Source organism: Apodemus sylvaticus, chromosome 14, assembly GCF_947179515.1.
Source record: "Apodemus sylvaticus chromosome 14, mApoSyl1.1, whole genome shotgun sequence".
Classification (NCBI taxonomy): Eukaryota; Metazoa; Chordata; class Mammalia; order Rodentia; family Muridae; genus Apodemus; species Apodemus sylvaticus.
The window spans coordinates 8,900,732-9,044,910 of NC_067485.1; the positions used below are offsets into that span (position 1 = coordinate 8,900,732).

Consider the following 144,179-nt stretch of genomic DNA (forward strand, 5'->3'; position numbering starts at 1 on the left):
CTCCTCCGCTGTCCTCCATGCTGTCTGTCAGTTCACGGACCTCGGCTTGGTGAGCTGTCACCATGGCTTCCAGATGTGGGAAGTACTCCTCTCACACAATGGCTTTCAGGAAGTGGTTGATGCCCAAGCCAACCAAAAGAAGTTGGCAAAGTCCAAGTCTGTAAGGCAGACAGCCCTGGCTTAGGTTATCCGCTACCACAGCTTTAAACCGTGTGAGCAAAGATATGGTTTGACATATTTTCCCAGGAACTGAACCCAAGCACCTCAGTCATGGTATTCAAGCATTTTAACACTGAACTACACCTGCATCTGTGGGGTTTAACGGAGCCTCTGGACATCTTCTCTAGGCTGGGTGATGTGTGGCTGGTCGGCAATCAGCTGAGTGTGGTACCTGCATTAAGAGACGACACTGCCAGTCTACTCTCTCTGGCCAGAGCTATATCCTAATCTCAGTCTCCAGTTCCTGCATCAGGTTCTTAGCCTCCTTCGTGAACAGCCACACCCTGGTAAGACCAGAGAAGAAAGAGGCCAGGATGGGGTGTCTGATTCTGGTTCACTTCCTGAAACTGGGAGGAGGGATTGGCCTGGGGAACTCCAGCCTTGCCTTGTAGGTGACACACATCACCTGAGCTCATCCTGGGTCTCTGTCCCAGGACTCAGCTCTGACGTTGACATGACTTAACTCTTGGGTGGAGACATGTAAATAGGGCCGTTCTGTGCGCAGAACAAAGTCACCTATTTACTTTTTCTTTGGCTTGTGAGATCAACTTAAGAGTTTTTCCACATTCAGTGAACCAGTTTTGAGTAACTGAATTAAGATTTGGGCTAGAGCATGTAGTCCTGACTGGTCCTGTTAGATGGCTCAGGCAGGGTTCAGTCTCTCAGAACCCGTACATCTCAAGAGGTCAGAACCTTTGCCTTGCATTCACCAGGCCCAGGGTTCCACCTCCGGCATCACAAGCAAAACAAACAAGGAGGTTTCACCAGCATCAAACACCTACTGTGCACCAGAATCATTATCAAACACCTACTGTGCACCAGGACCACTGCAGAGGTTCAGAGCTCATCAGTGAATTAAAAAGCCCTGCCTTCGTGGGGCCCACAGTCTAGCAAGGGAGACCAGAAAATCAACAGAGTAGATAGGTACAGCATTTCTCCTCCTCCCTCCCCAGAAGGGCAACTATCAAGTTACCTTATGCATGATTTCCAGACACCAGGAGCACAGACACTCTGGGTAACCTTCCTGACCCTGTGTATGTACGTGTGTGCAGATGTGTATGTGTGTGTATCCCCTTTCTTCCCATGTGTCTTGTCCACCTTTGAATACCTGTCTTCTAATCCCTTAAGTACTAGAACAAGTCCCACAGATGGTTTTCTGAGTCCTGGTACCTGCTGGGAATCTAAAATTCTGTGACCTGGACCAACATGGCCTGAGGAAGAGACATTGATATCTATATACACTTAAGTCTTAGCCAGGGTTTCTATTGCTGAAGTGAAACACCATGACCAAGAAGCAAGTGGGGGAGGAAAAGATTTATTTGGCTTACACTTCCACATTGCTGTTCATCACCAAAGGAAGTCAGGACCCCCACAGGGCAGGAACCTGGAGCAGGAGCTGATGCAGAGGCCATGGAGGGGTGCTGCTTACTGGCTTGCTCCCCCTGGCTTGCTCAGCCTGCTTTCTTATAGAACCCAGGACCACCAGCCCAGGGATGGCACCACCTACAATGGGCTGGGCCCTCTCCCCTTGATCACCAATTGAGAAAGTAGCTTACAGCTGGGTCTCATGGAGGCATTTCCTCAATTGAGGCTCCTTTCTCTGTGATAACTCCAGTTTGTTATCAAGTTGACACATAAAGTCAGCCAGTACTGCTTATTATGACTTTCGTAAAGTCATATGATTATTCTGGAAATAATCACCATTTGCAATAAGAGCTGATTGGGTTGCAAATACCAGGTTCTACTCTAGCAATGCTTCAAGCAGGATTCTCATTAGATCCACACAAGCCCTCAAAGGCTCCGACAGGTTACAGAATGACTCAAGATCCCAACCTGGGTGTGTGAGAAGCCAAACAAAGCAGTCCTGGCTGTCCTCAGACTCCCCGAGTGGCCAGCCAGGGCTGGGCTTGAACCCCTGATTCTTCTGTGTCCACCTCCTCCTTAAAAGCTGAGATTAGAGGCACAAATGTCCAGAGATGGCTTTGATCTTAGGAGTTCTTGATAAGAAGCAAACACACAGAAATGGAAGTGACCGTGTGGACCTTGATGGTCCAAACCAGAAGCTCACTGCATCTCATGAGACCACTTGAAGCAAATTACACCTTTGAATTGTGACTATCTGACATCTATGTCCTGCTGTGTCATTGTCCCCTGTATCAGGAAGCCAACTATGACTCTGACAGGACCCCACTGAGACCGCACAACCTTGGACTTGACACCAGCTGCTAATCCTTACTAAAAGGGCCTTAAAATCATGCTTCCCAAATTCTGTCATCCTCCCTCCCCTCCCCTCCCCTTTGCTACACACGTGTTAACTCCTTGCCAATGGAAGTGCATCCATGGTACAAATGCTCGCTTTTCCCTGCTAGGTTTTCTTCTAGAGTTGCTTTTCTTTTCGTCTTCTAACTACATGGTGTAGCATGCCTGTGATCCCAGGAGTTGGGACACAGAGTCAGAAAGGAGACTGCAAGTTTGTAGCCAGCTTGGTCTACACACACACACACACACACACACATGCTCATACACTCACATACATACACACATACACATGCACACACTCATACACACATAAATACACTCATATACTCACATAAACTCATTCATATATTCACATATATATACACATACATACACATACACATGCACATGCTCATACATATATACACACACATACACATGCATACACTTGCACATAAATGCATACACACATATGTTCCAAAATCAAATGTTTATTTCAAGTGTTTATTGGTGTAACAATTAGCTACTTAAATGGAATTACAAGGATTCTTGTAAGCATCCTTACGAATTTCTGAATATCCACAGTTCTGACGTGTTTCAACACATTATAATGACAGTTCTTTCCTAGAGTTCACTTACATCCTTTAGAAACTATGGCAGGCAACTTTTAAACAAACAAACAAACAAACACACACCTTGTTTCTGGCACAAAGAGCCTGGTCCAAGTCCTGGCAGCAGGGCTACTTAGGAGGCAGCCACTAGTTCTCGGAGATCTTACATCCCTGAGCTGCTTCTATGCCAGGCTCTGTATCTGACTGGGGAGAACCCGTGGTGCACACGTGTCCTTGTCCAGAGGTGAGGTGGTAGACCTTAGGATAGTCTTCCAGGGCCAGAGCAAGTTCAAGTGAAACCTGAGGCCAGAGCTGCTCTTAAGGGACTGGGAGATTTGTCAGTAAAGAAAAGAGAAAAGATGAAGCGGGTGAGAGCCAAGTGTGGCCCCAGCCGCCCCACCAGAGAAAGCAGAGACCCCAACCACCATGGGCACTAGGGGAAGCTGGGAAACACACCATTTCTCTTACTGTAAGGTGTGTTGTGTGACTGGTTGTGTGACTGGTTGTGTGACTGGTTGGAAGTCCTTTAGAATGGCTGCTCTGAATGACGCTGACCAAAGCAAAAGCTACGTTCATTCAAAACGAGCTCTGAAGCACTTTCAGCCCCTCAGCAAACTGTGAGGAGAATTTACAGGGGCATAAATCTTTACCCCTTACTTATTTTGTTTTCTTTTTTTTTTTTAATGTGATTTAAATTTTTTAAATTTTTTTAAAGATTTTACTTTAATTTTACTTTATGTATTTACCTGCTTTTATGTGTATGCACCATGTACACGCCTGGTGCCTGTAGGAATCAGAGCAGGGGCTGGAGAGATGGCTCGGCAGTTTAAGAGCACTGGCTCCTCTTCCAAAGATCCTAAATTCAAATCTCAGCAACTACAAGGTAGCTCACAACTATCTGTAAGATCTGACGCCCTCTTCTGGAGTGTCTGGAGTTATTATAATAAATAATTTTTCTTTTTCCTTTTCTTTCTTTCTTCTTCTTCTTTTTTTTTTTTTTTTTTTTTTTTTTTGGTTTTTTTGAGACAGGGTTTCTCTCTGTAGTCCTGGTTGTCCTGGAATGCACTCTGTAGACCAGGCTGGCCTCCAACTCAGAAATCCACCTGCCTCTGCCTCCCAAGTGCTGGAATTAAAGACTGTGTACCACCACTGCCCAGCAATAAATCTTTTTTAAAAAAAAAAAAAAGAAATCAGAAGTTGGCATTGGATCTGAAATGGAATTTCAGACAGTTGTGAGCTACCATGTGGGTGCTGGGAACTGAGCCTAGGTCCCATGCAAAACCAGCCTGTGCTCACACACACACACACACACACACACCATATGTCGTGTGTCATGTGTCATATATATATATATCACTAATACTTGGTGTGGTCATAGCTTTGGACAGACAGCTTGAAAGGCTGAATATACAGTAGATATAAATAATCCAGAAAGTGTCTCTTACAATGTTCTCACTCAGTATAATTTCAAACTTCTAGAGACGGTCCAAGAATAATCTGACTCTCCACAGCAGGGCTTCCTTCCCTGCCGAGCCCCCTGCTCTTCTGATTCTGTCTCTAGTGCAGACATAGACATCGTTACCATGGCTGCTGACATCTGCACGGTTATGGTCGCTGTTTTGATGAATAAACCATTATTTATTATTTACAAACATCCTGTGTGTATGTCCTAAGACCATCTAAACAAATACAGTTCTCAAGGTCAGCATGTTTAACATGGATACATTAACAAAATCCAGAATTCAGATTTGGTCAATCCCCTTTAGGTTTTTTGGTGTTTTGCTTTGTTTTGTTTGTTTGGGTTTTTGGTTGTTTGGTTGGTTTTGTTGTTTTGTTGTGACAGAGCCTCTCTAACCCAGGATTCCTTGAACTAGAGACGAGGCTCCCCAGGCATGAGATCTGTGCCCTATCCATTTGCATTTTGCTTGTCTTTGAGACCGAGTTAGGCTGATGGGTAACAACTTGTTTAGACCAGAATGCCCTTGAACTCACAGAAATCCACCTGCCTCCTCCACAGGGCTCCCAGTTTATCTCACCCAGGGTTTGTATTCCTGCACAAACATCATGACCAAGAAGCAAGTTGGGGAAGAAAGGGTTTATTCAGCTTACACTTCTGCATTGCTGTTCATCACAAAGGAAGTCAGGACTGGAACTCAAGCAGGTTAGGAAGCAGGAGCTGATGCAGAGGCCATGGAGGGATGTTACCTATTGGCTTGCTTCCCCTGCCTTGCTCAGCCTGTTCTCTTATAGAACCCAGGACTACCAGCCCAGGGATGGCACCACCCACAAGGGACCCTCTCCCTTGATCACTAATGGAGAAAATGCCCCACAGCTGGGTCTCATGGAGGCACTTCCCCAACTGAAACTCCTTTCTCTGTGATAACTCCAACCTATGTCAAGTTGACACACAAAACCAGCCAGTACAGTCAGTTCTTAGAGAGCACATGGCTTTCACAGTTAGAATCTAATCTAATTTCACAGTTAGGACTTTTTTCTTTAACTTATTTAGAGCAACAAACCCCAAAGCCCCCAGGTTCAGGTTTTCTCTCCTGTAAAATGAGTGTTAAAGCCTATGTCAGAGTTCTTCAAGTAAATGCAGTAGCACACATGTCGGTCTCTGACTCTCGAGGTTCAGAACTGGGCTCACAGTGCCCTGGAGACTGAACAGTCCCAGCCTGTAAGCTGGAGCCTCAGGAAAGGGCAGGGCCTGAAGGCCCAGAGACTGAGAGCTTCTGGGTCAGGCTCCAGTCACGGCTTGAGAACCGGGAGTCTACATTTTCCTGGGTTTGTTTTGTTTTTTTAATGCTTATTTATGTGTGAGTGTGTGTGTGTGCGCGCGCGCTGGGGAAGCAGAGTCAGTAGGATTGCTAGCTGGTCATCCTAGCCAAAGTGGCAAACTCCAGCTTCCGTGACTCTAAAAGTGATGTGGAAAGGGACTGAGAAAGCTACATGACATCAACCCCTGGCACACACACACACACACACACACACACACACCACAACATACACATGTGTGTACTCTCACTTCAGAAACACACAACTTACACGTACACACAGAGATACACATACACACACGAATGCACACACGCACACACAAGCGCACACATCCCTTGACCTCGGTCTGCAGAGCTTTAAATTACACACAATTGACATGCTGATCGATTGCTCCAGAGGATGGGACCAGCACTATTGCTAATGTCTTTTACAGATGGAGAGAATTCTATCGAACGCAAGTGTGAGCTAAGATGGGTCTGCTGCCCACTCACAGAACAAGCCATCCTCTGCATGTTACAGACTAGCGAAGATGCTATTAAAAGGAAAAACTTTATCTCGGCACATCTTTCTCAGAATGGGTTTCCTGGAAGGTCCTTAATGACCTAGAGGGTTACTGTTGCTGCTAAGGCAAGTCAGGACAAGTCACTGTTTGTTCTCTCCTGCCTCAGTCACCCTTATCTGCCTAGGTGCAATGTTACCTTCCTTCTAGACACATCAAGGGTGGGAAACAGTCCATACCTCATCTGGGGCTCAGCTAAAAGGCTGCAACCCACAGGTGTGCCTGCTGTCTTCTGTGTGTGAATCTATATCATGGCTAACTACTCTGCAGGGAGCAACCCCACCAGGTCTTCATCACAGACCCAGAAGACTGTAATCCTCATTTTGCAACTAACAATGGCTAGGGGCTCTTGGGAGGGAGCTTGCCTGGAGTAGTTTAACACTAAGGGAAAGGCTATGTGGTAAGCAGGTTAGACACATGCTTTTGGTACAGTGAGCTCAGTAAGGTGCCTCACTAGCAGAGCCAGAGCCAGTACAGTTCAGTTCAGCATGAAGCCCTGCACTTGACCGTGAGAGTGACTGTCTACACACATACACACACGCACATGCACACACACATGCACATGCACACATACACACACAGCAGGTATTTTGCATCATGGGCTCTTCAACTATTTCCAGCTCAGGCTCTTGGGGAGAGCTGGCTAGTACAAACTTGCTCCCTAGTCACTCATTCTGAAACTCACACCTAGTCCTTAGGACACACTGAGAGGTAAAGGTTTCAGAGCAGAGCAGTGTGCAGCAGCCACAGACGTCCAATAGTGCAGTGCATTCTAAGAAAGTGCTCTGGGACTGGGCGTGGTGACAGCCTCAGATCTCAGCACCCTGGAGGCAGAAGCAGGTGGAGCTCTATGGGATATTTGTGGCTTCAGGGTCAACCTGGTCTACATAGAAAGTTCCAAGCCAGCCAGAGGTACATAACCTTGTTTCAAAAACAAAAACAAAAACAACAAACAAACAAAAAACAGGATAAAACTAAAAAGAATAATGTATGAATTCTACTAGCTGGACATGATGGTGCCTACCTGTAAACCCAGAACTCAGGAGCTCGAGGCTAGAGGATTGTCAGGAGTTTGAGGCGACTTAGGGCTATATAACAAGTACCAAGCCAGTCAGTACAACATGGTGAGGCTCTATCTCAATTAACAAGAAAGGGAGATTAGGCAGTAAGGGAGGCAGAACAGTGGGAGCCCACCACTGAGCTTCCTTCTCAGCCCCCAGAGTTCCGAGTTACAACCTCCATTCACCTTTGATCAATAAGTAAGTTCTTTACCCTTTACCACAGAGCCCACCCTATGTTTTAGAACTCTGCAAAACACTGCATGCAGGACCACGATCTCTGCTCTCCGCGCTCACGGCTCCCACGGCTCCGTGCACTCATTTCCGGTAGCCAGCTGACACCTGAGCTTTGGCGTGGGAAGAACACAAACGCCTAAGGACATCCAGTGTGCCACACGTCATATTCCTCCCTCCCTTGCCTCCAAAATTGTCCTTCTTAGAACTTTAACTGAAGTGGTCAGACAGCCAAATAAACCATACAGACAGGCCTCGGTGCAGTGCCAAAGGTGTAGGCGGCCTCTGCAGCCATCCTGGCTCCGGGTGATGCCAGGGACAAGGAAAAGGAACCGCAACTGTCTCCATGCGCTCTCAAGCGAAGCTGGGACTCCCCAGCGCTCAGGAGACATTTCCTTATTTGTTTGGTTTGGTTATCTGTTCTGCCAGAGGCTGAAGGCAGGCTCCACACACGCCGACATATTCCCTATCACTTCCGTCCACCTTTACCCCCAATGCCAACTTCTCTGCTTCTAGGGAATCTTAAAGATTGAAGTGGGTCAGCTGTTCGCTTGGGTTTAGTGACTTATAAACCATGTAGGATTACTTTTTTTTTTTTGACTGTGCATCCCAAACTCACCATCCTCCCACCTCAACCCCTTGACTGTGGGGAATCACAGGTATATACCAAAACACCTGGCACGTTATATCTTAGTTTTAATATTGATAGTATCGGTAATAATGTTATTTTGTCTTGCATGGCACATGAACAGTCTCCGGAGAGCGGCAGAGGCAGAGAGCGCTCCGGTGCAGCACCTGACGCCCCTGTTCACCACTCTACACGCATCACACACAGCAGCCTTAATTCACATTTTCTTCCTTTTAAAATGTTGTCGTGGGGGCTAGAGAGATGGCTCAGCAGTTAAGAGCAATAACTGCTCTTCCGAAGGTCCTGAGTTCAAATCCCAGCAACCACATGGTGGCTCACAAACATCAGTAATGAGATCTGATGCCCTCTTCTGGTGTGTCTGAGGACAGCGACAGTGTACTCACATATAATAAGTGAATCTATGGCATGTTGTCGTACGGAGTGACCGGTTACAGAATGGCACACGTACGGCAGGAGGAGGAGAGTGCTTTCTTAATTTTGTCCTTGTGCTTTCAGCGAGTACAACCGTGGCCCTCAGTGGGCACACAGAGAGTCTCAGCCAGCTGGCAAGGGGTACGGTTACCTGCTGAGTAAAAAGCCCATTGCTTTGGTTCCTACATGGTGCTTGTCTTAGTCAGGGTTTCTATTCCTGCACAAACATCACGACCAAGAAGCAAGTTGGGAAGGAAAGGGTTTATTGAGCTTACACCTTCCACACTGCTGTTCATCACCAAAGGAAGTCATGACTGGAACTCAAGCAGGTCAGGAAGCAGGAGCTGATGCAGAGGCCATGGAGGAATGTTTCTTACTGGCTTGCTTCCTCTGGCTTGCTCAGCCTGCTCTCTTATAGAACCCAAGAATACCAGCCCAGAGATGGCACCACCCACAAGGGGCCCTCTCCCCTTGATCACTAATTGAGAAAATGTCCCACAGCTGGATCTCAAGGAGGCACTTCCCCAACTAAAGCTCCTTTCTCTGTGATAACTCCAGCCTGTGTCAAGTTGACACACAAAACCAGTTAATACAGTGCTTTTAATGTTTAAAAATGAGACTTAGGTTGCCAGGGAAGGGGGGGGGCATATATACAACTTGAGTCCCAACAAAGAGGCAGGCACACCTCTAAGTTGGGGGCTAGCCTGGTCTACATAGTAAGTTCCCAAACACCCAGGGCTACACAGAAAAGCCCTGTGTTGAAAAAAAAACAAACAAACAAAAATGAGATTTGGGGGATGATGAAAACAGCCCAGAGGAGCTGGGAGACACAGCTACTTCTAATCAGGACTTGAAATCGGTCTAGATGATACAAAATCCAGTTCTAGGAAACTGGGACGAATCAGCATCTCTTTTGCTGACTGCACGGCTGACTCCAGAGTGAGCATGATAAGCCACGTGTAGCTCATAGCAAGGCACCGCCATCGTTTCCTGATAGACCCACAACTCCAGTCAGCCCTGGTGGCTCAAAGCAAGCTGGACTCCCATTGGTTCTGAGAGTTTTATCTCCACAGGCTGCAGGTTGCATAGATCAGCCTGCAGTCTGGAAGTGACCATTTGGGGCATCTTAGGTTCAAAGTTACAGGTGCAGCTACCTCAGATATCAAGTTTTTATGGTGAAGTCAGAGAATAGGAAGGAGTAATTACTATGTATAGCTTTGTGTGGGGGGTGGGGAGGGATGAGATGTGGTCTGGGGGCAGAGCCCAGTTTGATCTTGAACTCACGACCCTCTCTACTCTCTCTGAGGTGTACCCCATCATGTTTAGCACACCATATCTTTAAATATTTGTTTATTTACTACATATATAGTGCTCTGCTTACATGTATGCCTACACACCAGAAGAGGGCACCAGATCTCATTATGGATGGTAATGAGCCACCACAAGGTTGCTGGGAATTGAACTCAGGAAGAGCAGCCAGTGCTCTTAACCTCTGAGCTCTCTCTCCAGCTCCACACCATATCTCATAATCCAACTGTAGAGTCTTCTCCGTTCCCAGAGGATAGGCTCAAAACTATCCAGGTACTGTGTCTTTAGCCAATGGGTAGGGAACACACTGGGTTGTGGCTTGCTCTCCCAGGCTGGGGATTGAGTCAGGGTCTGTTGCTAGCTCTGGGACTATGGCTGCAAGAATGCGAGCTGTCAGTCAAGTTTCTGTAATCACAGTGAAGCCACAGGAGCAATGCGTAAGCTAAGAGGCATGCTTGTGCATCCGTCAAACCATTTCCAACCCTAGAATTTGACATTCTAAAAAAGACTTCATCATTACATGTGCCTGGAGGGGTTGGGGGAGGGGGGTTCTAGTGCCACTGTGCCGAAGGTCAGGGGTTGGTTCCCTCCTTCCACCATCCCCAACACCAAACTTGGGTCCTCAGACCTGATTCCCGACCTGATATTTTTTTGTCTAAGACAGAGTCATACCGCTGGCCTAGCTGAGACTCACTACCCAGACCATGGCCGCCTCAAGTTTGCTGAAGCTCTGCCTCCCCCTCAGAGTGGGCCGCTGCCACACCCAGCATCAAATCAGAATTTCATGTGACTGTCATGTGACAGAAAATATCCTTCCCTATGAGTAATAGAAAGTACAAGGGAAAGCTAACTGGAAGAGGAAGAATCAGCTGGAGGGGGAGGGGCAGTGAGGTGTGGGGGAGGGGAACCAACCAGAACACACTTGGACGCATGCATATGAAGACCCATGATAAAGCCCATTCATTACTTTTGCATTCTGGTCTAAAAACATTATTTTTTTTTAAAAAAAAAAACTGTATTTTCCCTTTAATTATTTTTTTAATTTATCTGATAACCCAAAACACACTCCTAGCTCTTAAGCCATATAAAAAAGACCCGCGGGTTGGATTAGGCTCTTATGTTGTAGTTTGATGACTTGAGACAGGAAAAGTCATATTTGAACCCACACGATAGGTTCTGACTAGTCTGCAGGTGTTATCCGGGGTCTAGTAATGAAAATAAAAGCCACAAGTTTCATTGAGAAATCGGCAAAATACAACGGTCACTTCAGCAACCATTCATAAATCCATCATCCAAATACAGCATGTAGGAAGGGGGTTCCCCTATTCTTATGTCTACTGTCTCCCAGTATTAAACTTTTTTGTTATTTTTAAAGATTTATTTATTTTATTATATGTAAGCACACTGTATCTGTCTTCAGACACTCCAGAAGAGGGCATCAGATCTTGTTAGATGGTTTTGAGCCACCATGTGGTTGCCAGGATTTGAACTCAGGACCTTCGGAAGAGCAGTCAGTGCTCTTAACCGCTGAGCCATCTCTCCATCCAGTATTAAACTTTATAATTCTAATTCTTCGCTAATGAGAAGCTACATGATCATAATAATGATGGGGGGGGGGACAAGGACGAAGAAGGAGCGATACAGTACGTGGGTCATTTAAAATACTAAGTATCTTAGGGAGTGAACAGTCTCATTCCACACAGGCGACCATCTCTGCAATTCTGTTCTTGGGGTTTGGGGATCCTCGGGGTGAAGCAGCGGCCAGTGAGGCCAGACCTGCACTTAATTCTCGACCTTTTATTGTTCCCACCCCCACCCCACCCCCCGTATCTCAAGTTTCTCCAGGCAGAATACAAAGTCACACATACTGTGCCTTCCACATGCAGCAATGACTGCCTGGCCCCCAACGCCATCCGCAGGAAGCAGGCGGTTTTGCAAAGGACTACAGAGAAAAACTGCGGTTCCCGTTGGTGATGAGAAACCTATGCTGGGCATCCCTGGAAAGAGGAAGGGGTGGGCGTGCTCAGAAAGAGGCCTCACTCCGCCCCTCTGCCCGCCCCGCCAGCCCCACCCCAACAGGTTCCCGCCCAAGTCATTTAAAAGGTTATTAGAAAGGTTTCCAAACTGAGGTAGCAGGTGGCCCTGTGACATAGCAGAGGTGGCGTTTGCTCTCTCTCGGGCAGAGGATGTCCAGGTCAGACCCGGGAAAGAATTCGGAGCCCAGTGCGAGCAAGCTGAGCCTGGAGCTGAGGCCAGCGGCCCCCAGCGACCAGGGCCGCAGCAACGAAGCCTTCCAGGTGAGCCGGGCCAAAGGGAACCAAGTAACCCCGCTGTCTTCACATCTGGCAAACTTAGGAACAAGAGCCGTGGGCTCTCTGAGCTGCCGCAAGAATGTTAATTCTTTTATGGGTACGCTTTAAGCCCATTCTTTTTTTCCGACTTGGACTGGTCTGTCTGGGTTGGTAAACCTGAAAAGTCTCTTTCAAAGTCTGGTCTTGAGCTGGACTGCCCTCCTCGCTCTGGAAACAGGCTGCCTTCCTCTCTCTCCCTTTCTCACCCCTGGACTGGGCAAGTTTCAGGATTTATCCTCAGGTTCCTTCCCCAAGACCGGGGCAGGGGAAGAGCAGGCACCTCAGCCCGCAGTGGAGGCTGCGGAAACCTGAATGGGTTCTCAGCCCCGGTGGAATGTGAACCAGAACCCGGCCCAGGATGGCTTACTTATGCAAAGCAGAGCCTCGGCCGCTGAGTGATTAATGCACCCAGTATCGGGGCTGGGTGCCACAGGTGGCCGGTCCCTGAGCAGTAATGCCCTGCCTGCCAGGAACCTGGATTTGAGTTGCTCCTTATTTGGCGGCGTGCAATACGAGAGTTTTGAAAAGACAAGGAAGGCTCAGCTACCCTTGGGTTTCCTGGGCACTTAATGGGCAGAGCACAATTTTTAATAACACAAGAAGTGGCAGGCAAAAGTACCTGGGTGAGCCTGGCCTCCTTCTCTATTACCTTTGGTCACAATGGCGCCCATCCCATAGTTTAATAGGTAAATTAAACTGATAAAAAACTGGTTGACGGGGGTGGGGGTGGGGGGGAGGGATCGTGTAATCTCCACTAGTGCTTTAAATTTCACACACTTGGGCAGTTGTGGCGCACACTTTTAGTTCCAGCACTTGAGAGGCAGAGGCAGGCGGATTTCTGAGTTTGAGGCCAGCCTGGTCTACAGAGTAAGATCCAGGACAGCCATGGCTACACAAAGAAACCCTGTCTTGAAAAGAAAATAATAACACGCATAGTGTCTCACAAAAAAACCGAGGCAATTCATCCACAGGCACAAACTCCAGGGCATGTGCGCAGTACCGTCTGTGTGTAGCGTGGAAGGCAAGCAGAAAGACAGACAGGAGCTGGGGCCTTAGGGTCCCAATAAATTAATGCAAAGTGATCAGAAGTGGTTGGAGAGTTTGTGGAAGTTAAGGTCATTGTCTCCAGGTTTATTTGTGCAGACTTGTCTCAGAACCATCTGTGCTGACATCTCTTCCCTGAGTTCGGGACTGGAGGGAAATCCGTGGGCTTCGTTAGGAAGACCAGGAGGGTGGGTGGAGGCTGCTTTCTCTTCAATGTCTTCAGTTCAACACATTCTAATGTGACACAGGCTTACTTGAAAGCTGACATAGCCTGACTTCTGTCATAAGCGTGAGGTGGGTGGGAGGGGGGCACCTCAGATGTGAGAGCTGCCATTCGGAAGAGAGCCAGGGCTGGTGTGGGAGACTGTCAGAATGAACACCGAAGTGATTTAGGGGGAAGGGGGATCTGCAGGAGGTCTGGGCCACCAGCAGTTTGAATATGCAGTCGGGATTCCATTTATTTAAATCCTGCTGCTCAATCACAGCGGGACATTGCCAGGTTTAGGCGTTCTTAGCCGGCTAGCCGAGCCCAGCAGTCCACCACGGGAGTTCACGCTACTCTTTCCGAAGCTTGTTTCACCAGGGTTTTGTAGGCCCATATTTATTGGGCAGAATCATTAAGTGCCCCCTTACGACGACGGCCGGCACTAAGAGGGAAGGGAGGCCAGTTCGCGGAGAGTGGAGACAGCCATAGCTTTTGCCCTGAAGAAGCAGGGCAGGACAGCAATCCACAGGAAGACACAACAGACGTCGGTGATCAGCGTGGAGGTGGGCTGAATCCATCGGGAACCATGAGGGCACCTTCGTGTAGTGAGGCTTCAGGGGGGCTGCCTGCTGCGCAAAGAGGGAGGCTGGTGGAGCCAGAGAGGCAATAGGCTCCGTAGGCTTGGGGGCATTAAGAGGGAGGAATTGGGCCCCGCAGTGGTGGCGCACTCCTTCAGTCCCAGCACTTGGGAGGAAGAGACGGGTGGATTTCTGAGTTCAAGGTCAGCCTGGTCTACAGAGTGAGTTCCAGGACAGAGAGAGACAGAGAGGAATTGGAGTCTGCAGTGGAGGTGGGGTAGGGTGTGGAGGAGGCTGATGGCCCCCACAATGTACTCCGAATGAGATTTGTGTTTAAGAGGAAGTCTCTCTCCACTGCTAGATTATTACAGATGCTTCTTGTGACCTTGTTGAGGTTGAGTGTGTGTGGAGACAAATGAGCTGCTTGCTCCAGGGCCAAGAGCCAGGGTGGGGACAGGGTGTGAGAGATGTTCCCTCTGAACTTCTGGCTTTCCTGTTAGATAGGATCAGAATGCTGTGCTATGTATGTCAGGGCTCTTGAGAAAACCCAATGTGTGACTACCACACTGTAAAGAAGTGTGTGCAGCACACAAGTACGTGCTCCGAGGTGCAGCAGCACGGTGCCTCTGGTATGGACAGTGCAGTTTTCTAGTCCAGGATGTGAGCTAGGAAGAAACTCCTCTTGTTTAGCAAGGGCATCAAAGAGAAGGACTGGTGCAGGGCAGAGAGCTCCGCTTGAGGCCCGTTGGTTGGGATTCCAAGTGTCTCCATCGAGGTATAGATCCACCAGTGAGGCTTTAGGAATGAGGAAGATAGAGGATTGGGAGAAGGAAGCAGAGAGGGTGGCCCACAGATGAGCAGAGTCAGGCAGGATGGGGAATAGGAGAGAGACAGCAGCATCACCGAGAGCCGAAAGGCTGAGAAACGGGGAGAACCAGACCCCGCAATCCTGGCTAACCCTGCTCCACTTACCGTATCCTCAGCCTCCAGCTATGAATACCGTACAACATCTGTCCTGCTTTTAAACCTTACAGCCAGAAGCACAAAACGCATCCTTTGTCTTCAAACATACAGAAATAGGCAGAATGAAGACAAAGGCTTCATGCCAGAAGGCTTCATGCAGGCCTCCGTGGTGGTTCTAAGACTTCGCAATGATGTTACAGATGACTCTTCAGTTCCCCACAGTTGTGTCAACAAGGATTCTGTAATGTACATATTAATGTGAACATACATGGTGTTGTCAGGTTGAAGCTCCGAAAACCACTATGGGGTTGGGCACACTCATATACCCTCCTGGAACACCAGAAACAACTTACTCTAGGTTGTGCTTAGCAGTGGAAACTCTGGGGCATTGAAATATATCTGTGCTTTTTGTGGTTGCTGCCTTGATGTTTTGTTTTGGTTAGTTTGGTTTGAGGCAGGGTCTTTTGTAGCCCTGGTAGCTTCTGACTCTCCATGTACTTGAGGATGCTGGGATGAGGGGTGGGTAGGCCAACATGCCTGAATTAAATGATGTGGGGTCAATGATAGCACTTCATGCGTGCTGAACAGGCACACCGCTGAGCCCAGATACTTTCAACGTCTGCTAAGAATGCCAACCCGGCTTCCTACACGGTCATGCCAATTTACACCCATCAGAAGGGCGTGAGGTCTTGTTTTTCCTCTACAGCTTCACCAGATTTCAGGTGGCTTTGTAAGTTCAGCCAGTCTGATGAGTGTGGCGCAATGCAATTCTACAGTTATCAATCAACACAACACACTGACCAGTTTTTTATGTTGCTGGGGGTTTTGTTGTTGTTGTTGTTTGCCAAGCAATTTTGTTGTACAAACATCCTCTTTCCACAGACCTGCACAGTGTAGACCACCAGCCTCTGGACTCACTCAAGTGAGATGCAGTGAGCAAGAAGTACAGAAGCCAGTTGTCAGTGTAGACAGCCTCCGTGTGGGTTGAAAGATCTAACACTAAAGCAGAGTACGACAGAGGGGCAAGAGAGACGGCTCAGCAGAAAAGATGGCTCCTGCCAAGTCTGGTGATGGTGACTGAGTTCCATCCATGGTGGAAGAAAAGGGACTATAGCAAGTTGTCCTCTGTCTTACACAGGTGACCCTCAGACCCTACGATTGCTCTGAAGTGGCTGAGCTAGGTGTGGTTGTATCTGTCCATAATCCCCACACTCAGAGGCTGAGACAGGAGAATCAATTGAGTTTGAGGCCAGCCTGGTCTACATGGACTGCCCTATGGTTCAGTGGTTGAAGGCTTGCCTGACACACCTAAGGGCCCTAGTAGTATGTCCAGCACCACAGACAATGACAAAACACAAACAAAAAGTTGGGTGGGACCCACTTAGGCAAGGCTTGGAGCAGGACCAGAGTGGGGAAATTCTCCTTGAGTCTGCACACAGTGCAGTGACTCAGTCAATGGGCTGGACCCAGCCGGGCAGGTCTGGAAAGCCTGCTCAGCAGAGATCACACTGGAGAGGTCACGGAAGTCCTGACAGGGATGAGGGCTGCTGGAAAGCAGGTGCAGATGAGTTCACGGTTGGGTGGAATCCCAGAGGCTCGGGGAGGAGGGGCGTCTCCGTATGGGGGTCACAGGCAGGCTACTCGGGGTTCTCAACGCTCAGGACAAGTTTCCCTGGAGCTGCTTTTCTCTTTTCCACACAAGAATTAGAACGCATGAAATGCAGGATGCTGACTTGCTGTTGTTGGTTGGTTGGTTTTTGTTGGTGGTGGTGGTGGTTTGGTTTGTTTTGGTTCTTTTTTAGTTTTATTTTGGTTTTTTGTTTGTTTGTTTCTTTGTTTCTTTGTGTTTACAAGATTACTTGTGTTTACAAGTTTCTCTCTGTAGCCCTGGTTGTCCTTCTGGAACTCAATTTGTAGACCCGGCTGGACCTGGAACTCCCGGATCCTCCTCCCTCTGCCCAGTGACTTTCAGGAAGGGACAGTTTATTAATATTTGTATTTAATCTTTGGCAGTTTCATACATACACATAATGCCCCTTGATTATATTCAAACCCAGCACCCCTCTCCCCACCTCCCTGCCGCTACAACATGTCAACCTGTCCTCTCTCGTCTTCCTGTCCGGTTACTTATTTATTTTGGTAAAGAGAGATTTTTTAAGTGTCTGCTGTTTCCTAAAATGGGCATGAGTGTGCCTACTCTAACTTACATCTGGGCAGAAAGAGCCCATGGGACTAAAGCCAGAATCACGTCTACGATGGCTCTCAGGGAGAGATCTCAGGCTTAGCCCTTGGGTTCAAACACTCCTGAAGTGATTCCTTCAGAGAGGAGCCTCTGCTCCTCAGGGATTAGGCCCTGAGCAGAGAACACAGGGCCGGCTGTCCTCACAAACGCCATTGGTCACCACTTCACCTGTCACAATGCATCTACGTCCCACTGGCACCCGTACTTGCATTTCTAAGTCTAGGTGCCTCTTTTCTTCTTTCTGTTTTTCTTTGTCAGACTATTAAACAGTTGTCGATTTTGCTGTTTTGAAACCGCCGCCGTTTGGTCTCATTGATGCACTCTATTGTTCCAGCTTCTGCTCTTGGGTTTCTCTGCTTTTGTGTCACCCAGGACCTTGCGTGTGTTAGAAAGCATAAAGCAGCGCCGGCAGACTCTGGCCCTTCCCCCCTCGGCATCCTCCATCCATCCAATTCCGTTCGCTGTTCTTTTCCTAGTTTCTTTCTGTGGAATTTTAGGTCATTGATTAAAGAGCTTTTTATGACTTATTCTATTTTATGTGTATGCTGCACGTATGTTTGTACACCACGTACACGCCTGCTGTCCTCCGAGGCCCGAAGAAAGTGTCAGACCCCCCTCGAATTGGAGTTGCTGTGTGGGTGCTGGGCGTCAAACCCGATCCTCTGGAAGTGCTCTTGACGGCTGAGCCATCTCTCCAGCCCATGATTTAAGATCCTTTTCCTTGGGATGCAAGCAATTACAAACTCTGAATTTCCCCTCTAGCCACTACTTTATCTTTGTCTCATGTATTTGTTTTTAATTTATTTTAAAACAGTGTTTACTTAGGGTTACGATTGCTATGATAAAATATCATGGCCAAAAGTAAGTTGGGGAGAAAAGGTTTGTCTGGCTTACACTTCCACATCACTGTTCATCATCACAGGAAGTCAGGACGGGAACTCCACCTGGGCAGGAACCTGGTGGCAGGAGCTGATGCAGAGGCCAGGACCACTCGCTTGTTCCTCATGGCTTGCTCAGCCTGCTTTCTTGTAGAACACAGGACTGACCGCCAGCCTAGGGGTGGCCTCACCCACAGTGGCTGGGCTCTCCCACACCAACCACCGATTAAGCAAATGTGCTACAGGCTTATCAACGCCTGATTTTTTGGAGGCCCTTTCTTTTCCAGTGGCTTTAGCATGCACTAAGTTAACACAAGCCTAGCCAGGACAGATGGGGTGTCACTATGGAGCCCTGACTTGTCTGAAATTCATGATGTGAATTAAGCAGACATGGAACTCAGAAATCCACCTACCTCCACCTCCAAATACCGGGACGAAAGGCTCATGTCTTCAGGCCAGCCGTAGATTTTTAAATAGTTCCCTCTCCCCCATTTTAGGAGGCAAGGTCTCACTAGCCCAAGCTGGCTATGCAGCTGAGGGCGGCCTTGAGCCTCTGGCCTCAGCCCGGACCTGAATCCTGCCCGGTGCTGGAATTTCCGGTGTGGCCACCACACTGGGTTTATGAGATGTTGGAGTTGGAACCCAGCACTTAAGGCCTGATGAGAAAACACTCTACCACCCCAGCTCTGACCCCCTCGATCCATATTCTCTAGTTGGGTGTTATTCTAGTAGAAATTCCAGGCTTTTTAAAAGCTCGATTTCCTTGAGCTTTCTGAACACATTTAAAATAGATAATGTGTTTGTTGACTAAACATGGACTCCCTCCGGGCATTCCTGCCCACTGCTTCTTTCCTCCGTACGAGCTATCACATCATCTTTTGTGTGTCTCGCAACTTTTCGTTTAAAATTGAGCTTTCTAAAATATAATGTGATGGTTTCTAAAAATTAATGTCTCACTCTTTTTTGTTTGTTTGTTTGTTTGGGGGTTTTTTGTTTTGTTTTTTGGGTTTTGGGGGGTATTGTTTTTTGTTGTTGTTGTTTTGTTTTGTTTTTCTGAGACAGGGTTTCTCTGTGTAGCCCTAGCTGTCCTGGAACTCACTCTGTAGACCAGGCTGACCTTGAACTCAGAAATCTGCCTGCCTCTGCCTGCCAAGTGCTGGGATTACAGGCATGTGACACCACGGCCCAGCTAATGTCTCACTTTTAATTAGTGTTTTGTTTATTTCATTTTTTTGTCTTTGAGACAGGGGTGGCGTGGGGGTTCCTTTGTAGCTCTGGCAGGCCTTGAACCTGTGATGAACTTGTTTCTGCCTTCTGAGCACTATGTCCTTTTTGGTTGTTTTGTGACTTGACTAAACTGTTTCTTTGTGATCAGTCTTCTTGGTCATGTGCTATGGTGATCATCCCAGGATTTCTGAAGCTCTTCCAAGCCTGCAGACTGGAAGGAGCATTTGCCTGGTGCTGACTCCTAAAGCACCGGTTTCAGATCACAAAGTAGGGAAGGGAGAGGAGTGGGTCCCCTCCCCACATAAACACACACACACACACACACACAGGTGCACGCGCACACACCTGTCTTTCAAAGTTCTTTTTGGACAATTCATTCCCAGGAGCTACAATAAACTTAAAGAGAGATTAAACAGTGGCACTTTTCTGGGGGCACCCTCATGTCTGCTCAGCTGCCAGCTTTTCTTTGAGGCTGAGGGAGTATTTTCACCAGACTGTCCTGTGTCTTGACTGACTCTCCAAGGCAGGATTTGAGAGAGCCTCTTTTTATAGGGGGAAAATTTGCAAACTGGGGGTTTTCGAAGGAATTTGGTGACAGAAAGACCTGGCAATCTGATTGTACAGAAGCACACAGCAGACAGATCATCTTGTCAGAATGTCTCAAGATATCTCAAGATTCCTTGGAAGAAACCCTTATCAGGGCAGAATTCATTCTAGGTGTGAGTCAAATGGCACAGGGCAGGGAGCATGCCAGGTTCCAGGAACAGTTAAAACACCTTCAACTTGAATGTCGCAGCAAACAGAAAAGAACCTGTTCTGACCTTATAACGAAATTGGCTTCTCACACTGAGACGGAGGCAGGCTGCCCACCCCAGGGATGCTGGGCAGGAAACTCCAGGCCTCTCCAGGAACCATTCTTGCTCCCACTAAGCCACTCTCCAGCCCTCAAACCTTTGCTTTTGTTTTGCTTCCAAGAGCCAACACTGTTTGACTTAAAGTGTGACCTACAAATTCAGCAGAAGTTTATTGAGCCTGTGTCGGCCATTAGACAGGAGCCACAAACAGAAGGCCACTGTGTGACTGTCATCACACAATGACAAATTGTACCATTCGGTGAGTGCAAAACCTATTACTGGCATAGGAGGTACACTCACCTTGCCTGGGAAATCAGGGAGTCGCTTTCCACCTGTGCCACGTGAACATTTTATATACACTTTAAGTCTTATTTAAGTTCATTCCATCCACAGACTATACTGAGCAACTATCCCAGGCTAGACAGAAGAAAAACACTGAGCACAGGGTGTTACTGCCCAAGCTATTTTCTATATTGTATTTTATGAAGAAGAATCAGTGCTAGACTAGGAAGGTAGGAGGGGTGAGAAACTGGAGATGGACAGGCTAGAAAAGGGAGGTAGACGCAATACAACCCATGTCCGCCGACGTATCTCAGGGCAACCTGCTCGCTACAAGATCCTGGCCCCACAATTCTAAAAATCAGTGAAATAATTAAATGTGAGTTTCTGTATTCTGTGCACTCAAGAACATTCTAGAATAAACTAACAAGGCCGAGGATAGTTAGGCCTAAAGTAATGGTATGAATTCTCCATGAAGTATGATCAGAAAGCAGCCTGCTAAAGAGGTGAGCTTTCTATGCCACAAGAAAGTGCCAGCTGCAGCCCCTGTAGGGCCCAGACGGGCAAATCCTGACACTGTGGGCCCTAAGTGGCATGTTAGCCTTAGCTCTCCATCTTTGGGAGAATAGCAGAGCCACGGGAGCCACGGCGTTGTGACCCAGGAGCCCCCCAGTCTTCCCTTTCAGCTTTATCATTTCAGAATTTTGTGAGCTTTACAGCATTTCAAAGGTTTCTCTCTGTGTGGCCTGGCTGTCCTAGAACCAGCTCTGTAGACCAGGTTGGCCTTGAACTCAGAGATCCAGCTGCCTCTGTCTCCCAGCTGCCCCCACCCCCACCCGCCAGACTTACAGGCTTGCACCACTACACCCAGCTTAAACATTTCTAATTAAAGTAACCAAATTCAGAGTTACCATCAAATCCTCTTGTGTCAGGAACACTTGAAAAGAGGAAGTTGGGAGCCCTGGCCTTGTTTGTAGGGCCAGGAAGCTTAAAAAGGAAAACCTGTCTCACCCAGTCCCTGGCCTGTACTGGTAAAGCAAAGGGACAAAGGAGGGAGCGCTTGGTGAACTCTGAGGGTCACCACTGCCTCTGAAGCCACTGAATGCTTCCTCTTGGCCCTTGTGGTCACTTCCTCATTCCCCAGCCGAGCACAGGCCCTCCTATCCGAGAGGAGGAAGAAAGTCCTGGGAGAGCAAAGCCAGGGCAGCCCAGGGGGGCGGAGGGGGGGCGGAAAGCCTGCCTGCAGTGCTCCAGGAACTGACTGTGCTCACTGTGGCAGAGACCTTGGCTGGATGTGACAAGCGGCCTCTTGCCAATGGAACAGGAGGACCTGTTCCAAACTTCTGGAACAAGAGGCACTGCAGATGGGAAAGAGAAAAGTCACACTCTAGGTAAGGCAGGCAGGAAAAGCAGAGGCTATGCAGGCAGACTTGAATCAGGATATGTGGATCTGCGCCCTACACACACACACACACACACACACACACACAAGTACAGGCATGGCACACATGCATGCACACAGAGAGATGCACGCACAGAGGTGCAAACACTCCCAACACATATACACAGATGTACACATACACATGTACACAAATACAATCCACACACACAGACATCTACATACATACACATGTACACAAATATACACAACCCCAACACACGCACACACACATACATACACTCTCAGCACGCATATACCCAGATGTACACATACACACATGTACAGAAATATACACAACCCCAACACACACATATACATACACATGTATGCAAATATACAACCCCAACACACACACATACACACATACATACACATGTATACAAATACACAACACACATACATACACATGTACACACATACACACATACATGCTCCCACGTACATACCACTCAGACAAGTTTCTTCTCTACTTGAGTCTCATCCAAAAGATGCCTCAGCAGTTAAGAGCAGGGGTCATTCCTCCAGAGGAAGAGGACCAGGCTCACACTAACCTCTACTGCCAGGATAGCCAATGCCGCTGGCCTCTGATGGCACCCACACTGACATGCACAGACCCACAGGCAGACCCACACACACGTGCAATTAAGAATACAAATAAATTCTTTAAAAACAAATAGGTGAGGGCTGGAGACATGGCTTCGCAGCTTAGGAGCACTTGCTGCTCTTGCAGGAGATGCAGATTCAATTTTCAGCACGCACTTGGTAGCTCACATCCATTTCCAGGGTATCTGATGCCCTCTTCTGACTTCTGCAGACACCAGGCACATACATGGTACACACACATACATGCAGGCAAAATGCTCATACATAACATAAAATTGGTAAATAAAGTAATTTTAAAAGTTTAGAAAAAGCCGGGCGGTGGTGGCACACACCTTTAATCCCAGCACTTGGGAGGCAGAGGCAGGCGGATTTCTGAGTTTGAGGCCAGCCTGGTCTACAGAGTGAGTTCCAGGACAGCCAGGGTTACACAGAGAAACCCTGTCTCAAAAAAACCACACACACACACACACAAAAAAAGTTTAGAAAAGCAGGTGAAAGAATGCCCCTCATTGTAGTCCTGTGGAGAAAGGAAAGGCCCAAAGCTGGAGCCCCTGGGGAGGCCCCCCCCCTTGCCACAGTGCTAGTGTTCTGTGAGAGGAAATTGCAGACATCAGCAGTGATCTCACACCACTTGGTACGTGCTGTTGGGTTCAGAACAGAGCAAGTCAGAAGTCTAAGTATGAAGTCACACGCCTCTTATATCAAACACTAAGGTCTGCTGATGTGAGGCCCAGGGTCCCCCATGTGACTCCCCGCCATGCTGAGCTTCGAGGATCTAGGCTGTCACAAACGCTCTACCACTAAGATCTGTCCTTAGCCTTCCCTTTCTATGTGAAGCCAGATCTTAATGAGGCAGGCAACAGTGCAGGCCTTAAATCTGCAATCCCCCTGCCCAGTCCTCTTGAGTAGCTGGCATTATCCAGGGAGAGGGAACCCTGACTGAAAATTTGCCTCTCTCCGATTAGCTTGCAGCCCTGTTTGTGAGGCATTTTCTTTGTTGAAGTTCCTCTCTCCCCGGTGTGTCAAGCTGACATCTGAAGCAAACTATCACACTCCTTTCTGCCTCCTTATTATTTAGGCAAATGTTTTTCTTAAACTTTTTCTGGTATGTCAGTATATAGCATGTGTTTCTGTTTAGTCCATATCTATTTAATCAGCAGCCCTTTGATGCGTGAGTACTTGTTGACCAAGTTAATTTAGAAACCCCTCACAAAAGAACTGTGTTGCAGATGTAACTTGAGCTCAGTGTCACTGAATATGCAATGCAAGTAGGCCCCAACTTATGACGTGTGTTTGTTATTTGTTTTTGAAAGAGGAGGGAAGGAGGATAGGGAGAGGACAGACAGACAGACAGAGAAACAGAGACAAAGAAACTCTCACTATGTAGCCCTAGCTGGTCTTGAACTTGCTACATAGACAAATCTGGCCTCAAACCAAAGTGTGATAACCATATGTCATCACAGAAGCAACAGCAATTTGTATGGTTTATGACCTGCTTCAAGAGGGAGTTACAGGCCAAGAGCGTCCGTGATGACTGCCACTGTCCCTTGGCACCACATGTACCCATCTGCACATCACCGATGACGTCTTATTCCCTCTCACTGGGGCAAATCACTAAGGCGCTGCACAGGCAATGTGTGCCTGGGGCCCCAGCACCTGAAGGCAGAGATGGGGGGAATGGTGTGGTCATGGCCCATCCTGTTACAGGAGATTTTTAGGGTCTAACCTGGACTTTGCCAAGCCCAACAAGTTAGATTCAGCCACCAGTCCCCAGGGTGTCGGTCAAAGATAAATGGTGACAAGCAGAGAAAGGAGACTTGTTAAAAAGGAGGGAACTCTGGGCCATCCATAGGAGGTGTAGGTATTCTTAAGGAAAGGGTGGGGGTGGTGTAATTAAGCACTCTGGCCAAGTGTGGCTCCGCCCATCTCTCACCCTTGACCTTCCTAGTGTCTGCTCTGCTCAGTCAAGCACAGAAATCTGCTATCTCTGCTATCGGAACTGTGTGAGGTCTTCTCCCATTCTGACTAGCTTGGGGCTTCTTCCTTGCCCCCTGCATGAGATTCCTGGAGCATTTTAAGTTCTGTTAGATAGTCTGAGAGCAAAAGTGTCTCTCTACTGCCAGGGGGTAGAAACCCTGGACACATAAGATTCTGTTAAGAAAGAGAGAGAGAGAGAGAGAGAGAGAGAGAGAGAGAGAGAGAGAAGAAAGAAGAGGAGAGGGGGGAGGGAGAAGGAAGGAAGGAAGGAAGAGAAAGAGAAAGAGCAGCATGGCTGGATCAGACAACACATAAGCATTCCTAAACGCAAACATGATCAGAAGCCTTAAAGGGAAAAGACTTCTCCCCATGGCTGGGTGTGGCAGAGCAAAAGGACAACTGTAAACAAGAAAGCCCACCTGTATTGCTCAGAAGTCCTCCTTTAATCTCCCTGGCATCTGGTGATTTGCTGGTGCCTGTTTCACTTGACAAACAATTACAGATACATCCAAGTTCATTCAAAGTAGCCTATGACGTGGCATCTTGAGCTTGCGGGCTATAGCTCACTGGTGGGACACTTGCTTCACAAGTACAACACCCTGGGTTTGATCCCTGCACCGGGAGGAAGAGGAGGAGGAGGAAGAAGTGAACAGGAACCTTGGGTGTCTTGATAGTTGTCATAGCAACTATAATTAAGCAATCAAATCTCTAATTTATGGTGCCAGAAACCCCACCCCTATCCCCCCCCCCCACGCCATACCCTGGTCCTTCACCTATCCACAGGTGCCTATCCCACACGTGCAGTTATTAGTTGTTGGAGGGATGAATGGGGATGCCCAGGAAGGAACTCAGAACACTTCTGGAACATTCAGAACTCAAGAGAAAGGACCCTAGCAAAACAGCAAGGGGAAGAGGGCAGTCAGAAGCCAGAAGAAAATACTCAAACTGTGACAGACCTCAGGTGAACAGGGGGACAAGACAAGGCCATTTTTTTTCCCAAAGATTTATTTGTTGTTTGTTTGTTTGTTTTATGTATGTGAGTACTCTGTAGCTGTACAGATGGTTGTGAGCCTTCACGGGGTTGCTGGGGATTGAATTTAGGACCTCTGCCCACACCAGTCAACCTTGCCCACTCAGCCCCTGCTTGCTCCAGTCCAAAGATTTATTTATTATTTTATGTAAGTGCACTGTAGCTGTCTTCAGACACACCAGAAGAGGCATCAGATCTCATTGCAGGTGGTTGTGAGCCACCATGTGGTTGCTGGGACTTGAACTCAAGACCTTCGGGAGAGCAATCAGTGCTCTTCCCCACTGAGCCATCTCACCAGTCCAAAAGGCCATTTTAAAGAGGACTTGGGCCTTATATGACAAAAGCTGGATTTAGGGACACAGATAACATTGAAACTCAGGAATGTAGGGAGAAAATCTAAGACAAGGAAACAGACATAAAAGCAGTAAGCTCAAAGAAAAGACTGGCTTCTTCAGCAAGGAAAGGTGCCTACCTGTGAAGTCTTGGCCTCAAGAGAAAAAGAATTAAGAACAGTGAAAATTTCGAAGGTGCACAGGAGGAAGGCTGTACGCCCATTTCCTGCCATACCAAAACAACAGAGATTGGGTTAAAATAAAAAAAAAAGTAACAGGGAGCAGGTAAAAGGAAAAGAAATAAATTCCTCACAGTTCTGGGGGCCAGGAAATGGGTCACGGGCCTCTGTGATGGGGCAGGGGAGAGAGCGAGAGAGCGCCCCTCGGAGTGACTTGTCAGGTGTTGTCCACTTGACATCAGTGATAGCCACCTGGGGAGAGAGACTCTTCACTGAGGAGTCAGACCCTGCAGGCAAGTCTGAGGGACACTTTCCCTGACTAACGGTTGATGTCCGAGGGCCCAGTGCACTGTAGGCAGGGACACAGGTGGAATCAGAAAGAGGGCTGAGCAAGGCACAGCAAGCAAGCGTCAACCTCCTGTGGTCGCTGCTTCTGTTCTTGCCGTGAGATTCTGCTTCTGCCTCCCTCCATGACGTACTGCGAACAGGACACATAAGCCAAATAAACCCTTTCCTCCCCAAGTTGCTTTCAGTGTTTGACCACAGCAACAGAGAGCACACGTTAATAATTACCAAGCCACTCTCTTGGTAAAGAACCTACTCTGGCAATAAATAAGGACATAATCCACTTATCATTGGATCCCTGATTATCTCCTAGAGGTCCCAGCTGTCAACTCTTTGCACTGAGGATTAAGTTTCTAGCACACGAACTCTCAAGCACACATTCAGACTGCAGCAAACTTGGGGCACATATTCAGACCATGGAAAAGAGGTTCAGAAATTGCCCATGGAGAATCACACTGTGTCTTTCATGGAGAGAAAGAGGCCCGGCCACACCCTTGCTCTCAGAATCAGCTGCTTGGTGCTGATAGCCCTCTCTGGTTCTGGTCCTCTCCTTTCAGAATGCATCTTAGAAGTTCTCGTGGGAAGATCTTCCTTTACATCAAACAAGGCAAGCTAAATCATACTGGGAATTAGAATCAGGTAGAAATCATTATATTCAGTCCAGCACAAATTATGGGCACAAAAGTCAACCAACCTTAAAAGAATGGGAGAGCGGGCATGGCAATGCCTACGTTGTCTTTCTCAGCCCTTGAGAGGAGGAGGCAGGAGGTTGTTGTCATGAGCTCTCTATGTAAGAAACAGACTAACATATTTGTGTCTTTCTGCAACAATAGACTTTATAGGATAACAATGTATCTACAAGGTAAGGTGTCCAATGGCAACACTTTACCACACAATGCCACTTTTCTTGGTAACCCTGCTCTGCCGGCTAGTCTAAGTCAGCTTGACACAAGCAAGAGTCCTCTGAGTGGAGGGGTCATTTTCTTAATTAGTGATGGATGGGGCAAAGCCTAGCCTATCATGAGTGCAGCCATACCTGGGCCGGTGGTTCTGGGTTCAGTAAGGAAGCAGGTGGAACAAACCAGTGAGCAGCACCCCCTGCTGTGGCCTCTGTGTCAGCTGTGCCTTCAGGTTCCTGTCCTGCTTAGATTCTCGTCCTGATGTGGACATGTAAGCCAATTAAACCCTCTCTTCCCTAAGTTGTTTTCAGTCATGGTATTTCTTCACAGCAATAGTAACTCTTATTAAGACACCTGCTAAGGTAAATAGAGGTTCTTTTATTTATTTATTTATTTATTTATTTATTTATTTATTTATTTAAATTTTTTGAAACAAGGTCTCACCATATAGTCCTGACTGACCTGGAACTCATTATATAGACCTGAATGGCCTCAGAAGTCACCTGTTTCTGCCTCCCAGGTACTGGGTTTAAAAATGTGTTTCTCAGCCAGGCAGTGGTGGCACACGCCTATAATCCCAGCACTCTGGGAGGCAGAGGCAGGTGGATTTCTGAGTTCGAGGCCAGCCTGGTCTGCAGAGTGAGTTCCAGGACAGCCAGGGCTATACAGAGAAACCCTGTCTCGAATAAACCAAATCCAAAGAAGAAGAAGAAGGAGGAGGAGGAGGAGGAGGAGGAGGAGGAGGAGGAGGAGGAGGAGGAGGAGGAGGAGGAGGAGGGAAGGAAGGAAGGAAGAAAAATGTGTTTCTCGAGAGCTAGCTATGTTTTAAATTTTTATTCGTATGTGTCATGTGTGTTTGTGTGAGCCTATGCCACATGGGTGCAGGTGCCCACAGAGGCCAGAAGAGCGCGTCAGGCCCCCTAGAGCCTGAATTCCAGATGGTTGTGACCCACTGCGATTGCTTGGAATGGAAGTCAAGTCCTTTGCAAGAGCAACAAGTGCTCTGAACCACTGACCCTCTTGTTTTTTGTTTTTTGGTTGGTTGCTTGGTGTCTGAGTGCGTGCGCAAGGCGTGTGTGTGTGTGTGTGTGTGTGTGTGTGTGTGTTTGGTTGATTTATGCCGCTCTGGCTGTCCTGGAACTCACTATGTGGACTCAGCTGGCCTCTACCTGTTTCTGCTTCTTGAGTCCTGGCATTAAGGGCATGTGCCGCCATGCCCAGCAATTAAGTTGTATTAATGTGTGAAGTTTGCTTCGTAAATTTTCCCATTTATAAATGGACAAGTGAACGAAAAAGCTCACTTGTTTGCTTTAAAGAAAAGGTAAAGTGATTTATCATAGAATTGTGGTTCTATGTTCTCAATGTATTAGCTTGGAAAAACAGAGGCCTTGCCTTATCTCAGTACATTCTCATGATAAATTTTTGCAGGTGTAAAATATAAGAAGGTTATTTACAAACCAATTTTATTTTCCTCTTTGAAAATAATATTTTACTTCCTTTCTTTTTTTCCTTAAGGTTTATTTATTTTATGTATGTAAGTTCAGGGTCGTTCTCCTCGGACACACCAGAGGAGGGTATCAGATCCTATTACAGATGGTTGCTGGGAATTGAACTCAGGATCCCTGGAAGAACAGCCAGTGTTCTTAACCACTGAGTCATCTCTCCAGCTCCGAAAATAATTTTTTAAGTTTTTTTGAACCTATTTTTATTTTGCGTGCATGAGTGGTTTTGCCTGCATGTATGTATGTGTACAATATGCATATAGTATTTGAGAAGTCCAGAAAAAGGCATCAGCTACACTGGAACCAGTGTTACAGACACCAGTGAGCCATCACACGGGTCCTGGGGCCTGGCTTGGTCCTCTACATGAGCAGTGAGCACCCTTAACTGCTAAGCCGTTTCTAGCCCTTATATTAATTCTTGAGCTAAAGCAGCATGCTAACATGGGCACAGGAATCTGTAGATAAAATCCTCAAGGGTTGTTGTATGCCTCCTTAAATCTTAAAATGATTCATTTATACACTAATTACAGAGAATTAAATATATCCTTAACACGTAGTAAAAGTTGCAAATCATTTGCTAATGGGTGTTATTTAATGCATTATATGGTAATAGCAACAGCAAGTTTTAAGATAATTGGAAAGGAAGGGTCATGTATTCACCAACGAGCAGATATATAATATTTGTGTGTGCTTTTGACATAACTTAAATGCAATACATTCACCTTGTGCGTCTCCTGTTTGTCCAAAGTGGTATCTCGTGCATAATTCTATACTGCTTAGGATATTAATACATCACTCATGAGTGAGTTTCTGTGTGAAGATTTATTTGGGTTTGAAATTATAGTCTTGTACTGGGCGTTACAGAGAGCGGCAACACAGCCACTGGTACAAATCTTTTATTTCTGAAAGTTAAAAACTCTTGTTGCTCCCTAATCAATATAAAGAAAAAAACAAAAAAACAGACAACCCAGCGGTCTACGCAGGGAGTGCATGGGGGATTCCGCATCCCTACAGCTTTAGCCTTCAGCTATATCCGGGCGACATCTAAGAATTAGTCAGTGGAGAGGCTGGATCCAGTGCTTTGGATATTTTTCCCCAGGAAGAACAAGGCAAGACACTGATATCAGGAGAATCAGTGAGGACAGATTTCACTCCGTAATTAGCTTCAGTTTCTCCAGAGGTGAGTGGGCCTTCTGAGAAAGAATGAGGTAACAGGGAGCGGTTCGGGCCCAGTCAGAGGTGTGGACATTGCAAAAAAGCAGGAAAGGGTAGGAGGATTTGCTAACCCGCAGTTTCTTAAGTCAGGCTCCGCCCCTGGCCAAGGGGGCGTGGCTGCCTTTCCCCACCTTTGCTGAGGCTCTAAATCTGCTCTGCACCGAGAAGCTGAGAAGCTTTCTCTCCACCTCCAGGGGGCAGTGGAAGGGTTTACTAGAGTAAGTTAGCTCTCCAACTGTTCTGAGGAGTTCAGGAGACTCCTCTTCTGCTCTGTCAGCTCTTAGAGGTCTCGGCAGTGGTTGTTGAGTCTCTCCTGTGGGAGAATGTGCCTAGAGACTACCTTTCCTCTGAGGTTAAGAGAAAGGTCAAAGGCTTAAAGGGCCCTGGCCAGAGTCCGGCCTTTGTCGTTAACCACTTCCACTTGCTGGAAACCGCACTGCCGCCCACACATCTGCATGCCCACAACCATCACGTCTGAGTTTGCCCTAGTCGGTCAGTCTGGAGTTCCTTTTGGGTTCTCAAGAGTGGCTGATTTCTCCATAGTCACCAAAGAAGCAACCACACGCCTCAGTTCAACAAGTGAGTTGTCTGCGGTTTTTTTTTTTAAGGTCCCAAAATATCTTTTATACTAATTCCTTTTCCTGTCACTATGACAGAATACTCGGTCAAAAGCAGTTTATGCCTATTGATGGTACACGCCTTTAAGCCAAACAGGGAGGTAGAGACTGGGTTCAAGGCCAGTCTGCTCTATACGGTCAGCTCTAGGACAGTCAGAGGTAGTTTATTCTGGAGCCAAATACAAGTGGCCAGAGCCGAGGAACAGAGATTTAGGTTACCCCAGACCCTATAACAGTTCCGTGGCGTTTTTATAGCAGCAAAGCAAACGCAGTCACAAATCAACACGCTCAAATACACTGTTGGAGTGTTCCAACTAGGTGACTGGCAGAGGCAGTTGGATTAGCTCTTACGGGAGAGGACCACAGTTAGTACATGACATTCTTATCTTCAGAGCAGGTCAGTATGTTGGTTCTTCACCAAGGCTAGAGGTAGAACTCGGGTTCCTAGCTTATAATATATTTTAACTCAGTTTAATTTAATGTGTATGAATGTTTGCCTTCTTGTATGTCTGTGCACACACACCTGCCCAGTGCTGATGAAGTCCAGAAGAGGGTATCAGATCCCTTAGAACTGGAGTTATAGATGGTCGTGAGGCACCATATGCATGCTGGGAACTGAGCCCAGTTCTCTGCAAGAACAGCCACTGTTCTTAACCACTGAGACATCTCCCTGGGCCCCCGGATCCCATTCTTTTGTCCAGAGATAGGAGCTTCCCCTGAGATCTCCATCTTGCTACATATTGTATGTGGGAGCTGGAACCCAAAACCGCTGGTGAGGGCGCAGTCTACTAAAGCCCGGTTAACTGCCTAGCCCGTTAGTACGTTAATTCCTGAGCAGGTCTGGCTCAGAGAGCCTGCTGAGATCAAAGTGGAGCTGAGGAGGCGGGGTTACCTCAGCTGCTGTCCGGACAGCTCGGGTGCAGTGGAGCCCCCCCAGTGGACACTGCGGAGCAACACCCTGGTGTAGGAGGCCACGCAGTTCACGTAAATATATATAACCGGGACTTAGGGATCCCAGTAGGGAAAAGCAACTCTGTTAGAGAAACCATGAAATAGACAACTAAGCAGAATGTCCAAACGGTTCACTTCCTGTTTAAGAGTCTAAATGATCACAGTGTTCGTGACACAGGGCTGGAATCTCCGCTCCTGGACGCCTGGGTCTCTTCCACTAGTCTTCCAGACTATATAGTATGCAGGGCTCCAGAGGCAAACCCAAGACTTCCCAATGCGCAACTAAGGTGAAGGGACTCCTATGTTCACAGATTTGTTCACTTATAATGGTTCCTTAAGGGGCTCTGACGGCTCAGAGGTTAAGAGAGCCGGGTCTCATGCAGAGGAGCCATTCGGTTCTGAGCACCTCCAATTCCACGAATCTGATGCCCTCTTCTGGCCTCCATGGGAACTGCGGACATACATACATGTAGGTGAAGCACCCACACCTAAAACAAAATAATAAACAAATAGATTTTTGAAATAGGATTTAGCTGTGTAGTCTTGGCTGTTCTGGAACTTACTTTGTAGACCAGGCTGGCCTTGAACTCACAGAGATCCACCTGTCTCTGCCTCCCAGCTGGGATTAAACATGTGAGACACCACACCTGGAAAACGTCTTAAATAACTACGTCTTAATATATAGATGCATTACGCAGGGAATGGGAGGGGGAGACTTCAGCATAGGCTCGGGGAAAGCACTGCTACCACACTCACAGGGTCCAAGAAGAGAGAACACCCATAATACATTCTTTCCCCCACCTCAGGGGGTTATTTTAAACTATTAATAAGGTGTATATACACTCTATCAGAAATATGTTTTAACATCTTTTAAAGTTTTATTTATTCTTATGCATATGAGTGGTTTATGCCCCCCTTGATTGCTTAGAAACATACACGTGGTTCCTACAACTCCCCCACTCATTTGGTGTCCTGTGAGGTTTTACCCTGAGAACTGGGACCTATAAGGTGTTAGGTACAGAGGTGTCAGTAATCTGTTTAATAAATAGAATGAAATGTTGGCTAATACATGGTTAGAAGTTTCTTTTATAGACCCGCAGTTCCAACTTAGAACAGGGAAAGAGAAAATCTGGCTGTTTACCACCCACACACCCACACGCACAATAACTCCCTTTTCTGTTTTAAATCCTCGAGCTTATTTTCTTCCTGGAAATACAAAGACCACAAAGCTGTGACTCCACTGGACAGAACAATCGAGAATACAGGGGAAACACACCCAGGGTTCTTCTGTGACCACGCAAAACAGCATTCACTCCACCCCCAATAGCACTTTCCATGTTCACTGACTTAAAACCAAAACCCAATCTCATGCAGCAAAGATTTCTGTTGCTGCCAGCAGGGGGCATCAGAAAGCTGCAGTTTAAAACAGAAAACTGAAGCTGGCTCAGAGAGAAAACCTCAGGGTTCTGCAGAGAGCCAGAAAGAGCACACTGCTGTGTGACTAGATGCCTGATGTTCAGGGTGATGTGACCTGCTGAGGGTCGCACATGTAATTAGAGATCGTTTATTCACTCCCGTAATTCAGCAATTACAATGACAACGGACTGTTGCTTTCAACTTAGTGTTGAGGAATATGTAAGAATCCATGAATGCAGGTAGAGTGCCGAGGGCTACACAGCCTCGGTCGGTTCTGCCCTCTTTCCGTTCTCCATATAAACATACATTTCCTCCCATACAACTACCAGGAATTCTGGGGAGCCAGCCCCATCAGAGGTACCACACGTTACAGGGAGATTGGGGTGCCCTCTTGTGGTGTTTTTTTTTTTACAAGAGTAATAACCTCTTTTATTTTCTATATTCTTTGTTTACATTCCAAATGATTTCCCCTTTCCCAGATCCCTCTTGTGGTGGTCTTAATCTCCTTAACAAGGAGTGGTGGTGCATGCCTCAATCCAGGACTCAAGAGACAGGCTGTCAGATCTCTATTAGATCAAGGCCAGCCAGGGCCACACAGTGGCTCCAGGCTTCAAAGTAAGAAAGGAGGAGGCAGGGGCAGGAAAAGGGAGGAGAAAGACAGAAAAGGAGAAAAAGAAAGGGCAGAAGGAAAGAAAAATGGAGGGAGGGAGAAGAAAAGGGAGAGGGAGAGAGACTTAAGAACAGACCCACAAGGACGATTTTTATTGGAGTTTAAATTTAAATAACTCCGGGAGAGCAAACTGTAAATCTCAGCATCTACCCGGCAGAGAGAGAAGCAGCCATGGCAGCTTCGAGGTGAGCAGCATGTGGGCAAGCAGCCACTCTGACAGAAGGGAACTTCTGAGAAAGAAGCAGGAAGTGTTAGGGAAATCATGGGCAGAAGCACACCACACACACACACACACACACACACAAAGATGGAGCAAGGTTTTGCTTCTCAGAATTATTCAGACTTAGGAAGCTGCAGCACTGGAACTCTGTATGCGCCCATGCTAGGGCCTGGAATTCTGGGAAGGACAAGTACACGATCGCACTAAAGGGATAATTATTTCTTCTATCGATTGAGCATGGCTTAAAGGTGGATGGATCTGCCTTCCGGAGGGGTGACTGACCAGCCCAGGCGAAATGTTAGGACCCCAACCTGGTACTGGTTGTCCGTATTCACAGTGCCTCGGGGCCTAAGGTGGGACGGTGCTGTCTTTCCTCGGCGTGCAACACATGGATCGTTCCCATCAGAGCAAAACAAAGCACGATTCACCTGCTTCCTTGGGCCCATGATTCCCTCCCCGGCGGTTCCTTGAACCGGGTGCCTCTTCTGAACACGGAGTCAGGGCTCTTCCGGGAATCTTTGCGCAAGGGCACTTGTGTTGGGCTCTGACGTGATGTTTTTCACTCTGCTTTCTTCCTTAGGATGAAGACCTTGAACAGCAGAACACTCCAGGAAACAGCGCAGTCAGGAGCAGAATTGTACAAAGTGGGGAACAAGGATTTGCCAAACAGGTAGGGTGGGTGTGGAGGATAATCGAGGCCCTGTTACTGTGGAGAAGCTGTGCTGCCTGTGTGTCCAAGGCAGAGCCAGAAAGAAAAGATTTCACTTTTGCAGACCACAGCCTCAGACTTCCCCGAAAGGGAAATCATCTCGAGGCGAAAGGCCTAATTTTAGGCAAGCATGGACCGTCATCTCTGTAGCCCCAGTTACTCAGAGGCAGAGGCAGGAGCCAGGCTAGCCTGGCATGGGACTTCCTGTCAAAGATGAAAAGCACCAGTATGCTAAGGTAGGGGAGGTAAGCGAGACGCCCCTCCCTTGTCCCATCGAGCCTGAGTCCTTCGGAAGACTTTAGCTTGCTCCGGTCTTGGAAGCTTGGGGGGCGGGTGTTGGGGTTTTTGTTTTACAGATTTATTTATTTATTTTTGTTTTGTTTTGTTTTTGGTGTTTGCTTTGGTTTGGTTTGGTTTTTGATTTGTTCGAGACAGGGTTTCTCTGTGTAGCCCCGGCTGTCCTAGAACTCACTCTGTAGACCAGGCTGGCCTCAAACTCAGAAATCTGCCTGTCTGTGCCTCCCAAGTGCTGGGATTAAAGGCATGTGCCACCACTGCTAAGCTATTTATTTATTTGTTTGTTTGTTTGTTTGTTTATTATAAGTATACTGTAGCTGTCTTCAGACACCCCAGAAGAGGGCATCAGACCTCATTACAGATGGTTGTGAGCCACCATCTGGTTGCTGGGATTTGAACTCAGGACCTCTGGAAGGGCAGTCAGTGCTCTTAACCACTGAGTCATCTCACCAGCCCCCATGGGGTTTTTGTTTTTATTTTATTGGGTTTTTTTTTATTGTTTGTTTGGAAGGGACAGGGTCTCGTGTGACCCAAGTTAGCTTTGAAATCAGTATGCAGCAGAGGATGACCTCGAACTCCTGTCTGTCCGGCTTCAGCATCCCGAGTGGTGGGATTTACGGGCGAGGACTACCACATCTGGCAAGAAGCTCTGTGCTGCTTCTATTAGATTTAGGCAGAATTCCTTCTGCTGCTGGGGAAAAAACAGAAACAAGTAATTGTTCATGTGGATCGCCCTTTGAAAAGCAGTCCTAAAGAGTGCCTAAAACTGGGAAGATTATCGCAGCAAAAACTGCGAAAGGGGAGAAAATCGGTGCACCTTGGAGCACAGCCCGTGTTTATGCAGACAGTCTTGTGCTGTCGCTATGGGGATCACACCATTCATCTTATTTACTGTTTATCTCATTTAATATACTGTGCAGTGTCTGTGCAGTGGGTGTCCTCCGGCAACCAAGCTAGTCCACACGAAAATCGCGCCTACAGCAGCTTTTGTTCACAATCGGAAAACGCTGGAAGCCTCCGAGATATCCACCCGTAAAACTGAAAATCCACAACCAAACCAGATAGGGCAATGTTTTTTCAGAGCGGGAAAGAAACAAGCAGCCAAGTCATAAGTAGGACTAGAGGAGCCATGCGTGCATATCACGGAGCGAAAGAGTCCAGTTTAAGGGGCTGGTGAGATGGCTCACACTTAAGAACAGTGACTGCTCTTCTGAAAGTCCTGAGTTCAAGTCCCAGCAACCACATAGTAGCTCACAACCATCTGTAATGAGATCTGACACCCTCTCTTCTGGAGTGTCTAAAGACAGCTACAGTGTACTTACACATAATAATAAATAAAACTTTGGGCTAGAGTGAGCAGGGCTGGAGCGAGCAGAGGTCCTAAGATCAATTCCCAGCAACCACATGATGGGTCGCTCACAACCATCTGTACAACTACAGTGTACTCATATACATAAATGTAAATAAATAGATCTTTAAAAAAAAAATCCAGTTAAGATGAGGACAACCTGCACCACGCCAGTAGCATCATCCTGAGGAAAAACAGGCAAAACCTTAGAGGGATGAAGAGAGAGCGGTTTCCAGGGCTCAGGGAGGAAGTGGGGTGAGCAGCAGGGCTCTTAGGGCACCGTGAACATGCTGTACAACACTACAGAGGTGTTGGAGCATGCTAGAAAAGGACCCTTGTATTAGGGTTCTCTACAGGGATAAAATTTATAAAATGAATTTATGGGGGTGGAGGGGTATTGGACTGGGTTACAGGCTCTGGGCCAGCTAGTCAAACAACGCTGGAAGGTCCAAGAATCCAGGAGTTGTTCATCCAGGAGGCTGAATGTCCCAGCTGGTCTCCGGTGTACACTGGAGTCCTGAAGAAGTAGGCACAACGCCAGCGAAGGAATGCGTTTGCCAGAGAGGGAACAAGCAGGCAGAGAGCGAGCTTCCTTCTCCCGTGCCCTTGCATAGCCTACCAGCAGAAGGCGTGGCCCACATTTAAGGTGGATCTTCCCACCCCAGAGATTCAGATTAAAAATGGGTCTTCCTATTTCAAATAATTTAATTAAGAAAAAAATCCCTCATGGTGTACAGGAGCCACTTGGGTTTCTAGATGTAAAAAGCGGACAACCAAGAACAGACGTCATAACCATGGAGGTGAACTGTGGGATTTGTGTGGTATGGGACCCTCAGTGTAGTGGGTTCATCTGAGGAAGGGCCGTGTGAGGGTATATGGGAAATCTCCATGCTTATAGCTTATTTTTGCTGCAATTGCTATCAAAGGTCTGCTTTTTTATTTTAATTGTTTCACAAAAGAACAAAGCAAAACTTCCCATTTCACAACTATTACAGGAGTGTGCAGGCTGAGCAGCAGCTGGGCTGGCAGAGGTGGGCTTCGGGTAATGCCGAAGGAGGGTATTCAGGAGGAATGCGCACAGAAGCTGAGCAGGGAGCGGTTGCCGAGGGTGGCACAAAAGGAAATGAACAGAGGCCGTACTGACCGGGAAACGGAACATCACCCAGGATAATGGAGTTGAGGGTGATTTGGGTGTCCATTTTAAAAGTTAAGAAAGAATCAAGCAGGGCTGGAGAGATGGCTCAGAGGTTAAGAGCACTGACTGCTCATCCAGAGGTCCTGAGTTCAATTCCCAGCAACCACATGGTGGCTCACAACCATCTGTAATGGGATCTGGTGCCCTCTTCTGGGTTGCAGGTGTACATGCAGGCAGAACATTGTATACATAATAAATAAATCTTAAGAAAGGAAGGAAGGAAGAATGAAAGAAAAGAAAGAATTAAACAGAAGCATTCCATAGGTGGCAGATGGCTTGGGACATACTGAGAACACAGAACATCACAATCATTTAATTTAAATATTTACCAAATTGCTGGCCAGGCTCTATGCCAAGTAGCGGTAAATGGACAAGGAGCTGGAGAGATGGATGGATGGATCAGCAGGTAGGAGCGCTGGCTGCTCTTGCTGAAGGGCCTTCTTGCCATTCCCAGAATCTACAGACAGCTCATAACCATCTGCACCTGGGCTCCACAGGACCCGATAACCTCTTTTAGCCCCTGTGGGCATTGCATGCACATGGTGCATACACTTGCAGGCAAAGCATTTATACATGTAAAATAAAAGTAAGTAAATCTGTTTTTAAAAGAAGATGTAAGTGGCCAGACACTCCTCCACCCCTGACTGTGGTGTCTGGACCTTGGACTCAGCCTCTTTTCCTATGGTTCATGCCTTCCTAGTTCTTGAGGACCTAGAAAACACAGATGACAAAAGGCAGAAAGAATACCATCTGGCTTGGGTGTGCTATGTGACATGTCATCTTTGGTATCTTTTGGGGTCGGATGTTTTAAGCACCGAGGGTCAAGGGTCATTCTGCACATGGCCAACGTACACCTGAGTACTCCCCAGCTACATACAATGACAACGTCACCAGCTGAGGAACTGTGGGATTCCTATTCTGGAAACAGGATAGGTCATGGGTGTTTGGGAGAAAGTTCATACTGGTCCCAGGGAAAAAAAAAATGTTCATGGAAAGTGATTCTGACGCAGGCACTTACATCATCAGGGCAAAGGCAGTGCTCCCAGCTGAGAGGCAGTGCTCTCACTTGAGAGAATCTGAGTCCCAAGGGGGTGTGTCAGCTCTTGAAGGATGAGGCAGGTGTTCGTGTCTGCAAGCCAAGCCTTGGTTTGATTTTAGGCTCTGGAAATGGGCTGGTTCATCATAAAGGGAGAATTATACAGCCCTTGCTGTGAACTTCATTTAGCCCTTCTCAAAAAAGCAGAACTGGTGTCTGGCGTTGATTGACTGCAGCAGAAACTGGAACAAAAAAAAAAAATCAGAAATGCAAATACATTCCCTTTTCAAAAAACAAACAAACAAAAGACCCCAAAAGGTGGCGATCCGGAATGCCAAAGGCTGCTCTGGGATGAAAGAGAACATAAGTGTGGCCCCGAATTTCTTGTAATTATAAAAGGAAAAAAGCATACAGTAGAAAAGGGAGCTGTTTCTTGCATAGTCATTTAAGAGAGTGTGTTGAACATTGCTTGTCCAAACCCTGAACAAAGGAGTCCGGAGTTCATAACAGCCAGGTTCTCATTGTTGTCTTTGCTACAATGTTTGCTCTCCAGGAAGACAGGCAGATCACAATTGAACAGGAGCCTCCAGGAAACAAAGATGTGGAGGAAGACAGTGAAGATGGACATCAGAAAGGGTACAGTTCTTAAGCCGTGTCTACCCTGTGTGTGGTTTATCCCGTCATTTGTCTTTTTGTTTTATTCTCTTCTGTTCTTAAATTTCACTATGCTTCAGCCAGGCAGTGGTGGCGCACGCCCTTAGGCCCAGCACTTGGGAGGCAGAGGCAGGTGGATTTCTGAGTTCGAGGCCAGCCTGGTCTACAAAGTGAGCTCCAGGACAGCTAGGGCTATACAGAGAAACCCTGTCTCGAAAAAACAAAAAACAAAAAACAAAAAAACAAAAAACAACAAAAAAACAAAAAACAAAAAAACAAAAAAAATTCACTAGGCTTCTTTAGAAACCGTCACCACCGCCAGCGCCAGCCACCCACCCACCCAGCACCTCTTGGAAAAAGCAATGGCTTTTTAAGGTGATGGATGTGGTCAATTTGAAACAATGTTGCTCTCAGAACCTCGAATTTATTTTTACATTTACCCAGGACAAGTCTTCTCATTAAAGGTAGAAATTACCTACTAATGGCTCCAATCCATAGGTAAGGAGTCAATTTATCTTCCCCATATCTATCAATAGCAATTGATTTTTCTCGAAACCTACATTAAATCTCAGAAAACTGGTCCAGGGAGATGGCTGAGACCGTAAAGGCCCTTGCTGCCAAGCCTGATTGTCTGACTCCATCCCCAGGACATACCTGCTGGAAAGAGCGCTCCTGCTACTGAAAGCTGTCCTCAGACTTCCACATTTGTTCTGTGGCACATGCGCTCACACATATAGATACAGAATAAGGACGTGTGATACAAATTTTATAAACTGTTGCCTTTATTATCCTATAGCCTTGAATTATTCCAAGTTTTTACAATCTCTAAGACAGGAGCCCCAGCAGGTGTGTGTTTGGCAGGGTCTGCTATCTAACCCAGGCTGACTGACTTTTTACTTTTCCGAGACAGGGTTTCTCTGTGTAGCCCTGGCTGTCCTGGAACTCACTCTGTGGACCAGGCTGGCCTCGAACTCAGAAATGTGCCTGCCTCTGCCTCCCAAGTGCTGAGATCAAAGGCGCGCGCCACTGCCACCCGCCTCCAGGCTGACTTCTGACTTGCTGTTACCATCCTCCTGCCTGCTCTCAAATGCTAGGGCTGGAAGTGTGAGCCATCATAGTGGCTGAAGCAATCTCACCATCTTGACTTGGGGTTAGTGAAATGAAGGGCGGTCAACCTGAGGAGAAGACTCTGGAATTCGCCCTGATACTGTATCATAATATACCTGTCCACGTTCTAAATTCCTGTATCTCTAAAGAACTTTTAAAAGAATTGTCTATTTTTTTTAGTATATGTGTGTTTTCCCTGCATGTATGTCTGTGTACCATGTATGCACCTGGTGCCAGTGGAGGCCAGAAGTAGCCTTCGGATCCCCTGGAGCTGGGGCTGTAAATGATTGTGAGCCACCGTGTGGGTGTTGGCAAGCACCGTGGGAAGGGGTTTATTGGTTAGTTACTGCTCTCCCTCTCAGAGCTTAGCACACTCATCCTGTGGCCCATCCAAGCTATGGCCAGTGTCCGTCCTGTCTCTGCTTTGGGTCGTGGCTTCAGAAACCTGTTTGTTGCTGCTCTATATGGCCTAACCCAGGCTTCACGTGCTGGGTACTTCATCCTGGCTATTCACCTCTGTGGCCTGTTTGCTTTTATGTTGCAGGTTCTTGGAAAGGAAGTATGATACAGTTTGCGAGTTTTATAGAAAGCACAGAGTTGTTCTCCGGCGCACCATCTGGGCTGTTTTACTGACCGGTAAATACCACAGGGTGGTGAGAAGATTGTTGTCTTTCCTTGTGGGTCTTTTAAGAGTTACTTTCTATGGAGAGAAGGAAATCCCCCCCTTCCCCTGGGGCTTCACAGAGAAGGGGTGGGGTGGATCAAGAACCCCTGGAGGGAAAGCCTGCACAAGCCTGCTTCCCTGCCTTGTTTGAGGCCAACCAGTAAATTTTTTTTAAGTCACTCACAGTCTTAGTCCATTTTCTGTTGCTATAACTGAATACACAAATGTTTATTCGGGTCCTGGAACAGGGGAAGCCCAAGACCAGGGTGCCAGCATTGTCGAGGACATTCTGCTCCATCTTTGAAGCTCTAGATGGCCCAAGCTAGCCCATGTCTCTATTTCTCCTTTTATGAAGCCACTAGTAACATCCTGTCAGCCCCACCCTCAGGACCTCTTCCGACCGCATCGCAATTACCTCCTCAAAGCCCACCTCTGCTCCTATCACAATACAGATGGGGGGATTAAATTTCCAACACATAAATTTCAGAGGGATACATTCAAACCATACCATCACCCTACCCATGGGACTCATGGAAAAAGAAAACCACACCTTGGCTAATGCAGATCCAGACTACTTGGACAATTGGCATACTTCACAATGATACAAAGTTAAACATGAACAAACATTAGCTGTGGGAGTGAATACTGGATAAGACCCAGGACCTTCTGGCCCAGGCTTTAGCCTATAGGCACATGAGAATGTACCCTGATTGATTGATTTTGTGTGTTCCCAAAGCAAAGGGCTTCAAAGCCCAACATTAAAACAAAAAAACAGTTGGCTATAAAACTTGAACCTTCCCACTCAAGCCCATAGACATTTGAATAAGAAGGGTGCACAGCCAAAGCCAAGAGTCGTGTTGATGTTCAACAGCTGGAACAGCACCGGCAAGGCTCGGCCGTCTTCCCTCTAGGAGGCCACAGTCTTAGGTCTGACCATATTGGACCTTCAGTGTTACCCTTGTAACCAAAACACTACTGTGGACAGGATGTAAGTAGGCAGGCGTGTCTGCGCTGCAGTTCTACTTGACTGGAGAATACAAGTACACAGGAGCCAATGCTGTGAGCTCGCCACCTCCCTAGTAACAGGCCAGACTTAACCTGCAGGCCGTTGGCTAACTTTGTAGAATAAGCTTTCTTTCCTTCCTTCCTTCCTTCCTTCCTTCCTTCCTTCCTTCCTTCCTTCCTTCTTTCTCTCTTTCCTTCCTTCCTTCTTTGCTTCCTTCCTTCCTTCTTTCTTCCTTTCTTGAGACAGGGTCTAATTGTATAGCTCCTGGTGTCTTGGAACTCACCATGGAACTCAAGGCTGGCCTTGAACTCAGAGATATACCTATCTGTCTCCCTAGTGCTGGGATTAAAGGTGTGTACTACCACACCTGGTATTCTTATCCTAGATTGTGTTCTTTAAATGCAACCACAGGGACCAAGTGCCAGAACTCAAGAATTTAGAAGATATTTAAGAGAAGGGAAGGAAGAAAGAAAGGAAGGAAGGAAGGAAGGAAGGAAGGAAGGAAGGAAGGAAGGAAGAAGGAAGGAAAGAAGGAAGACAGCATCCTTTTCCCCACTGTGATAAAATCTTAGGGACTTCTTGGAGACATACATAGAAGGCTCAGCTAGAGAAGTCAGTACCCACACCAAGCGCCCCTGTATCCAACAAGTGCCTGACTAAGCCTCCCCTTGCCCAAGTCAGACCCAGACTGGAAGCCTCCCCTTGCCCAAGTCAGACCCATCCACTGGTTTGGTGATAACAAGCATCTGAATTTGCCTCCTGCACAGGTTTCCTGGCCCTGGTGATTGCAGCCTGTGTGATAAACTTCCACAGAGCCCTTCCTCTTTTTGTGATCACCTTGGTGGCCATCTTCTTTGTCGTCTGGGATCACTTGATGGCCAAATATGAGCAGCGAATAAATGACTTCCTGTCTCCCATCAGAAGGCTTCTTGACAGCCATTGGTTCTGGCTGAAATGGTAAATGCCACCACCACTCACCACAGAGACCTCAGAGGATGTTTAGATGGACTCATGCCATTAAAAAAAAAAAAAAGAATCAGGGCTTTCCTTTGGGCATCTCAAGGTGGGCTCTCCTCTCCTTAGAGGTGGTGCTATTGAGTAGTTCACAGGACTAGTTCTCCCCACTGAGGAGCACAGGGTTTACCCTGGACACTTCACCCACTGTCGGTCCAGCACATCAGGATAGTGCCATCACCACACAGCAGCCTCCCCAATTCGGCCATCGAAGCCGTGGATCAGCCTATCACATCCACTAGACTGGGGATGTCAGAACCCAAAGTCTGATTTAGCTCTGCTGAGGTCCCCCAGTGTCAGGAAACACATCTTCTCATGAGGGTAATACCATCCCAAAAAGGACAGAGAGGAAGACTAAGGCATCTCTCAAAGATCCTTTAAAGGAAGACCAGTCATCTCTGGACAGACACGCGCTCTCCTCTGTGCTGATGTGCATAGCCTTGGACTTGTGAGGGTGGGAGCTAGGAGGTAAGAAGGACATGCGTCACTAAAGCCACAGCTGTCTGAAGCACGCTGGCTTCATCTCCTCATTAGCAGTTTTCCTTTGCTAGTTTAAGCCTCGATACAATATTCAAACGGGCACAGTAAAGGACACAGCTCCCTCCTTCTGTCCCCACAGGGTCATCTGGAGTTCATTGATCCTGGCCATTATTCTCTGGTTGGCTCTTGACACGGCCAAACTGGGCCAGCAGCAGTTGGTATCCTTTGGCGGGCTTGTCATGTACATTGTCCTGTTGTTTCTGTTTTCCAAACATCCGACCAGAGTAAGTACAGATGGGCCACGGGAGGAAGGGAAGCCACGACTTCCAAACAGTCACTGTGAAAGAATCTAACTATGCAACATTTCCACCTCATGCGTGCGAGTCCTCAAAGTGCTTGAGGGTGCTTGTCAGGAGCTGTTTTATTCCTAGTGATTTCCAGTCACACAAGTAAAACATTCCTTGTGTGCACTTGGAGTTCCATTACAGACACAAAGGAGAGAGGCCATTCCTTTGACCCATATTTCCAGGTGGTCCGTTACTAGTGTTTATACCCCAGTACTGCACTGTTTTAGTTTCAAGACAGGAACTTATATATCCCAGGCTGGCCTCAAACTTGCCCAAGGATGGCCTCAAACTTCTGATCCTCCTACTTCCTAAATGCTGGAATTCTAAGCAAGTGCAGTTAATGGCGGGGCTGTGGATTGACAAGGGCTTTGCACGAGCTAAGCAAGCCTTCCACCGAGCTACATCCCCAGCCTTCGATCCTGTGTTTTGTAAAAATTCCATTTTGATTCAGACTTTTTCATTCTCAGATTTGCCCTGTTACATTCTTGCCCCTTTGCATCGCAGTCTCTGCCTCTCTTTCCCCCCACCCCACCGCTAACCACCCCCTCCTTTTATCAGTCTACTGCCCATGAGATGGGTATGAATTCTGGGACTGAAGCTGTTATTTGTGAATCACAACGACAAGCCATAGCAGTCCCTTCTGGCTGAGAGGGTGACCTACAGAAAAAGCATTCATCAGAGACCAACTTGACCTAATACAATGGAAACTGTTTGCCCTGCTCAGATCAGCATCTCCATTCTATCAACCCCGAGGTTTTTAAGCCATTCATTTCTGCTGAGATTAAACGCAGATGACAGCACATTTCTTCTAACATCTGAGGTCTGCACTCAAGGTCATGGGCTCCCTTTATCGTAGAACATGAGCCCCTCAGCTGAGCCAAATTTCATCTAATTCACTTATAAATTGTCAGATAAACAACCTTTGAGCACAGAAAAATCAATTTCTACCTTTCCATTTTTTTCCAAGTGGAGAAATAACTGCACCCGTAATGTTTGCAGTATGACCAGGTATTTGGAGATGACTCTCTGAGTCCAGGTCATTCGTCGGGACTTTCGGGTTAGCTTAACTTTCTCAGTTTTCCCACCCAGATCTATAAAGAGCGAGCGGGGCCCTGATTCTTTTTTTTTTTTAACGGTATGGGTAGATCTAAACATCCTCTGAGGTCTCTGTGCTGAGTGGTGGTGGGTGGGCAGAGACCCGCAGCTGCCCAAGGTGTGATGGCTGAGTCCCCAACCCTAAGTCAGACATTTACAACATGTCCTTTAAGGCTCAGAGAGAACTGTGAAGAGCAGAAGAAGAACATAGAATACAACCCCTGCATGGAGTTTTCTTGTATGGGGCCTGTCCAGTTTTACTTCCTGTTGCTTTGATAAAATACCCTGACAAAATCAGCTTCAGGAAGAAAGGGCTCATTTGTCTGTGATTCCAGGGTATAGTCCATCACGGTGGGTAAATTAAAGAGGCGGGAGCATGAATCACCAAGGCAGAGAGTAATGAATTGGTGCGTTTGCGCTTGAACTCAATTCCCTTCTTCACCCTTACACAGTCCAGGAGCCTCTGTGTTGGGAATGGTGCTGCCCACAGTCCACAATCACCCCACTTCAACTACTGTAATAAAGATAATCCCTAACAAATGCAACCCCAGGTCGGCCTGGTCTAGATAACCCTTCACTGAGACCCAGATAGTTATAGGTGTGTCAAGTTCATGATTAAAATCAACAACCACAGCCGCGGTGGTGGCGCACGCCTATAATCCCAGCACTCTGGGAGGCAGAGGCAGGCAGATTTCTGAGTTTGAGGCCAGCCTGGTCTACAGAGTGAGTTCCAGAATAGCCAGGGCTATACAGAGAAACCCTGTCTTGAAAAAAACAAAATCCAAAAAACCAAAAAAAAAATTAAAAAATTAAAAAAAATCAACAACCACAGGGTCCTACCTCTTACTCTTGGATTATGATCAGCTACTGATAAATTCTGGGACGGGCAGGGTCATTGTCTTCTGCTATGTACCCACTGCCAAACCCACAGACTCCAACAGATAGCTCCAAAGCCCCGGGGCACAGAGAGGACCCTGTTTATGAAACAAAGCAAACAGAAATCTGAGAGAGAGATTTGTAAGAATAAGGAGCAAGGCAGGGCTGGGAGGGAGAGTAATCAACGTGATTGTATATACATGTATGAAACTGCCAAAGAGCAAAGTTAATTAATTAGAAAAGAATTGTCTGCTGTTACCTGCTCAGGCTGCCCCAGAGACACACGAGAATGCTCTCAAGGGAAAACACACCCTTGGGAGGCTACGGTCTCCATTAACATCCTAATAAGGTAACTACAATCCAAAGAGGTCTGTTGCAATTTCTGAAGGCTTAGCCCCCTGAACACCCAACGTTCCTGTGTGTTTTGCTGATATTTCATGGTCTCCATCCTTCTCCACAGGTTTACTGGAGGCCTGTCTTTTGGGGAATTGGACTACAGTTTCTTCTTGGGCTCTTAATTATAAGGACTAGGCCTGGATTTGTTGCTTTTGATTGGATGGGGAGACAAGTTCAGGTAAGCAGGTCAGGTGAGAGCTGGTGAGCTGACAGGAAGGTCAGGAGTTCAAAACCAGCCTTGGCTACAACCTGAGGCTCATAAGACCTTGACTCAAAAAGAGTCAAAACAAAAAAATTCTTTGCTTTTCTTTGTACTTTTAACATTTGGATGTAGCCCTCGGGACATTTTAAATGTGGGCAATTTATCAGTAATAGTGTACTCTAATTTTAATTCCATGGCACAAATTAGGCTTGCTGCATATGTCAAATATGTTCATCGATGTAGTCAGTTAAGCTTGCCACTGCCCGCTAGTTGTGCCATCCATTGGACCACATCTTTATTCCTCCTACCCCATCACCCTGCCCAAGTGGTACCGCACTTCTTAGATCACACACACACACACACACACACACACAGAAAGAGCCTCTCCTCTGCATCTAGTGGTAACTAGGGTCACTCTTGTATAGCACCTATGGCTTATTGAAGCCAACAACCACAGCCAGTACAGGTCAGACCGAATGTCAGAAATGGCGGAAAGTCTGCCTGCAGGGATGATTTAAACAGAGATACGTGGCATTCATAACTTCCCAAGTCTGTTTCATGAGTTGGCTAGTGCTTCCCCATCCTCTCGGGGGCCTCAGGTTCCCTCCTGAGACTCATGGTGTGTAACGATCTCTCTCTCTCTCTCTCTCTCTCTCTCTCTCTCTCTCTCTCTCTCTCTTTCTCTCTCTCTCTCTCCAACTCAGACATTTCTGGGGTACACTGATGCTGGAGCTATGTTTGTCTTCGGGGAAAAGTATACAGACCACTTCTTTGCATTTAAGGTAAGTCCAGATTCCTTTCCTATGCCTGCCTATTAAAATGAAAAGAACCCCAATGCTGAGACCTCGATGTGTTTTTAAGGGAGATGTGTTTTAATAGAGATTCTTCTACATTAGGTCTTGCACAAATTGTCCTGGCATCTTGCCTCTGACCAGTTAGCTAGGGAATAGTGGGGAAGGGTGAGGTAGGACAGGGGCAGGCTCTGAGGAGGGACCTGTAATGTCTGTTGTAGACAGCCCATTTCATCTAATACTTTTTCTTGATTTATCTTATTTATCGGGCCCATTAAATAAGATAAATCAAGAAACACAGTCAAACCAACGCAATAGAGAACTTAAGCGTTGGAGGCTGCCTCTGGCTGGATGCTGCAGTCTTCTGTTCCGAGGGACTTTGCTTCCATGACAATGTTCCCAGGGGCAGGAAGGAGGCGGAGGGAAGCTTACGGGAAGCCTGCAGTACTGTCCACACTGACCAGTGCCCACCCTTGTGCCCCGCCCACAGATCCTGCCCATCGTGGTTTTCTTCAGCACCGTGATGTCCATGCTTTACTATCTGGGACTGATGCAGTGGATCATCAGAAAGGTACCGGGACACAAGGCTCACATCTGTGGATGACGCAGAGTTAGCTCAGGCTCAGAGTCCTAACACCTTTGATTCAGGCATCCACACCACACCCGTCTCTCCCTCTCTCTACAAAGATTCTCCTCTACCGCCATCTAAGTCCTTAGATCCCAACCCGTGGTCCTGCCTGTGTCCATCACAAGAATTTTACCTCGGGAACCTCCAAAGGGACTTTGATTTGTAACCCAGTGGATATCTCCATGAAACCACAGAAGTTGCTTCTGCCGCGAGGAGGCAGGCCAGATGCCTGCCTGGGGAAGCAGCACTTCTCTGTAGTCACAGTTTCCCTCTGGCACCCAAGGCACTCCCAGGCCTCTCAGGTAGTATGGAAACAGAAGCCAGAAGAAGTTGCTTCTGCTCTGGAGAGAGTTACATAGGCGTAGGATATTTTTAAAAGCAAGTTAGGCACAGGCTTGCTGCCCCAACAACCAAGTGCTCCCCTTCATCATAAGCTGGCTGGAGAGACGGATGACTCAGCTGCTAAGAACACTTTCTGCCGTACCTGAGTTCGGTCCCATTGCTCTCAACCAGTGGCTGGAAATTGGTTCCCCTGACATCCTCTTCTGGCCTTGTAGGCACCTCCATGTATGCAGCCTACAGCCACACAAAAGCATACACATATGTTAATAGAAAGTAAGGCAGGAGCACCATGCAAAGCACATGCCTAGAAAGCAAAACCAGACCCCAGATCCTCTCGGAGGATGCCTTTCAACATCCTCTGACTGCCCTCTGACTCCACCCCTTAAAGGCCACCACCTCCTAATAGCCCTGAGGCCGAGGAGCAGACCTTTAATAATTAGACATTTGGGAGCCACCCTGGGTCTAAGCTATTCCCTCAAAGCCATCACAAAAGCAGAACCGCCAAACCATGCTCATTTGAATTAAGTAGGAGAAACACCTTCAACTGCGTCCATCTTAGTATTTCCCAGGGGGCAGGCCTTTAACAAAGTAACCACTCTGTGCCTTCGGTACCTCTCTGTAATACAGGAAGTGATAGCATTTACTCCAAAGAGCAGAAATAGATGGACTATTCAGGACTGTTGCTTATGGTCGCTCTTGGACCACAGAAAAGCTTTCTGTCCATGGTAGCAATGATTTATTCATTACTTTTATTTAATCTATAAAAACTCTGTATTGCTCAGATGTGGATACAGTGATGCAGACTTAGGCTCAAGTAGGAAGACTTGGCTGATCAGCGCTGTGGGCTGGATGAATTTCCTGTATGATTGTCCCTGTCACCATCCTGACACAAAAGACTTGTGTCTTAACACAGACTGGATTTTCAGCTGGCTGTTGAGTCTTTGCTATGTACATGGTCCTTTGCTGACTTTGTCCTTTCCTTCCCTGTAGGTCGGGTGGCTGATGCTTGTCACTATGGGGTCATCTCCCATTGAGTCCGTAGTTGCTGCTGGCAATATATTTATTGGGCAAGTAAGTTGTAATAACAGAAAACAAGCAAAGCAGAATGCTTGCTGATGGGGATGCTCCCTCCAAAACTGGTGATAAGGACCTTGTGGATGCATTCTCTTTAGGGAAGAGTGAAGAGTATGAAATCCCTGGTACTATGTATACATGTGTGTGCATACATGTGAGTGTGTGCACACATGTGCATGTGTACATATGTGTGCATGCACATGTATATATGCACATGTGTTCATGTGTGTATGTGTGTATACATGTGAACATATATGTATGCATGTGCATGTCTGTGAGTGCATGTGTGTGCACATGCATGTGGGCATACATGTGGGCATGTGTGTACCCGGTGTACACATGTTTATGTATGTGCATGTGTGTACCTGTGTTTGTGTGCATGCACACATATGCATACATGTGAGCATGCATGCATGTGTGTACATACATGGACATATGTACATATATGTGTGCATACATGTGAGTGTGTACACACAAGCACACATGAGTGTGTGCATGCATGTGAGCGAGTGTGTGCATGCATGTGAGAATGTGTGTGCACACATGTGTGCATGTGTGTATGTGTGTGTGTGTATCCAAAAAAAGAGGACAATGGTGGGGGAGGGAGGTTATATTAGTATGGAACTAAATTATTGAAATATCAGAGAAAGAGCACCACTCTTTTGTCAAGTCACAGGGCATTTCATGTACACATTCTCCAGAATCCTTCTCCCCATTATTGAGGCCTTTGGTCAACTCTACTGTGGCTAGCAGCTCAAAGGATTGCACTGTCTTCAGGCTACAGATAGCGAATAGGGTACCTCACATGCTTCACAGCAATGCCTGTAACAATGATGGAGACAAGAAAAAGCCACCCACCAAGCATCCTCCAGGCACAGACATATGCCTTGCCCACCCTCGTCCAGTTGCCCACCTCCCCTGAGCCTGCAGAAGCACTTTCAGATGCTTTTCCTCTCATGCGTGAGAGACATCAGTTTTTAGGTTCCCTGACTCACTGGAAGGAGTCACAGCCTTCTGTGTGGGCCCAGTTCAAGCAAAGCAATGTGACCTCTCAAAACTGGAGCAACCCTAAGGAACGCATGGGTCAGGAGTGCGAAGAGCTACACAGACAGGCTGGGGCACAACGCTTCAGGGAAGGCAGAATCGCCCGATGAGGCCACCGGGCAGTGCTGCAGCAACCTTGCACAAACAAAGTTGACTCAAAGCCAAACTCATGCCACATAAAAACTCACAGCCCCGAATCCCAGGCTTACAACTGCTGCGGGGCAGGCTGAGCCTTCTTGGTGAGGCTGGCTCACCACCCTGAAGCCATCTTTAGTGTGTACAGTAGTAATTTGTCCTTCCCTAGGAGCTGAAATTATAATAATTATAATCACAAAATCTCTCAGGACTAATTAAGGTACCATCTCTAGAAGTTTGCTGCTACCTGCAGGGTAAAAGGTCTCACATACTGGGCTCCTATTCAGTGTATAAATTGAGAATCAACACATTCAATCTCACAGAACAATTAGAAATAATGAGCAGAAAATTGTAAGGCTGCACACATGTGTCTGCGGCACTCAATTTGATAGTTAATATGCCCAAAGTGCTTCTATTATTGGTGAAGAGCCCCACATTTTGAGCCACACCTGCCTGCCCCGATGAGACTAAAGCCTGGTCCACTACACCGTGGCCTCTAGGAAAGAGTCTATGGTACCTCGTCTATTTGTTCTATAACGGTCTCTATTTCCACAAAATATGTATGAGTCTGTCAAGGTCAGCCTGGAAGATCCAAAGTCATGGCAGTTTGGAAATCCAGACAATACTTGGCTAACTCTCAGGAGAGCATTCCAGTTCTCTTAGCATCCAGCCCAAAGCTAGGTTGAGGACTGTTTGAACAGCCTCACACATTACAGATTTACCCAGGACTACAAATACACACTGATAGAGAGTTCACTTTGGCGTTTGAATGCAGGGACCCCAAGGACTCAGTACCAGAACTAATTGGAAAGCTGTCAAAGCCTGGGTGGGGGTGGGGCACCTCTAGAGTTTCTGATTGCAATCAGAGACTTTGTGTTTCTAGAGGTCCTGGACTGCCGGACATGGCCCAAGAGCCAGTCTAACAACTGCATCAGGGAACGCAATGTTAAGCATTTAAAAGGTAACATTTAATGTTTGTCTCCAGACAGAGTCTCCACTACTGGTCCAACCCTATCTACCACATGTCACCAAGTCAGAACTCCACACCATCATGACAGCTGGTTTTGCCACAATTGCTGGGAGTGTACTGGGCGCGTACATCTCTTTTGGGGTAAGGAGGTTTGGAACATAAGTCAAAGCCAATTCAATCTCCCGCTGCCTATTCCTGGTTTGTTTGTTTGTTTCCTTCTTATTGTGGACAGGAAGTGACACTGAGAATGCATGGCCCTTTCGAACATGGCAAAAGCAGCCCACTGTGGCTTTGGTATCTGAACATAGTGACCCCAGTGGGTCTGAGAGCTTTGGTCCACATTTCTGCCACCTTCGTATAATTTATCTAACCACAGCACAGAGAAATTCCATGACAAGGTTATTTTGCCTAAAAACTTCAATCTGTGTGTGTGGAAAACCAGAATCTGTTATTGGCATGAGCCAGGATTATCCAAACTAAGGGTCAGTGAGCTATGGCCAATGAGCTAATTCCAGACCCCGCTGGGTTCTGTAGAAGGCTTTGTTGGAAACTAGACAACCCTGTGCTTTTGTCTTGTGTGTATTGAATAGTTTGGCCAAACAAGCTAACACCTGACTCTTGGGAAAGCAGTTGTGGCCCCCATCACAGGGGGAAAAAAACCAGAATAATCCAACTACAAGGGTAGGGAAGAAATAGTGGGTAGAAATAGTTTACAGGATCAAGGGACAGTGGGTGGGTTAGTGTAAAGACAGTGGGTGGGTTAGTGTAAAGACAGTGGGTGGGTTAGTGTGTGTAAAGGCAGTGGGTGGGTTAGTGTGTGTAAAGGCAGTGGGTGGGTTAGTGTGTGTAAAGGCAGTGGGTGGGTTAGTGTAAAGACAGTGGGTGGGTTAGTGTGTGTAAAGGCAGTGGGTGGGTTAGCGAGTGTAAAGGCAGTGGGTGGGTTAGTGTGTAAAGGCAGTGGGTGGGTTAGTGTGTGTAAAGGCAGTGGGTGGGTTAGTGTGTGTAAAGGCAGTGGGTGGGTTAGCGAGTGTAAAGACAGGCAGGGTCCCAAGGTGGGAAGAGTGGAGACTGTCCGCCTCTGCACATGGGCCGTGCTCCTCCTACCTGGAGTGCCCCCATCTGAACTGAGGATGTGACAAATGTAGGCTGTAGAGACCAGCTGGATCCTCAGAGAGAGAACAGAAGAGTTGAGAACCTTTGAAAGTTCCTACAATGCAGAATTAACTCTCATCTCTGAAAATCAGATTTAGGCTTTGTGCTTCTCCCAAGGGGGTGGTCAGGTGACATGAATTCCTGTCTTGTCCTCTGACTGGGCACACTGGCAGTTGTGTTCTTCCAAGCCTCTGCACAGGGTCAGCTCCTCCCTTCTCCGCTACAGGTGTCATCCACACACTTGCTAACCGCCTCGGTCATGTCCGCGCCCGCAGCCCTGGCTGTGTCCAAACTCTTTTGGCCTGAAACAGAGAAACCCAAAATAACCCTCAAGAATGCCATGAAAATGGAAAATGGGTAGGTGTTACCTAATTAACAACGGCACAGGCCAGGATATCAAAACCAAACTTCAATAATAGGAAGAAGGCCCAGCCAGTTGTGGCCTTAGAATGCATTGCATTTAATTCCCTTTCTAACTCCTGAAAGTCTTTCTAAACATGTCTTATAAAGTGCTCCTTGATAAATGCATGCACTGTTCACTGAGCCCTCCTTTAAGACTATTGGGAAGCTACAGAATGGCCATTTCCAAGATCCCTTGTAGAATAAAAAGGTGGCTTCATTTTCTTCTGCTCCGTGAAAAAGAAATAAAATTTGCAGAGGGACCGCAGGAGTAAGACATATAAGATATAAGTGTCTCGTTATATCACATAATTTAACGAGCACAGCTCTGAACTCCATGCCTTATTTATGTGGGGATACTCATAACTCGGAAGACGGCTTGACTAAGGGATAGGGTGAAAGGCAGGCATCCGAAACCCAGACACCTAAAATCAAAACTGCTCTGAAGTCTGAAACGTTTTTAAGTTCCATCTCAATGCCACAAGCGAAAACAATCCAGGCCACTCAGCTCTGTTCTACATGCAGATTATTAAAATATTGTCTAGGGCAGAGGGAGGGCTCAGCGGCTAAAGCCATCCACTGTACGAGGTTGGGGGCCTGTGTCTGAGACCCGGGGTCCACACAGAGGTGGGGAAGAGAGGTGACTCCATCAAGTTTTCCTGTGACCCCGGCACATGTGCCACATCCACATCGTGTTCACACACACAGTAATAGCAAACAAATAAACATTTAAAATACTGTATAAAATTATATCTCAGGCTTTGTGTGTTAGGTACATATGAAATATCAGTTAATATCACCATTATATTTCAATCTTTACCCCCCCCCCACAAGACTTCTTGTGGTTTATGCAACCATTCCAAACACCAAACTAGGAAACACTTTTGGTCTAGACAGCTGGGAGAGGGGACAGAGAGAGTCCTGAAGGTTCCACTTAGAGTCAGAAGCCATGAAGATTTGCTTGTTCTTTTTTAAAGACTGATTTTATGTATATGAGTACACTGTAGCTATCTTCAGACACACCAGAAGAGGGCTCCAGATCCCATTACACATGGTTGTGAGCCACCATGTGGTTGCTGGGAATTGAACTCAGGACCTCTGGAAGGGCAATCTTAACCGCTCTTAACCGCTGAGCCATCTCTCTAGCCTCCTTGCTTGGTGTTTTATGTCAGGTATGTTATGTGAGGATGCAGCTGTGTAGGGAAAAAGTAAAGAAATGAGGAGAGGGGGTGGTGATTAGATTTTAGGGATAGACCTCTCAGATGAGAGGGGTCCATGGGAGATCAGAGAAGATCATACCCTGGGATTCAGTCTTTAATGACGACATGGCGGTGATATGGGTTTCCTTTCAACTAGTCAGTAGTGCCTGGAGATTTTATCAACAGTCCCTGGTAGGTAGCTACTTTTGATAAATAGTATTTAAATGTATATGGTCGTATCACTTCTTGGTTTATTATAAATGTGCCCAATGGAGTAGAGGTAGGAGAGGATGCACTGCACCCAAAGTCCAGGTTTCAACCTCCACAGCCCCACAGCCCCCTACAGCCACCCACAGCCCCCACAGCCCCCACAGCCTCCACAGCCCCACAGCCCCCACAGCCCCACAGCCCCCACAGCCCCCACAGCCCCTACAGCCACCCATAGCCCCCACAGCCCCCACAGCCCCCACAGCCCCCTACAGCCACCCACAGCCCCCACAGCCTCCACAGCCCCACAGCCCCCACAGCCCCACAGCCCCCACAGCCCCCACAGCCCCTACAGCCACCCATAGCCCCCACAGCCCCCACAGCCCCACAGCCACCCACAGCCCCCTACAGCCACCCACAGCCCCCACAGCCCCCACAGTCCCACAGCCCCCCACAGCCACCCACAGCCCCCACAGCCCCCACAGTCCCACAGCCCCCTACAGCCACCCACAGCCCCCACAGCCCCCACAGCCACCCACAGCCCCCACAGCCACCCACAGCCCCCACAGCCCCCACAACCCCACAGCCAAGCACCAACAATCATAAGCGCATCAAATCTTGAGGCTGTAAGAAATTGAGGACTTTGACCAAGGAACCTGGCTAAGGCTTCACCTCTTACCGGGCAACTATGATTAGGCCATTGCTGTGCCGTAGATCCAGAGATACTGTCTTAGATAGGGTTTATTGCTCTGAACAGACAACATGACCATGCCTTGTTGACCATACTCTTATAAGGGCAACACTTCATTGGGGCTGGCTTATAGGTTCAGAGGTTCAGTCCATTGTCATCAGGGCAGGAACATGGCAGCATCCAGGCAGGCATGGTGCAGGAGGAGCTGAGAGTTCTACATCTTCATCTGAAGGCTGCTAGTGGAAGACTCACTTCCAGGCAGCTAGGATGAGGGTTTTAGAGCCCAGACCCACATTGACACACCTATTCCAACAAGACCTCACCCACTCCAACATGGCCACGCCTACTCCAACAAGATCACACCCACTCCAACAAGGTTACACTCCAACAAGGCCACACCTCCACATAGTGCCACTCCCTGGGCCGAGCATGTGCAAACCACCATAGATACTCCCTGGTAATTGTAGAATTCCCACTTTTTGATGAAGTGATTCCCGGAATCTCCTGGAGGCAGCCTCGCAGGGCGCGTCCTCGTCCATCCCCCTGGTGGCAAACATCGCTGCGAATCTGATCGCCTTCCTGGCCTTGCTCTCCTTTGTGAACTCTGCCCTGTCCTGGTTTGGAAGCATGTTCAACTACCCAGAGCTGAGTTTTGAGGTATGATTCTGCCTTTTTTTGTTTTTGACTACCTTTGTTTAAAAATAAATTAAGCCAGGTATGGTAGCTCACGTTTTAATCCCATCACTTAGGAGGTAGAGATAGGATTGCCATGAATTCAAGACCAGCGTGGGCTACAGATTGAGCCTTTCCTAATCAGCTATGTTGTGCTCTCATACACTACGGAAGCAGCTCATTCTCTGCCCCCACTGCCCCACTCCTGTCCTCTCTGGAGTGCTGCATGGCTCCCTTCCCCCCAAAGCAATCATTCTTTCCTGACCTCTTCCCAAAAATATAATAAGCTACTTCCAAGGACCCAGTCCAACCTAGTTCCTGTTTTACTGTGCTTCCTGTGCTCTAACAGAATACTGGATCGGGAAGCTTTTAACAGTAAAAAGTTTATTTAACGTGCCACTCTGAAGGCTTAAAATCCAGTCAGGGGATCCTATGTGGCGAGGATCACACACAGACCTGCACATCACAGAAAAGAGAAAGGGGCACACTCAAAATGAAAGGGGGGACCCAGCCACTGTCATTCTTTAAGCACTCTCTCAAATTAGTCTATTCCATGGATAACTAATGCAATATCATACGAAAGATACTTATTGATTTTAAGGGTCACGTACCTGTTGACCTCACTACATGGGAATCAGGCCTTGACACCAATTTGTTAAGAACTAGCTGTGTGCAGCTGACACATACAGACGAGAACTAGCCGTGTGCAGCTGACACATACAGACGAGAACTAGCTGTGTGCAGCTGACACATACAGACGGGCAGCTGAATGTAAGGAGTTCCTTGCACCCGGACAGCAGGAACAGCCCTGTCAGTCACCGAGGGGTGGCAGAATTCGAGGCGATCCCCGTTTAATGAGTGTCACTGCCTCTGTGCCTCGCAGCTCATCTGCTCCTACATCTTCATGCCTCTCTCGTTCATGATGGGAGTCGACTGGCAAGACAGCTTTATGGTCGCCAAACTCATAGGCTACAAGACATTCTTCAATGAATTTGTGGCTTATGATCACCTCTCAAAATTAATCAATTTGAGGAAAGCGGCTGGACCTAAATTTGTGAATGGCGTGCAGCAATATATGTCAGTACGTACAATTCTTTATGTCTATATTCTATATGTGGTATAATTAATTTTTCACCAGATAGATACACTGTGATAACATGTCAGCATATATAATTCTTTATGTCTATATTCTATATGTCATAATTCTTATATAGATACACTGTGACAATATATGTTGGTATGTATAATTTTTTGTCTATATTCTATATGTTGGTATGTGTAATTCTTATCACATAGATATACTGTGATTTAGTGGGCAGCAATATGTGGGTATGTATAATTATCACATAGATATACTGTAACTTAGTGTGCAGCAATATATGTTGGTAAGTATAATTCTTATCACATAGATACACTGCAACTTGGTGTGCAGCAATATGTTGGTATATATAATTATCACATAGATACACTGTGACTTGGGTGCAGCAGTATGTCTGTATGTATAATTCTTATTATATAGATACATTGTGACTTATTGTGCAGCAATATATGCCAGTTCTTATCATTCTCATCATATAGCTACACTGACTTGCTCTTCTGCCTGTCTGGAACTTGAGTGCAGCAGGACAGAACAATCCAAACATTGCTCTCATAGAGCTCATGATAAGCACAGAATAATCTTCAGTCACTTACATTGCCCATGTGACATTTGTGTGGAGAAAGAGAGAAAGGGGGGAGAGAGTGAGGAAAGCTTAAAAACTGAAGTAGACACAGACCTAGGGTCACATGAGCTGGGACATCAGTGCACAACAATGTATGAGGCCATCACGGGCTAGCCCTGTGCCAGTCACCCAAGGTAAGCAATGTAAGATAAGGAAGCTTCATCTTGGCTCGTGATCCGCTGGCCTTGTTGCTTTCTGTACAAGGCAGTTTATCAAAGTGGACACACATAACAGAGTAGGACTATTCACCACAGAGCGGCTGGGGAGTAGAGAGAAGAGGGAGGGGACAGAGTCCCAGTGTCCCCTTCAAGGACGTGGGCCTAGCTTCCTTTCCTGGGCTTGACTCCCGGCCCCAGCTTGCCTTCCTGTTGCTGTGATAAACAACATGACCAAAGGCAACTTGGGAAGGAAAAGGTGTATTTCAGTTTATACTTACAGGCTATTTCATCACTGAGATAAGCCAAGGGAAGGAACATGGAGACACAGACGGAGAGGGAACACCGTTTTCCAGCTTGCTCACAGGCTCAGTCAGCTACCATTTTTAACACAGCCTGGGCCCACCTGCATAGGAATGGCGCTGCCCACAGTGGGCTGACCCTCCCTACATCAATTAGCAATAAAGAAAATATTCCATAAACAGTGTTGCAGGCCAACTGACGTAGGCAATTCTTCAGTTGAGGGCCTGGCTTCCCAGGCAAGGGTGTGTCAAGTTGAAAAGATTAGCCCTCACACCTCCTGAAGATCCTGTCACCTCCGACCATCAGTACAGAGGCCTTTGGAGGATATTCAGGGACCAGATATGGCAGGTCTTACCTTCTTGGAGGCGACAGCTGATCATGAAGGCTTCCTCTAGCATCATGAGTTCTAAGAAACTGGCTGCATGTCACTCTGAGCCTCTACATCCTCGAAAGATGATGAGGCACAATTGCTGCTGTGTAAGGAGGGAAGATAAAACGCTTGTGTCTGTGATCAGAAACGTTGGGGCAGTCACCCTGTAATCATGCAAAGAGGCACTCATGTCCCCTTAGGCCTTGATGGACTGAGGAACTTAACATGGGTGAAGACATATTTGTAGCTGAATCTCCAGTTCACTTCTAACCATCAGAACTGCCTCATAAAGAAATTAAGAAATGGACATTTCTAACCATCCCTGTCCCTCTCTGAAATGACCCACTTGGAGTCAGTGTCCTCAGCCTTGAAGCATATTGCCCAGTATTGAGATACACACCCCAGAGGTCAGCACTTACCTCCTGGACTCCCAAAGACCAATCAAATGGATAAGTGAGGTCACCTCCCCAAGAGAATCTGCACTCAAATGATTTTGTGGTTGGGGGCACTGTGCCCCTCAAATCTGCTAGGAACAGACCTTGCAGGTTTTCTGCCCTTATTGTTTAACTTTCAGGGAACATAACAGTGGGACTTGGCCAACTATCTTCATTGTTTGGATGCCACCTAAACCAGTTTGTTTCCCTGCCCTACGCAAACAATGGGCTCAATTAACTGACATGTTTTCTGCTTCCCCATTGCTGGGAGAAAGTGCTTTTTTTGTTAAAGAGCAAAGCAAGCTGCCAGTTCTGGCAGCACTAATTGGTTCTCTAAAAAGCCTGTTGGGAAGAAGGAACCCCAACTGTAGAGATGAGCCAGTTTGGGAGTGAGCCCAGCCAAAGGCAGGCACGACTCAGCCGCCTCTGCTACTGTGGAGCTGCGATGGGGAAGCAAGTGACTCCAAACTTCCAAATGCCTTGGCTCAGGCGCAGGAGGCCATTGCCTTCCAGCTCAGCCCATCTTGTTCCACTGGACAGTCACTCACGTTGGGGGCAAAAGAAAGTGGCGTCGCCCCAGCCGCCTTTTCCGTTTCTGATAAAAACCATACACAGCCATGACTGCACGCGCCTCCCCCAGGCCCCTGTCAGGTCACAGTTTAGTGGGCCGTGCCTATTGAAGTGTCAGGTGTCTCCTATGGGGTCGGGGTCAAGGGCTGCATCTTTTCTTCAGTCGGGTATGTCCAGGGGCCTCTCAGGACAAGGGTCAGTCTGGAAACCCACTGTTTTATACAGTGTGGAGTAACTCAGAGCAGCCTTCTGCCCGACCTACCTTTTGTCAGACTGGACGTGCTCCTTGAGTCTGCAGAAACTTCTGAACTCAATACCTTAGCCATTTACCAGGCTATGCAGCCCGAGTCACCCCTTAAGTAGGAGTGGTGCCCTCCGGCTACATACTCCCCTCCGAGAACTCACTGCCTTCCCGTTGCCCCAGAAAGGGAACCCTCTCCTACACTTCTAGACGGGCGCCCTCACTTTCTTATGGATTGTCTCAGCTGAAGAACAAAGGCAGGCCTGCAGGATTGCTGATGGACAGGATGGCTGATGATTGACAGGATGGCTGATGGACAGGATGGCTGATGATTGACAGGATGGCTGATGATTGACAGGATGGCTGATGATTGACAGGATGGCTGATGGACAGGATGGCTGATGATTGACGGGATGGTTGATGATTGACGGGATGGCTGATGGACAGGATAGCTGATGGACAGGATGGCTGATGATTAACAGGATGGCTGATGGACAGGATGACTGATGGACAGGATGGCTGATTGACAGGATGGCTGATGGACAGGATGGCTGATGATTGACATAATGGCTGATGGACAGGATGACTGATGGACAGGATGGCTGATTGACAGGATGGCTGATGATGGACAGGATGGCTGATGATTAACAGGATGGCTGATGGACAGGATGACTGATGGACAGGATGGCTGATGGACAGGATGACTGATGGACGGGATGGCTGATTGACAGGATGGCTGATGGACAGGATGGCTGATGATTGACATAATGGCTGATGGACAGGATGGCTGATGGACAGGATGGCTGATGGACAGGATGACTGACTGGATGGCTGATTGACAGGATGGCTGATGGACAGGATGGCTGATGATTGACATAATGGCTGATGGACAGGATGACTGATGGACAGGATGGCTGATGGACAGGATGGCTGATGATGGACAGGATGGCTGATGATGGACAGGATGACTGATGGACAGGATGGCTGATGATGGACAGGATGGCTGATGGACAGGATGGCTGATTGACAGGATGGCTGATTGACAGGATGGCTGATGGACAGGATGGCTGATGATGGACAGGATGGCTGATGATTGACGGGATGGCTGATGGACAGGATGGCTGATAATGGACAGGATGGCTGATTGACAGGATGACTGATGGACAGGATGGCTGATTGACAGGATGACTGATGGACAGGATGACTGATGGACAGGATGACTGATGGACAGGATGGCTGATAATGGACAGGATGGCTGATTGACAGGATGACTGATGGACAGGATGGCTGATGGACAGGATGGCTGATGATGGACAGGATGGCTGATGATTGACGGGATGGCTGATGGACAGGATGGCTGATGGACAGGATGGCTGATAATGGACAGGATGGCTGATTGACAGGATGACTGATGGACAGGATGGCTGATGGACAGGATGGCTGATGACTGACTGGATGGCTGATTGACAGGATGACTGATTGACAGGATGGCTGATGATGGACAGGATGGCTGATGGACAGGATGGCTGATTGACAGGATGGCTGATGGACAGGATGGCTGATGATTAACAGGATGGCTGATGGACAGGATGACTGATGGACAGGATGGCTGATTGACAGGATGGCTGATGATGGACAGGATGGCTGATGATGGACAGGATGGCTGATGGACAGGATAGCTGATGGACAGGATGGCTGATGATTAACAGGATGGCTGATGGACAGGATGACTGATGGACAGGATGGCTGATTGACAGGATGGCTGATGGACAGGATGGCTGATGATTGACATAATGGCTGATGGACAGGATGACTGATGGACAGGATGGCTGATTGACAGGATGGCTGATGATGGACAGGATGGCTGATGATTAACAGGATGGCTGATGGACAGGATGACTGATGGACAGGATGGCTGATTGACAGGATGGCTGATGGACAGGATGGCTGATGATTGACATAATGGCTGATGGACAGGATGGCTGATGGACAGGATGGCTGATGGACAGGATGGCTGATGATTGAAGGGATGGCTGATTGACAGGATGGCTGATTGACAGGATGGCTGACTGAGGAAGCTACGGGACAGCCCAGAGCTTCCTGTTTCCTGAGTGTCTCAGTCAGTTGTGCAGGGTTGTTCCTGCACAAACATCATGATCAAGAAGCTAGTTGGGGAGGAAAGGGTTTATTCAGCTTACACATCCACACTGCTGTTCATCATCAAAGGAAGTCAGGACTGGAACTCAAGCAGGTCAGGAAGCAGGAGCTGATGCAGAGGCCATGGAGGGATGTTTCTTACTGGCTTGCTTCCCCTGGCTTGCTCAGCTTGCTCTCTTATAGAACCCAAGACCACCAACCCAGGGATGGCACCACTCACAAGGGGTCCTCCTCCCTTGATCACTAATTGAGAAAATGCCCCACAGCTGGATCTCACGGAGGCATTTTCTCTCCTGAAGCTCCTTTCTCCGTGATAACTACAGCCCATGTCAAGTTGACACACCCAATCAGCCAGTACACTGATATAATTAACTTTCCTTGTGGCCCTTAAAAGACAATGCCCTCCACCATCCCCCACATCCCCCACTGCAAAGACCTGATCATTTTTCCCCACTGTGGATGTATTAATCAATTTTCATTATTGTACCAAAATCCGTGAGATAAATCAAAGGTTCCCGGGGTACCGCGGTGGGGGCTTCCCCACGGCAGCTTTTAGAACAACGGTGTTGATGCTGCTGGTTCACCAGGAGCGCGTAGCATTCATGACGGCAGTGCGTAAGCACCCCAGATGCTTTATGTCCTCAGCACACTTGGTATATATAGTATACAGGCAGTTCCTTTTTTATCTCACTTCTTTTGTTAATTGGCAAAATACCTAAAATAAATCAACTTAAGAAAGATTTATTTTGGCTCTCTGTGTAGCAGTTGGCACTTTCCCAGTAACAAATGTTGAACATCTTTCCATATGCTTATTGCCCACTCGTATACCTTTTGTAGCAATGTATATAAAACTTGGGCAGTACTCTAATTGTTGAATTATAGCAGCTCTTTATATATGCTTAGTAAGTCCTTCATCAGACAAACATAATGTAAGTATTTGCTGGGACCAACGTCTTCTCTTCAGCAACTAGTACTATGCTTGGTGTACCACAGCAGGTGATCAAGTCATATACAATATTAGAAGAGAGCAGGAAATAGCATTTTTAGATGTCAAGGTCACTAACTTCTAGTCTGTTGTGAAGTGTTCCTTCAATGTACACTCCTCTTTCCACTGTACCTCAAAACCTAAGAGCGCAGGGGAGTCACCAGCAGTTACCTGAGCGTCGACAGTGTGTGCCTATTTGTCAACATCAGTTCTGTAGCCCGTGAAGCCTGCCGGGGTTTCTGAAGGTGGGTCAGACCGTGTACAGATCAGTGTTTTATGCTTGCTTACAGATTCGCTCTGAGACCATTGCAACCTACGCCCTCTGTGGTTTTGCCAATTTTGGTTCCCTGGGAATAGTGATCGGCGGACTTAGTAAGTGAAAAGAAAATCCCTCAACCCCAGATGCGACTTTTGCAAGTCCCTCCTGCTCTGTAATGCTGTGTCAGGGAGAATGGCTCCCCAACAGTAGTTAAGTCCTCTAGGGTCTGTTTGATCTCTGCTCTGGAATGTGCTTTTCCTATGTACACTCAAGACCTCAGACAAATATGCACAAGCATACACTTCTCCTAAGCCAATGATAACATCAGCCGCTTGTTACCAATGCCCATAGATTTATAACAGTCATCTGAAGGGGAAGGCCGGGGCCCCTGGAAGTTGACTGTAGAAGATGCTGCCATCGATTACTGATGTCTGCCTCGGGTATAGACAGAGATGGTGGCAGCTAACGTCATCTCATTGTTTGGTTCTTCCTGGTAACCCATTGGCTTTGCTGTGTTCTCAGTGCTCTGCGGGTCGCTTTGGTTTATCTCTTGTCTCTTTTCAACTGCCCAGGAGTTGAGTCCCTAAAGAATTATCAGAAGCCACAGATTTGGTTCTCTAAGCAACCTAATCTCAAACGCCCCTCTCTCTCTCAGCATCCATAGCTCCATCCAGAAAGCGAGACATTGCCTCTGGAGCCATGAGAGCCCTGATTGCTGGCACCATCGCCTGTTTCATGACAGCCTGCATCGCAGGTGCGCCGCCATCCACCCCTCCTGTCCTGGGCGCCCACGCGATGGAGGCAGGCTTCCAGGCCGCATGCGCAGCATATGCTGCAGCACAAAGCTGAGAGTCAGCGCCGGGCTCAGCGCGCTGTGGGCGGGATGTGTGGGGTTGGGTGGAGAAGCTGAGAACAGAAGGGGAGTTGTGGGATTTCGTTAAATTATGACAATAAATGGCACTCCGCTCCTTTCCAGGCATCCTCTCCGACACCCCGGTGGATATCAACTGCCATCGCGTTCTAGAGACCCGCACCGTGCTCGGCAACACCACCGAAGTGCTGACTTGTTGCCAAAATCTCTTCAACAGGTAGTCTGTGTACTTTTCCTGGGGGAGGCGGGAACAGATGTCTGTTTATCCCAGACAGGGAGCCGACAGTCCCGTACAGCCCTGCTTGGTGGGCCAGTGAGACTGTTGGGCTTCCTTATAGAAGTGTTGATAACCCCCAAGTGTGTGTAACTGTGAAAAATCTCACACAACACTGATGAGTTGCTGAAGCTGAGTCATAGAGACCCACCTACAGATAACCTTCCGTCTGCTGCATATTCTAGACCCTTCCAAGGTCACGTGCAGTTGAGAGGTAGGAAGCGGTAGGTGTAACCCCAGGGTAAGGCCTCCCGACCTTCCTCGCCCATCTTCTTCTTGCAGAGAATGCTAACTGCTCCCTTACCATTGCCAGAGGTCAGGATACCACAGTATTGGTTCACTTATTTGGTTGCCTTTTACTGGGCCACGCCCACCTCTGCTCCCTGGGGGTGAGCAGACAGGCAGACAGCGTGGTCCTGTTGTATTTGTAGCAAACAGACACAGTACAATCCCAGCATGAAAACCACACCCATTTATTTTCGACACCCCCTAATTTGTCATGTGAGAAAACTTGCGGTATTTCTAACAACCTTGCAATCTTGTCTTGTCAGATATTACTAGATAACTAGAAACTAAAACACTCTCCTGGGCTGCTCATGAGTATATTACACAAACCCCTCTGCGTCACACACTCGGGGTGAGCGAGCGAGCTCAAACCTTGAGATCACCGTGTAAGTTGGGCACAATCCTAGTTTTCCTTTTTTTTTTTTTTTCAAGACAGGGTTTCTCTGTGTAGCCATGGCTGTCCTGGAACTCACTTTGTAGACCAGGCTGGCCTCAAACTCAGAAATCTGCCTGCCTCTGCCTCCCAAGTGTTGGGATTAAAGGCGTGTGCCACCACTGCTCAGCTCCTAGTTTTCCTTTGCATTTGACAAAAGCTCATTAAAGAGGCTCTGTCTATCCAAGTAATATTAGCCCAGCATGATCAAGGCTGGGACTTCAGGCCCATCCTCAAGGTTGACATCCTTAATTACTGCTGCTAGAACCTCACTCTGGGCGCGCTTCGGATCCCCGGCCCTCGTGGCCTCAGATGAGATGTGTAGCATAGTATTTATTACAGAGGAAAGTGGAGCAGCCTCAAGGGACAGGAGTGGGCTGTGGCCAAACTACATCTCTAGATAAGCTTTATTTGTGCGATTCTTCAAAGTCCTTTCCTGGGGAGTGTTTCTCTGTCCAGGTGATTGGCAGGCAGGCCTGTTTAGATCCGGGACAATGCTTTGTTCTTCACAGAAAGCCTTTAACAGATAAAGATGTTAGGGTTTTCTGGGAAGTTTACCATGTCCCATCTCTGCCCAGGGGCAGAGAAGGAACTCAGATCCCAGTCAGGACCACAGACAACTCATAACAGAGCAGACAGAACTGAAGAAAAAAAAAATAATCTGCAAACACAGCCGAGCTTCCCCAGGAATTGCCTTCCGTTGGCTGAGAGCAGCAGACCCCGCTGCCCTAGCCTGCAGTCCTACCTGATCTGAAACTCCCCTTTTATGATGTTCAAACTTTTTTTTAAAAACCGATTTATTTATTGTATGTACATGAGTACACTGTAGCTGTCTTCAGACACCAGAAGAGGACATGGGATCCATTACAGATGGTTGTGAGCCACCATGTGGCTGCTGGGAGTTGAACTCAGGACCTCTGGAAGAGCAGACAGTGCTCTTAACCCCTGAGCTATCTCTGCAGCCCAGCATGTTCCAACTTAAGCCAGTGCAATTGTGATGTCACCTGCCATTGCCTGTCACTAATTTTCACTTGAAAAATTAGCTTGTTCCGTGACAAAGGAGGTAGGGTAGCGACTGGTTTTGTGGGACGGAGTCCAGCCTCAATGACCTCACAGTGGCTGTTTCCTAACTAGCTACCTACCTTTTTTGTTTTGTTTTGTTTTGTTTTTTGTTTTTTTGTTTTTTTTTTACTGCATCATTTTTCAAAGAATGAAGGTGTCCTGACAGCATGGCGGAGGGCAGGGGTGGGTGAGAGGCTAGGCTACTAGTGATCCCTGACAGCCATCTCCAACTCTAGTTTCTATCTGAAAAATCACTGCCTTCAATTGGCCTGTTCTTATTCACGTACAAATTAATATTTTTTGAGATTTGGGGTTTGTTTTGTTAAGTATGTATAAGCTTGTATTTCTGTGCACTGAGTGCATGCAGTGCCCATAAAGGCCAGAAGAGGGCGCCAGATCCCAGGATTGGAGTTGCAGACAGTTGTGAGCTGCCCTGAGGGTCGAGGGAATTGAATCTGGATCCTCTAGAACAGCCAGCCTGTGGGCTTAACTGCCCAGTCATCGTTTCAGCCCATGTACACGTGCCTTTTTATTTATTTATTTTTTGTTTATTGTTTTTGTAAGAATTAGTTCTATCATGTCATTGCTATTCTGAAAGAAACAGCAGGAGTCCTCAAGACCACCCAGAATTTGAGAACCCAAACTGTCAGGTGTCTCTGTCTTAAACCCACCTATCTAGACCGGGAACAGGGAATCAGCTTCCTGCCCTGTACCATTTCCAGTGCACCCTTGTCTACTCCCGTCCTGCTCCCATCTAAGGCCCAGCTAATGAGTTCCTTCTGCCTCCACCAGCACTGTTGCCAAGGGACCAAATGACATCATCCCAGGAGGAAACTTCAGCCTCTATGCTTTGAAGAGCTGCTGCAACCTGCTGAAACCATCGACGCTGAACTGCGATTGGATCCCTAATATTCAGTGATCTCAGACACGTGTCCAGTGGGATTCTGTGTGCGGATGCGGGATTTCCTGCTCCGGAGGGAATAGATAACTCCTTCGTGGACTCAGACTTAATGGCAAAGGAGGAACAAAGTCAGGAGTGAATCCTCCTGAGCTAAAACATCTCCTTTCTCTCCTTAACCCACCCTCTCTGCGTGGAGAGCTCCTAGGATGAAGTCCCAAGCTGAGGTGTGATCCTAAGCCCCAAGATATTTTCTGACTTTATATTTTTAAGGGATTTCAGGAAAAAATATATGTGTGTGGATATACACACACACACACACACACATATATATATACATATGTCTGTGTGTATATATGCACATATACATACATATATATTATTTTATATATTCATATATATATAATGTACCATATATATATGGTAGTTCCCAGCAACTGGGATAGATAGATAGACAGACAGACAGACAGACAGATAGATAGATTGTTGTGTTTGTGTGTGCGGGTGTGTGTGTATGTGTGTGTGTGGGGGGGGATAGCTCCCAATAGCTGGGCTCAGCTGTCCCCTCATGACGTTTCAAGTATACCACAGCACTGTGATTTAAACACATCTCAGGCAAGGTCATCCCACCCTCACTCAAGGTCATCTGAAATATCTTCAGCTTGAATCTCATGTGAAGGAGGGCTATTCTGCAATGACCCATTCAGTGGCTACACTCCAGAAGTTTCTCAAATCAAGAGTCTTTCAGAAAAGCACACAGGTCATAGGAAAACCAATACTCAAGTCTGTAAAGGTAGAGACGTGTAAGCAGCCAGCTTCCCCACACCTGCGGACTCCCCGCTAACTTCAGCGTCTTCCAAACCTTTTACAGATATGTTTGAAATGCTCAGCTTCGAGATTCTAAGTCTCATCAACCTCAGAGACTTGTGAGCGGTCGGCCCCCATCTTTTTAAAGTTAATATTATATTTTTTTTAATGAATGGCTTTTATTTGGGGTTATTTGGCAATTCTACACATGTGTATGATATACTTTGACGTACCTGACCCCCACTCCCACTCTCCCCCCCCCCAGCACTCCCCCCAGCTGTCTCCACCTCATCTTCTTGCCCTCTCTGCTCTATTTTGTAACTGTTGAGTCTAGGGCTGCCTGCCACAAAGTTGCTGGCGCCCTTGGCTTGATCTTGTGGGAGGGAGCTCATGAGTGCAGAGTCTGCGTCCTGTCCAGAAGACAGCATCTCACAGCTCTTCTCCAGCCCCTGGATCTCACAGTCTTTCCTTCTGCATCTCAAGCACTATTCCCTGTGCCACAGGAAGCGGATATAAACGTCCGGTCTGGGGCTGAGCACTCTGTAGTCATGTATTCTCACGTTTATCAGCCACGAGTCTCTGCATTGCTAAACTGGGGCTTAATCATGTCTGTTTTCAGTACCCCGGCTAAAGAAACGGCCCCTATAGGGGCTGACCTTAGGGAAATATGCAGAAACTGTATGATAGCTCTTAAATTTTCCGCTAGGAGCCAGATTTGGTGTATGCTCCTGTATCCCAGCTCTTGAAAGCCAAGACAGGAAGATCATGAGCTCAAAACCCGCACAGGGAACATAGCAAGAGCGCGTGTCCGAACAACAAAACTCACTCAAGGGAATAACACTCTTCATTTCCACTCTGCCATGAGCCAGGGTAAGTTCTGAGACAAGCAGGTGTCTGTGGTCATCAATGAACTATCCTGTCACAGGAGGAAGACAGTGGACACTTCAAAGAAGTAATTCAATAGACTACCAAGGTGCCTGACATCCAAGTCTCTGTCACTGGGTGGATTGTATGAATAGACCTGTTGATGTGCAATTTTGTTCTATTCCTGATTATAAGACTGTAAAACATTAGTCCTCAGTCAGAAAGCCATGTGAGGGCCAACCAGGAAGGACACTGGATGCCCACTGAGGCAGGGGTGGCTTTCATTGGCTCCCCCATCAATCAACAAGACACTAGCATCAGGAATGCTCGACGGACGACAATGTTCTGGGGGTATCAGTAGAACTCCCTTTAAAGAAGTCAGCATCGACTACGTCGCAGAGATGCCTGAGGAAAACCCGAGCCAAAGAGCAACTCAAAAGGAAGAGACTCAGCAGGGAAAAGGTTACTCAATACCTTAACAGGCATATTCTGCTTCCCCTTCTGATCTTGTACAAGAGCAATTAAAAAATAATCTATGTCTTAATAGTTGGGATTATTTGTTGTTTTTGCTTTATGTTTGGTGGTATGGGAAGAGGGGTTAGGTGTCCAAAGGACGTTTTGTCCCCGAAGTAAACAGATCAAGGTATCTCTAAATTTTTATTTTTCACAACAATCTTTCTTAGTCTTTATACTTTAGGAAAATCCATTTGTGTGCCCTTGTAAGCCTTAAGGTTTCATTACAGCCTACAGAACAACATCAGGAGTGCCAATTATTCATATGTTGATTCTTCCTTGTCTTCTGTAGCTATTATCTTCTCTCTGATACTTTTTTTTTTTTCTGAGACAGGGTTTCTCTGTGTAGCCCTGGCTGTCCTGGAGCTCACTCTGTAGACCTGGCTGGCCTCAAACTCAGAGATACACCTGCCTCTGCCTCCCAAGTGCTGGGATTAAAGATGTGCACCACCCCTGCCTGGCTTCTCTGATACTTTTTAACTCCCTGACTTTTTTCTAGTACTTTTTCTTCCTGAGAATCCCTGAGGGAGCCTCTTTGCTGCTTCTAGCATGCCTGTCTGTCAAATTACTCTTTTTTTAATTTTGTCTTTGGTCATTATGGCTCTTTGAATGTTTAACTCTTGCCTGAGCCTGTCAGCTTGCTTCAAGGAAAGCAATTATGACTATTTGTAGAACATACATTCATAATGAAAACACTGTTTGTTAAACTGAAATAGAAAAAAATCTGACATATATAATGGTTTTATACGAACATAACTAAACATCTTTCCCCCCACTGAGTACCCTGGTTCTCTGCCAACATAGAAGAATTGACTGGTGATTGGCCAGAACTTGTACCTTTCTTCCTGTTATACAGACATACAGAAGCATGTAAGGGCTTGGAGATTACAGACACAGCAAACCTGTGCGAGCTACCTTCCACTTCCGCTTTACAGCTGGTGAGACACTGAAAATCCCCTTTCATCTATAGCTCTAGCTTTAGCTTTCCCTTTTCTTCATACCCGGATGCACAGACACGCAACACACACACACACACACACACACACGTATCTATACATAATGCCAAAGAGAGGAAGAAGTTAGACATTTCCTAGAGTTTGGATCTTGACTGTTTCCCAAAGGTCTATGTGTTGAAGGCCTGGTCCACAGCCTCTGGGGCTGCTGGAAAGTAGTAGACATCTTAAGAGGTGGCGCCCCCTGGAAACCACTTAGGTCACTGGTGGTGTGCATATGAGGATCCTGGGATCCTAGTCTCTCCTCTTCCTGTCACTGGGAAGAGGGTCAGGTCACGTCTACTGCCTACTCCTATCTACACTGCTACAGACTTAACACAACAAATCCAGGAAACTGTGAGCACAAAGTCTAAAACTGAGCCAAAAGAAACCTCTCTTTCTTGAAGCTGATTTTGATTGGTAGTTTGCCATAGACACATCTTGTTTTCTCTCTGTTTGCCTCCTTTCCACTGTCCCCAGACCACTGGGCACATCACCAAGTTCAATCACCTGATAAAGCGGCCACTGTGTCACTATGCAGCCCTACCTGACCTGGAACTCACTACATAGACCAGGCTGGCCTCAGATTCAGAGATCTGCCAGCCCCTACCTGCCTTGTGCTAGGATTAACAGTGTGGTCACCATGCCTGGCTCACTAGACACATTGATATATATACATATACATACACATACACACACATACACATATACATATATCTGTGTGTGTGCATGAGTATACATGTGTGTGGGGCATGTGTATATGCACGTGTGTGTGTGTGCATGAGCATGTGTGTGTGCATGTATGTCTGTGCACATGCATGTGTATGCACATGTGTGTGCATGCATGTGTGTGTGTGTTGTTTGTGAATTTGGTTCAATACATTTTGATTATGTCCATCTTTCTTTCCCCCAACTCTTCCCAGATCCACTCCCCTTCCATCTCACACAAAGTCATAGAGTATTTTAAACTCACCAAGACCAATTTGTACTGTCCCAACGTTCTTAAACATGTGGCCTTCCACTGGGGCACAGCTAGCTTAGCAAGGGCTGTACTCTCCCTCTCCCATTTCTCAACCTCATCAGAGACATTTCTTGTGCACTGGACGGTGGTTAATGCACTAATCAAGGTGCAGACAGTAAGTGTATGTGGAATGCTCAGCTGTAAATGGGAAATTTATGCCATACTCTTTTTTCCAAGGCTTGGGGAACATCTTGGAGAAAAAAAAAGCTGTGCAGGCTGTTGAGAGGTCAGGAGAGGCTATTGGCAAAGGAACAGCCTTGATAGTAACAAACCCCAGAAGTAAAGGGCTCACAAGGAGGAGGTATAATGAAAATTTATTAGGTGCACACATAATATTTTCAGAGAACTCATTTTGAAAACGTATTTTTAAAAGCCCTTAGGCTTCCTAGATTTGTCTTTATTTTGGTTTATTTTCCACTGATCTGAAAGCTCCTTTTCACACAGAGCATTGTGGCTCCAAATGGGGGTGTTTCCCAATTTTATAAATAACCCTCTAGCCCTGGGGCTGTCTTAGCATCTCAGCCAAGAACAGACTCTTTGTTGCTGGCCCCCATTGGTAAAATCAACATATCCACACACCTGAGTGGCGGGTCTCTAACTCTGAAGAGTGCTAATATGCATTAATTTTGCAAATATCCCCAGCTAATTGCTTTTATATTTCTGTAGTGTAATTAGGCTGCTAGGGCACGCTAAGTAGCAATGATCTGTCTTGCCCAGTGGGGCTGACTTCCAAGTCCCAGATGATTCTATCAGGCATAAGTATGAAGAAGGAATTGAAGCCAACAAAGACACAGCTCACCAGGAAAGATATAATGCCCGCTGGGCAGAGCATGGGGACCGAGGAGGGATAACCTAGTTCTAGTGAGCCCTGTGGTCTGATGAGTCAAAGGATGAGAGAGGTCATGTTTTATGTTGTTTGTTTGTTTTTTAAAGATTTACTTAGTTTTATTGTACATGCTCTACGAGTGTTTTCCTGAAAGTGTGTGTGTCCCACATGCCTGTCTGTTGCCCACAGTAGCCAGAAGGCACTGGATCTCCTGTAACTGTAGTTATAGACAATTGTGAGCCACCATGTGGGTGCCGAGAACTGAACTCAGGAAGAACAGCAAGTGCCTTTAACCGCTGGGCCATCTCCACCTCTGAAAAGGACACTTTTTAGAGTCTGTTACAGTAATGGTTTGCATAGGCTTGGCTCAGGGAATGGCACTATTTGGAGGTGTGGCTTTGGGGTGGGTGTGGTCTTGTTGGAGTAGGTGTGTCACTGTGGGCCTGGGCTTTTTTTTTTTTCCTATATTCTTTGTTTACATTCCAAAAGATTTCCCCTTTCCCAGTTTCCCCATTCCCATGTGTCCCATAAACCTTCTTCTCTCCACCCATTCTCCAACCACCTCCCTCCTTTTTCTCTGTCCTGGTACTCCCCTCCAATGCTAGATCAGTCCTTTCGAGGATCAGGACCCTCTCCTTACTTCTTCATGGGAGTCATTTGTTATACAAATTTTGCCTTGGGTATTCAGAGCTTCTGAGCTAATTAATATCCACTTATCAGAGATTGCATTCTATGTGTATTCTTTTGTGATTGGGTTACCTCACTTACGATGATATTTTCCAGATCCAACCATTTGCCTAAAATTTTCGTGAATTCATTGTTTTTAATTGCTGAATAGTATTCCATTGTGTAAATATACCACATTTTCTGTATCCATTCCTCCACTGAGGGACATCTGGGTTCTTTCCAGCATCTGGCTATTATAAATAAGGCTGCTATGAACATAATGGAGCATGTGTCTTTATTGCATGCCAGGGAATCCTTTGGGTATATGCCCAGGAGAGGTATAGCAGGGTCCTCCGGAAATGTCATGTCCAGTTTTCTGAGGAACCGCCAGACTGATTTCCAAAGTGGTTGAACCATCTTACAACCCCACCAGCAGTGGAGGAATGTTCCTCTTTCTCCACATCCTCGCCAACACCTGCTGTCTCCTGAGTTTTTAACCTTAGCCATTCTGACTGGTGTGAGGTGAAATCTCAGGGTTGTTTTGATTTGCATTTCCCTAATGACTAATGATGTTGAGCATTTCTTAAGTTGCTTCTCGGCCATCCGAATTTCTTCAGGTGAAAATTCTTTGTTTAGATCTGTACCCCATTTTTAATAGGATTATTTGGTTCCCTGGGGTCTAACTTCTTGAGTTCTTTGTATATATTGGGTATTAGCCCTCTGTCGGATGTAGGGTTGGTGAATATCCTTTCCCAATTTGTTGGTTGACATTTTGTCCTTTTGACAGTGTCCTTTGCCTTACAGAAACTTTGTAATTTTATGAGGTCCCATTTGTCAATTCTTGATCTTAGAGCATAAGCTATTGGTGTTCTGTTCAGGAACTTTTCCCCTGTGCCCATGTCCTCAAGGGTTTTCCCCAGTTTCTTTTCTATTAGTTTCAGTGTGTCTGGTTTTATGTAGAGGTCCTTGATCCATTTGGAGTTGAGCTTAGTACAAGGAGATAAGAATGGATCAATTCGTATTCTTCTGCATGCTGACCTCCAATTGAACCAGCACCATTTGTTGAAAAGGCTATCTTTTTTCAACTGGATGTTTTCCACTCCTTTGTTGAAGATCAAGTGACCATAGGTGTGTGGATTCATTTCTGGGTCTTCAATTCTATTCCATTGGTCCACTTGCCTGTCACTGTGCCAATACCATGCAGTTTTTAACACTATTGCTCTGTAGTATTGCTTGAGGTCTGGGATACTGATTCCCCCAGAAGTTCTTTTATTGTTGAGAATAGTTTTAGCTATCCTGGGTTTTTTGTTATTCCAGATGAATTTGAGAATTGCCTTTTCTAACTCTGTGAAGAACTAAGTTGGGATTTTGATGGGGATTGCGTTGAATCTGTAGATTGCTTTTGGCAAGATGGCCATTTTAACTATATTAATCCTGCCAATCCACAAGCATGGAAGATTTTTCCATTTTCTGAGGTCTTCTTCGATTTCCTTCTTCAGAGACCTGAAGTTCTGTCGTATAGATCTTTCACTTGTTTGGTTAGAGTTACACCAAGATACTTTATATTGTTTGTGGCTATTGTGAAGGGTGTCATTTCCCTAACTTCTTTCTCAGCCTGCTTATCCTTTGAGTATAGGAAGGCAACTGATTTGCTTGAGTTGATTTTATAACCAGCCACTTTGCTGAAGTTGTTTATCAGCTGTAGGAGTTCTCTGGTGAAGGCTTTCGAGTCACTTAAGTAGACTATCATGTCATCTGCAAATAGTGATAATTTGACTTCTTCCTTTCCAATTCGTATCCCCTTGACCTCCTTATGTTGTCTAATTGCTCTAGCTAGAACTTCAATTACTATATTGAAAAGATATGGAGAGAGAGGAGAGCCTTGTCTAGTCCCTGATTTTAGTGGGATTGCTTCAAGTTTCTCTCCGTTTAGTTTGATGTTGGCTACCGGTTTGCTGTATATTGCTTTAACTATGTTTAGGTATGGGCCTTGAATTCCTGTTCTTTCTGAGAATTTTAGCATGAAAGGATACTGAATTTTGTCAAATGCTTTTTCAGCATCTGATGAAATGATCCTATGTTTTTTTTCTTTGAGTTTGTTTATGTATTGGATTGCATTGATGAATTTCCTTATACTGAACCATCCCTGCATCCCTGGGATGAAGCCTACTTGATCATGGTGGATGATCGTTTTGATGTATTCTTGGATTCGGTTGGCAAGAATTTTATTAAGTATTTTTGCATCAATATTCATAAGGGCAATTGGCCTGAAGTTCTTTTTCTTTGTTGGATCTTTGTGTGGTTTTGATATCAGCGTAATTGTGGCTTTATAGAACGAGTTGGGTAGTGTTCCTTCTGTTTCTATTTTGTGGAAGAGTTTGAAGAGTATTGGTGTTAGGTCTTCTATGAAGGTCTGATAGAATTCTGCAATGAAGCCATCTGGTCCCGTGCTTTTTTTAGTTGGGAGACTTTCTATGGCCCCTTTTATTTCTTTAGGGGTTATTTTATTTCTTTATGGTTTAATACCCTAGTCCTAAGCTTCCTGGGAGCAGTACTCTGCTAGCAGCCTTCAGAACAAGATGTGGAACTCTCAGCTCCTCCTCCACCATGCCTGCCTGGATGCTGCCATGTTCTGCCTTGATGATGACTGACTGAACCTCTGAACCTGTAAGCCAGCCCCAATTAAATGCTGTCCTTGTAAGAGTTTCCTTGGTCATGGTGTCTGTTCACAGCAGTAAAACCCTAACTAAGACAGCTACTCATTTTGTCCTAATTTGAAGCAAATGAACACATTTACATTCCATTTCCTACTCTAAAGACCATACAACATCCTGATGTCTATGATATTCTCCTTTATAATATATCCACACCAGCCATGTGGGACATGCATTCTGCTGAGAGACCTTCCAACCCTGCTTATTGTAGTGTGTTCCCATTCCAAGAAGCTCCCGAAACTCAATCGATTCACACCAAGTCAACCCCTTCTCAGCTACTACACATTTTGCAAACATGGAAAACAATACTTGTGCTGACTGGTTTTAAGTTAACTGGACACAAATTACAGTTATCTGAGAGGAGGGGGCCTTCAGCTGAGAAGAGGCTGCCATAAAATCCAGCTGTGGCCAAGAAGACGTGACATTTTCTTCATTAATGATCCAGCGGGGAGGGCCCACCAACTGTGGGTGGCTCCATCCCCTGGGCTGGTGGTCCTGGGTTCTATAAGAAAGGTTGAGCAAGCCCTGAGGAGCAAGCTGTAAGCATAGGTTTCCATGGCCTCTGCATCAGCTCCTGCCCTGGGTGAGCTCCTGCCCTGACTGCCTTTGATAATGAACTGTGACCTGTCGATAGAAGCTGGGATGATGGGTGTGTCACCTTCACAGCCAGCACAGCAACAGCCTTGGGGACACTCCTTCCTTACCTGTTTCCTTCACAGAGATTTAAAAGGTTCCTGGGTTCAGGAAGCAAACAGGAAGGCCACGCCCTGATCGGTTTTCGTCAACGTGACACAAACTGAAACACCTGGGAAGAGGGAGTCTCTGCTGAGAACATGCTCCCATCAGATTGGCCTGGGCATTTTCCTGATTAGTGATTGATGTTAGTGTGCCTGTCCACGGTGGGCAATGCCATCCCTAAGCAGTGGGCCTGGGGTGCAGAAGAAGGCAGACTGAGCACACCCTGGGACACGGGCACACACCAGCTAACAGCACTCCGTGGTCTCTGCGTCAGCTCACGCCCAGGCTCTGCTTCCAGGCTCCTGTGTGAGCATCTTGCCCTGGCTTTCCTCTGTGGTAGGCTGTGAGCTGTAAGCCGAAAGAAACACCCCCTCCCCACGCTGCTTTTGGTCCGTGTTTTTTTGTTTTGTTTTGTTTTTTTAAGATTTATTTATTATTATATGTAAGTACACTGTAGCTGTCTTCAGACACTCCAGAAGAGGGCGTCAGATCTCAACCATGTGGTTGCTGGGATTTGAACTCAGGACCTTCAGGAGAGCAATCAGTGCTCTTAACCACTGAGCCATCTCTCCAGCCCTTGGTCAGTGTTTTATAATAGGAACAGAAAGCAAATCACAAGTTCCCTCCAGGCTAGAGAGGATGTGGAAACTGTCTCCCACCTAATGACACTTTATAATAAACTTTGAAAAAAAAAATCCTTTGGCTTTTGATTTCATATGGCTATGGTACAAGATCATTAGTGGTCGTGGGAAAGAAATGTGAAAAGCAGGTGTTTGGACGTACTATAGAGAAGGCAGCACATGCTCTCTGAGCTCTGCTCCATGACAAAACAGATTACGCCTCCCTCTGGCAGCCTGTGAGTCAGGGTGATACTCAGTTATCATAAAAAAAAAAATGATTCCTGCTTATCTGGAAAATGGGATGGTTCTATAGCATGTGTGCCTCATTGAAAGTATCCAGTCAAACACAACCTACAAGCCTGTAACCCCATTGAAAGACTGAGGCAGGAGGATGACGAGGTGGAAACTAGTCTGGGCTACACAGTGAGACTACACACTAAGAGAAGGGAGACAGAGACAGCAAGAGTAGAGAAAAAGGAGAAGGAGGGGGAGGGGAGAGACAGAGAGAGAGAGAGAGAGAGAGCCCTATGCCCACCTGACAAGAGCATCTCAAATGGCCAAGAGATACTTGGCTTTCCTTCCGTCTATTCATCGAAGTCTGCCAAGGAAGCAGACTGTCCAGGAGGCGCGCTTTTCCATGGATACCTAACCAAACAGAAGAAAACAATTTGTTCCTTTGGACCCAGGAGAGATCCTTTGTCGCAGTGTGACTTGACTACTGTCTCCACGGCAACAGACTATGAAGTCCTCCAAGTAGAGATGTGCTCAGGGAGGCTGCAGCTGGATGCTGGCTCGGGATTTGTTTACTCAAACGCTGCTGCTGCTGCTGCTGCTGCTGCTGCTGAAGTATTCACAAAGAATCCAGTCAGAATCCTACTAAAACTAGCACGAGCGGAGGTCGCACTGCCCTTTTCTGATCCTCTAGACAACATGAGGATGAAATTAATCTTCTTCTCATGTTCTTAAATTTTCATGTGTTTTTTCCTGAATGTATGTCTGGGCACCTTGTGCATACAGTACCCACAGATGTCAGAAGAAGGCATCGGGTCCCCTGGGACTGCAGTTACAGATGGCTGCTAGGAAGTGAATCCAGGTCTTCTGAAATAGCAGTCAGATAGGGTCTTACCATGTAGCCCTGGCTGACCTGAATACCAGGAGCCAAGAACCAGTTGGAAATCTCTCTCTCTCTCTCTCTCTCTCTCTCTCTCTCTCTGTGTGTGTGTGTGTGTGTGTGTGTCTGTGTGTGTGTGTCTCTCTCTGTGTGTCTCTCTGTCTCTGTGTGTGTGTGTGTCTGTGTGTCTCTCTGTGTGTCTGTCTCTCTGTCTCTGTCTCTGTCTCTCTCTGTCTCTCTCTCTCTCTCTGTTTGAGATCTGCCTGCCTCTACTTCCCAAGTACCGAGAGATTAAAGGCCTGTGCCATTACCGCCTAGCTGGAAGTGAATTTCTTTTCTTTTTTTAAAGATTTATTTATTTTACCTAGGGGACTCCCCCCCACCTGCTCAGAGAAGGGGAGATGGGGATGAGGGAATTATTGTGGAGGGGGTGACAGGGAAGAGGGCAGAGATCGGGATGTAAAGTGAATAAGTTAAAAAAAAATTTTTAATTAAAAAATTATTCTTTTATTTTATGTATATGAGTACCCTATGGATGTCTTCAGACACCCCAGAAGAGGGCATCAGATCCCATGACAGATGGTTGTGAGCCACCATGTGGTTGCTGGGATTTGAACTCAGGACTTCTGTCTGAAAGAGCAGTCAGTGCTTCTAACTGCTGAGCCATCTCTCCAGCCCCACACTACACCTTCTTGATGCAAATCGTTTTAAGCTTCAGAGACTTTGCGAAGCATCATCACAGCATCAACCATCTTGGCGAGGAGGGCTCTCTGCTGGGAGGTCAGCGTGAAGCTCAGAGCTGCCACTGCATATTCTCTAGCATCTTCCTCTGATCTGAGTGGTTCTAATCCTCACACTCAGCCGTAAGGGTCCTAGTTCACACAGACCCCACCACTGTGATGGCGGCAGCAGCAGGGTGGGAGGTGTGGGCGGGTCTGGTCAAGTCCTTGATAACTTGTGTCTATTTATCCAGCCAACAGAGGGCTAGCAATTTCATCGTCAAATGGCAGATACAGAACAGTGTGTCCCACCCCGTGGCTGCAAGTACCCATACTGCTCCTAAGCCTGCTGGATCCTTTAAGGATACATCCTGGGCTCTCGCCTAATCAAAGATAACTTTCATTATCCTTCAGCAGTGAAAATGACCTGTTTCATGATTTTGAACATAGCATATGTTTTTAATGATTTGTTTACAACTCATCTATTTGTTTTATTTCTACAACATGAACACAAAACACAGCAGCAAACAGCCCCTGAACATGTCACCCAGTCAGGAGATCCATGCTGCGGCCCACTGCAAGCATAAAGACTGGAGACAGGAACTAAATCTCCGGGTCATGCTTTCTGCGGACAGCTCGTCAGGTGAGCAGGTAACCAGCTGACACACACACACACACACACACACACACACACCTGGCAATGGCCTCACCACCTCATCTCCAGCTGGCCGGTCTAACCAGGAGAAGAACAAGGCAGTTAATCACCCAGGATCCCCAGTTTGTTCCCCTGGTCAGGCGACCCCTTAAACTCATGATGTCCACAGCCTCATGTTTGCCTTTCCTCTGCCTTTCTGGATATCTGGGCTGAGGGATGATGTCTTCTCAGTCCATGGGCTCTGATTTGACATAATATTTGACGGTATCGACTCCCCACACTCTTCCATCTACGGAATACACATGCAAATTCCTGTCTCTAGATGTCTAGAGGACCCTCCTGCACCCTCTGGTCTCTGTCAACTTCACGTGGCTGAGTACACCACTTGGAGACGTTGTGGAAATGGAGCTACTGAAACACAGGACACAGTCACTCGCTGTTTTGAAAGACGATGCCCTCCTTGAAGATTCAGCCATCCCACCGACAGTGCTGTCTTTTATTGAGCTTTAAGCTTTTACCAACACGGAAGAAAAAAAGTACTGCAGTGTGGCTGTAATTTACGTTTCTCTAGTCAAGCGAGGTTATGCATCTCTCGTTGTATGCATACGTGAGCCATCTGCATACATCTCTCGTTGTATGCATACGTGAGCCATCTGCATACATCTCTCGTTGTATGCATACGTGAGCCATCTGTAGTTCATCTTCTAGAACATTCAGTTCTAACCCTCATCCATACCTCTGTTAGATAGACAGGCCACTTTTAGCACATAATAACGTTCCACATGTTAGAGTTTGTCGGCTTTTCAGTTCTGTTTCACTGATCTATTTTAATTAGCACCCAATGGTTATCTATCAGCCAGCCTATCTACTTGTCAGTCCTCTATCTCACTGTCTACCATCTGTCTGTCTGTCTGCTTGTCTGTCATCTCTCTATCTTACAGAATTAGCCTTAAAGATTAAGTGAATTCAAAATGTTAGGTTCACAGACATGTCCATTCAGTAAACTTCAGGAATCAGTAACAATGACTCTTCATCTTCTATGATCACAGACAAGGTAGGGTTGATGAACCTTAAATCCTGATATTCCACAGAATGAAGAACTTTCAATTCACCCCTGACTTATTTCCCAAGCTGCTTCTGTGAATACAGTTCACTCCCTTCCCCTGAGGCTCAAGCTTCCCATTTCCTGCTGGCTGAACTTTGCTCGCACCTGCCGCCAACACTGCTAGCCCCTCCCGCCTTGTTTCTTTCACACTTCAAGGGCTCCTGCTCTGCACCTGAGAAACAGCAGAAGGAAAGGGGCTAAGGGGTTGGGAGGAAAAGCCTTGTTTCCAGGGCATTTGGAAATCAAAGCCAACTGTAGCATCCTCCCGTTGCTAGGATACAGACAGACTCTGTATAAAGTCCCTGCCTGGAAACACAGAAAGGGAGACTAGTTTGCACCAGTTGCCATGGTGAGAAGGGAAGTTCTCTCCGTGCCCATTGGTTCAGTTCCAGAGCTGCTGTCAGGCTAAAAGCACCTCATCGAATCACCCCGCTTTAACTCATATCCAGTGGACTTTAACTCGTCCCCCATCAGGTCTGAGGACCTTGCATGCCACACAAAGATTGATGAGGAGGGAACGAGGGTGCTGAGCCTGGAAAATAAAGCCTTTAGAGAAAACTCTGTCTTTTCAAATACCCGCTTCTATACCGTCCTCCGGCTTACTGCACTTAGAAATACTAGCCTTAGGACAGTTAGCACCTGCTAGCCCAGTGTTTGTGGAAATGCTATCCCCAGGCCATCTTCTGAGTTGGCAGCTTTGCGGGCCAAGGAAGGACAGAGCGGGCATCTGTAATTTTTGAAATAGTGATTTTATGTATATTTATGTGGGGGCAAATACTCCCATTATGAAATTGCTCTTGCATCATTATATTGAGTCGGATGGAGCTCACTGTGAGCTTGGTAGAAGTGTTTGTTCATTTCCTGGGCTAGGGGTAGGAAGGTTACTAGGAGTCAGCTGGCCAGGGGTTCGCACCCCAGTCCCACTGTCTGTCACCTAAGTAGCCTCATGCAAGTAACTTAATGCCTCCACACCTAATCATCTGCCACAGGCAGACACCGAGAACCATGGTCAAACACAATTCGTGGCTGACAGACGTTTGGTGGTGCTCCCAAAAGTCAGGTTTAAGCTGTAGTAAGGAAAAAAGCAGGTGCATCCAGCTCCAAACAACCAGCCTGCAGACAGTGCTCAGCGGCGAGGCCCACAGCTGGCCACAAGGGGGCAGACTGTCCCCAGCGAGGGCCGTGCCCTCTAACCTCACCCGGGAGCACCCATATACCCAGGTCTTAGGCCTGACTGACATTTGATACCCCAAATAACAAACTAATAATACTCCAACCAATATCGGGCCCCAAATCAAGTTGATGCCCCAAATTCTGTAAACACCATCCTTTTGGTTGGCTCAGATTCGAGACAGTGGAACCCAACTACCAACTTTCACATTCAACTCTGGTCCCATTCCAACGCTAGTGACTAACTGTGAATCCAGTGTTCCATTGTGGGAAGGGACCCAGCAGCTCTGAAGGTTGCCAGGCGCTCTCTGGGATCCCTGGAACCCTCCTCCTATTACGTTTCCTTATAAAGAAGGGAAATATGTCAAGTGAGTTCCAGTTCCTACCAGTCTCCTCATCCCAGAGCTGCCTTCCCCATTTCTTCCTTTGTGACAGCAAATACTTATACATGAGGGAATTTAAGCTCCCTAGCTTTCTACAGTCTTATAGAGCCTTGTGTTACTTTCTAGTCAGATAGTGGCCTTATCTGTTTCAATGCTCCTTTTTTCCCCCTTGAAAGAAATTGTTACAAAGTAGCAGAGAAACTTGTCTAAAATGACTCAGCAAATCAATTCAGAATGGAAGCTCAGACTTTTTTTGTGTGTGTGTGTGTGTGTGTGTGTGTGTCTCTTGGGAATTTCAGTCTTCTGTTTGACATGGCACAATTCTTTACCCTAGCCACCAGAAAACCAGGGGCAGGGAAAGAAAAATGTCAGTGGCAGCTTGTGCTACGTGGCCTTGTGTGCCCTACACCACTGTCCAAGGAGCATCATGGCTGCGGCAGAAAGAACACTCAAGCCATAGAATAAAGTCCCTAAGTGATCTGGAAAAGAGCCTCAGATCACAGCCCTCACCTGGGAAATGAGAGACTCGGACACCCTGAGGGCTTCCCTCCAACAGTCACTCTTCCCTACTGAGCAAGCCCATGGCCTCTAAACAGCTGCCCCAGGGAAGCAGCCCTGCTTCTGCCAGAGAGAGGTTTCTCTGGGGATCTCCTCAGTTGGTGATCCTACCATATACAGGCATTAATCGTTATTGTATGGGAATGGGATGATGTCTGGGTACCCCAGAGCCAAGTTTTGGTGAGTAGTCAAAGGAGCGAGCTGTGTGCAGACATGTTGGCCAGTTGTGGACCCTTACATGATATAACGCAGCAGAAAAAACTCTAGTCTCCCAAAGCCTGCAGCCACCCCGACATGGCTGCACACTGAGGCAGTCACAGAGTCACGTAAGAGCACAGGGACACAAAGATGCTCGATGTACAGTGATTGACGACGCCAAGCAGCAGCAGTTCTTGGGGTGTTCTCTCTCTACTCCAGAAAGAGAAAAAAGGGGGGAGGCTAGAGAGGTGGCTCAGCTCTTAAGAGCACATGCTGTTCTTCCAGAGGTCCTGAGTTCAAGTCCTAGCACTTATACTGGGTAGCTTAAACTTGTGGCTGCCTAAACTTAAGTCACATGCCCACGATCAAAAATAAGATCAATTTTTAAATAACAATAAAGGGTGCTGCACCCCAGCCGGCAGCAGCCGGCCCCTCCATGTCTGGTTGACTGTGACAAGAGGACACTCTGGGGTCCGTGTGAGTTTTCTACATGATGCACAGCAGTGGAACTACTTAGTGCTACATTTTTCTGACTATGTCTCTGTCACTGGAACTGTTGCTGTACTGGGCATAAAAGTGAGTCACTCAGTAGATGTCATGTGGTTTAAACATAAGACCATACCATCTGGTAGAAAAGACTCACTCTTAACCAAGTCAGCCAGAAGAGATGTTTTCTTTAATCAACGGTTTCTTTAATCAACCTCTCCACCTCTTGCTCTTAACCCTTTACGTGCACAGACAAGTTTCTCCTTGGTGTCCCCACTCCTAAGTATCTCTGAAGAAAGAGCCACTTCTCAGATCAAATCCAATGACCTCACTTCACATACAAAAGCCCTGTGATTCAAACTAACACATTTAACGTCTTGGTGTAGTGGTAAAACAAAGTTTACTGTAACACCACCATGACAGACTGCAGATATAAACAATATTGAATACCAGAGGATGTGATGCCAACCAGCCATATTAGAGACACGTGTGTGTGCACTCATGTGTGTGTGTTTGTGTTCGTGTGTGCATGTGTGTAGAGGTGTACATGTACTGCAGTCACTGGCTAGAACACAGGACTTTCTGGAAGTAACTCCAAGGTACAATGCTGTTTGGGTGTGCAGTCTATTTACCCCTTATTCCATAATCTTGGCCCAAAGAATTTACCAGATAACAGCAGCACTATCAAGATCTTGTGTGGCCAGGTGGGATCTTGTGTCCTGAACAGGAAATCCATGGCCTCCCTCCCTGCCTCCCTCCCTGCCTCCCTCCCAGCCTCCACCACCAGGAGGAAGTCGCGGTGCTGGTTCAGTTCTATTATGACAAACACCGAATTGCTCATCTGGACTCAGACTGAAAGAAGCGAGGCCGCACAGCTGAAATGTCACAGTTTCCATGTGGGTCCTCCTGAGGTGTGCGCTCAGAAGTGTTCACAGCACTCGGAGGCAGAGGCAGGGGGATTTCTGAGTTCGAGGCCAGCCTGTTCTACGGAGTGAGTTCCAGGACAGCCAGGGCTATACAGAGAAACCCTGTCTCGAAAGCCCCCCCCCCCCAAAAAAAAGATGTTTTGCTCCCTATCACATCTCTGCATGGAAGACTCCACACCTTCCCTCTGTATATATTTATCTCTGTGAACAGGTCACACACCGTCATTAGCTGTATCTGAGAGCTTCTCTTCTCATGCCTGTTCATTTCCTAATGATCCCTTGCACACGTTCCTCGTTGTCTTCAGTCTGGAGTTTAGCTAACCCAGCGTTCAGTCCAGGACAATGTGTTCTTTAAAGCTGTTGCCTTCCTTAACTGCCTTTCATCTAAGGCATTATTATTTATCACCTTATTTTTATGCAGGTTAATTAAAATATAATTACATTGCTTTCCTTTCCTCCCTTTGGCCCCTTTCAAGTCTCTTCCCCCCAACTCACTCCATGACCGCCATCCCCCATTCTCAAAGCAATAGCCTCCTCTTCCCCCTGGTTATTACTGATACACACATGGATGTACACATATTTATGTTATGCACATATACACATTATATATGCATATGCATGCATATATATGTATTTATGAGTAAACACAAATAGATAAAAGCAACCTGTGATCCTTTATCATACAACAGTAGACCTTAATGGAGACTGTGCTATCAGTCTAGCGGAAGACCCGCCTTGGCATTTATTTGCCTCCTTAGACCCTGTCATCAAGCTTATCCCCATTATCATATTATCTGCAAACTGGACCGCATACCTAGGATTAAATTATAACATTTATTCGCTAGAGTACAGCAGGAAAAAGTATATTATACTTAATATCATAACTACATCAGGAGACACTGAACAGTTAGATGCCCACATTAGTCAGCTAAAATTGCCTACTGAATAAGGACAGGTGGCAGCCTGGTCTACAGGGATAGGAAATAACTTCAAATTGACAAATTATTTTCCAGACACGGAATGTTTGGGCCAATACCCTGATTCAAAATCTACAGCATAAATAGCAATGCAAAGCAGGCTGGTAAGCATGGGCCCAACAGCCAAGGGCAGGACAGGACACAGAAAACAATAAGGCAAGATGTGCCTAGCCTCAAAGTCAGTCAGAATAGCACAGCATCCAGGGGCCTCGGCATTCCATATCCACGGGGTAAAACCTGGGGCCCGAGCTGGTAACGACAGCCCTGGGTGTCGTGCGGCCTGTTGTAGTCTCTATCCTACAAAGCTCCTCTCCGGAGATGATCCAGGATTCTGACTTATAATACTCACAGCCACAGTGGTAATGCCGGGCTTACACATGCAAATCCTTCAGAAACCGGAACTTACTTGATCCTCCCCCAGGAGCCTGATCAAACGTGAGTCGCAGTCATACTGTAGAAATTGCCAGCCCAACCAAACAGCAACCAAGCACTTTGGTCCCATCTTCCCATCCATTTATTCAATCTTCTCTCACCCTGGGGCATAGGACTCTGTGACAAGGACTCCATGCAGGTGACACTGAGACATCAGATGAGGTCCTTTTGAGTATTCCCACCATTGGGCATGAATCCCGGATGATCTTGTCATCGGGTGTGATCCAGTGATCTTGTCAGCCTTGACGGTTCACATTGGATTGTTTGATCTTCAGAATGAAAAAGGCAGAGAGAAGGCACGATGCTGTCAGTCCTCTGAAAGCTTTCCCCTGTCCCTACCAGGTAAAGAGGAGACTCTAGAAGCCTCCGGGGCCCCCTGAGGGTAAACATGGAGTGAGGGAGCGCTTCTGAGTCATGAACGGGAAGGGACTTTCTGGCATAGCTGGCAGACACATAGCCCTTAAATACACAGCAGTCCGCAATTTCTGTGTAAAAGATCCAGCCAGGCCCGGAGAGGTAGCTCAGTGGCTTAGTGTTTGCCTAGAATGTGCAACAGCCGGAGATCCAGTGAGGCCGACAGCCACTTTAGCAGACTGGCTGGGGACGAGCAGGAGCTGCGGGCATTGCCTTTACAGTCCCCCTTTCACTCACCTTTCACCTACTCCGTGCCCAGCAGCCCTGCTGTTTCTCCAGCATCCTTCCCTTTCTGTCCGACACCTAAACCTTCAAAAAGATCAGCAAAGAGGGACAAACAGGAAGGTGTAAGATGAGAGGCCAGATCAAAGTAAACCACCAAAGTAAATTAGATGAAAATGTGTATAGAAGACCCAGCAGTGTACACACTGAGCATACACCAATTTTAAAAAGAAGAATAAAAAAAATTTAAGGATGCTTATTTAGCTCAGAGTCGAGGCGTCTTCAGGTGCGTCCTGTCTGCAGCTCTCTGTCCTGGCTTGCTCTGGTTTGGAATCTTCAAGGGCGTGGTGCCCGGAGAGCTCCATCCTCGTGAGCGCCTTCCTCCTTCCCAGATGGGCCACATTGACAAAGCACACAGCACAGGCAACTGTGTTAGCAGGGCTCTCTAGAGGGACAGAACTTATGAAAGGGGTTTGTGTGTGTGTGTGTGTGTGTGTGTGTGTGTGTATTATAGGCTGTGGTCCAGCTAGTCCAGCGATGGCTGTCTACCAACAGAAATATACGTCAGAATCCTGAAGAAGCAGGCTCCAATGCCAGTGCAGAAATGGACTCTCTGTGGAGAGAACAAGCTAGCACAGGCAGAGCAAGCTCCCTTCTTCCTTCTTCTGTGTCCTTACATAGGCTGCTGCCGAAGACAAGTCTCCTCACTTCAAAGATCCAGGTTAAAAGTGTGTCTTCTAGCCTGGTGGTGGTGGCGCACCTCTGTAATTCCAGCACTCTGGGAAGCAGAGGCAGGTGGATTTCTGAGTTTGAGGCCAGCCTGGTCTACAGAGTGAGTTCCAGGACAGCCAGGACTACACAGAGAAACCCTGTCTCAAAAATAAAAGGGGGGGGGGGTCTTCTCACTTCAAATGATTTAATTAAGAAAAAAAAAAACCCTCTTGGTGTACCCAGACACTTGAGTTCTAGTTCATTCCAGATGTAGTCAGCAGCTTGACAACCAAGAGCGGCCGCCACAGCAGCAGCTTCTGGAAGGACAGGTTTATTTAGGCTCAGAGTCTGAGGGTACAGTTAGTTCATCAGGGCAGGAGAGCTGGAGGCAGGAGCCTGAGGCAGCAGGTCTCATCCACAGTCTAAGAGCTGAGGAGATTGCTGGGCTCAGCTCCCCCTTTCTGATTTAGCCCAGAAGCCCCGCTCCCAGGAGCTGTTTCCCATGTAACTTAGGGTGGTTGTCCGCCTCAGCTGACCTAATCCAGTAACTCTCTCACACATATGCCCAGAGGTTTGTCTGCCAAGGGATCCTGTCAAGTTGACAATCAGTATTCATTATTACAGAAACAATGAGAATAAAACCTGCTAAGTGAGAATGTGCCACAGTTGCACAAGCTGATCCTTTGGAGAACAGCGTTCCAGCTTCTCTCTCTCTCTCTCTCTCTCTCTCTCTCTCTCTCTCTCTCACACACACACACACACACACACACACACACACACACATTTTTAACCTCAGAACATTCTCTGGTGAAATTCCCCATAGCACCTAATGACTACCACATAACACCTTACTTGACCAAGGAAAACCATCAATATTTCTTGCAATGACAACAGTCCCATCTCCCACACCCTGCTTCCCCCGAGCCTGATCTGTTTTCTCTCTCCACATCAGAGGATCCTGTGCAAATAAGTAACAAGAGGCTAACATCTTGAGATGATTTACAGGTTCTCACAGTGTCCATGACAGAAGCAAAATGCATCAGTAAACGCAATCTCTCTACACTTTTCACAGTGTCTAATAGGGACGGCAAACAACACGTGCCAGAGATGAAGGGTCTGGAAAAGCTGGAAGCAAGATTGTTTCCTGGGTAATGGCTGGTTCTCCAGGAAATCTGATCAGATATAAATAACAAGTAGGTTTTAGGGGAAGGGAAGGGGAGGGGAGTGAAGGAGAGGGGAAGGAGGAGGGGAAGGGGAGGAGAAGGGGAGGAGAAGGGGAGGAGAAGGGGAGGGGAGGGAAGGGAAGGGGAGGGGAAGAGAAGGGGAGGGGAAGAGAAGGGGAGGGGAGGAAGGGGAGGGAAAGGAAGGGGAAGAGAAAGGGAAGGGAAGAAGAGGAGAAAGGAAGGGGAGGGGAAGGGGAGGGGAAGAGGTGGGGAAGGGGAAGGGGAAGGGGAAGGGAAGGAAGGGAAGGGAAGGGAGGAGTTTTCTCTGCGTGCTCTGGAAGCAACACACCACAGCCTTTATATTGGTGTGGAAACAGGTACACACCGCTCTCCGCTGCTTCTCCTACTGGAGAAGACCCGTCAACAAATTTAACACACATGTATTTGCTGAGAGTCCTGCTCCCAGGCTATCTGAGCATCCTTTATGACCTGGTCATGAGAGTCTTGCTTCAACAGAGAGCAGAAGCGTGAGCTGCATGTTTCTGTCTGCCTTTTACCAATGACATTCCTCAAGCAGACAAACATTTAATTTGTGCCTCCTCGAGGTAGGTTCCTTAGCTGCCAGAGGGCCACCTCTGACTCACTGTGGTTATTTCCAGCAGTCTAAGAACAAGAGGAAAATTCAACTCCTCCCTAAAAATCTGACCCAAGGAGGAGTCAGCTGTTCCACTTTCCTGCTCTGTCTCAGCGGGGTGTAGCATTACATCATTCCTCAGCCTCCCTGGGAAACTGCATCCAGAGCAGTGCTGGGATCCCAGGGAGCTGCAAGCCGCACCAAGAGGAGGCGGGCCCAAAAGAGTGAGGGCCAGCCCTCCCTGTGTCTAGCACATCTGGTTGGCAGAGGTGCAAGCGGTGGCAGGGCATTTGCAGCAGGTCAGTTGTGAGATAGTCTGCTTGGGGGATGGGTAGTAACCTACTGGCCCCTCCTCCACCTTCCACGGAGTCTGCCACCTGCTCTTCCGGGTCCCCGGTGCCTGAGCGGTTGGTTGGTTTGGGGTGTTTTTGTTTTTGTTTGTTTGGTTTGGATTTTGGTTTGGGGGTGTTTTTGCTTTTGTGTTGTTTGAGACAAGGTCTCGCTATGTCACCCTCTCTGGTCTTCTCTAGTCTATGTAAATCAGGCCACACTTCCCAGTGAAGAAGATGGGCCCTGAAATTGGACCTCTACCTCACAGAGATCCTCCTGCCTCTGTCTCCTGAGTGCCGAGATTAAAGGCGTACACCACCACCATGCCCAGTTAAAACATACATACGATTCTTAATACAGACATATTGCAACTTAAAAGTAAAATCTTTTTTTTCCCCAAGAACAGTAATAGAACAGTTATCTGCTTGAGCAAATCTCTCACGGATCTTTGATGTTGTAAACAAGCTCTAGTCACCCATTGTCTAAGGAACACCCACCCACCCAGAGCGTCCAGCTGCTAAGGACACTAAAGTATAAAATAAAATCAATCAGAAATATTCAGATATTGAATCGTGAAAGTTTCAGACAGCACTAAAAAGAGAAAATTAGATAAAAGGGAAAGGTACGTCTTTCAGGGAAACAAGCCAGGAAGTCAAACACCCAATGGAGAGACATTTGTGGGGAACAGGCTCGGCAGTGGTGAGCACTGCTGTTCTTCAGGGGGCCTCAGTTTGGTTCTAACCAAAGTCACATGCTCACAACCATCGAACTCCAGCTCCAGGGGTGCCACACCTCCTGTCTTTGAAACCTGCATTCATGTGCACACGCGCACACACACAGACACACATATCTATGCATAATTCAAAATGATAAACACAAATCTCTCAAAGATAGGAAAATGGAAAGAATGAAATTATAAATAATTTTGACGATGAGGATAGTACAAGTCAGACGGAAGACCCTCAGTATATTGAACAAATATGAAGAATCAAATAGAAATCCAAACTGATCTTACCAGGGCTCCATCAGCTCCCAGAACAATGACCCCTGGGGAAAGAGAGCATTACCAGAATAGCACCAGAGGAGACAGAGCATTGCCTGTGTGCATTTTCAATTAGAAAACCACCATCACCCTAGATGGCTTCCTAGTAAAAGGGTCAACCCAGGACAAGGGTGAGAATAAGGCTTTTAAATCAGCTCTCTAAAACCCACTCTCCATGACCTCTTTCAGGGAAACTAATGCATGTATGTCCTGACAAGATGTAATAGCTGTGTGTGCATAACACTTCCTGGACCAGACATGGCTCAAAGTGCTTTACAAATACAAATCAATCCATTTCGTCTTTGCCACAGGCCTGGGAAGTAAATACCATTATTATCGCCATTTTCCCAATAAAATTAGGCCTGAAATGTCAGGTGCTTTGGTCATAGCTTAGCAAGAGCTGGTGGAAACTGGAGTGAAGCTAAAAATAAAGGAAACAGGGATAGAAAGACTGCTCAGTTAGTAAGAAGAGTACTGGCTGCCTTCCAGAGGACTCAGGTTCGGTTCCCAGCACCCACATGGTGACTCTCAATTGTATGCAACTTCAGTTGTGGGGAATCTGACACCTTCTCCACACCTTCTTCTGGCTTCTTCAGATACCAAGCATGCACATGGTGCACAGACATACATGCAGGGGAAATACTCATGCATGTATATATAAATGATAAAAAATAAATAGACAAATATTTTAAAGAATAAAGAGGAGACAAGAGACAAGAAAGACCAGGAAGGTGGTGTTAAGCTCTGTCCAGTGTTGTTCAGCACAGCTGTCTAAACTTTTTTTTTTTTAAGATGTATTTTATGTGAGTACATTGATCTTCAGACACCCCAGAAGAGGGCATCAGATCACATTACAGATGGTTGTGAACCACCAAGTGGTTGCTGGGAATTGAACTCAGAACCTCTGGAAAAGCAGTCAGTGCTCTTAACCACTGAGCCATCTCTCCAGCCACAGCACAGCTGTCTAATCTGGGCTTGAAGGATGGGGGGAACCTGATTTCTAAATTGTCACATGTATATGTCTGTCTATAACTAAGGCATAATTATGGAAATGCTGATTGACCAAGCCAGCTCAGTCTGTCAACAGGGTCTCAAGGGCAAGAGTGAGGATTGAAAAGAAAAAGACAATTAGACAAACATTATAACATGACTCCAGCCAGTGCTGAGGCTGAAGGGGCTTTAATTTTTCACCAGTCAGCATGTACACCATTCTAGGTACTAGGAGAGAATAGGGTCAGTTCTTAGATCAAAGAGAAAGAAATCAAATGAGGCAATGAGCAAAGAGATCGCACCTGGGAGTAATCAAACAGAGCAATGAATGAAGTTCCCGCCGGGTCTGGGGGCTTATCAGGATTACCAAGACAAAGGGAAGTCACACATTTCCTGGCTGTGTTCACCTTGATCCCAGCATTAGCCAAATGCAAATACTCTTATCTGAGCCTGCTTCCTTGAGCCCAGCAACAAGGACTTGCCAAATTTCTGTAAGTGGTACCAAAAGCTCTCCCCAGCCGATTATCAGTTTTGTGACTAAAGGTTATTGTATGTAATGAGGTCTGAAGAAAGACACCATCAAATAAGGTATGTTCTCATCAGGATTCAAAGATAAATGAGAAGACAACTGAAAATATATAAAACCAAGCCAAGAACTTCATCAAGGCATTCTTTAGCTGAAGGGCAGCCAACAGTGGGATAACTTAACAGATGTTTTTAATATTTGTCTTTAGAAAGTGGATTTGGGTGGAGAGTTTTGAGTATTATCTAACTTTTTAAGTTATATTAATATAAATAAAGTTTTATTATTTTTTCAATTAGGCACAAGTAAAAAGATGACTAGCAAGAAGTCTGGAAGCTAATCACCAACTGCGGGTACACGAGAGACAACCTGCTTTAGGTTTCAAAAATCCAGAAACACTAATGACTTCTGAAGGAATAGAGAAATGGCTCAGTGGTTAAGAACACTTTGCTGCTCTTCCAGAGGACCTGAGTTTGGTTCCAAGCACCCAACTTTAGCCCCAGGGGACTTGGCGCCTCTGGCCTCTGGGGGCTCCTGCACTCACAAGCACTTACACAGTTATACACGGTTACAAATAATAAATATGAATCTCTTTTTAAAGTAACTGAAATACAAGATGTGACTTGAAATATTGAGTATAAAGGTTTTTTAAAAAAAGATTTATTATATCTAAGTACACTGTAGCTGTCTTCAGACACCAGAAGAGGGCGTCAGATCTCTTTTACAGATGGTTGTGAGCCACCATGTGGTTGCTGGGATTTGAACTCAGGACTTTCGGAAGAGCAGTCAGTGCCCACTGAGCCATCTCTCCAGCCCCCAATAACATTTTTTTTTAAAGCCTAAAACATGGCCCGGTGTGGTGGCACACAACTTTAATCCCAATATTTAGGAGGCAGTGGCAGGAGAATCTCATGGAATTCAAGGCCAGCCTGGTCTACATAGTGAGTTACAGAATATCCAGGATTACAAAGAGAGACCCTGTCTCAAACAGAAACAAATAAACAAAACAACTTAAAATGTATATAACCATTAAAGCCATTTCAAGCTGGGTCTGGTAGCATACCCCTGTAATCCTAGCACTCTGGGAGGCAGAGGCAGGCGAATTTCTGAGTTTGAGGCCAGCCTGGTCTACAGAGTGAGTTCCAGGACAGCCAGGGCTACACAGAGAAAGCCTGTCTTGAAAAAAAAAAAAACAAATCCAAACCACCAAAAAAAAAAAAAAGCCATTTCATTTATCGTGTTTATGTTATGCAAAGTAACTACGACCAAATGCACATAGCCTATGACCTCTTATGTTTAAAATCAGAAGAGAAGTTGTCATGTGTGGATTATAAAACACATATGAAGTTTAAAATTCTTTTAGGCTTATTTTTTATAACAATATTATGTTACATTAGTTATATTTATTATATGTGTTTTTATAATAAGAAAATGTTAATGTGACTCTATTTAAGGCCTTAGTGTTGTGATCATAAAAAGAGAAAGAGGTTAGAGAATATGGCACACAGTGGTGTGGGGGTAGGAGGCGCCGCTGCGTGCCCATGCCGAGGCATCCCTACCCCGAAGGGCCCAGACACACACAGGCATAGTATAGAATAGAGTTTATTCAGGGCTTGGGATCGGAGTTAAGGGGGTAGTGGAGGCAGAGAAAGGCAGAGAGAGGGAGAGAGTAGAGAAGCAGAGGCCGGCCATGACCACGTGAAGAGGGGGGAGGGGAGGAGAGCCCAAGAGGAGCAAGGGAGCGGCTGAGAGTGAGAGAGGTAGGAGAAGTAAAAGAGGTAAAAGAGAAAGGAGGGGCTGAGCAGCCCTTTTTATAGCAGGCAATCTGGTTGCTGGGAATTGAACTCAGAACCTCCAAAAAAGCAGTCAGAGCTCTTAACCACTGAACCATCTCTCCAGCCCAGTTTCTTCAAATTTTTAATCATGAGTACAGTGCCTGAGCAGGCTACAGGATCCCCCGGAGCTGGAGTCACAGGTGGGCTGATATGGGCGCTGGGAACCAAAATGAAGGTCCTCTGTAAGAGCAGAACAGTCACCTCTGTTCTAGTTTGTAAAATTAATTCTCTTTTCAATTCCTTTTAAATAAAAATTTCATTTTTATCAAAAATATTTTGAGGGGTTGGAGGGATGGATCAGCTGTTATTAACACTTATTTCTCTTTCAGACAACCCAGGTTTGTTTCCCAGCACCCAATGACTGTGCACAAATGTTTATAACTCCAGTTCCGGGGGATACAATGTCCTCTTCTGACCTCAGCAGGCACTAGGTATATCATGATACACAAATACACATGCAGGCAAAGCACTCATACACACAAAATAAATACAAAAAAATCTTTTAAAAAAGTAATTGAATCCAGTTTGATAATCCAAATATATTACTGTCAGGATTCTGTCTAAGCTCCACCCCACAGTTACCTGGCAACAGCCAGGTAGGTCCCTCCCCACCATTACCTGGCAATGATGGCTCACAACCATCTGTAATGGGATCTGATGCCCTCTTCTCATGTGTCTGAAAATAGCTACAGTGTACTCATATACATAAAATAAACAAATAATTCTTTAAAAAAGAAAACAAAAACAAAAAACAAAGAAATGTTTAAAAAAAACAACTTAGAACAGGAAACAGCCCAATGTCATATAAGAATTTTTTTTTCATTTGTTTTTATTTTGGTTTTGTTTTTTTGAGACAGGGTTTCTCTGTGTAGCCCTGGCTGTCCTGGAACTCACTCTTTAGACCAGGCTGGCCTTGAACTCAGAAATCCGCCTGCCTCTGCCTCCCAAGTTCTGGGATTAAAGGCGTGCACCACCACTGCCCGGGCTAGAATGTTTGTTTTTAATAAGTAAGTAAAATTCAGCATAACTCATTCCAAAAGAATGTATTTCCCCTAATTTTTCTCTACTGGGACTCTTCTCAAACATTGCTCAAAACCAACAGGCTGAAGACTGGAAATCTGTTGCCTGGAAACTATGCAATGTGACAGGAGGAAACCAAGGACAACATAAAAAGGGAAGAAACAGGACTGGCCCTCTCCAATGTTTAACTCCAAGAAGACAAAGAGGGAAGCCATGGAAGTCAGTCCTGGGTGCTCAGAGGCCTGAGGACATGGGCTGAAGACCTCACGCACTCTGATTCTGCCTTGTGGGCTCAGCTCAGCTGCCCCAGAGGACTCTGGGAATTTCACATCACAAGTTGACTCAATTGAACCCTTTCTTCCTACTTATAATTCACTTAAATGCCAAAAGAATGCTTGCAGGCTGTTGACACTTGACACGGATGACTTCACATGTGCCTCTAAACTCTCTCTGAGTGCTTAACAGCATGATACAGCCTCACCGCGTCTCATTACACTGGGCTTTAAGAAGATGACATTTCTCAAAATGAAATGTTATGTGAATCGCAGTGGTGAAGTGCCAGAAGGAATGAAGGCTGCAGCCCATCCCCCATTGTGGGAAGCCATCCTGAGCTATTCGGACTATTGCTTACTCATGGCCCTAAGGTGGTGGCTGCTAAAATATAAGAACAATTAACTAGAGCCTCTCCCGTGGACATTGGTTTAGCCATTGTCTCGAAGATAACTGCAGAATGATCCTGCCTGCATCATCACCCTCCGACTCCGGTAATTGCGGTGGAAGGAAGTCCTGAGATAACTGTGGCAGGCTCCAGCCTGTGCAAACATCTGTTGTCTCCACTGGAGGACCCTTATCTCTTCCTGCTGAAACTGCTAGGATTGCCCTTCCTTCCTTTGTCCTTGCCTTGGGGTACGCCCCTCCTGAAAGCCTTAAAACCTGTGTACCCCAGAACATTAAACGAGGCTTTGACACAACCCAGAGTGAGTTGTCGTTCTTGGTGCTTGGCCTCCCTCTTTCTCTCCCCCCTTTTGACCCGCAGGTAGCACCCCTTCGGAACCCTGGAATAACTGACCCGCTGGACGGGTTACACCCCATAGCACACACAGGTCTAAGAAATCCACTCTCAGAGCAGTATCTGTGTCTTAAAGACACCCAGCACCAGCGAGTGCCCTGGACAGGACCACAGCTTCCCAGACACTCCCCAAGCCACCCTCAATAGCATGGTCCAGAGTCAGCCAAGACATTGAAAACAGCTGCTGAAGTCTAGGTATCTCTGGACCATGAGATACCCTGTCTGGAATGGAGGAAGGAGCTCTCAGACCCTTCGCACATCCCTGGAGCTCGCTGGACTAGAGGTTGGGAAAATGGTTGGACCAGGCCTGGAACAGAGTCTCTGTGCAGTGGATCTCAATCTGTGGATCGAGACCCCCCAAAGAGCATCAGAAAACACAGGTATTGACAGTAGCAAATTACAGTTATTGAGCTGGAGAGATGGCTCAGCAGTTAAGAACACTGACTGTTCTTCCGGAGGTCCTGAGTTCAAATCCCGGCAACCACATGGTGGCTCACAACCATCTGTAATGGGATCTGATGCCCTCTTCTGGTGTGTCTGAAGATAGCTACAGGGTACTTACATATAATAAATAAAATAATGATTAAAAAATTACAGTTATAAGGTAGCAATGAAATAATTTTATAGCTGGGGGAGGGGTCACCACAACATGAGGAACTGAATTAGAGGGTCACAGCATCAGGAAGGTTGAGAACCACTGCTGTAGTCTTCGTGCAGGCGGGGCCAGCAGTGATAACTGCCCGGTCCCAGATTAAGACACGGGAACCTCATGGGCTCTGGAAACCCTGGAAGAGAACACGCCATGTGTCAAAAGTCCCAGCACTGGTTTTAGGTCAGCATTGGTCAGAACCACCTGCCCTCCAGCAGAGTGACCCGAGTCCCTGCTGGTCGGTCTCCTCTGTTGCCTCTGAGATTGACAGGTGCCTTAGTCAGGGTTTCTATTCCCGCACAAACATCATGACCAAGAAACAAGTTGGGGAGGAAAGGGTTTATTGAGCTTACACTTCCACGTTGCAGTTCATCACCAAAGGAAGTCAGGACTGGAACTCAAGCAGGTCAGGAAGCAGGAGCTGATGCAGAGGCCATGGAGGGATGTTCCTTACTGGTTTGCTTCCCCTGGCTTGCTCAGCTTGCTTTCTTATAGAACCCAGGACCACCAGCCCAGGGATGGCACCATCCACCCTTGATCACTAAGTGAAAAAATGTCTTACAGCTGGATCTCATGGAGACATTTCCTCAAGGGAGGCTCCTTTCTTTCTCTGTGATAACTCCAGCTTGTGTCAAGTTGGCATGCAAAACAAGCCAGTATGCCATGCTATAGCTGGCCAGCTCTCAGCAGCCTCCAGGTGAGCTCTCTTGTCAAAGGAGGGAGCACCCATTCATGTACCTGGGTCCTGTGTGAGCGGCGGCGTTCGGGTGTGAATGTGACCGTGGTCTTTATTGCCTCGCTTGAACACAATCTGTCTGGATTCGGGGAAACCACTTCCCTGAGTTGGTGGGAAGTCAGTGTCTATTCCCCAGTATTACCTCCCCTCCCTCCCTCCATCAGGTATTTATAGCAACTTGAGGTGGATGGCGAATCTCCTAGCATCTGGCTCCCCTGCCCTTCTGCTCTATATAAAACCAGCCAGCCTGTGAGGTAGCCAACTTCCCAGGCCCAGCCCAATCCAGCTCCCCTCCCCCTCCTCACCCTGTCCCTGCCCAATCTACAAAATGGAATTCTATTGTACTGTAAATGTTTATCTATCCAACATTTATGAGGCCTGCTGTTACCCCAAGCAAAACTCTACACAAATGGACACAGTTGAAGCACAAAGAGACTCCTCTCACCTACCTGGTCAAGACCTGCTGGTCACAATTTGAAGCCACCTGAATCTTTTTTTTTGTTTGTTTGTTTTTTTTCGAGACAGGGTTTCTCTGTATAGTCCGGGCTGTCCCGAAACTCACTCTGTAGACCAGGCTGGCCTCGAACTCAGAAATCCTCCTGCCTCTGCCTACCAGAGTGCTGGGATTACAGGCGTGCGCCACCACCACCCAGCAAGCCACCTGAATCTTATCTGTATGCTCAGTACATATATTTCTACATCTCACTGCTGGCTACTTGCTTTTTAAAGAGAATTTAAACAGGGTTTCCTGAGGGTGGGGCCCCTTCGTACCCAACACCAGTAATCACATGAGTCCTCACGGCCTTGTGGTGGTGGAGCTTAAAATTCCCTCACCTGGTTCCTCTTACAGAATTATAGGTGGTGAACCTACGAGTCCTGTGATAACATTTTATCTATATTTTAAGAAAGAAAGGAAGAGAGAAAGAAAGAGAGAGAAAGAGAAAGAAAGAAAGAAAGAAAGAAAGAAAGAAAGAAAGAAAGAAAGAAAGAAAGAAAGAAAGAAAGAAAGAAAGAGGGAAAGAAAGAAAGAGGGAAAGAAAGAAGGAGGAAAAGGAAGGAAGGAAGGAAGGAAGGAAGGAAGGAAGGAAGGAAGGAAGGAAGGAAGGAAGGAAGGAAGGTTGCAAAGCACCGGGAGTGGGGGGGGGGGGCATGTCCAGGTCTGTCGGGGGCTGGCCTGGCACCACTATGTTTCAAATGTTAAATATTGGCCGCCGAGACCTGATTATAGTTCCAACAACACATTCTCACGAACACCAGGTGATGTTGTATGAGCTCTGCTCACCAGTCTTCTCTGACTGATTAAGTAAATGTAGCTGACAGCCAATTACTAGGGAGAATAGAGGTAGGCAGAGTTTTGGTTCCTGGACTGGGCGTCATAAGTGGGAACCATGAGATGGAGAGGAAAAGAGGAGAGAAAGAGAGAAGGAGAAGAGAGAGCAGGGGTCTCCATCAGACAGGATGGATCAGGGACAGAGAGGCTCAGCCAGCTGGTACCGTGAGGATCACAGCTGGGCAATAGCCAATCTGGAGAAGAAAATGACAGAGGCCATCTAGGAGAAGCTAAGGCTGGCAAGTGGGTTTTCTGGAGATGGCCCAGCATTTTGTATGTCCTGTGATGGATGAGCTCTGAGATGCAAGGTCACCAAAGACTTCATTCTAAGATTGCTTCTTCCTGCTGATAGACATTTTTTTTTTCTGTCACTATTACATCGCCTAATGATTCTTGGGCATCAGCTCACCCTATTCCTGCAGATCAACATGAAGATGTACTCTCAGATTCATTGTACTCTATCAATGAATAGACTAATTGATAATTTTACAATGTCTGATAATGATTTTATAGAACTCTTAAGCTGATACAAGTAGTCTCAAGCACCCTATAGAATAAAGCCACAGATAGAGCTCTGGAAAACTTCACGTGTCTCGGGCCAAAGCAGGCTTGGCACAAATTTGTGATCAAGGAAAAACATCCATTCTAGGTCAGGTCCAGGGACGAAGTCCCAGGAGCAAGGCCATGTGAAGTTTCAAGTTGCTTTGAGCTTATAATGAGTTTATAGAATAAAACACTGCTTTGAACTTACTATCGACAGCCTTCTGTAACTCCTCTTTTGTGTAACATTTTATCTATGAGGTAATTTTTTTTTGTTTTTTTGTTTTTTGTTTTTTGTTTTCTGAGACAGGCTTTCTCTGTGTAGCCCTGGCTGTCCTGGAACTCACTCTGTAGACCAGGCTGGACTTGAACTCAGAAATCCACCTGCCTCTGCCTCCCAAGTGCTGGGATTAAAGGCATGCACCACCCCTGCCTGTCAAGGTAATTCTTTCTTAGTAGAGAGCTTTTTGTCTAAAAGCTATAAAGAGCTGAAAGCAATAATAAAGTTTTGGTGTAGCCATTTCTGCTTCACCAGGTGTGCATGTTGTCTGTGACTTTCTTTCCTTCTCTTTTCTCTCTGGTTCACAAAGAGTTAACAAACTGAGAGGCTCCTGAGCCAAACAGAAAAGAGCCCTAGCGATTAAGCTTTGTTTTCTTAATCCCCTGCTGCTAACATCAGGAGTTAATCTCTAGAAGTCAGGGCTTTTGTCTTAGGATAGCAAAGAGTTAAAGGAAGGGAAAATTTACAAATAGTAAGCAACCACCTATGCCACCTGCAACCACCAGTGCCACCCATTGTTGCCTTCCTGGGAAACTTTGGATGCTGGGCTGGTCACCAGTAGAAAACCAGTTGAGGGGTTGTCTTAGAGTTTTATGCTGTGAAGAGACACCGTGACCAAGGCACGGTGTCTTTATCTCTCATAGAGACAACATTTAATTGGGGCTGGCTTACAGGTTCGGAGGTTCAGTCCATTATCATCAAGGCCGGAAGCATGGCAGCATCCAGGCAGGTGTGGCACTGGAGACATAGCTGAGAGTTCTGCATCTTGATCTGAAGACAAGAAGTCTCTCTTCCACATTGGGTGGATCTTGAGCATAGGCTCCTCAAAGCCCACCCCCACAGTGACACACTTCCTCCAACAAGGCCACACCCACTCCAACATTACCACACCTTCTACTAGTGCCCCTCCCTGGACCAAGCATATTCAAACCACCATCTCAAGGGTAATCGCCCAGTAATCGTGCTAAAGCTGATTAAATAAATGGATAAGAATCTGCCATGATTAGTGGGGGCTGGCCAGGTCCTAATATTAACTAATGAAGTTGTTAATGCTCTACAACATCACAAATCTTTTAAAAGGGAGGCTCATTTGCATTTGTAAGTAGCTGATTGTCCCTAAGTAACTTCTTTGTGGGAAACTCAAAGATAGCTGGAGCTGGAGCCATGCTGGTGTTATGACCATGTACTGGTAGTTCCATGTGGTGGGTACAAGGTGTTAACTCCAGCTTCAGAGGATAGTATGCCCTCTTCTGGCCACTGTGGGCACTGCACACAGTTACAAACGTGCAGACACACATAATTAAAAATAAAATCTTTTTTTTGTTTTGTTTTGTTTTGTTTTGTTTTGTATTTTCAAGACAGGGTTTCTCTGTGTAGCCCTGGCTGTCCTGGAACTCACTCTATAGACCAGGCTGGTCTTGAACTCAGAAATCCGCCTGCCTCTGCCTCCCAGAGTGCTGGGATTACAGGCATGCGCCACCACTGCCCAGCTTAAAAATAAAATCCTTAAACTGGAAAAAGAGGTCTGGAGAGGTGGCTCAGCAGTTAAGAAAACTGACTGCTCTTCCAGAGGTCCCGAGTTCAATTCCCAGCAACCACATGGTGGCTCACAACCATCTGTAATGGGATCTGATGCCCTCTTCTGGTGTATCTGAAGACTGTGACAGTATACCTGCATATATGAAATAAATAAATATTTTTTAAAAAACTGGTAAAAGAACAGGAGGCACTGAGATGCTGGGGTTAGAGGTGTGAAGGTTGGGACACTGTAATTATCAGAATAAACTTTACCTCAAGCCTAATAAAGCTCAGTCTTTGGTAGGCTCTCCCACAGAACATTTTAAAGACGTAGCCCTTCACACACATCCTCATTAGTGTACCTTGACTTCCCATTTATGATTCTTTGTATTTTTTCATTATAGATAAATATACAATTTGTTTTTTGTAAATGAATACTTACAGAAAAGCATTATATTACACAGTATAAACTCCCGTCAGCCTGGTCCCCTTCAGATTCTCAATTCTATGAAGCTAGACTTGCTCACAGAGGTGAATGTGGCTGCAGGGCACAGAGAAGAGAACTCAGCCCTCACAGACCAGGGCCTCCTCAGTCACACCAGAGAAAAAGCCAATTGTAAACAGAAACTAAAGTCAGTAAAAATGCTGTCTTAGGGTTTTACCGCTATGAAGAATCTCCATTACCATGGTAACTCTTATAAAGGAAACCATGTAACTGCGCTTGCTTACAGTTCAGAGGTTGACTTCACTGTCATCATGGTGGGAAGCATGGCGTCACACAGGCAGACATGGCGGCACACAGGCAGACATGGCGGCACACAGGCAGACATGGTGCTGGAGAGGTTGCTGAGAGTTCTACATCCACAGGCAGCAGGAAGAGACCATGAAGCACTGGGCTGGATTTGAGCATCTGAAACCTCAGAGCCTGCTCCAGTGACACACTTCCTCCCACAAGACCACACCTCCTAACCCTGCCACTCCCTATGGCCCTTTGGGGACCTTCAAACCACGACAAATGTCCCATTAGCTCATTTCCTACATGTTGCATGTAATTTTAAAAACATGCTACCCGGTGCTGCAACCTGTTCCTTGTTCCCTTTTGTTCTACCTGGCTCTGCTCTGGGATCGCCACCGCCAGCCGTAACTTTCTTTTCTACCTGCCTTTGCTCCAGGAGGGGTTGAGGTACCAGCCCGAGACTCTTGAATCCATAGATAAAAGACACACAGCTTTATTCTTCAGAACGTGCCTGCTAGGCATAATTACTGGGTGCAGATAAGTCCCACTTGGAAAGGTGTGTCCTTATCAACTTATTATCTCTCCAATTTATTGTCTCTCCCTCCACTCTAAACTTAGTGGCTTGTATCAGCCACCCCCTGGCCCAACATCCTTGGCCATCCACTGGTGGAGGCGCAGGGGCCCTACCTGCCCTGAGACCTTACGTGATTGCAGAGTCCTCCTTCCTCCAAAGAATAGCAGAAAGGTCCCCCTCTTTCTCTGTGTCTCCTTTTCCTCTTGGGACCAGAAGTCCCACCTGTACCTCCTGCCCAGCAATTAGCTCCAGACCTTCTTTATTAACAAATCAAAAACCAGTTAGGAAAGTAGACCTTAGTATCAGAACCTCCCCTTACACCTATATGTTAAAGACTATTCTCTAGCAGACAAATTAGCCCGAGAGGTCACAGGGGAAGGTTATGTGGTAAAGGACAGGTGAGCTAAGGGAAGGTGGAGATGCTGAGCAGCAGACGTGGAGCCCAGAGGTTAAAACTCTGGTTTCCTTTGGTCAAAGTCGTCAGTTAGGTTCCAGAACAGCCGTTCCCTATACAACGACATTTCAATACCCTTCCTGCTGATAAACGTGTGCGCGCTCAGCATCTCAGGTCTCTCGTTTCTGTACTTGAATCCATTTTGTTAGCTTTCTCTCACTATAATGACACTTCACAACACCTTGTGGAATGTTTTCTCTTGTTTTTTTTTTAATTTATGTTATGTATATGAGTACACTGTAGCTGTACTGATGGTTATGAGTCATCAGTGGTTGCTGGGAATTTGAATTCAGGACCTCTGCTTGCTCCAGCCCTGCTCCGGGTCAGCTCGCTTCTTTATCATCTTTATAATAATAAATAAATAAGGATTTATTTATTATTATATCTAAGTACACTGTAGCTGTCTTCAGACACACCAGAAGAAGGCGTCAGATCTCTTTATGGATGTTTGTGAGTCACCATGTGGTTGCTGGGATTTGAACTCAGGACCTTTGGAAGAACAGTCAGTGCTCTTAACTGCTGAGCCATCTCTCCAGCCCCGTTTCCTCTTTTTTAATCGTTTATTTTATGTGTCTGGGTGTTTACCAGCAATGTACGCCCATGCAGCATGTCCTTGAGATGCCTGCAGAATCCAGAAAACAGCATCAGATCCCCTGCAACTGGAGTTACAGAGAGCTGCAAGCTGCCGTGTGGGTGCTGGGGATCGAACCAGGGTCCTACGGAAGAGCAATCTCTTAACCACTGAGCCACCTCTCCAGCCCTGAAGGATTTGACTCCTGGTTTTGAAGATTTCAGCCCATGGTCCCTCGGCCTCATTGCTTTGGAACCTATGGCAAACAAGAACATCTGAGCTGAAGCTCGTGGGAAAGCTAAAAGCTTACTCAGCTGGGAAGAGAGGCTGGTTTCCCACAATCCCCTTCACAGCATGTCTGGTGACCTACTGACCTCCCTGGGTCGCCTTAGCTGTTGCAGCTTCCACCACCTCCCAACACCATCAGCTAGGAGCAAAGCCTTCTACACATGAGCCTTTGGGCGATAAACCCAAATGAAGGCAGTCACGAACTCCCACTTCGCTCTCTCCGGGTGCTGCTATTCAAGTCTAGAATGCCTGTCAAATGCTGTCCCTTCACAGAACTTTTCCTTTTTACCTACATCTGCTTAACACAGAACTGCTTCACCTGGCTAGCAAGGCGTTGGGGCCTCCTTCTAAGTTCAGTGTTACTCGCCTCTCTAAGGATTAACATTGGTGACTGGTAAGATCCAATCGAAGGTCCTCACCGCACACATTTTCAAAAGAAGGAAACTAATTCCCCAAAGGCAACGCTTTCCTAAGTGACATGATCTGTTAGTGACTGACCACGGGCCAGAAGCTGCATCCCCCTCCTCCCACTGCAGTGCTCACATTCAGCAAAGAGACTGAGCATCAGGTACCTTATGATGTGTCGCAGGCAGAGCTAAAAGTTGCAGGGAGAGAGTCTGAGAGGGAGGAGAAGAAATATGGCCGCAGATGTGTACCTGCAAGGTGTTTTCCAGTCGCTGGTAGCTATGATTTCACAAGGTTAGAAATATTGGGATAAAGCTTTTATCATTATCAATTGGCCCTGAAATTACTGTATTGGCATCTTGTAAATTGTGATTTTATTGATATATAGATCTGGTTAATTAAGCTTTAAGGGTCTTGATTCTACTGGGTAATTAGGTGTTGAGATGGCTGATTGTGGGGTGTGTGGGGTGATGCATGCAGGTGGGAGGAACTTGGGGCGGGGAGGGCCGTGCCAGAGAGATGGCCCGGCAGGGGCTGGAAAGCTGTGGGCCAGAAGGAGCACAGGAGCGTGGTCCAAGCCCTCAGACCCTGGGACAATTTTTTAATATTTCCCACAACAATGATGCTTCTTGGATCCCTAGGTGTGGCCATCCCACTATCCTGCCTCCCTATCAGAAGGTCAGCATGGCGTCAGGGAGCATGGCACCGACCGACCCTCCATGCTGCAATTTCATGGCTGACTCCTGACCTGCTGCCCCAGAACTCAGATAAAGAAAATAATTGTGAAACAAAGGTAGCAGAGAACTCTTGGGAAAAGAGGATTTATTATGGCTTACGGGTTCAGGTCACAATTATGGGTCCAAATCACCAAGGGAGACCAGAGCAGAACTCCAGCCAGGAATTGAACTAGAAGAGGCCAGGGAGGAATATGGCTGGCACCCTCTGCCTTCCGGGCTTGCTTTCTCATGGTGGCTGGGTCCTCTACACCAGTTAGCAATGAAGAAACAATGTCACACACACACACACACACACACACACACACACATACACACACAGCCCAGTCTGATCCAGGCGGTTCGTTAGTTGATGGTCCCTCTTCCCAGGTGGCCCATGTTGAGTTGACAAAAGCCAAGCGGCACAGACCAGAGTGCCCGGATCTTTGTCTTCCGTTTTGTGCTATCTGAGCAGAGATGGGACATTGGGTCTCAGACGCCAAGCAGCTAGGTTAGTGACTGGAGACCGAGAGAGGCTGCTAAATCTCTCTCCTCTGAGGACTTATACACCCACAGCCCTCCCTATCGTACCGGACAGACCCCGGGTCGCTTAGGCTGGGAATGCTGTGCTGCTCACTAATGTGCCAAGTTGGAATAAAGCAAGCTTATCACTGTTTGTTAAGTTTGCCCCATTAACACATGCATGGGGGGAACTAAGGGGGGACAGCTGCCCATAGGCTCCCAGGGAAAGACAACAGTGCATGCGGGGTCAGAAATACTGTGCAATTCAACACAAATGTACCCAACCCTGGAGCTTTTTAACTTTCTGAAACTTACGTTCATCAGGATCCCCACTCCACAGGGCAGGGGTGACTGAGGTGAGAAGCCAGTTATGCAGAATTATAGTCTCCTCCGTGCATCTCCTCTCTCCTCGCTCTCAGAAACTGAGCCTATGTAGCCCAGGTTTTCCTTGAACTTACTGTGTAGCCAAGGCTAGCGTCAAATTCCACCTTCCTGAGTGCTGGGATGACTGCTATGCAGCACGGCACCCTGCCTTGTTTAAACTATCTCTTCCGGATCACTCAGTCTCTTTGGGATAAATAGTCCTGCCCTTAGGTTCCCTCCATTTTTCCTGACCCCCTATAAGTAAGACGGTATCTGGGCTGTATGTGGTCACACAGCCATGGGGAGTGGGGGCCCAGATTCCAGCAGGCATATCAGAGTCCTTGTGTCTTGGTGATATGTAAGTGAGCCCCAGATCACTTAGACTCTAATAGTGAATTCTCGGGGCTAGATCAAGAGAGTACGCCTTCCCTGACTGCTGTTGACCTGCTGTGAGGAGACCTCTTGGTCACCCCTGCCATCACAAACCCCAGCAGCTTTCCACCCCACACCATAGCGTGTTTCCACAGCTCACAGGAGAGGTCTGGGCTTACTGGCTTTTGCCCTCCATCTTCCTAGTACCCACAGCCCACCACCCCTGTGCCACTGCCTGGGTGTGACATCAATTCTCTTGAGACTCTAAACACATTTCCGGTTACATTTGGGAAACAAAGCCGTGTTCCCAAATGTTTCAGGACCCCCTGTGCTCTCCCGGGCCCCGTCCCTGTACCCTACTACCACCCCAGTATTGACACAATCCCCGACCCTCCCCACTCAGGCCCTCTGTTCTTCCTTTTGACAATCTTTCTCCGCAAAGAGCTCCAAACCCTCACCCTCCTGTGCCCTCTCGACTCTCACCTGGCTTTAATGGTGGAAGCCGGGGAGAGCTGATATGAGATCTTACCAAGGTGTCCATCAAAAGCACGTACGGGGTGTCCTGGCCACACCCCACCCTTTTCATTGTGGATCAGTTGGCAGCGCATGCGCAGGTCGCGGGTTTCCGATAGGGGGCGCTCTTCTCCGACAGAGCTTTCCTTAAATAAGATGATTTGCATGATGCATAAAAGAGCTTTGCTTCCCCAGGATAGAGAGGTGGTGGCCCTGTGGTTAAGAGCACAGGATGTTCTTACAGAAGACACAGGCTCAGCTCTCAGCACCCATGTGGCAAATTCCAATTGTCTGTAACTCCGATTGCAGAAGATGAACCGCCCTCCTCTGGCGACTGAGGGCTCTGCTCACACACGGTACACATACACACATGAAGGCAAAACACCCATACGTGCAAAACAGAATGCTGTTTAAAGAAAGGGAAGCGCCCACCCAGGCACTCCCCCAGCACCCTCCCAGGGTGTTAAGGGACTGCTCATGCAGCTCCCGCCCCCCTTAGGAAAACCCTTCACGTTTCTTTTTTCTTATGCCTTCGGCTTTCTCCCCCTCACACTGATGTTGACATCATCACTTCATCTCCCTCCTAAATAGCCCTTGGCAGGAAAAGGCGGCCCCTGGTTTGCAACACTCGCTCTCATCTATCTGCACCCTGCCTGCACCCACTCCTTACCGGTGCTTTCTGAACAAGCCTCGGGCTACTCCACGGCCATCTTGATTGCACCTCCCCAGTGAGGTTTCCTCTAATTCCAAGTGGAGAGAGCCAGTCTGAGGAGGCCCAGCTGACGTCTTAGGCTCCAAGGTCACCTGACTTTGCACTAGTATTTTTCCATGTCACAGTCACGTGGAGACCAGGGTCAGTGTAGCAGCTCCTAAGTGTACTGTCCGCCTGTGACTACCACACACGCTTAGAAACTGCCTGAGGGACCCACCACAGTCATAAATATTTCAGTCAGAAATACCTCCGTCTGTGGGTGCCCTCAGGGGTGTAGTATGTGGACAGCCACACAGCAGCAGACCAGAGACATGTCTTTGAGTTTTGGGTCTAGTCGGGGATGTTTTATGAGTCACTGACAGACAGACCCTCTGGGAATTGTATACTCAGAGACAATAGCTCGGGCTCCTGTCTAAGGGTTTCTATTCCTGCACAAAATATCATGACCAAGAAGCAAGTTGGGGAGGAAAGTGTTTATTCAGCTTACAGTTCCACACTGCTGTTCATCACCAAAGGAAGTCAGGGCTGGAACTCAAGCAGGTCAGGAAGCAGGAGCTGATGCAGAGGCCATGGGGCCAGGGAGGTGGGGTGGATGTTTCTAACTGGCTTGATTCCCCTGGCTTGCTCAGCCTGCTCTCTTATAGAACCCAAGACTACCAGCCCAGAGATGGCCCCACCCTCAAGGGGCCCTCCCCCCTTGATCACTGATTGAGATAATGCCTTATAGCTGGATCTCATGGAGGCACTTCCCCAACTGAAGCTCCTTTCTCTGTGATAACTCCAGCCTGGGTCAAGTTGACAAACAAAACCAGCCCGTACAGCTCCCCAAACTCAAAAGTATTCCCCAGTGCTAACAAAACTGAGTCACAGGAACAGAAGGCTCTGCTTACCAACAACTGTGGACAAACCCGTCTCCAGCTGTGATACCGGAGGTATAGACTGACCTCACCCCCATGGTCACCTGACTTGTCTCAAATGTCACAACATCTGGTGAGGAGTGCAAATAAAGTAGCTGTCTTATACCAGTGCGGTCAGTTCTGCCTTCGAAAATTTCCCTCTTCTGCTCCCACCCTGCCTTGGAACTCCAGTCGTGACGATCTCTACCAGTCTGATGAGGACGTTGGCTTCTGGGAGTGCTCCCTCCCCCTTCACACATGCAAGACAAGAAAACCGCTATGGGCAGTGGGGTGTTAGCCATGCCAGCTAGTCAGTCCAATGCCATCCCCAGAAACTTCTCAGAGTTCATTGGAAACTACACACACACACACACACATACACACATCCCCAAAAGCATAGGAAAACTACAAGTGCCAGGTGAGTTCAGAGGCAAGATGACTCAAAACACTTTAGAGAAAAAACAAACCAACAAACAAAAAACAGCATTCAGAACCCAGGATCGTGTTTAAATCCTGTCTCTTCATATTAGTCATGTGTATTATACTGTGGCATTCAAACCTGCCAAGTTTAAAAGTCACCTGCTTCATTTCCCAGCAGAAACACGCCAGTCAGAATTTGATGGCACTTTCAGAATAGACATGCGCTCATAACCACAAACCACCAGGTAACGCACTGACAAATCCTATCTTTTATTTTATAAACATATACTGTTCTCTGTGTTCCGAATGGAGAAATAACTTGGTCAGTGTGACAGTGCAGGAGCCCACAAGTGAAAGATAAGCAGGTTGGAGAGATAGATCAGCAGTTAAGAGCACTGGCTGCTTTTCCAGAGGACCCAGGTTCAATTCCCAGCACCCACAAGATAGTTCCCAACTATCTGAGACTCCAGTTCCAGGGGATCTGACACCCTCCCACATGTGGACAAAACACACATAAAATAAAATTTATATATTATAAAATTTATAATTTATAAAATTTATAGATATATAGAGATACATATACACACATATACATAGATATAGATGTAAAATATAAAATATATTAAAAATAGAATATAAACTATGAAGCATATACAATCAAAATAAATAAATTATAAGATAATCTACAGTAGGTTGGTGGGAGGAGCCCAGGGGAAACCTGGTGACAACCATGACCTTCAAAATTCGCCACCGTGAGTAGATGCTTTTCATAGATGTATTCCACCTGTTAAAGATGATCCCATCAAAGAAGCAGCCACCTCTTCCTCTACCAGCAGATGCCCACCCAGCTTCCCTACCCAGCTTCAGTGGCAACTTTGAAGCTCTTTTTGTTTTGTTTTTGAGTTTTTTGTTTTGTTTTGTTTTCTTTCATTTTCTGTTGTTTGGTTTTGTTGTTGTTGTTGTTGTTGGATTTTTGTTTGTTTTCTAAATTTTTTTTAAACGAAGTTTCTCTGTGTAGCCCTGACTGTCCTGGAACTCACTGTGTAGACCAGGCTGGCTTCGAACAGAGCTCTAACAGTAGTGATGTCACAAGTTTTTCTCTACAGAGCAGTTAACAGTCATTTCAAACATTATTACACACATTACTTTTACACACATTATTAACAGAGACTCCAGTATTGTTACTGAGAAGACAAGACATTCACTGGCCACCAAAGAAAACCAGACAATGTATTAAATCCCATCCAGCCTGCTAACATGAGAAGTCACAGGAGCTAGAGAGAGAAGAGAGGGAAGAGAGGAGATAGGGGAGGAGGGAGGGAGGGGGAGAGAGAGAGAGAGAGAGAGAGAGAGAGAGAGAGAGAGAGAGAGAGAGAGAGAGTTTGCTGCCGTTTGATTGGCTGGATTGCCTTAAGGCCGGAAGTTGACTGTTGAGTGCCTGTTTCTTAGTTTCTGTGCCACCATTACCAAATGCGCTGCCGACTTACGTCTGCAAACACCAACCTCTAGGGTATTGTCTCTCTGTGTCTCTAACCTCCAGACATAGTCTAGATGTCCCTGGACCACCAGGGGCTTCTGAACACTGCCAGAAGGATCCCAAATACCTACAACATTTGCCACATTAAGTCCATCTTCCTGCAGGAGCGCTACCTACTCTCCAGAATATAGTGCCAGAACTCTGCAGGCCACTGAGGACACAGAGTCTCCCGCTTGTCTTTCTCGGTAAGGAAAGCAGGGCAGAGCCAAGAGGGAGGGAAGGAAGAGGAGGAAGAAAAAGGAGCAGAGTGAGCAAGACCAGGTGGTGGAAGAAAAAGCACCAGCGCCCCTCCCCCTGCCCCGCCCCCAGGAGAGACTACAGTGCAAGCCACTCCCTGGGGAACTGCCCTCTCCTTAAAGCATTTAGAGGCCCACTGAACGTGAAGCCATCCGGCCTGCTGATGACTGCAGAACCGGCTGCGGATGGATTCAGTTAACACAGCCACATGGAGTCACGATTCAGTCTGCAAAAATTCATTCTTAATGAAAAGCCAGCCTGACCTTTGGAAATCCTTATTTTTGGAAGAGTGAACTGACTTGTTATAACTGATGACTCCTAATAAGAGCAAAGACCACAGGACCAGCGGGCACACATGCAAGAATATCTGTTTCTGATGAAGGTGCCATACCAACCGTGTCACATCCTCCTGAGCCAGAGATATGGATGAACCACCGGGGGGGGGGGGGGGGAACCACAGCGGGTCTCAGAAACGCCCCCGACCCGAGAGCAGGGACGATGGGTAACGGCGTCTACAGAAAACATTGTAAAGGCAAGGTTTTCAGGGAGACGAGAGATGAACTGACAAACGGCTGAGAGGAAGCCTGGGGTGGGCAGCTTTCCAGAGTTCCAAGGATCTATTCCCACTTTAGCAGACAGACAGACAGACAGACAGACAGATGAGCCCCACCTTCACCTGAGAAAAGCTGGAAATGGAGCACGTCTTAAAAGTACAGCTTGGTTTCTTTTCTTCTTTTTAAATTATTTTTAAGTATGTGTGTGGCAGGGGGGAGAATATGTGTATGTGTGTGTGTGACTGTGTGATAGAGTATGAGTGTGTGAGTGTGTATGTTTGTGTGACTGTGTATGTTTGTGTGAGTGTGTATGTGTGTGTCTCTGTGTGTGTGTGTGTGTGTGAGAGAGAGAGAGAGAGAGAGAGAGTCTCCGCTCTCATGGATCTTTGGCTGTATGGCCAGCCATCAGGATGCAGATCAACCTTACTTAGGGTGAATCAAGGCTTATAAAGCCATGGGGGACTGAGGGTGGGAACACCCATGATAGGCAAAGGTCATTGGCTGGGGTTAGGGTACCTGGAATGCCTTATTAGCATGGAGACGCATCTCAGGACTCTCGGGTGCTAGCTTTCCGAACAGGTTTTTGTCAGGAAAAAGGAAATTGATCCGGTAACTAAGGCTACAAGATACTCCTCAGGTACATGTAGACATATATTTCTTACAGCCTACTTTAATAAGGGTTCAACCTCCCCTCTAGCCCACCACCCACCGCAGGCAGCAGAAAAGAACAGTTATAAGAATACAGAGAAAGTGGACCTGTTCAGAAATAGTTCTTTGGGACAATTCCAATCTTCCTTGTTCTCAGTCCAGTCCACTAGCAAACACCAAACACGTATCAGCAGCTGCAGACTGGTCCACTCAGCAGACAACACACACGCAGCAGCAAGGGCATTCAATCCAGAAGAAACTGGACCGGATCGCCAATCTGCCCAAGTCTGCAGACGTGGCAAAAAGCCAGAGGATCCTCACAAGAAGTTCTCTGGTAAGTTCCTCTCTTTGAAGTCACCACAAGCCAAGCTCAGCAATGCAACATAAGGTGAACCAATATATGCGTGCCATCAGCAAAGACTAGCAGGGCAGAGCAAGGTAACCCAACTCTCACACTCCCACTGTCCGCGGGGTCATATTTATATCCCTTCATCATATGTCCTTTCACCTGTGTGCCCCTAAACATCATTTGACATACTGACTTTCCAAAGAAACCAGAAGTTTCCACTTCAGGTAGAAACACATGTGTGGGCTCAGAATTCCTCAGACAAGGTCAGAGAAAGAGAAACCCCACTAATAAAAGGGGTCTCCCATATTTCAGCGCTGAGCCCAAAGGCAACAAGAAAGACTGTAAGGTGCGGTGCTGTAAACCTCAGGGTACAATTTCCTGTCGTTGAGATAGAGTTCAAAGTCATTGTGACTGGTCTCTGTGACCTTGGTATATTAGATATGACATCAAAATCAAAAGCAACGAAGAAAATATCAAACTGAACTTCATAACAATCAAATTTCTCTGTTTTGAAAGACATCAGCAAGAAAGAGAGAAGGACCAGGGAATGTAGGGAAAATTCAAAACTTCATTCGGAAAGGAATCCGTATCTAGGATATGCAGTGAACTCTTAACTCCTCCAAAGTGAAAAAGACCACTGAATGTAAAACTGAGCCACAACTTGAAACATATTTCTCCAAAGAAGATACACAAATAGCCAAGAGTCATGGGAAAAAATACACTGCATCATTGGCCATCAGGGAGATGCGAACTGAACTGGCATGGGCCGAGTCTCTCTATACGCTTAACCACTGGGAGAATGGAAAAGCTGCACACAGGAAGACCATTGGAACACGGAGGAGGCGGAACCTGCACACTGGGGAAACACGGAGGAGCCCGAGCCTGCGCAATGAGGGAAGGCTTGGGAAATGATGAGGTCACTTCCGGTGCACTCTGTCCATCCCTCAAGAGACAATATCAAGTTAGCATGACTTGGCACTTCTCCTCTGCTATCTATACAAAAGAAATGAAACCACATCTACACAAAAACTCACTCAGCACTGTTTATAGCTGAAGCCAAAAAGAACATACACAGTCCCAGTAACTCTGACCTGAAAGAGTATTATGCGGCATGTCCATATCGTAGAATACTATTTGACAATTAAAAAGCACAAAATAGCCGGGCAGTGGTGGCGCACGCCTATAATCCCAGCACTCTGGGAGGCAGAGGCAAAGGCAGGTGGATTTCTGAGTTCGAGGCCAGCCTGGTCTACAGAGTGAGTTCCAGAACAGCCAGGGCTATACAGAAACCCTGTCTCGAAAAAACCAAATCCAAAAACAATATTCTTAATTTTTAAAGTCAGTTGCAGAATATGTTGTGCTATTCTATTTTTATAGGAACGCCTGCAACCGAATAATTTACAGAGACAGAAAATGCTTCAGTGTTCTAGACTGGCAGTTGGTAAGACAAAAGCTGGCTGTGGAGCAGCATGGGGTCTCTTTCTGGAATGGAAAAAATGTGTTCTAATAGCTGCTGGTGGTTGCACGGCTCTGAATACAGTGGAAAAGAAAACATGGGATTTCATATTTTAGTGGGTCATTTTACAGACTGTCAGTGAAATGCAGCCTTGGAGAGAAGAGGAAGAGAAGAGAGGCAGCCATGAGTGTGGCTTGTCCTGCATCTAACCCTGTGCTTCAGTGAACAAACTCCCCCAGGCAGGGAGACCTCCCAAGATGGCACAGCCAATGCTGTATCACAAGTATATGTTCCACATGAGTCCCTTAAGTGGACTCGTAGAAAACATGTTGATAAATTCCCACTCAAGATTGTATTTACAGATGCTTTCCCTGATAGAACGGAACCACTTGGTCTAAATCAAGCAAAGACTTGGCAACCAAAAGGCTTCTGGGAGAACATGACCCACCACAAGAACAGAAAAGAAAAATGGTTACACACACACACACTCACACACACATACACACACACCAGTTCAGACAGACAGGGTCCTGAGATTCTTTGTGTCTAACTTGGGGGATTTCCCAGCTACAGACCTGAACACTCACAGCCTCCACATCTAAACATGGAGGCTTCCCTGACTACTTCCCAACTAGAGAATCTGAGAAGCAACTTTCCCTGAAAGCAACATCTCCCTTCCACCATAAACTATGTTGCTGAAAAGACAACCCTCGTCTTTCTCCATCAGATTGACTGCAAATCCAGATCCAGGATTGTAGATGCAGCATGAGCCCATGTTAGCATTAGGAGACCCAGTAGTTCTTGCTGAAAAGCCACTCAATGTATTCTTCTATATATAAACTGTAGAACATGCTAGTTAATGTGAATTTTAAATTTTCATCTCTTTCATACATACCCTTAACTCAATAGTCAAGTTATTAAGCTACCTGTAATCAAATAGAGATTGTGTGTGTGTGTGTCTGTGTGTGTGTGTGTCTGTGTGTCTGTGTGTTCATGCATGCATGGGTACACATGTGTGCATGTTGGGGTTAGAGATCAATCTCAGGTATCATTCTTCAAGCACTATCCATCTTGGTTGTTGGAGACAGAGTCTCTCTCTGTCCTGGAATCACCAAGTAGGCTAGGCTATAGCCAACAGGCCCCAGGGGTCTCCCTGCCCCCTCTTCCCCAATGCAAGGACTGAGTACAGGCGCCGCACGTGGCTCAGGGGATTGGATTCAGGTGCTGCTGACACAGCAAACTGAGGGATCTCCACGGCCCCCCAGATGGTGATTTCTAAATCCTTTTAACAGATTCTGGTCAAAGCGTTCTGATGGCCTGTGAACGGACCTTAAGGCTAAGTCCAAAGAGATTCCCATCATTGAAGGAACGTAACGGGTGGAGGCTGAGAGAGGCTCTGAGCCAGAGGCTCTCAAGCATTGCGCGGGGCTGGGTGGGTGGAGTTGTCCTCCGGTCCGCGCATGCTCACTTTCCCTTCTCTTTATCAAAATGTCCTCCGTACGTCATAACCAAGTACAGTTTTGTTCTTGAAATCCAAGCATTCCCCGTGCTCTCATGTTTCATTCGCATTTCTTCTACAGTTTTATGGAACTTTTATACATGACTCATTTTCTAACATGCCAAAAAATATGTAAAGTTTTGCCTGAATAGATAAAACTGTTATGAAATAAGTCTTCAAAACACAGACAGGTTTGTGGGCTTTGGTTTGGTTTGGTTTTGGTGGTTTACATTTATTTAGTTAGCTTGTAGTAAGGAGAGTAAGGGACACATGTGAAGGTCAGAGGACAATTGGACAGCTGGAGTTAGTTCTGGGGATTAATTCACGTCATCGGGCTTAGCGCCAAGTCAAAATATGTCCTATCTGCTTAGAGGTTTATGGTTTTAGTTTTTAAATATTAAGGAAGATGGCCAGCAATGCTTCTATTTGTTGTGGCGAGCCACTATCTGCCTCCCTTTATAATTTATTATATATTACCGTGCTGCTTCCAGTCACCAGACACAGGCACGCATGGTTCGAGTGGCCCTGTAAAATGAAGGTTATTACCCAGGAGGACGTTAGAATGTTTTATATTCATGGTTCCACTGAGCCAAACTGAAGTCTGTGCAGGTGGGCTGTCCTACAGGGGCAGGGGAAAGAAGGATATGAGACTAAGGAACGGGCTGCAGAAGAGATTTATCCAGGAACTGGGAACGAGAGAACAAGAGCCCCCGGCCAGAGAATGCGAGGAAATCACTCCGGGGCTGCCAGTAGAATGCCCGGAGAGCACACGCGCCAAGTCAGATGGGTTCAAACCCTGTGACCCTGGGCAGTGATTCCCCTAAGCCCCAGATATCAGGACAGCGATCGTACTTGCTAGCAAAGTGATAGCATGTCCAGCTTCTAGGAATTTTTTTTTAAATTGGAATGATGAAAAGCATCACAGGTTAGTGAACCTGCCAGGCTAGTGTTCTGCCACTGAGCTACATGCCAGGACATTTACACACAGACATAAAATATATCTCAAATACACATTTGTCCTAAGCATAAAGTCAGTTAAGCTCAATGCACTTCAGCCAACGCTGTTCTAAACCATAAACAATAGCTTTTTTCTCAAGCTAGTCTGAGGATTTTAATTAAATTTCAAACTACATCTTATCAAGTCTGTCTCATAGTTGTTCTTGTAACTTACTATCATATAAAAACTACCCCCAGGGCTGGTGAAATGGCTCAGTGGTTAAGAGCACTGACTGCTCTTCCAAAGGTCCTGAGTTCAATTCCCAGCACTCATATGGTAGTTTACAATCATCTGTAATGGGATCTGATGCCTTCTGATGTGTCTGAAAACAGCTACAGCTAATTCATATACATAAAAGAAGTAAATAATTCTTTAGAAAACAAACAAAATGAAAATACTACCCCCAAAGCATAATGAGGTCATCAACCATGCGGCTGGGACGTGATGGGCTCAGCTCGGTGGTTCTTGCCTGGAGCACCTCAGATTACAGACGGAACGCAATTGGACCCAGGAGTCATCTGCAGGATTAGCATATCCCATCCCTCGGGACCTAGGTATTGGGGGGGGGGGGGTCGAGGAGGAGGACGAGCCTGTTAAGAGAAACAGGCGGGAAAGAAGAGTAAAGCCAAGCAAAAGGGGGGTCTTGTCAAGGCCTCTTTAATGAAAAGCAAAACACCTGGTTTTGAACACACCAAGGGAGAGGAAGTAGGGAGGGGCTGAGGGGTATGCTAAAGGCACAGAAAGAAGAAAGGTCATCTGGGCGGATGCTGGCTGTGGCATCCAGAAGCTTTTCTGGAATGCTGGTTCTGCCTAGACAACCCCAACCAGTTGATCAGCCTTGTGTGAAGAAGGGGGCGGTTCAGCTGTAAACCTAAAGGTCAGTGGAATCTCAAGGTGAGAGCTGTTGAAAGTCTGGATTCCCAGACTTTCAGTTCGGTCTCCCACATGTCCCCCTCTTTTCTTAAAGTAGGGAGGTGGCTATGAAAGAGGGTCGGTGGAGAGCCTGTTTTAGGCTATGTGGCTTGCATCCACATCCAGCACCACAGTAACTAGTCCCTTTTAGGTCCAATGGGGCAGGGCCTCTGTCTTAGGCTATGTGAGTGGCACCCACTCCCGGCATCACGTCCCACTCTAATGGCTTAATCAGGCCCTTGGTGGTCGTGATGGGTGCCCAGGTAGTGGACTCACAATAATCCCGTCATGGAGTCACCCTGCAGCCAATAGGTGGTGTGCATCTGGCTCGTGGCACCACAATATTCCCGTCATTGGCGACTCCACAGCTTATGGCCCTCAGCCACTATTAGGAGCCAGAGATCACCTTCCCGTGACGTCTCCACAGCTTACGGAACCAGGAAGGCTCCGTGCCTGCAACAAGGGTGGAGAACTGAAGGCCAATGGTTGTTGTCTCCACATCAGCAGAAGAGAGGTCTTCGGCTGAACCTTGGATGTCTAGCCAATGGTAGTGGACTGCAACTGGTTAGGGGCCCCAAAAGTCTGGGGAGCAAGATGGAGAGTCAGGGAGAAGTCTCAGCATTAGCATACTCTGGCAGCTAGCATGTTCCTTGGGCATCCTGCAGAAAAAACACAAACGTGTCCTCTTCTCTACACTCAGAGAGACCCCTGGAATTAAAATTTAAAAATTTTTGTGGTATATAGAGATGTAATTCTCCCTTCTTTTATTATAAAAATATTGTTGTAAAGTTCTATGGGCCTGTTCCATAATATCTTGTCTTTGCAAATTATGAAGAATCTCAGTAATATGACTAACATCAAATTGTTAATAAAACATCTCAAATGACTGACTATAATAATCAGTTATAATATTTGTCTTAATCTGATTTGGAACATTCAGTATAAAAAAGAACAGCTACAGCACCTAATTCAATTATCTGTGCTGAAGCAAGGGGACATTCAAAAGAATAAACATGTGATCTAATTATATGAGTTTTACTCCCATAGTAGATGCATTTTTATAGGATGCATGTATAAATCTATAACAATAAAAACATGTATGGAGGCAAATTTTTAACAATTTATCTTTTAGATAACAATTATTAATTTTGCCTTAAAAGGCTTACCATCAATGTTTTGTAATAACCAATTTGATTGCTGTTTGAAACAAGGAACAAACATTTTCTACCTTGAAAACAGAGATTTAGGTCCTCCCAGGGCAAGCTTAAGATGAGGTTAATATAAGATAAAGCCAATTAATATATCCTAACAACCTTTAAAAATCATTTACATAAAAATTCTAAAAGTCCATATTTAGGAGCAAAGGCCTGTAATAAACATTCCATGAACATTATACACTGAAAAATTTAAGATCCTAGCTTCTTGTATTGAAACAGAGACACAACATTTTTTCTCACATAAGGTAAGGCTATTAGCCATTCCTTGAGGAAAAATCCTAATGAAATTGCTTTATTGTTTCTTTAAAGTTAGAAGCAAATGCTTTTATAATTATCAGAATGTAAAGCAAAAAACAACCCTTTACATCCATAATAATTTTGTATGGAGTAGACAGGCCAAATTTCAATGCCTTAATAAGTTCTACATAGCCATATTGACCTTTTGTAGATTTGAACTGTATTTTAAACCACACCTGGATAAGTCTGTCAAGAATGTTCTTTTAGCCAAACACTCCCTAGGTGGGGCCTACAGGACAAAAACAATTTCTCACAATTTTTCTTACTAGCTTCCCCTGAGGCAGCTCTAAGCTTTACATTAACTCAAATGTAATTTTTTTTAATCTGCCCTAGGATACACCTTGAGTCCTTGGCAAGGACGGTATATGCAGTTCCTCAAACGTAACCACCTTCTATTCTGAGCCCTTTATCTAAGACCAGACCCAAACCCACCTGTCCTGCAAGGACATTTGGAGGATTGAATAACAAAAGGAACCTGTAATTTCAGGATTCCCAGAAAAATTCTACTCGTAGTTTCATAGTAGTCAAAGTAGCCTGTTTGATATCAAATAAATTTCCACTGAAATCTCCTTTTAATCTTGGAGGGTTAAATTTTGCTCCATTGTAGCCAATAAACTTGTAGAAAAGTGGCAATAGGCCTATAATGGCCACAGCTGTATCACTCTTAAAATTATCTTAATTACAAAATATGTTAAGAATCGTGAGCCTTTAACCAGACTGAAAACTGAAAACTGCAGCCAATGACACACTGGCAATTTTTACTGTAACTCAATTTTTTCTTGCAATATTAGAGCACAACTACAGCTTTGAAAGAAAATCCCAATTTTAAACAATTTATTTTCTTTAAAATCAATGGCAAACGCATTATTTTCACAGCACAAGGTTTGTCTGCCAGTTCTTATGTTCAAGTGTATGACAGTGTAACTTATTAAAGAGACATTATTTTAAATCGTATTTCTTATAAGTCCAATCTTCAGGCCAAGATTCACACAAAACACCATGCCAATTTAGAAGCATCTTAGAGGCCTGTATTTCCTGGGTTGTGTCATGCCACGTGTTGTTTAAAATGGCTACTACCCTAAACTACCAATTTTAACCTAACTTTTTGTTAATAACATTATACCTTTTAAATCATGTCCAATGACTTATAAGTCAATACTCTATATAGTCAAGGCATGCAAAATATGCTCATACCTTTAAGACCAATTATAAACAAAACAAAGCGTGAGTTGCATTAGGCCACATGTAGCTAGTTAAGATGGCTCCGACACTGAATCGCCAGTTTTAAACTAACCTTTTCTTAATAACACTATACCTTTTAAATTATAACCAATTAATTTATAACTCTATAGTCAAGATATGTAAAACCTTATACCATTAAGACCAATTAAAAACAAGAATAAAGCAATTACATGAATTTCATAAGTTAAACCAAAGTTTTCCCAACTCTTGAGGCTGTTGGCCTTTTAAAAGTGGCTTTTTCTCCAGCTGTGTTTGACTCCTACTTAAGAATGTGAGGCACCTTAAATTAGCTTCCTCTGTGTAAATTGCAGACTGGCAGGACTGCCAGCAGATAATGCTTTTTTACCTTTCTTTTAAACATAAAACATAAAAACAACAATCATTCAGCCAATCAAAACAGTGGACAACACAAATTGAGACACATATGGACAGGTTTTGGTGCACCAAAGACAGACAACAGTCGGAGAGGGAACTTGATGTCCCAAAGAGATCAAAATATCTTAACCAGAGCTAAGGAGATCTCCAGTAGGTTTCAGAGAGGAAACAGGATGTCTCCCATTTTCCTCTCCTCCCCAGGAGAATTTTGAAATAGATTTTAACCATTTTTTTTTTATACCACGTCCAACACACAGAAAAACTGCTTTTCTGAAACCTGCCTTTTCTCTTGTTTAAGATTTAACAAGGGGGAAGCGGGGTGCCTAGGTGAACACACAGACAGACATGGTATAGAATAGTTTATTCAGAACAGAGGATGAAAGTTAATGGGGTAGTGGAGACAGAGAAAGGCAGAGAGAGAGAGTAGATAAGTAGAGACTGGCCATGACCATGTGGAGAGAGGTGGGGCAGCATTAGGGCCTTGCCTGGTAAATATTTCATTTAATTCTCGACCTACTTTTTGCCATATCTTTCTTTTTAACTCTAACTCCCCTTTCCCTGAGAGAAGCTTTCATGTCTCTGATGAAGACCGCTTCCTTAGACAATTAATGGCCCATTTTTTATGGGACAGAAATGTCAACTTACCAAGAAATGCTTTTCTCTCATGAGCGGTGAGAGTGCTTCCTCCAAATGGCTTCTTTGCCATGGTGGCCTTCTCCTGGGTGGTTTCTGTCCGGCGAAGGTCTGTACTTCAAGCACCACGTTGGGGTGCCACTTATACCGTCACTCGGGACCTAGTTATTCGGGAAGCTGAGGAGGACTGAGCCTGTTAAGAGAAACGGGCGGGAAAGACAGAGCAGGGCCAAGCAAAAAGGGGGTCTTGTCAAGGCCTCTTTAATGAAAAGCAAAACGCCTGGTTTTGAACGCACAGTAAGAGGAAGTAGGGAGGGGCTGAGGGGGATGCTAAAGGCACAGAAGGAGGAAAGGTCATCGGGGATGGATGCTGACTGTGGCTTCCAGCAGCGTTTCTGGAATGCTGGTTCTGCCTAGACAACCCCAGGTCTTCGGCCAGGATAAGAACCAGTTGATCAGCCTTGTGTGAAGAAGGGGGTGGTTCAGCTGTAAAAGGTCAGTGGACTCTCAAGGGGAGAGCTGTTGAAAGTCTGGATTCCCACAGTTTAGTCTCCCACATTAACACACACGCCAGTAATTGTACTTGAACACACAGTGGCTTCCTGCATGTCTGTCTTCAAGAAGCCTCTCCTTATAGCTGGACCGGGACAAAATGGGCCCGTTGAAGGCAGCAGGTGGGGTGCCGATAGCATAGTGCACTCAAGGAAGACTAGCTGTTGTCTAGTCTCTGCGTTCCCCAAAACCATATTCAAAAGAGTCAACAGAGGCGGCAAGGCTGCTGTGACTTGTAAGCATGATGATGTCATTTCTGTCCTGTCGGTCACGGCTAGTCACAAGCCAGCCTGTGACAGATTAGATAAGGAAGTGAAATGAGTCATACTTGTCAGTAGGGAATGGCTCGTCCATGTAAAGAGGAAACAGCTAACGGATGCGCCGGCAGAGGACCCACATGGTGTCACACAGCTCTAACTCCAGCCTCAGAGGATCTGACGCCCCCTTTTGGCCTCCTCGGGCACCGCACTTCCGTTCCTTCCATCTCTTTCTAAAACATAAAATACAGCACAGAAGATAAAGGTAGTACGTCTCTGACTAGAACGCTCTTGGTGACTGTCTTAAATATCTTATTCATTTGTTCTTATTTTACGTGTATGGGTGTTTTGCCTGCAGGTTCGTCTGGGCACCATATGCGTGCGGTGCCCAAGGAGGTCAGAAGAGGGCGTCAGATCCTCTAAGAGTGGCGTTACAGAGAGTTGTGTGACAGACACCACCCGGGTCCTCTGCCCGAGCATCCAGGGCTCTTAACCTCAAAGCAATCTCTCCAGCTCCTGTTTGTATTCAAAATTTTAAACATCATTATTCTACAAAGAATATTTGTTTTGTTTTGTTTTTACAAATTAGCATTTAAACCTAAGTAAATAAAATAAATGAATCCCCTCCACATGGCTCGGGGAAGTTATTCAAGTGAGCCGCGAGGTCGGGAGCCAGCTCCCAGATGTCACAGCACAGCAGATCCGGGGCTTAGATACTGAGTGGGCTGGAGGAGACAGATGATTTGAGCAGATGCCACATTCAAGTTGTAGAGGGTAGCAACTGCCATCCTACTCGCTCGGGTGATTGACAGTCACACATGGAGCAGCCCGTGTTGAGATTCAGCCCAGGGACACTAACACCGGTGATGATAGCTAATCAGATATGGAATGTGACACTGTGTCTCTAAGTTTACAGGATGAAAGCTTAATGTTCCTCCCCGCCACGGTTTGCTCTGGGTCTTTAAGGGCCCGGGGCCTCACTCCCATGCTCGATATCATAAAGAGCAAAAAAGAACAGCAGGCAGGCCTTGTTCAGTGCCATGCACTGCATATCCCAAATGCCCAGGCTTCGCTAGCTCAAAGTAACAAAATAGTTACAGTTCTCCCTGGTGATTATTTTTAAAAGGTTTATTTGCTTTCGTTCTATGTTCATCTATTTCCTGCAGGCTGTATGAGTTCCCACATGCATGCCAGATGCCTATAGCAGCCAGGACGGGGTGTGTTGGATCCCTAGAACTGGAGTTTCAGATGGGTGTGTGCCACCCTATGGGTGCTAGGAACCAATCCCAGCTCCTCTGGAAGAGCAGCCAGTGCTCTTAACCTCTGAGACATCTGTCCAGCTCCAAAGTTATGGTGTAAAAGCTATCTTCAGTTCCCACCTACAGGGGTGAGGGGGTGGGGGGTGGGTCTCTCCTACTGCTCCTCTGGGAGGGGGCAAGGAACTGTTCCTCACTCTGCAATGCTGGCTTGCTGACTGACACCTAGAAGGCTCTTGTTTGTGCTACCGCTGTTGCTGCTGAGGACTTTAAAGTTCCTGAACTTTCTTTACATCTGCTTTTTTTTTTAAGTATCCCATTATGCACTCCTAGGATAGACACACACACTATATTTGCTTGATATATTGTTTTAATATATTTTTAAAGTTTTTTCAGGAGTAGTTTCTTAGAGTTAAAATAAAAGGTATTTTTAACAATCTAGGCAATAGACACAGTCCTCCAGTGTAGTAGCTAAATTCCTCCACTAGGGGCGCCCTAGAATAGCCTTCTGTTGGATCAGACAGAAGGTTGAAGTCCCCTGTCCCTTTCTTGGCTCTTAAACTTGTCTGGTCCTAGATCCGGATTCCTTTTGAGGCTGACTGACAGTGGCAATGCCTCCAAACAAGGCATTATCTCCGGAGACTTCTGTCTGTCTCTCTGTAACTTCCCTAAACGATCCAGTCCAGTGTGACCAAGCGCAGTTCAGCCTGTTCTCTGGTGTGAAAGCCTTGCAGCTACCTCAGGCCAGCTCTGTTGAGCAGCGCTTTGCTATTCATTCCCCTACACACCTCCGTAACTCAGCAGAAAGCATGGAGATGATGGATTGGAGTCTTTAACTTTAAAAAAAAAAAGTATTTGTTTGTACGTGCATGAGTTTTTGTTTGCATGTATATCTGTGCACCATTTGCACACAGTGCCCACAAATACCAGAAGAGGGCGTTAGATCCCAGGGGCCTAGAGCTACAGGCACCAGGAACCAAACCCAGGTCCTCAGGAATAACACCCAGTGCTCTTAACCACTGAACCATCTCTCCAGTCCAGAGATATTGGAAAGAAAAATAATAATTCCTGCCCAGAAAACCAATGGGATTCAAAACCCATCTGCTCCCTTACTGTTCCCCCCCCCCCCACACACACACACACACACACCTCTAACCCTCAGGGATCTGACCCTGGGCCTTCAGGTAAGTCCTCAGTACTCACACCTTCCCCTAGGGCAAAGACCTTGTTGTTGCTGGTTTGCCCCTGGTAAGTGGCATTTCTTATCACAAGCTTAAAACACAAAAACATTATCTCCAGAGACTTCTGTTTGTCTCTCTGTAACATCCCCAAACGATTCAGTCTGGGGACCAATATTTTCTAACCTAATACCATGACAGTTCTCAGGGGCTGGTGCCAGAGAAGAGGAAAATCCCATGATTGAATAAGCTTGTGAATGTTGTAGTCCATCCAACTATGCTGTCAGTCCCCAAACAACGTATTGACATTGGCCATTGTTTCATTCTTCCTTCTCTTCCACCTCCTCCTCTTCCTCCTCCTCTTCTCTAAAGCATCAGTGGGGAGAAGAGACTCTGGTGAGCCACACTGCCTGCAGACAGTGCAGAGAGACCCTCAGATGCAGCTTCCTCAAGTCACCGCCTGTGTGTGGGTGAACCTCCTGCTTCTCACTTGGCTCAGCTCCTGTAAGTGACTCCAACTTGGGTGAGATCTTACTTTTGTCTGTCACCAACTCCCCTTCAGAGCAAGCACTTTTCATATCTCCCCAGGGACAATGGGTCTCACACAACACTCATCTTTCCACCTAGCTGTCCACCAACTGGGAGAAGCTAGGTTAGATAAACTAAGTAGCGGGTGGGTGGAGGACTCCTGCCTGCCTGTGCGTTCCAAAGCTTCAGACTTGCAGAATGCGGAGCAGGGGTGCATTCCCAAAGCTACAGGAGGCACTGGAGGAATGAACAGTTGGAAAGAACTGTGGCCAGGGACTTCTCCAAGCCTTGCAGCATGCGAGTTGCCTACAGACACAATCCCTAAGATTATCAGCATGCGAAGACCAAAGCTTTGCGTCTGTAGCGGCTTGGCCTCCTTGCTTTGGGTTTGAGGCAGCACACAGTGGAGGGGTCAGGTTGTAGAGGAGCTCTTCATTGTATACAATGAAACAAAATAACAGCGGGAGAAGCCTCTGCCTGACATTCCTCCCAGATGCTTGACTTCCTCCTAAAGGTCCCACCACCTCCCAAGAGCACCACGGGCTGGACTAAAGGACAGCAGACAGGGGTGGCAGATGGGCACATCAGGAACCTGTAAGATCTAGCAGAACAGTGAGTAAAAGTCACAGCAGCTCTTTCAAACCCAGGGCTCACAGAGCGCAGCTGTAGTAATGATTAATTTAACATTAGTATAGCATAGTGATACTTAATGTTATGTCATGTTATAGTATATATAATTATAATTATACTATTTATAATATATTATATAATAACTACAATATTATCATGTTATATATAATATAATATTATATATCATATCACATTGAGTTTTCCAACTCTGAAGGAAAAAAGTAAGAATCTTTTCTTAAAGATAAAGCCTTCTTACATAGCACACCCACAAACTGAAATCTAAGTGACATTTTTCCTCCGCCTTTACGTGGGCCCTGGCATGAACTCAGGCTTCCATGAGGTCTGGGAAGCAAGTGCCTTCACCCGCTGAGCGCCTCCCAGGTTTTGTTTTTTGTATTTTATAAAGTAGGACCCTCCTGGTCTGAGGTGCGGAGAGGGAAGGCTGTCCACATCCTTGTAGTAATTATTTAATCTCAGTCGGGGTTCTAACCCACCTTTCATCATTCAGTTCCCAGATAAAAGACACATAATCTTTATATTTATAATGACTCTTTAAAGCACTGGAGCTGGATGAGATCTACCCTCTGTGCGATTATGACTGCTTCTCTATCAGTAGCACTAAGTTATAACTTGCTATGTTCCATCTGGGCTGTTCTTAACTCCATAGCCAGCCCTCATGGCTACGTGTTCATGACTCACCCTATGGTGTCTTCTCCTCTCTCCACTTCCTCCTGTCTGAGGTGCTCTCTCCCCAGACCCCACAGCCAGGAACCCGAATCCCGCCTCTCTCTCTTCTGCCCTGCCCGTGTTCTCTATAGGCTGTAGACATCTTCATTCATCAATTAGGAATAGCTTGGGCGCCAAGCTTGTGCAGCATCACTGTGTACTCGTAGATTCTCTTGTCCCTGGGGATAACCAGGCCTTGGGGGCCAGTAGTTAGCATTACAACACAGAGCAAAAGTCCAAGCCTAACACACCCCCGTTCCCTGTCACAGTCCCTGGCTCACCTTGCCAAACTGGAAAACTGGATCACAGAATATAGTGTTCTTGCTTAATTGACAATATTCAGTCACATCAAGATAAACTGATCAGAACCAGCAGTTCAAAAGATTGAAGTCAATTTTCTTCCCGCAGTTTTAAAAGTACATGAGCAACTTGTGATGAAAAAGGTCCACACGGTTTTTTCAGCCGTGACACTTAGTGATGCGTTTCCATCATGAGGCCCAGAACACTAGAAAAAACTGTCAAGTCTTTGAGCCTTTCCCCCTTCTCTGACGGACTGGTGTGGACTATCTGCGTTGCCATGGAGAGACTGTAGCACACAGCCCTGCTACAGAGAAGCGAGCGCCTTTCACCTTTGGACAGGGAACCTGCGATCCACAGCCCTGCAGTCTTCTTGTGCCTATCAGAGCAGACAGCTCGGGGGCAGAGGCCTATTTCCCAGGAACGCTTGCCCCAAGCTTCCAAGGCATTTGATGCTTGTTTGCTTAACAGTGTAACTCAAATGTATCTCCAGCTCCTGCCCGCTGGGTCCTGGATCCAGGTCCCTCTTAAAGCCAGTCTTGCTGATTGTCATACATCAAATCACTTTGTTGAAAAAAAAATTAAGCCTTCTCTCTGTACAGGGGTGGGGGGTGGGGGAGCTAGGGGTAGAAGGGGGTGCAGTAAAGAAATTGCTAACATGACTGCTCCATGGTTTGGGAAGGTTTGTGTGTGTGTTTGTGAGAGGGGGCAGGTGTGTGTGTGTATGTGTGTGTGTGTGTGTGTGTGTGTGTAAGGGGGGGCAGGGTGTGTGTGTGTATTCATCTGGAGCAGTGCAAGTAGACTGAACACAGCCAGCGTCTGCACATGGCCAGGGCTATCTGGGAGACTAAGCAGAGACAGGAAACAGAGCGGATGATGAGAGCAGCAGAGGCCGTGGGGAAACCTTGCAGGCCTTGGGAGGCAGAGGCAGCAAGTCTCTGATTTCCAGGCCAGCCTGGTTTATGAATGAAAGATAGAAATAACGGAGGACATGGTTATTCCTAGGTGTGGTAGAGGAGCTTTATTGTAGCTATCAGAGAGTACATAGAAAGGGGCGGAGACAGGACATCTGCAAGAGTCTAGAGTAGACATGCCTGACAAACTGGACCAGGCCATGTGAGGGGAGAGGAGATGGAAGCAAGGAACCTGTAAAGGCCAGGAGGCCAGGAGGCCAGGAGGCCAGGAGGCCACGAGGCAAAGGGGGAATAAGGGTCAGCATAGCCAAGTAAAGACTGAGGGAGTCTGGGAGAACCAGCAGCCAGAGTCGCCTTTGCTATGTTAACAGGCCTCTCAGTGAATTGTACTGGGTTTGAGAACTAAAGGTCTACAGGGTGAGTTCCAAACAGTCAGTGCTTCCTACCCTGAGAAAACCCTGTCTAGGAAAAAAAAAAAAAAAAAAAAACAACAACAACAACAGAAGTAGGAGGAGGGAGAGGGGAAACAGGAAGAGGAGGAGGAGGGGAAACAGGAGAGGAGGAAGAGGAAGCAGGAGGAGGAACAGGAAGAGGAGCTGGGTATCTAGGAAGAGGGAGGCCTAGGGAGGTCAGAAGGCTACAACTGACTTTGAAAAGAATAACAGATCCTTGTGATGATACTGGAGGCTGGCCTGGCTGACTGGGTTACTGGCAGTCTTTTGTCCTTCTCCCAGAGGTAAGGGAAATGACTCCTTCAGTTAGGAACCGCTTTCAGTTTCCTGAGGAACACCAGCTTTTCTCTAACGACCAGAAACCCACTGAAGAATAGTCCAGCTTGCGCTCACTTCTGGGAATATGAAGTCCCTTTTGGAGTTTGGGGGGTTGGGGTTTCCTTTGGACCGACACTGACCCCAAAGTGAAAGTGTGCCAAGAAGAAAGGTGAAGCTGGGTGCTGTGGCACACACTTACAGGCGTGCTTGCGGTGATTGGGAAGCAGAGGCAGAGGAGTAGCTGAAGTGGGGCTCTAGAGACGCGGGCAGTTCAGCAGTTACGACCGTTCACTGCTCCTCCAGAGGACTGAGGCTTAGTCCTAGCGCCCACTCGGCAGCCACTCTGTAGCTCTTGTCCTAGGAGATCTCGCCTTTGTTCTGTCTCCATAGGTGCAAGGCATGCATGTGAAGACAACCACACACACAAACAATTAAAAGCAAGAGAACCACAATCACAAAGCAGGCCAGCTGACCCTTGACTGCCATGTAAAGTTTATAGTCTCTTGATCTAGTTCACCAAAGACAAAATTCATTAGTTCATCAATATCTGTTTGTTTGGTTTTTTTTCCTTTAAAAAAGAAAAGGATTTAGCCTCCACTTTGGACTACCCTTGGGCAATTTTGTTACAGGGAGCCCCCCAGAGATGATCAGTCAGACACAGTTTATAGGCAATTGAAGGTATTTATTCCAGCCAGCATGAACTACACTCAGGTATCTAGGGACCCAAGTGCAGTTGCAAGCATTTAGACCCTGGGGCTTTGAAAGGCAAAACTACACTCTGGTTTGTATAGCTGCAGGGGGTGGGCAGGGGTGCACAAGCAGGCAGTTAAACAAAAATTAAGATAGGTTAGCTGGGACATCTTGACCTCAGGTTCCTAGAATAGAGTTGGGTAATTTTCCACAGGGCTTCCCATCAAAAAGATCAAGTTCTAGTTAGAAGAGAAATAATCTCAGCAAGGACACAAAACGGAGGAACCTCTGCGCTGTCTTGTCCCGTCACCATTTCCTATGGAGTAAAATACATACTGACCATACAAACTCATGATTGTACACTTTAACATTTATCCAAGAGAAATAAAAGCAAATATCTACACACACACACACACACACACACAAATTGTAGTTAGAATAACCAAAATTGGAAGTAAAATAACAGACATACCCAGGACAGAATAGATTGACAACAGTGTGGCCACAGGACATACAGCCACTGACCTGGGCCCCACGTGGATAACTCTGAGATCAGTGTAATTAGGAGTCGAGCCAGACCCAAGAGAGTACACCCTGTAAGATTCTGCTTATGTAAAGTACAAAAACTGGCCAAAGCCACTGACCGTGACCACAGTTGGAACTACCATTGCTTTTCTGGACACGGGTTGGTGGAAGGGCATGGGAGCGGTCACACAGACGGACAGACTGGACGCTTTCTGGGATACTGTCTTATATCTCTGTGGAGATTTTGACATTGTGGAAAAACATGCTAGTGCAAACTCAGCAAATCGTGCTCTTAAATCTGTGCATCCCAGGTTAAAAACTAAGATGGGGAGACAGAGAAAGAAGAAGCCAGTGAAGATGAGAACAAAAGCAGAGGCCCTTGGTTTCCGTCGTGAGTCCAGGTTAGGGTGTTGTGTTTCAGTGAATTGTTATTACCATGGAATTAGTGAACGCCATATCTGGACAGGTGATGCCAAAGAGAACAGAGCCGGCACTACAGGAAGACCGCGCCCAGGATTGTTTTAAAATGCATTTTCCCAGTCATTATCTTGAGAGAAAACAGCAGCTGGCTTTCTTCACAAAGAGATTTAATAGGATGCTCGAGGAAAGAGGGGAGAGGTGGAGGTGAAGAAAGCTTTTGCAGCGCCTGCTGCACAGGGCCAATCTTTACAAGGTGAAGCGATGCCCCCTCTGCAGCAGCAGCATCAGAGACATCACGCGGGATAGTGATGAGTCCCTAGTAATTGACGCGGCTTAAAACAAAGCGTTCCAAACTTTCTGGAACCCAAAACTGTACGGGCAACAAAAGCCAAGGTGGCTGCCACCCTCCTCTGTGAAAACTGTGCAAGGACAGATCACAGCCTTGCAGGTCCCGGTGCGTGCGATCGATGCTATCGACGCTCTGTCCTGCTTCATCTACCTGCTTTCCCTTTTCCAACCCATCCCCATTTCAATTCGCGGGTTCAGAGCTTCCACGAGATCGACAAGCCTGTTCTACTCACTGTCTCTGGCTTTGGCATTTCACATAAAATTAGCCAAGTACAAGTAATAGATGATTTATAAAGACATCACGGAATGTTCCAGAAAGCCAAAGTAAGGGGCACTCTGGCTTGTTTATCAGCTTTGTCTGCTCGCCTGAGAGCTTGTGTCGATGTGCCCATTTAATTGTTACATTTAGGTGGTGTCTAGTGGAGCTGGCACATCTGGTAACGAAACACAAAGATGCCTCCTAAGTTCTACTTAGGCTAAATTAACTACATGGCCAACAGAAGCGGCACTGCCTTTCCCTTAAATATATGTATTAGCAGAGATGCCAGCTAAATAAATTGTTTAGTGGGGAATGAATTATGTAAATGCAATTTACACCATTAATTCAGCTTGTAAATTTAATCCACTCAGACACAGGAAGGTTTCCGTGCAATGAATATTTCTGAGGCTGTTTAATATGTTAAAATAAATATTGAGCAGCTGACAGAAAAAAAAAAAGTTCCCCACATCACAAAAGCTGTTTTGAAACAATAATTTAGATGCCTGCTGAATATTTACAGTCGTGAGTTTTTATCTCTTATCTACATTTTCTCCCTGAAAGGCAGTGTGCCAGCCATTCAAGCTGCAGGAATGGGGAACAAAGAAGGTTAATGAGGGGCATGATGTTTACTGGGCAGAGGGAGCACTGGGCAGAGGGAGCACTGGGCAGAGGGAGCACTGGGCAGAGAGAGCACTGGGCAGAGGGAAGCACTGGGCAGAGGGGAGCACTGGGCAGAGGGAGCACTGGGCAGAGGGAGCACTGGGCAGAGGGGAGCACTGGGCAAAAAAGAAGCCTGTTTAATGCCACCCAGAGGCTGAAAGAGGCACATATATTTGGGAAACTTATATGCTCCCCCAAGGCATCTGCCACTCACCATTGACCCAGATGCCAGATGAAGGATTTACAACATTAAATATCTAAATATTAATCAGAAATCTAATCATTTAGAAGTACTTTATTTAAATGTAAACAATACATATATATGTATATACATATATGTATGTTTATATTTATCCATACACACATATATATGTATATAAATATACATATACATACACACACACACATATATATATATAAAATCAAAGAATGTGAAACAAAAGTTGCTTGTTTTGGTCTTTGAAAGCAAAAGGAAAACTAACAGTTTGGCTTTAGAAGCTTTCTAGCTGAGAGACCTGGGGATAGATCTTAGGCTCCCACATGGAAACCCCAAAGCTCATCCCTCACTCACTCTAGTTCCTTTCCAGAGAGGCCTTTTGTGGCTCTCAGGGAGGGCTGTGGCAGTGAAGCAGAGCCTCTATGAACAGTTTGGACGTGAGTTCTCATCTCTCCTGCATCCCCACCCTACTGAACAGTCTGCACCACAGGGTGTCTCCGAGAACTGAGAGCCCAGGAAAGAGAGGACCTGTGTTTTCTCCTTTATGACTATGCGTCTGAGGCGCGAGCACACTGATGCTCCTGTTGGCGAGTGAACTCCATCCCCCTGCCCTCCTCTCAGAGCCCTGTTATTCTCACAGCTTCATTCTCAAACTCTTTGACCCCTAAGGTTCACAGAGAGTAGAAAGGGGCAGTGGAGAAGTCACTGTGACAGAGAGAGTCCGCTAGGAATACCACAGCGTCTCTTATCTAGACGTCCAACGTTCCATTATCCTCTCTCAAAGGCACAGTAGCCAGGCAGGGCTACCTGCTGCCCTGGTAGAGAACAAAGGACAATCCTCTCCATCCAGGACAAGTTCCCAGTACTCACTGTTCAGAGCTTAGAAAGGGAGGTTTAAAAAAAATTAATGTAAACAACAAAGATCATATTTACTTTAAAATGCCCAGGAGCTTTAAAATGAATCCAACTGAACAGGTAGCCAACTATAATAGTCAACATTAAAGTAAAACTTAAAGGGTAAGCAGCAGCTGAGACCCCTGACTGCTTCCTAGCTCTGGTTTTCAGTTGCTTGACACCTGGCATGTCGTGCCGCCTTGCAGTGTATGCACAGGTTGCTATCAACTATGGGGTCATTTGTGTGCAGCAACTCAAAGGACGGTATACACACAGATCGCAATGTGAACTCCAGAACAGAGGGAGGTGCAGACTGCACAAATGAATCTCCCACATCCTAGGTTCACTCAGACCCGATTTTCAGGCCCTGAACATTGCACTCGATCACAAAAAGAAAAGTTAGTAAGCTGAGGACGCAAACCTCAAATTTTGCTACTTCCAAAAATTATTTTAACTCCCTGTGCTGGCTGGTTCTGTGTGTCAACTTGACACAGGCTGGAGTTATCACAGAGAAAGGAGCCTCCCTTGAGGAAATGCCTCCATGAGATCCAGCTGTAAGGTATTTTCTCAATTAATGACCAAGGTGGGAGGGCCCATTGTGGGTGGTGCCATCCCTGGGCTGGTAGTTTTGGGTTCTATAAGAAAGCAAGCTGATCAAGCCAGGGGAAGCAAGCCAGTAAGGAACATCCCTCCATGGCCTCTGCATCAGCTCCTGCTTCCTGACCTGCTTGAGTTCCAGTCCTGACTTCCTTTGGTGATCAACAGCAGTGTGGAAGTATAAGCTGAATAAACCCTTTCCTCCCTAACTTGCTTCTTGGTCATGATGCTTGTACAGGAATAGAAATCCTGACTGAGACACTCCTAGAATCTATTTTCTAAATAGGCAATCAAATGTCTTCCAGGGGGCTGGAGATATGGTTTAGAGGTTAAGAAAATTGACTGCCCTTCCAGAGGTCCTGAGTTCAATTCCCAGCAGCCACATGGTAGCTCACAACTATCTGTAACGGAATCCAATGCCCTCTTCTAGTGTGTCTGAAGACAGCTACAGCGTATTCATATAGATAAGATAAATAAATATTTTTTAAAAAAATCTACAGGAGCCAGCCTCCTGACAAACAAGGCTGCTCTGCTGGAATCCAGACCCAGACATGTCCTCCTGGGCTGTGAAGAGTGCAGCTTTCTCCTGACCTGGCACCTTCCAGGGGCACGACAAGCTTCACAGTTACACGATGTCCCTCACCCTGAATGCTAAATCTGGAAGCGTGGGTGTTGACACTGCCACCAGCCTCCTGTACATGCATGTTTACATGTATCTAGAAAACACACTTGACAGTCATGAGAATAAGTCAGAGCATCTCTCCCCCAGACCATGGGACGCAGCAACTGTGGAAGAAGGGTTATCTCATCAGGGCTGGTGGCCCTCAGAGGGAGCAGGTCACCAGCTTTAGGAACAGAGGACAAAGGAATCCCAGTTCTTCCATGGAAGTGGAGGGAAGAGCTCTGGCTAACATAGGACTGAGCGCTGATGAGACAGAGCCCCTGTCATCAGGAGCAGCTCCAGGCAACACCAGTGACTGACAAGAAAGCATGGGGTCTGGACTTGGGGTCTGCTAAGGCAAGCTCAGAGCAGGCGGGGATGTTCCAAGCAGGGAATGAATCGTGACCAAAGACTTCTCAGACTCAGAATGGGACTTAAGTGTGGGCATTTGGATTCCCAGCCTCAGTTTCACTGCTTCTTGTAAATACATCTCTAGCCCTAAAATCACACACACTCACACATATATACATATACACACATATACACATACACACACATACACACATAAACATAGACACACATACATATATATATACATATATATACACATACACACACAACATGCATACACATACATACACACATACACATACACACATATATGCCCATAAACACATACATATACACACACATATACACACATGCATATATACATATACACATATATACATGCATACATACATATACATACATACACACATACATACATGCATACATACACTTACAGTTCTCTGCCTCACCCAGTGTACTGACAACTGTATCAGCTTTGGCCAATGTTCCCCTTCATGGGCATGTCTGCTGGGCACACAGGCCTGGCTCCAATACCCACACCTGTGTTCACTTACCTGGCCCCTTTCTCTGACTCTAAGGACCAGCTAGACTGCCTAATAATAGGCCCCGAAGCCCTGGAGCAGTCCCTGCCAATCACAGACAAGCCTACTCTCTGGCACTTCCCCACCTGAGTCCCGCTGCCCACAGAGATGACCAGCTTGAAAATGCTCTTTACCTCCTGCCTTCCCCTTCCCAGTCCCACTTCCCCAAACTTGCCTTCATTTCCTTTACCAACTTACAGCAGGATCACCTTGGGATGGGGATCCAAACTAAAATAATGTGCCAGCAAAGCTTCTCCTTCCAGTCCCTGCCTGCCCCCTGATTCCTTCCACAGAGACAGAATGACCGGCAGCTCTGCACAGCTTCCCAGCAAGTCCCACAAGACACTCTCTCTCTTCTCCAGAGGACCATCCAAATTCCTTTGCACTGCAGCACGAACATTTCAAGTGCAGAATGTGAGATGCCCAACTCAGAGCATTCTCCCAATCCTTCTGTGATGGCTTGTGTATGCTAGGCCCAGGGAGTGGCACTATTAGAAGGTGTGGCCCTGTTGAAGTAGATGAGACAATGTTGGAGTGGGTATTGCTTTGTTGGAGTAGGTGTGGCCCTGATGGAGTGGGTGTGGCCTTGTACATGTGGTGCTGTTGGAGTGGGTGTGGCCTTTTTAGAATGGGTGTGGCCTTGTTGGTGTGGTCTTTAAGACCCCCATCCTAGCTTTCTGGAAGTCAGTTTTCTAGCTGCCTTCAGATGAAGATATAGAACTCTCAGCTCCTCCTGCACCATGCCTGCCTGGATGCTCCATGTTCCCACCTTGATGGTAATGGACTGAACCTCTGAACCTGTAAGCCAGCTCCAATTAAATGTTGTCCTTATAAGAAATGCCTAGGTCATGGTGTCTGTTCACAGCACTAAAACTCTAACTAAGACACCTTCCAACTGTGACAGCAAAGCCACACTCCACCTACTGATGGTAGATGAAGGGTTTAACATCATGTCATAGCCGGGTGATAGTGATGCACACCTTTAATCACAGCGCTTGGGAGGCAGAGGCAGGCAGATTTCTGAGTTCGAGGCCAGCCTGGTCTACAAAGTGAGTTCTAGGACAGCCAGGGCTACACAGAGAAACCCTGTCTTGAAAAAAAACAAAACAAAACAAAACAAAAAGCAAGCACTGCCCAGTCTGGCCAGTACTGGTGGGAAGCAGCTGACCATGCGTCCTCCAGCAAAGGAAGTCTCCAGCCCAGAGGAGGCAGGAGGCCTGAGGCAAGGCTGACCAACCAGCAGCCCTGTGCATTCTGATCAGATTGGGGCAGTTCTCTCATAGGGGAGAGGGGTGCTTCCCTGCTCCTGCATGCCAATCCAACACCCTTTACACACAATCTGTTGGAAACCATCTCGCCTTTGAAAAGCCCTCAAATATGCAATCTACACATCTTTTCCAGACTTGACTGCCCACTGCCTCTATTTCAACCTCTGGGAAGCGTCTACAAACAAGGAACGCTGTCTTGCGCATAAGTACTTGATATTCTGAATGCAGCAAATCCTATACCAGACCCCTTGGAATTGTGCTCAGGATGGTCTGAGGCCACAGAGCAGCAGCTCCCAGGCTCTGCTATCAGGTCTTCTAAATACGTGTCTGTAGCCCCTGTGTGTGTGTGTGTGTGTGTGTGTAAAAGTCATGACCGCTTCCTCTCAAGTAAATGCTACCCCAGATTCATCTTTGATCTTCCAGAGCCCTGAAGCATGAGGGCGAATTCTGCTCCATCTCTGACAGAGTGCCTGGCCCTGAACACCCCGGGTGCCACTCTTCCAAGTGCCCCTAAGTGCTGCTAATAGCAAAGTTCAAAATGTAGGAGGCAGAGCCGTGGTGGCGGGCACGCAGCAGGCCCCGCCACTTCGCTCGCCTCTTCTGGGTAGATCTGCAGTCCACGCAGTGTTCAGGCAGAAAGTGCTTCTCCAGCAGAGAGATGCTTCTTCTGAAGTAAGGCTGGAGGAAGTCTGCGGGGAGGATGGTAGCTACTGTCTCCTCCACGAGTCTCCTCTCTGTCTCCAAAATGAAGATGTCATTACCTTCTCCCCAGGCTATTACTGCAATTACAGACAGCAAAGAAAAGGACTCTGCCCAGTACCTGGTATCCAGGACTGTTTCTAGGGCAGATAACCCAACGGCTTGGTTATTATTTTAATGTCTTCTATTTCAGTCCCCTGCAAATGCCATGAGGAGAAAAACCACAGAGATTTTTTTTTTTTTTGCCATCTTCCCCTGCTTCCGTCTTTGAATAATGAGAAAATAACCAAATTATGTTGATTAGAAAAGAGAATAAAGAATCTGGGTGACTGTCGCATGGGCTGAATTTCACCCAACATCAGACAGAAAGGCAAACAAGGCATTGCTTTGTCTCTCTGAGCATCAGCAAAGGTTTAATTAGAGTAATCTTGGGGGCCAGGCAGGTCTTCGGTGCACCACACAGGACTAATGGCTGAGTAGCAGGCCAGATTTAACTCCCTGGAGCTACCTGTGAGCAATCAACAGGATCGCTACAGTGCTGGTGTCACCCACTTCCTGTCCTGTCCCTCTTGGTTTTCAGGAGGATGCTTTGCTGAGCAAATGGCCTCCTGAAATAAAGACTAGTGTCCCTTGTTAAACTTAGCCAAGTTGTCCAGTTCTGGCCATGGAAATGTAAGAGGACGTGGCATGGACAATTTCACAGACATTTATCCAAAGAAGAAGCTTCCCGGCCTCCTTCTGCAGCTGCAGAGCGGACGTAATGGCTGGAGCTGCAGCAGCCTTCCTGGACAAGGGAGAGCACCATGGAGCCCAATCACAGACCCCGCGCAGTGACTTAGGACACAAACTGGAGACCATTCACCCAGAACGCCATCTGAGGGGGGAAAAACAGACTTTTTCCAGGCAGCTGTTATTTTGGAGGCTCTGACTTTACAGCTTTCTCTGATCTAGACGTGATTATTTTTGATGACACAGCACACAAGTGTCTATGAAGTGCTCTGCTTCTTTGTAGCAGAAGCAGGCACTAGGACCCATTGCTTGGGTCCCTGGGTTCCCTGGTTCTATGGTGAGCACAGGTCTCCCCTTGTAACCCACAATGCCATCATGATTATCACCTAGATCAAATTTTGAAAAATAAAGCCGGGCAGTGGTGGCGCACGCCTTTAATCCCAGCACTTGGGAGGCAGAGGCAGATGGATTTCTGAGTTCGAGGCCAGCCTGGTCTACAGAGTGAGTTCCAGGACAGCCAGGGCTACACAGAGAAACCTGTCTCGAACAAAACAAAAAACAAAAAAAAATGATGTTTTATATATATATATATATATAAAATTATTAAAGAAAAGAAACCTGCTTTGTATGTGTAAAAATAATCTCATTTTCCTTGCTTGATTCTTGGGGCATCTGTATGCTTAGCAGCCCTTTCATACCAGCTTCCCTCTCCCCCTCCCTCTCTCCCTCTCTCCCTCTCTCCCTCTCTCCCCCTCCCTCTCTCCCTCTCTCCCCCTCCCTCTCTCCCTCTCTCCCTCTCTCCCCCTCCCTCTCTCCCTCTCTCCCCCTCCCTCTCTCCCTCTCTTCCTCTCTCCCCCTCCCTCTCTCCCTCTCTCTCCCTCCCTCTCTCCCTCTCTCCCCCTCCCTCTCTCCCTCACTCCCTCTCTCCCCCTCCCTCTCTCCCCCTCCCTCTCTCCCTCTCTTTCCCTCCCTCACTCCCTCTCTCCCCCTCCCTCTCTTCCCCTCTCTCCCTCTCTCCCTCTCTCCCTCTCTCTCCCTCTCTCCCCCTCCCTCTCTCCCTCTCTCCCCCTCCCTCTCTCCCTCTCTCCCCCTCCCTCTCTCCCTCTCTCCCCCTCCCTCTCTCCCTGTGAGAGTCTCCCAGTTTCAATGGTGGATCCCTCAGGATTCCCCATCAGAGGATTTAGATTTAACAAGGCTGACTAGATTAGGATTTTAGTTATTGCACCCAGCGACTGAGTGACTGTCGTTTAGGAACTAAGTTTGTGTTGCATTTTCCTTCGCAGGTGAGCTCCTCTGGGTTCAAGAGAGAAGGTACGGTGGCAAAGCATGGGTTTGCCAGATGTGCATCACAAAGGCCTTGGGGGATTTGAAGCACAGGGTTGGCATGGTAGCGACTCACCATTGGGAATCTAGCAAACTGGGTAGACATTTCGGGAGTTCCCAGACAGAGAGTCTCCACAAGATAGGAAAAGGCCGGCCGCTGGGCAGTGGTGGCACATGCCTTTAATCCTAGCACTTGGGAGGCAGAAGCAGGTGGATTTCTGAGTTCGAGGCCAGCCTGGTCTACAGGATGAGTTCCAGGACAGCCAGGGCTACACAGAGAAACCCTGTCTCGAAAAAAAACAAACAAACAAAAAAGAACTGCAGGGGCAGAGAATTGGGCTGCACTAGCTCGGGAACTTGCCAGTCTTTTTAGTATTTCCCGAAATATAGAATCCCTCCCTCACACTGTTAGGCTGCTGTATTCAGTGAGCTAAGCCAGCAACTGCCCTCTGAGACACACCCCCTCCCCGACAGGCAGTCACAGACCACACGGTTAGAAGCCATCAGCAGAGAGGAAGAAACTCCAGGTCGGCACCCTCAGGACACCAGACACATCCGCCACACCTGTCACACCATCACTAGAATGTATGTGGCACTTTAGGACATGCTAGTGAAGTGACCGAAGAATGCTCTTCTGCATAAGAAGACATTTCTGCCAGCTGGGTTAGACACCTAACAACAGACCATTCTTTTTGAAATGTCAGGAGAGGTTTCTCCACAGAGATCTCCCGATGCTGCTTCCTATCCTTCTGCAAGGCTCAAATCCTTCATGAGCTCACAGGTCCTTTCTGACAGCTGAGCATAAAGAGTTACAGCAACGGCTGGAAGTTTCTGAGCCTCAGCTCAGCAGAGGAGGCAAAGCCAAGAGTCCCTAGGTAAGATCTCTCATCACACACACCAATGGGCGATGGGCAAAGCTAAGACTGTCCTACTTGGCTGCAGTCCCAGGGTAAGCTCCGGGCACGGCACAAAACAGTGTGGCCAACACTCGAGGACCTGGCGAGTGAATAAATCAACAACAGGCAGGGCTGATGGAGAGAGCGAGAGACAGAGACTGAGAAGAGCTGCGTGCTTAAGATCTTCCTCTCAGGTGGCAAGGAACACTCCAACGGGTGTTGAGGGAAGCAGGGGAGGGATGAGGGGATTCTTGCTTTCTCTGTAAGAAGGTTTGGGTGGGTGATTGGGGAGATGACTCAAAGAGCAAAGGCACATGTCCCCAAACCTTAGGACCTGAATTATTCCATGGGACCCACATGTTGAAAGAATCGATAACTCCAGCAAGGTGTCCTCTGTCCTTGGCACCCTTAAATGAGCACACACACACTCACATGCACATACGTGCACAAACACACACATGCATGCACACACACATACACACACAGACACTAAATATGTGTGTGTGTGTTTTTAAGCAAGCTTGCCTATTTCAGGTGTGGAGAGAGCTCAGTGGGTAAAGAATCTTCCACAGAAGGTAAGGACCTGAATTCGAGTGCCCAGACTCCATGTAAAAAAAAAAACCAGATGTCTAGAGGACATGTTTCCAGCACTTGTCTGGGGAGATGAGAGGCGAAAGCAGGAAGTACATGTGTGGTCTGGTATGTATCACAGAGAAAAAGAGAAGTAAGGACCAACACCCATGCACACACACACACACACACACTATAGGATAAATGAAAGGAAAAACTATCTTTTAAAATATCTTTGAAGTTAAAAAAAAAAAACCAGGAATAACTTATTTGGGGGTAAAACACACAGAACTTTTTAAGCAGCAGAGCATGTGGCACGTGAGGTGCCCTGACTATGGCTTCTTTATCGGAGTCTTATGACCCACTACATCGTCATGAACGCAGAGAGTGCTCTAGGTGATGGAGTCTGTGACAGACTCCACTCAGACGCTGACTGTGCTCTGTGAATGCTGAGTATTTAGTGCAAACCAGCACAGGAAGGGCCGCTCTGTGCAGGAGCTGTCTAAACAGACTCCGAACCAGAATCCACTAACCTGGGGCCTCAAACCTGAAACAGTGAGATCGCTGAGAGACTCAGTTGCAGTCAGTAAACCCCCACCTGTGGGTACTGGCTACTGAGGAGGCAGAGATGACACTGACATGTTCACAAGGACTTTGTCACCTCAGCGTGACAGCAAGGACACATCATAGATTATAAGTCAGAAGACCGGTGCACACCATAGGGTATAAATCTGGAGAAAGGCATTTTGTGGCAGTGGTGCTGTCCTGGGAATACTCCACCTAGGAGGTGGGGATTCATCTCTAGACAATGTCAGGCAGGTAGATCTATGATGGGGAACAAGGCCTGAGGAAGTGGATTTGTGGGTGGAATTCAGTTTAAAAACTATGCAAGAAGCTTGTTTCACTAGGCACAGCGTTAGACACCTTTGAACCCAGCCCTGGGGAGGCAGATCTGTGAGTTCCAGGCCAGCCTGGTGTGCACCTTAAGTTCCAGGCCAGCCAAGACATGGTGAGGACCTGTTTCAAACAAAATGGGGGGAAAAAAACAAGAAAGAAAGAAGAAGGAAGGAAGGAAGGAAGGAAGGAAGGAAGGAAGGAAGGAAGGAAGGAAGGAGGAAGGAAGGAAGAAAGGAGGAAGGAAGGAAGAAAAGAAACTCCTGCTTGTTTTGATTGTGTCCCAGAGAGGCTCTAACAAATCTTAGAGTCCCTCAGAGGCTCAGAGGCAAGAGACCAGGGCTATCACAGTTGCGTTTCCGTGAACACATGCATGAAGACACACACCTCTAAGGTCCCCTCACAAGGCCCCACACTGCCCACCGCCTTTCCTCCCCTGCCTGCCAGGATCCAGAGTGGGGTTTATGTTTCACTCCAAGAACTTGCTTGGCCTACCCTCAAGAACACACTGCTGATTGGGACCAGGTGTCTGGTCCTCGGAGCCAAAGTGGCCACGGGGGCAGCTGACAGGCTGGCCAGCTCTCCACAAGGCCCTGTTATACTCTAGTCTGTCACTCACTGACTCTGCAGACACAGCACTGTTAAAGATGAACACACACACACACCACACACACCAAACACACACACACCACACACACACACACACCAAACACACACACCACACACACACACACACCACTCATACATACCACACACACACACCACACACACACACACCACCACACACACACACCACACACCACACACACACATACACACACCACACACACACACACACACACACACACACCACATACCACACACACACATACACACACACACACACACACTTAGTGGGTAATTTCACAGACACTTCAATGCCACAAGTGCTTGGGATAGTGGAGTGGAGTCACATACCAGAGAATTTTTTGCCAGATTCTTCACATACTTGGGCTATGGGACAAACCACGCAATGGCTCCCTTTCGCCAATGAGAACCTAACGGGACACCTCATCAGAGCCACTGGTAACAAACTTATCCTGGCCAGTGGGGCTATTATTGGAGCTGAGCAGCCAGATGCAATCTGGTGCTAATTCCAACACTGCTCAGCCAAGGCAGCTGCACCTCTGTGAGTTACAAAACCTCAACGAAATCCATAAAATCAAATTTATACAGGAACTACAGACTTTCCAGCCAGATATGGTGGCATATGCCTAGAATATCAACACTCTGGGGGCTGAAGTAGGAGGACTGTAAGTTCAGGGTCTGCCTGGGATTCACAGAGGATCCTGTCTCAGCAAAGGAAGAGGGGGTGGGGGAAGGGAAGGAGGAGGAGGAAAGGGAGGAAGAAGAGAGGGAGAAGGAGGAGGAAGGAAAGGAGGAGGGGGAGAAAGACCGGACAAACAAAGCCTGCACACTATAAATACCATAGAGCCAGCATCATAGCGCGGGGCAGCCATAGCCAACTATTGTTTTTTGGGTTTTTTTGTTTTTGTTTTTTTGAGACAGGGTTTCTCTGTGTAGCCCTGGCTGTCCTGGAACTCACTCTGTAGACCAGGCTGGCCTCGAACTCAGAAATCCGCCTACCTCTGCCTCCCAAGCGCTGGGATTAAAGGCGGGCGCCACATCACCACCCGGCACAGCTAGCCTTTCTTAAGCACCCTCTTTGGCAAACTAATAATCTATGTCAGAGAGAGAGAGAGAGAGAGAGAGAGAGAGAGAGAGAGAGAGAGAGAGAGAGAGAGAGAGGTGACCAACCTCCCTCCCTCCTTTGACATGCAAAGTCTGCAGATGGCTAGCAAGAAATTTCCGCAAAATTCTTTGCAAATTCTAGAAACAAGAGCCCAGAAAACATGCTTAATAGCAGGACTTGTTAGGGCCAAGTGGGGGCAGCTGTTCAGCTCAGAGGTCACTTGCTAAAAAGCACCTCAAATTTAGCACTCTGACATCATCTCCCAGAGATGCCGATGGACATTTAGACACAAGCACGCTGACAGGGCCAGAAAAAAAAGTGCCATCGTACAATTTTAAAGCTGTTCTATTTCTGGACTGTATCACCTATCATGATTAATATTGTAAAGACCTCTCATGCATTAAAAACTAAATGACCTCATATTTTTGCATGAAATCATCGCACAGTTAAGTACAAGCTACATATCTTTACACATACACTTAACGATACGTGCTTTCACGTCAGTAGTCCTTTGCTGGCTTGCTCTTTTTTTTTTTTTTTTTTTTTTTTTGGTTTTTTGAGACAGGGTTTCTCTGTGTAGCCCCGGCTGTCCTGGAACTCACTCTGTAGACCAGGCTGGCTTTGAACTCAGAAATCCGCCTGCCTCTGTCTCCCAAGTGCTGGGATTAAAGGCATGTGCCACCACTGCCTGGCCTATTTTTTTTAATAAACCTATGTCTGAAAGTTTTGGACGCTGGGGAGAAGCCTCAATAGATGAGTGGTTGTTATGGAAGCATCAGGACCCAAGTTCAAATCCCAAATCCCACATTAAAAGCCAGGCACACCCACATTCCATACCGAAAATTTAAAAACAATAAAGTAATGTCCTTAATATTAGAAGCATCCCCGGCCTCACAAATCTTTTTTTTTTTTTTAACGAATCCTTCGTAGTGATAGCCTGAGAAGCTGTGTCCTCCAGATTCTGTGCGCAGCTGAGAAAGCCTCTGGAGACTAGGGAGGCAGGTGGCTGGGAGGTCTTCCTCCCAGAGAGACTTGTTCTAAAGTACTTTATTCTTGAGACCATTAACATGCTCCCAAAATACTTCAAAGGCATCCCGGTACCAGCAGACCATCCGCTTACCAGACTTCCTACGCCTTCACTGTTACCCAGTCTCGCAGCTGTCTTGACGGTCTATTCTAAGCGTCCTTTCCTTCTGATGGAGGGGTGCATCCCCCAGGCAGGGGTTGGGGCCGGGGGTACCTTAAGGCATGTGCTCCGTGGCGCTCACCTGGCTCAGGCCTCTTAGGAGCAGAGCTTCTCTACCATCACACCTCCCCGTTTTTGAGGAACTATTGAGATTCTTGCCTTTTGAAAAAACAAGTGTTTCCTTACTTAAGCCCATGATCTGTATCTGTAACACAATGCCTGAGGCTTGATAATGTATAAGGATGGCTTTCTGTAGCGAGAATTTTGTAATTTTGGTTTCTTTAAAAACATATTGCAGGAATATGTTTTTGTTTTAATCCCAGGTGTGGGATGTGGGACTGCGTCAGACTGTCCACAGCAGCCGACTGTGATTTGCCGCGAGCTCTAGCAGGGCTGTGGTTTTGCCAGCTTCTGATAATTTCTGCGATTGTGTGACGTTTGGAATTATGGGGACTTTTCAGAGGATATATAAATACCTGAGCCCCAGTAGAAGGGTCTGGGTGGCCAGTTAGTGGTTGGTTGGGGTTTGTCAAGTAGTTCTGTGTGAAGAGATAAATAAGAAGAAATTAATTGGATATCCTGGTGAGGAAGATCAAACTTGCCCCAGGGAACTCGACGCCCCTAATCAGCAGGAAGTAGTCTAATGATGTCATCACCTCCTTTCCCCTCTAACCTGCTTTCAATCCTATCCAGTTAGAGGTTGACAGGGTAGAGAAGGGGGGGTGGAGAAAAAGAACCCACAATGGACCCAAAAGTCCAGCTTCACCTTTGACTGGTGATTCTGCAGACTGGGAACCCCAAGAAGATGGCCACATTGGCAGCCGCCTCTTTTCCTTTAAAAAAAAAAAAGCAAGTTAGCATATAAAATATGGATTTCATTACGGCATCACCATGCGTGTGTGTCATTACACTTTGTTCTAATTCATCTTCTTCCTTCTTCTCCTCCTACATGTGTTCATTCTCCCAGAGCCCCCTTCTGCTTTCCTGGAGCCCACTCCTGCCTTCTCATCGAATGTTCCACTAGACTGACTTTCTCTCCCTCCTGTCTGCTCACGTCCTTCCTCCCCTGTCACGCTCCACTTCCAGCTCACGTCCTACATATGTATGCACATACACATACAGGCACACACAGACACACTCACAAGACACACAGACACATAGACATAGTCCCATAGACACACTCAGACACACACAGACACACAGACAGACATACTCCCATAGACATACTCAGACACACTCACAAGATACACAGACACACTCACAAGACACACAGACACACACAGATACATAGACATATTCACACACACAGACACACAGACACATATACAGAGACACATACATGCACAGAGACACACACATATACAAACATGTACACACAAACATACATACACAGACATACCCATGCACACACAGACACACTCATACAGACACTCACAAAGACACACAGACACACACCTGCATACACAGACACACTCACATACATACATACACACACAGAGACATACATGTGCACACAGAGACACACACATACAAACATGTACACACAGAGACACACACATACAAACATGTACACACAAACATACATACACAGACACACACACACATACTTAACTCTAGGTTCCACCAGTACTGTGCTACACACCTTTACAAGCAGATCTCTGTGAGCTCAAGGTTGCACTGGTCTACAGTAAGTTCCAGGTCAGCTAAAGCTATAGAGTAGAAGCCTGCCTCCCCAAAACAAAACAAAACAAAACTAGGTTCAAGA

General features: G+C 46.7%; 1 protein-coding gene across 1 annotated transcript; it reads left to right on the forward strand.

Moving 5' to 3' along the window:
* Nucleotides 1–12,199: 12,199 nt before the first annotated feature.
* Nucleotides 12,200–69,043, forward strand: Slc28a3 (solute carrier family 28 member 3). The gene is made up of 18 exons (XM_052157451.1): nt 12,200–12,359; nt 34,661–34,750; nt 39,219–39,301; nt 40,971–41,062; nt 42,864–43,053; nt 43,730–43,874; nt 46,369–46,482; nt 47,211–47,288; nt 47,788–47,868; nt 49,258–49,338; nt 51,506–51,631; nt 52,869–52,999; nt 55,627–55,795; nt 56,694–56,891; nt 63,037–63,118; nt 63,661–63,759; nt 63,982–64,093; nt 66,723–69,043. Exons 1-18 carry the CDS (start codon nt 12,249–12,251, stop codon nt 66,847–66,849), a joined length of 2,109 nt encoding a protein of 702 aa, XP_052013411.1. The 5' UTR covers nt 12,200–12,248; the 3' UTR covers nt 66,850–69,043.
* The last annotated feature ends 75,136 nt before the right edge of the window (nt 69,044–144,179 follow it).

Excerpts from the sequence above, each read along its gene's own strand:
- Slc28a3 (XM_052157451.1), top strand. The coding sequence starts at position 12,249 with ATGTCCAGGTCAGACCCGGGAAAGAATTCGGAGCCCAGTGCGAGCAAG. Across the intron at positions 12,360-34,660 it reads GCAGCAACGAAGCCTTCCAG|GATGAAGACCTTGAACAGCA; the intron begins GTGAGCCGGGCC and ends TTTCTTCCTTAG. Across the intron at positions 55,796-56,693 it reads ACCCAGAGCTGAGTTTTGAG|CTCATCTGCTCCTACATCTT; the intron begins GTATGATTCTGC and ends TGTGCCTCGCAG.